Source organism: Pelobates fuscus, chromosome 3 (assembly GCF_036172605.1).
Source record: "Pelobates fuscus isolate aPelFus1 chromosome 3, aPelFus1.pri, whole genome shotgun sequence".
Lineage (NCBI taxonomy): Eukaryota > Metazoa > Chordata > Amphibia > Anura > Pelobatidae > Pelobates > Pelobates fuscus.
The window spans coordinates 77,284,794-77,428,972 of NC_086319.1; the positions used below are offsets into that span (position 1 = coordinate 77,284,794).

General features: G+C 42.4%; 1 protein-coding gene across 1 annotated transcript; it reads left to right on the forward strand.

Moving 5' to 3' along the window:
- The first annotated feature begins 16,443 nt into the window (after positions 1-16,443).
- On the forward strand, positions 16,444-67,873 carry GFRA3 (GDNF family receptor alpha 3). The gene is made up of 8 exons (XM_063445197.1): positions 16,444-16,908; positions 48,903-49,175; positions 51,754-51,840; positions 59,130-59,472; positions 63,063-63,166; positions 64,685-64,819; positions 65,873-65,988; positions 67,146-67,873. The coding sequence occupies exons 1-8, from the start codon at positions 16,869-16,871 to the stop codon at positions 67,305-67,307; spliced, it is 1,260 nt and encodes a 419-aa protein (XP_063301267.1). The 5' UTR covers positions 16,444-16,868; the 3' UTR covers positions 67,308-67,873.
- Positions 67,874-144,179: the final 76,306 nt, after the last annotated feature.

A 144,179-nucleotide genomic window follows, 5' to 3' on the forward strand; every position in this document is an offset into this window, starting at 1 on the left:
TTTTATAGGCTATCGCTTGGTTCAAAGGAAAATAAACAGAATAGAAAGATATAGCATGAAAGCATTCAGGGCTATGTGAACAGGTTATTAATAGTCTGAGGGAACTGTGTGTGACTCAGCCCAGCCTTCACCCGATGCCCTCTCTCAGTAGCTGAAGTACATATAGAGATTGAGTCCCGATCATCCTTTCCTTGCCAATCCGCTGGCCCCAGGCCATCACAAGAGCCCATAACCACTTCCCACTGCTCAGGTTGCGTTTGGTGCCCCATGCAACGTCCCAAGGGGTTGTAGACCCATACGCAGAATGAGGTCTCACCTTCTGAGGTGAGATTTGCTTGGGAGGTTTTCCCTTCTGGGCTCCCAGCTGGGGAGTGTGGTAGTGGGTGTTTGGCAGCCCAGGCAGTAGACCGGCGGCTGCCAGACGGGGTCTCTCCTCTGCTCTTCTCTGGCCTCTGTTAGCAGGTCTGCACTTCTAAATCATGCCTCTCTTGGGATACAGAGTTTAAGGGGCGAGTCATGCACCTGGTTTGGGTGCTGTCTCTCCGAGACGTTCTGGTCTTGTCTATATTCTAACTTAAGCCAGAAATCTCTGAGGAGGGCATCCAGCCGCCTTAAGATTGTGTCTCACAGGCTTTGTGAGGCCACAGCCGACTTTCCATCCACCATCTTGTCCCCTTTAGTGAGGTAGTTTACAGGCAGTAGAGGTGTGCTTATAGGTCTGATTCCACCTGTGGTTAAGTATAGCCAGGTATTGAGAGTGTTTGCCGGGATAACCCCCACCGCCGGGGGGGGTGGAGAACATGGTGCCTGACCATGTCCACCTGTGTCAGCAAGATGGTCAGAAGAGAGATCGCCTCTTCCCCCATGCCTGCATCCACTGGCAGGCCGCATGCATTCATCTGGCTCTGGCTGCCAGTCCAGTGACAAGAAGCTGAAAAGTATGTCTCGTGTGTATTCTGACTGCCATTAAATCTGGAATATGGTAATTAGGATTGTGTTTTTTTGGCAATAAGATTGCTTAATTTTAGCATTTTTGCACGGAGTGCGACCTCTCAGTATGGCGGCCAGGCCCCGCCCCCCACTAATTGCATTTTAAAAAGCCACAGGTGTGGGATATTAACCTTTATTTGCCATTTTAACCTGTGTGTGTCACCTTGTGTATCTGTAACAAGGCCAAACATTTAAGGGTATGTAAACTTTTGATCAGGGCCATTTAGGTCATTTCAGCTATCATTATGATTTAAAAATGAGCCAAACAACTATGTTATAATAAACAGCTTCATAGAATCACTATCCTTCAATAAAAGACAATTTTCTGCATGATCAGTCATATTTTCAAAATCAATGCCAACATTCCACAATTTATGCCAGGGTATGCAAACACAACTGTAATGTGAGTAAAGACATACTTACACCTGGAAACTGGGTATCATTAATAGACAGTGACATGCTCATGGGACCAGTCAGGGGTCTGATATTGCTTACTTAGTTTTCATAGTAAACAATATATATCATTCCAGCTGTTGTGGAAATAACATATTTACATATGTGTTGATAAAACATATTTAATGCTGATGTGTATTAAGGGAGAATAATTCCATCCTGGAGTTTTTAAGTGAGCCATAGAAGTTCCATCAGGTGGTTTATGATATCTTCAGGACTTCTAGATGGTATAATTCTCCCATAACACGCAATTCGTCATTAGGTATCCTCTCTCTTAGCTTGTTTGTTTTGGATTAATTCAAGCATCACATGATGATAACCTGCAGTTAATGGATTGCCTTTAATAGCCCTGTGTACTATAAGCTCAGTGCATCTCTTCTCTGGTGGGAAAGAGTGGTCAAAGTGTTTACAGGAAACCAACAATCTCTAAAATAATGTTCTTGGTAAACGCAATCAGATTTATTGGGCCGTGGAAGATCGTTGCCCCATACATCCTATAGATGTAATATGTCTCTCTGTGGCCTTTATGTGAGCACCTACTTCTACTGAATTCAGACAATGTGTGTTTTGTTATCTATGTTTCATGAAAGAAACTGCAGAAAAAAACCTCCACCTGTAATGATCAATGAAAATAATGGTTACTTTTGTTAATCCATTGGAAACAAAGATTAGCAAGCACTGTAATGCGGATGCCAGGATTTCTGTGGGAGGCACTATCATCCCTATTTAAACCCAGTGAGCCCCTGCTTACCTGTCGTCGACGATCTCGGAAGTGACCCTCCCACCGCACCCTCTATTTATTCTCATGTCACCTAGGTGGCCCCTCTTTTACAGGTCTAACCTCACGTCAGTGTCGGCACACCTCAACTGACTTTGCTCTTGCTACTTCTGCTTCATTTATTATTGTTCCGTACGTCCTCGGTATGTGCCGTACACAAATATATATATATATATAAATATATACACTGTTGTGGTTATGATGCCAGGAGTTCCCTGTTTGAGTTCAACTATAACCTGTCAATCTGATGGTTTTACGCTTACAGCTGGGAGCTCAAACTGCTCACTTCTCACGCTGTAAGAGCTATATGTCAATTCTGTGCAAGACTGGAGCTCATTCACTGGCGGAAAGCGTAGGCTGATACCATCAGTCAGTGAATGAGCTCCTACCCTGCACTAAGATGTCCTCTCAATTTTGCAGCTTAAAAACCAAAAGCAGTGTGGGATAACGCACCCTGCTATACTGCAAGAACTGTTAAAAAGAGTTCAAGGTGTTGCCTTGGCCTCCAAATTCCCCAAATCTCAATAATTGAGCATCTGCGCTGGAACAACAAATCCGATCTATGGAGGCCCCACCTCGCAAATTGCAGGACTTAAAGGATCTGCTGCTAATATCTTGGTGTCAGATGCCACAGGACACATCCAGAGGTCTTGTGGAGTACATGTCTCAATGCATTAGAGCTGTTTTGGCAAAACGAAGGGGACGTACACAATACAAGGTTTTAATGGCTGATCAGTGTGTATGGTTTTGTTATAGACTTTCTGAAGTCATTAATGTTTATCAGATGTTTGTTTTGTGCTGTCACTTGTCTATTGTAATGTGTAAAACCCAACCAAAACTCGCTGAGGACAAACAGGGAGTGGATATAATTAAAACATGTAACATATGGAAAATGTATCCAGTTTGCAGCTTTTTGGAATCCGAAACAAAGAAACCATTCTAATTCTACTGATCAGCAGGAAGCTGAAGGAAGAGACAATGGACTCTTCAATTGACTGAGAAGGTTCATTCTTATTTCTGTATGAAAAGAAAAATCTCAGCGTAAGACAAGGAGAGAGGGCAGATCTTTTGAAGCAGAAAATCAGGCAGCCAAAGGGTCCTAAGTGTGTGAATGGCAGACTCACAACCAGATTTAGAAGATGTTGCAAATGTTAAGTTTCAAAAACGACCAGTGTTATTTACTAAAGTGAGAATTCAAAGTGAATTTTAAATGTAGGGCCAGAGTAGTCGAACTGAATGCATAGCTGATTTAGGGTATTTTTCCAGTTTGGCTCTTTTGATCTTATGTTTGAATTTTACTTTGAATCCACTCTCAATTATTGCATTTGTAATATTGTGATTAAATTCCACCAGGGATGTGGGTCTACCAGCGGAGAGATATTGTCAACGAGGGTCAAGCCAATGGCTGGCCTCCAGGAGGGCTTGTCCTACCAGGCTTGTCAGGTAGAGATCCCTTCTACCTGATCTCATTCTTCTTCTAACCAGGTATTGACCCCTCTGCCTTGAGGTCTCCGAACACCATCTTTACAAAAATGCGTGTGGCTCACAGACAAGTTCTTAGCTCAATACTAGCAGACCCTATTGCAACCCTCCCCGGGAAGGTACACTCCCTGGCAACAAGGAACTGTGCAACCATAAAGCATGTTCAAAGACTCTTCTACTGAAATCCCTGAATGAACCAGGCAAAAAATACAATTCCTAATGGAACTATCATACAATAATTTCTTTTGAACAAGGACTAGCTTTTGCTGACTTGACCTTTAGCATGTGGTGCAAACCATTTAAATATAAACAAACAGAAATAAACTAAAGAACAAACAACATAATAACGCATAAAACATATAATACAATCACAACTTTCTAACATATGGAATAATAGAGATAAACAGATGTAACTAGTTAGTTGTTTGCATTTCCTAATTTGCATATTCAAATTTTAAAAATCAATATCTTTCAGAATAACCAACAGAGGAAGCTAGAGAGTCGTAACACCCTGTTTGTGTTTTTTGTGCAACATTAGCTGCAAGCTTAGACAGTTTATATGCACCTTACAATATCAGTACAATAGTGATTTTTATAACAAACATTTCTCTTGTAAAACATTTCTCTGAGCAAAAGATGAGCAACATTAGCAAAATGCATGGAAACCCTAAATGTATTTTTCAATGTAGCAAAAAGTAAAAGTCATACGCATGCGCAGGACGTACACCCAGACAAAATTACCATCTAATACTTTACTTAAAAATGCTGATTTAAAAATAATATACAGAATATATATTATTTGCTCAGAGATATTTGTGATGTTTTTGTTCTTTAAAAAACACAACTAACCAAGCTAATGCAAAAATGCCATAGATACTAAAGCAGGAAACAAGAAACCAAATCTGGCTCTGCAGTAGGGGTACCTAGGCACAACTGGAACTCCCTTTGTGCACTCATGGAAAAGAAGTGTATATCTCAAATGCACTGTCCCCCTCTCTGAGCTGTTGTAAATGTTGAGTATATTGTGTTTTATCATGTTTTCCATCTGTGAACACCTGCTAGGCAGCTTGATGCCAAAACCATCACCCACATTGACACTGATAACACTGAAAATACGCTGATTGCTCAGGTTAGCATCCACACAAGTGACGTTGCTCTGTGCTCAACATCTCTGCAACGAGCAAAGTTAACACATTTCTCATGCAAAATACATGGATATTATGAAACCTCTAGAACTGCTCACAAAACATTCCATGGATTTTTTATGGTTAAAGGGACAATCTAAGACACATAACAATTAAAGCTTGGGGTAGGGGTTATATTGCCTATATTGCCAACATCACTACTCCAGATGTTGTGGACTACATCTCCCATGATGCTCTCAAAACCATAATGATAACAAAGCATCAGGGAAGATGTGTCTATAGCATCTGGAATGGAATGGAAGAGCCAGTTAGTGGCAGAACGTGCGTCGGGACGGTTTATGTGTATTGGTGCTCTAAAGATATGGGACAACACTGCAGCACTGGACAATTATATACACCATACACGCTTTTTCGTATTTTAACTGTTTAATATTCTCATTTATCATTTAATTTGTATTCGCGTTATAGACGGACTGGGTATTATTGCTACTTTCTGACTATATACTTGTTGCAGGAGTGCAGTCTTGGTGGGTGGCGGATTTTAGTTAAGGGGTGCCCTCGAAGGCACGTAAGTTTAGCAATCGCTTAGAGACTTTCTTTTTCTCCAGGCTATACTCGCGCTTCAGTTACAATATAAGTTTTCTATATACCCTTGTCCCCCCCCCCCTCTTTACTGCCTTGGGATCGTGTTTATGCTACACTTTACACCCCCCCTAAAGGTATTGGTGTAGACACTGTTTATGTGTCAATTTTTATTTCATTTCTTCCATTACTACCAATCTTACCAGTGTAACTGGATAGTTTTGTATCAGCTTTCTGCAATTATACTAAAGTTTATTCTCTAAAGGCTACAATCATTTAGCTTCTTTCCACATTGACTGTTTTTTAGAATGAATCTTTGACACCATTTAAAAAGGTTTATAATAGATTTATAAATGTATTACCTTGAATTTTAATACTGTTTTTAAATTCTAATAAAAGTTAAGTTTTAACTACTGGGTTACTTCGGTACTTATAGGGTTTTTTTTCATACCCTTTTCCATATTCAGCTCTTTTTTTGTATATAGCATCTGGAATGCCTAAGGCTAACCTACACCTGGCCTTGAGTATCCTAAATATAGGGTCCAGGTTCTCTGAGCATGTATACATACATCTTTTTTTGTGTGTGTGTGTGTGCGCAAGATTGGGAATTGCATGTGAAGTATATTTTGCTCCAAATAGGAAATTAATATAAAATTAATATGTTTCTTTTTCTTCTTCACTAGTGCAATGTGAGCCTTGGTTTTGTCTGCACTAAATTGGATTGTGATGTAATTTGCTAAATCTTTAATATACATTTACAATAAAATGGAGATTCACATGAAAAAAGTTAACACAATTTATAGGCGACTTTCCCTTATTTATTCAATGGTGTAATATCCAGAGAAGTCTTAATAAAATGGTATCTAGCAACACAGTTAGATGGCAGGATGCTCTCTGTAAAATAACATGTCTGATTTTCATGGCAGGGGCACTTTAAATGTTATATTTGAAAGCTTTAGTAAATGATTCAACAGTGTACGAAGGAGAAAAACCCACACAAAAACACGTTCGGCACAATGACTTCTGGGGTCACTACAGAGATTTATCAGTTCTGTTGAAACTGGATGTACTAACCAATCAAATATGGAAACAAAAACACAATCAAGAATTATTGGTCTATCTAATTTTCTTATTTGCCCTTTCCCCAACTAAGATTTCCTAATAAAAAACAATCCCTGTGGATGGGTATGTATTAATCAAGTACAAAAGAGAGAAAAAAATTGTAAAAATGAAGAGTATGTAAAAAACAGTTGAAATAATAAACATTTTGTCTAATTTTCCTCAATTGAGCCATAACTGACAAAAATCAAGATAGCATATATGATTGCACTACAATGAAAAATAGTGAATGTAAATTTGTGTGATAAATATCATTTGCACATAATAACATGTTCTACAAACACACTACTGCATATTTTTTAAGTGAGGTCAGTCAGCATGCTAAAATACTATCATATATAAATATATTTGTATAGATTTGATATTCAGTGGTTCACTTTCTATTTGATTAGTAGATTATCACTGGTGCAAAAAAAAATACTTTTAGTATCTATACTCACTAGATGTTCACAAATACTTTTTTTTATTTTTTTTTAGCAGGATAGTGCACCCTGCCAAAAAAATATTTAGGAATGGTTTGAGGAACATGACAAAGAGTTCAAGGTGTTTCCTTTGCCTCCAAATTCCCCAGATTCCCTGCTGGAACAACAAACCCGATCCACGGTGGCCCCACCTCGACACTTGCAGGACTTACAGTATTTGATGCTAATGTCTTGGTCCCAAATACCACAGGATATGTTCAGAGGTCTTGTGGAGTCCATGCCTTGACAGCAGCACAGCACAAAGGGGGACTTTCACGATGTTGGGCAGGTGGTTTTAATGTTGTGGCTGATCAGTGTATATGTGCAATTAAGAAATGTATTTTTTTTTTTAAATCAATATTTGATTAACATAATGGATGTAATATTAATATAATTTTTACTAATTAAAAATGTATAATTATTATTTGTTCTTAGTGCATGCCTTACTATTAGGCTTGCAATTGTACTGAGTACAGAATTCTTCCAAACATTAAGCTGATTCTCCAAGAGCAATTCAAACGATAGCAATTGTTAGCTGTGGTTTTGTTAAGTGGGAGCCCAACAGCAAGTGCAGGATTAGAATATATAGGACAGGGGCCTCTAGTTAATGATGTGGTTAGTTCATATAGCATGTAACAATCGTTATTGATTACGCTAATGCTTTATAAACATTATTCAGTTCTATTATGTATCAATACCTTCCAAAGGATTGCATAACAGTCTCATTGATTTGGTAAAAATTTTTTATCCAAGTGTGTTTTAAAGTTAAACATATTAGTGTGCTATTATTATTTTTTTCAATGAAATCAATATTTAGATTTTTTTTCTTGTGTGTGACATATGCTGACATAGCAAAGTGACAGCTGTCTGTTTATAGAGGACATTGGTATTTGGGACAGTTAACTGTGCAGGTCACAGGAATCTCCTATGACCTAATACTTCTATAAAATTTAACTCCTCTTTAATAAAAGTAAAAAAGGATGATTTATTGACTGCACTGACTACCAGTGTTTGCTGTTCATTCTGCCCTAGATATTCAATACATTCCTCCCATACAGTGCGATCCTACACTGACCCCCTGAATGCTTGTATAATGCTCAACAACATTTATACTTACTATTCACGCCAAACAACTGATTCAGGCTTCTGTCACAGTTACCAATATTTTTTAATACAGCTTCTAATATTCATTGTTTGTACAAATTCAAGCTATATCACCTTGGGGTTACCCCAAGCAGCATGGCCACCTTAGTGGTTTGATGTGATCACGGTGCTTGGTGTCTGTGTCTGTATAATTTCACTTTGAAATGGGGAACATGAAGAGTTGCTGCCGGAGGTGTAACTTCACTTTCGTGAGCAGCAGAGAACGAGAATTCCATGCGGGCTAATGTCAGCTCTTTGGATATGTGGCATCTGGCATCAGCACCAGCGAGGGGGAGTAACGTCATCGAATCGTGCTGTTGGAGAGCCTCGCTGCAAAACAGAAAGTCCTCCCTTCCTCCCTCTCTACCTTCCTCCCTCTCTCCCTTCCTCCCAGCTTCCTCCCTCCCTCCCTTCCTCTCTTCCTTCCTCCCTTCCTTCCTCCCTTCCTCTCTACCTTTCTCCCTCCGTCTCTACCTTTCTCCTTCTCTCCCTTCCTCTCTCCCTTCCTCCCTCTCTCCCTCCCTCTCTCCCCCCTCTCTCTTTCCCTTCCTCCCTCTCTACCTTCCTCCCTCTCTCCCTTCCTCTCCACCTTCCTCCCTCCCTACCTTTCTATCTTGCTTCCTCTCTCCCTCCCTCTCTACTGTCTTCCCTCTCTCCCTTTCTATCTCCCACCCTCTCTCCCTTCTTTCCTCTCTCCTTTCATCTCTACCTTCCTCCCTCCCTCTCTTCCCCCTTCCCTCCCTTCCTACCTCTTGTCCTTCCTTCTGTCCTCTTCTATTCTCCCTCCCTTCCTTCAGTCAGTCCTTCCTTCCTCCATCCACCCTTCCTTACTCTCTCCCTAGATCTTCCTTCCTTCCTCTCTCCCTCCATCCCTTCCTCTCTTCCTCCCTGTGGTCCTTCATTCCTTTCTTCCTCCCTCTCTTACTTCTGTCCTTCCTTCTTTCCTTCTTCATTCCTTCCTCTCTTTCTCTCTCTTCTTTTCTTCTCTCTCTCTCCTTCTCTTTCCTTCAGTCACTCCCTCTCTCTCTCAAGAGAAAACCTTTCAATTTTGACCCATTATGAAAGCACAGTTATTTTGTGAATATTGAATCTGTCTCTGTTGTCTCACAGTTACTGTGATTTTAATTAAAGCAATGGAAAGTCTCTGTACTCTTCCCCTAAAATATGTATCTATATATAATGTCACAATGAACACCATCTGTTGTTAATTCCAGTGAAATTCTATACCGTGGGATTCTGTTTGATACAAGGGTTGCTTTTATAAAATAATGTTAAATTCACTAACGACAAACCAGGGATGTGAATACACAATGTATATGTGAAGAGAGAATGTCAGAGCTCTGGGAGGTAAAATACATCACTTTTGCATCAGAGAAACAAACTCTGAAAGGTTTATACTATGTGCTGTGCAGGTGTCCTAGTTTAGTGACTGTAAAACTACAACACCCATGATGCATTGCCTGATCCAGTTCTGGGAAGCATCATATCAAGTACCTCTTGACCACCCCTACTTTAGTTTTTAAGGATCCTTATCCTTAAGGTACTTTTTTCAATACAGAGCAGTCGTTTTATTTGTCCACAACCCAAGTAGTGTAAAACATGTTCATATTCATTTACAATAAAATTAATTTTACTGACAGCACATGCGAGACATTGCATCTTCACTAATGTGTGAATTTAGGGAATAACCCTGAAAGAGTTAAGGTTAGTCAAATAATGCCTTACCAGTAGTTCTCACAGAAAGCAAAGCTGCACCTGGTAGGGAGAGAAAGAGAAAGTTATTTTTACATTCCAGTTTCTTAAAATAGTGTTTTAGGAATACATTTGGTGCATTGTTGTGCTTATGTTTCAGCCCTGGTATGAGAATTTCTGCACCAAGCAATTGTTTTAACCTCTGTCTGCTCCCATGTCTTCTTCATGAACACAGTGAGATTTAGTGCCTGGGGTGTTTATTTTTCTACAGATAGATCCGAGCAGGGTGCTACATGGGAAGATGTATTAGTGCAGCACAAGGTTCCTTGTGAAAACTCTACTGTGCTCCTAACACTTTCTGATGTGAGGGTCCATTGTCTGATTAATGGTTCTCCTACCCTTTCTGTGACTTTCAGGCCTCCAGATATCTCAGATACTGTTGTGTCTCTCAACCCCCTCTCCCCCATGCTTTCTTGCCACCCGTTGTCTCTAAATTGTGTGTGTTGGCACTCCATGTCTTCTAGCCCTCCCTAACTCCTTTAGCCACCTCTGTCCCAGTTAGCCTCCCATGTCTTTTATGCTCCCCTACTTCTGTCAGCCTCCTAGGTGATTCTCGGCCTCCCACAATGAAGCCTTAATATATTTACTCCTCTCTTTCTCTTTCTTCACCGATTAAGGCACGGTTTTTCACTAAATTGTGAATTGACTGAAATTGAAAAGGAAATTTCAAAATGTAACTGCGATGCAGACTCACACACACTGCAGACTGCAGTCTGACATACAAACACAAATTAAAATTATGTCTACCCTTCTTCTGCCCCCAAATAATAGCCCTCATTCTTTAGCTACTCAGTCAATCTTACTATTACCTCTATACCTAATAACTGGCATCCCCACCCACTGGCCCAAATTGAGTCATCTATCGAATTCCCGAGGTTGATATTCCCATTCATTTGCTCTTACAACCGGGACCGGACTAACCCTCCTTGCTGCCCCATGGCCATTTTCCTCAATGCACCTCCCTCTCACCCCTTGAGATATACGTATATGCTAAACGTTTGGAGTATGTGACTGTATGGGTGAATGCAACTAGTTTGGGGCATGATTGGATGACTGGTGACTGTGAATAGATGGGTGTATGACAAGTGGAACAGGGCTGAGAGAGGTCGTGTGTGGCTGCTTTGATGTTGTATGTGAAAGGATATGCTACTTATGGTGTTGCATGTGTGAAGGTAGGCTACTTGTGGTGTTGCTTGTGTGAAGGTAGGTTACTTGTGGTGTTGCTTGTTTCTGGGGACTCTGCTTGTGGGATTGTGTGCGAGAGGATGCTGCTTGTGGGGTTTTGTCTGAGAGGATGCTGCTTGTGGGGTTGTGTGTGAGAAGATACTCCTTGTTGGGTTGTATATATGGGGGAGGCTGCTTGTGGGGTTGTGTGTGAGAAGATACTTCTTGTGGGGTTGTATTTCTGGAGAGGCTGCTTGTTCGGTTCCATGTGTAGGAGGCAGGGCCGGCGCTACCTGTAAGGCGGACTAGGCAGCCACCTAGGGTGCCCCTTGGGAAGGGGTGCCGCCAGGAGCGCCTGCCCCCCTCATGCTGCAGCCGCCCGAGCGCTCTGCAGAGAGCCTCAGGCGGCTGCAGCTTTGCCCGGGCTGGTGCGTCCATGAGGGTGCACCGCCCGGGCGCAGCCAGAGGAGAGGGGCTGACAGGAGGGAAGCGCTCAGCGCTCCCTCCTGTCACTCCCTCACTGTAGCGTGGCCGAGCCCTGTATGGTCCGCGGGTACAGGGAGCATCTGTCTACTGTACCCGACCGGACTAACAGGAAGTGCACACTGAGTGTGCACTTCCTTTTAGTCCGGCCGGGTACAGGAAACAAAAGCTGACCCGCGGACCATACAGGGCTCGGCCACGCTACAATAGAGGTAGGGGAGGGTGGGGGGGGAGATAAATTCGAAGGGGGAGGGGGAATTGAAGGGGGGGAGGTAAATTGAAAGGGGGGGATAAATTGAAAGGGAGGGGGAATAAATTGACAAGGAGGGTGGGGTATAAATTGAAAGGGAGAGGATACATTGAAAGGGAGTGGGAATAAATTGACAGTGAGGGTGGGGGATAAATTGAAAGGGAGGGGGGGATAAATTAAAAGGGATGGGGGGAATTGAAAGGGGGGGAATAAATTGACAGGGAGGGTGGGGGCATAAATTGGAAGGGAGGGGGGGCGGAGCTTGAACTCGGAGCTGAGCGGACGTGTGCTGCATGAGCTCCCGACCGGTAGATTGTTTTTTTGGGGAAAAAAAACAGAAATATCCCAGCGACTGATGCCATACTAGGCTAAATAGTCTGGGTATACGGCGACAAACCGGCAGGTACCTTTCCCAAAGGTCCACGATACCGTTAACCGCGGCTGCAAGTTGAGGCCTGCAGACGACTAGGAAGGGGAAGGACGGCCGACTTCCCTGCCAACTGGTGCGTCCAGCAGACACACTCTACTCCTACCCCCCCCTCTGGACCGGTGGGGGTTATCCCGGTCCCCACTGGCCGTCACCCCGAAGCCTCTCTGGAAACAGAGTCATCGCACGCGGAGGAGCCGCACCCGTGATGGCGGCCCAGCGGCACACCACAGCAATGGACAGAAGCACCAAGCCAGGCACTTGGCCCCTGAATGCTTTTGATCGGCAGTGTCAGAGCTTCTGGGCGATACTCTGCTACCGGGGGCCTATCCCTCAGACAAGCGGTAAAGACGGTGGCCCCCTGGATCCGCCCGGTCACCCGGCGCCGCTACTATGGGCCCCTGCCTCAAATCCCCAAAACGGCCACCCAGCAATGCAGACAAAAGCGACTGACTAAACAGGCAGGGGAACCACATGGCACTCATGCCGACACTCAAACCCACAGAAGCTGGAACATCAACCTAGCTCAACAAACGTGCACCTTACAGGAAACTAGAACCTGGGACCAACATGGCGCACCCCCACACTCTACAGCCCAGAGGCGGGAACCGGAAGAATCAAGGAAGCTGAAAAGGCACACTCCAAGCCCCCTCCGACTACCCCACACGTTCTCCACTGCCCCCTCAGCCATGCTGCTGGACTTTCCCACAACACAACTGACCATAACAAAACCTGGCCTCCACACAAACCTCTCACCTGATCCGGGAACCAGTGCACGACACAGCTCCTGTCGTCCCCTCCACGCCACAGCTGCAAAGCGAGAAGCCGCAAAGCTGCACACTCCACTACATGCAGAGAGAGCTGATTCCCGGTCCAGAAGCGCCCCTGAGGTGAACACCGCAGGCAAGACACGAGTAGCAGCAATGGGCATCGACTAAAAGGACTAACTCGGTGCCTCATGAGCGAGCACACCTCCATGGGGACAGTCAGCAGCCACCCGTTTATCCTGCCAGACCTCATCCTGAGGGACAATACGGGACTTTCATTTACCTGATCAGGCCTTTATGCGATATTCCTCAATATGTACGCCGTTCTAAATGCTAACTGCTAAGTAACCGTTGCAGTCTCAAGAATGCTTACTCACCCACTAACATACCCTGCATTAGCATGTTTCCATAGCCTAGCGTTGTGCAAGGATAGCCAGCCCTGTTAGCATGATCTATCCCTCTTCTCTTAGCTATTAGACATAGAAGATTTAGCATGTTTTAGCAATGTTTTATGATAGCAATGTTATGCTTAGTGACTCTCTTTTTTATCCTTTAAACCACGCAAATCATATGTCCGCAGATCACATCAACATGTAGTGAATCATATTGTCTAGTACTCAGTAACTGATCTACAGCAACTGTTATACTTAACCTGCCATACTATGCATACCTATGCAGTGTAGTTTCACCAACTATTAATCTATAAAAAATTGTGCAGAATATCCCACATGCCAACCAACTGTTAAATGTCTGTTTGTATGCCTGTCAAAGCTGTTGGGGCATGTCGAGCCCACTTGTTATACTTTCATGCACGCTAAAAATAAAGAATTTAAAAAAAAAAAATTGAAAGGGAGGGGGGTATAAATTGAAAGGGAGAGGATACATTAAGAGGGAGTGGGAATTAATTGACAGGGAGGGTGGGGGATAAATTGAAAGGGAGGGGGGGATAAATTAAAAGGGATGGGGGGAATTGAAAGGGGGGGAATAAATTGACAGGGAGGGTGGGGGGATAAATTGAAAGGAGGGGAATACAATGAAAGGGAGGGGGGGAATAAATTGACAGGGGGAAAATAAATTGACAGGGAGGGGAGGAAGAAATTTACAGGGAGGGGAATTGATGGGGGAGGGAAGGGGAATGAAAGTGGGGAGGGGAGAAGAGAGTGACAACGGGGAAGAAGAGAGTGACAAGGGAGGGGGGAGAAGAGAGGGACAAGCAGGGGAGAAGAGAGTGACAAGGGGGGGGGGGAGAACCCGGTGAAGAGAGTGACAAAGGAGGGGGGGAGAAGAGAGTGACAAGGGAGGGGGAGAGATTGACACCCATCACACACACACACAATGCACCCCTTACACACAGAAAAACATACAATGCATTACACACACAGACACACACATACAAGCAATGCAACCCTTACACACAATGCATCCCTTGCACACACAGAAACACACCTTGCAGCCCTTACACATACAAACACAGATTCACACAATGCATTCCTTACACACATATCAGGACATCCCCTACACACTCCACCCCCTGTGAACAAACTCATTGGTGGAACATGAAGGTGGACCCTGGGACCCAGACCTTGAGCTGTGTAAAGGGCCCCCAAAAAATGGAGCTTCCCGTTCTCCCAGAACATTGATTTTTGTGACCACAGTTACAAACAGCCTCCAGAGAGCCTGTTCTACACCAGACCAGTGGAGCCAGACTGCAGTTAGAGCCCATCATCATCCTCATCTGGTTGTAAGTAGGCAATCTAGTATATTATTCGTGGCACTAATCTCTAATTTACCTCACATTAAAGAAACACTATAGTCCCCAGAACCACTTCAGCTTAATGTAGTGGTTCTGGTGTCTATAGCCTGTCCCGGCAGGCCTTTTAATGTAAACACGGCGGCACTGCAGCACTGGCATTAGTTAACATGGCAGATCATATGGAGGGGGCATTGTGATGTCACATGGGGACGGGGGACGGCAAACTTTACTTTTGCCTAGGGCGGCAAAAATCCTTGCACCGGCCCTGGTAGGAGGGAGGCTGTTGTGGAGTTGTGTGTTTGTGGATGAAGCTCTTTACGGTGTAGTATATGTGTGTGTATGTAAATAAGGGCTGTAGGTGGTTAGGGACTGTAGTGTATGTATAGGACAGGGGTAGGCAACCTTCAGCACTCCTGGTGTTGAGTACTATATCTCCCTTGATGCTTTGACTGTAGTGTATGTTTGAGGAGGTAATAAGGTCTATGGTATGTGTTTAGGGTGATATGGATTGTTGTGTGTGTTGTAGTGGTGACAGGGGCTGTTGAGTTTGTTGGAGTAGTGTGGGAGGGAGGTATTTTATTTGTGAAAAGTTCAGTTTATTTCTCTCCCTATCTTCTTACCTTGAGACAGGGAGTGGGGAATACTCTCTGGTGGTCCAATGGGTGCATCTACCTATGTCTATTCCTTCAGAGGGTGCACATCACCTGCATTGCTCCTTCCATAGAAGCGTTGCAATAGTAACTTGTGGCAAAACTTGCAGTTGAAATACATGTGGTCTGCACCCTCCAGGGATCTTTGATCTCCCACTGGCTGTGCCACCACCCTTTTATCTGCTGCCTGTCTTTCATTATGTGTGCAAAAATTGTGCAATTGTACATTGTCTGCAGAGCAAAATACAAAGGGTTATATAATAACACTGTGCAAAAAAAATAAATAAAAAAAATAGACATTAATAAATAATTACTACCTTTTTTTCCCCCAAATAGCGCTAGTAGCAATCAATTAATTAATTAATCAAATATAGTGTTTCGTAAATTTAACAATTGTGTGATTTTTGCTACTCTATCACGGTAGACAAATTATTTTCACTTTCTTGGTTTTGGACAGACAAGGTGCAATAAATGAAAACTGGAAGTATGTGTTCCTTATTGCATATTATTTTTTTTCTGCACATCATGCAATTTTGCAACAATTTTTTCAGTTATAAGTACCCTTAAATCTGGTATTTATTAACTGATAATCATTCTGCACTAACCAGACAGAATAAAACACAGCTCGTGATATATTTAAAGTTTTAGGGGAATATTAGTTCACAAATGCAAGCGTCCCTTACTGGCCATTTATAATATTAGAAGGGGCAGATACACTATATTCAGCAATGATCGATCCAATAGACACAATGGGATAATAGTCAGAGACGTTTCTAATGAACAATGCCAGACAGTTTATTGGCTAACAGTGTGTTGTGGTCTACTTTACCAGGAAACCCCTGCCTTCAAGAAGGCACATGTTTATCATGGATGGAGCCCACATTGTGCACCTTTATTCCCCAAGATCAGAGAACGCATTTAAGGAAAGCAGACAATATAGTAAAAGCCCATTGTGTGTGTGTGTATGAGAACAGGGGCGGGGAGAATAATGGGAGGGAGGACTTCATGACTGCTCCATAGACACTTCCCTCAAAGCCTGTGAGATCCACTGATTGCTTCACAAAGTGCACAGCTTCATCACACTGACAGCTCTAAGAGATATCAACTCTCTCTCCAGGGGATAAAACCTGCTCAAAACTAATTGTTCCAACGAGCATGTCCAGAGCCAGGCTGTGGACACACTTTGAAGGCAACTCAGCTACCTTTACCAGGACACAGTGTGTATGACACCTCCAAGAAGGTATATGGCCCCTTTCACCCCTACACTAGCAGCCACCTAATTCTGGGATGACACTTGTGGATCAACTCGTCGCTGGATACATAGTAGCTAAGGAATAGACTTTGTTTTCTGTGTTCTAAGATCCGTCGATAAAGAGGGAGAGCTGCTGGGGTCCCACCTGAAGCTCTGGATGAACGATGCTTGGATCTAGCTGTGGACTGTAGAAGACTCCTGTGGTCATTTTCCAAACATGATGTCCCAGTGGATTATGCTGCTAATCGCAGTAGCTGGTAAATGTCTCATTTAAATCATTAGCTTGAAACAGACTTGCAGAGCCCCAGGGCAGAGGCACTCATATTAAACAGGTGCACATTTAACCTATATAGAACGTGTGTTGGTACAAATATCATTAGTTACAAGCATACAGGTGCACACACACACGTCTATATAGGTAGTCTCTTAGAGGTATACTGGCAGTCTGGCACTGGGGTTTAGATGTTAATACCTTCTTGAAAAAATATTAAATGATTTTTTTGTGTATGTGTGTATTCAATCCACATTAAATTATTTGCAGATAAATTATTACTACCCAATGATTTTTTAAAATCTTTATTTTTTAAACACTAGGGGGTTATTTTACTAAGCTGTGAATTGCAGGAAATTGAATGCCTCTTAATATTGGATATTCACCTGCCTAATGCTGTCATAGAGTATAGTGATAAAAAGGGAATATAATCTGTGGAGTGCTGCTCCCCATCCCCAGGTTGGTGTATTTATTTTTTTAATAATTTAGAGTGCCCAGCGATTTGTTCATTCATAGCTATGGAGTCTCCTGAGATACAGATAAAGTCATTGGGATAAAACATCGTGTAGCATTCGGAGCCGGGGCTTAGCTAAGTGAAGTGATGTCATTCCAGCCCTAACTTTCAATATACAGCGTGGAAAGGGTTTTATGTAAAATTAGATAGATGTTATATAGAGCACTTACCGCAGGTTTCCAGGGCAGAGCAATGATGGCTCTTCAGATGATTTTGAATTAGAATAATAGAAACACTTATCTAAAACCATTATCCAGCACCTGCCCTGTCTTGCCAGATGTATCTGTCCTTTCCTTTCTTGTAGTCTCATTATTCAGTATTGTACTGTTTTTACTCACACTGTGCATATCTCTGATCACTTTACCGTTCTCCCTCTGTTATTTGTGATGGGTGAGCATAGGCTGCATGTGTGGTGGCTGTTAGTGGTGTGTTAGGGTTGGCTGTGAAAGGTGTGTATGTGTGTGGTGGCTGTGAGTGATGTCTGAGTTTTGGCTGTGAGTGGTGTGTGCAGTGTGTCTTTGGAGTTGTTGACAATGGTTTGTATGGGGGTGGCAGCTTTAAGTGGTCTGTAGGTGTCTGTGATTGGTGGGCATTATAGTTGCGTGTGTTGTTTGTGTGGTGGCTGTGAGTGATGTGTGTAGTGACTGAGTGGGGAGTGTGTGTGTGCTTATTGTGAGTGGTGTGTGTATGTGGGTAGGCTGAGTGTGAATTTAGAATCCCCACACACATTTCATTATTCCTGTAGAGCAAATATTTTATTCTTTTTGCCCACTCTTACTTTTGTTTGGGTAAAGGGGATAAACTCCCTATTGGCCCAATGTAGAGTACTTCTGGGACTCTTCATGGTGGTCTTTTGGGAGGGGTTGTGGTCTGCACTGTAGGCAGTAAATCAGAGCTTCTTCAAGTCCAGCTGCAGCTCTCTGATTCATTAAATGGAGGTGACCTGCACCCACCATGCTACCTCAGCTGTAGATAAGGGATGCAGGCCAGTGACAGAGATTCCTGTGGTTGCAGCTCACTCAACAAGAGCCAGCACTCCAGACAAGTGTTTTTGTCCAAAATTAAAATTTTCAACAATTCCAACTTTATTAAATAATCCCGTCAGTTGCTCTTTGGTGTTATTGAAGGGGAAAACTAGAGCTCATTGGGATCCAACTCCACAATTTTTTCCACATTTTTACCGCCATAGGAAACAAATCATCCTCTCAGCATCCTACATCTCCGTTCAGTTTGCTTTTTGCATCTTGTAGCCTCTCTTTTCTCCATCTCCCAGCTTCCCTTCCTTCTCTCTTGCACTCTTTTGTTTCAGTGTTCGATTTCTCTCACACTGCACTTACCTCTGTTCGATTTCTCTCACACTGCACTTACCTCTGTTCGATTTCTCTCACACTGCACTTACCTCTGTTCGATTTCTCTCACACTGCACTTACCTCTGTTCTATTTCTCTCACACTGCACTTACCTCTGTTCTATTTCTCTCACACTGCACTTACCTCTGTTCTCTCTAGAAATTCTACCTCTGTTCTTAGTAACTTTCTGTCTCTTCCCTGCTATCTTGCTTGCAGTCTATCATTCATCTCTTGTTTTCATTTTAACATTTACCACTGTCTCTCCATCAGTTGAAATCATATTAGGGTGTACATTAGGGAGAAAAAAAAACTACCCTTTAAGCCTTACTTAAAATATAATAATCTAAAAATGAATTACAAAATACACATCATTTTTTTCTTTCGTTATACAAAAAAAATATACAATTATTTTTTTCTTCAAAATCATAAAATGCTAACCCAAACATATGGAAAAGTGCTCCCAGAGAAATAATTGGGGGACTTTAAGTACAGTTTGGCCATAAATTAGGTTGTGTGTGTGGTGGGGAGGTTTCTAGGGTATAACATATTCTCCATTAATCTTTGACCCTAATCACTTTAGCTAACCAAATCTCAAACCTAGTAAATTGTTAATAGATCATTGGTTAAGCTCTGTGTATACCATGTATTGTACACTGACCGGGTCTGACAGTTCTCTACTAGTTAGAAAAAAGAGGAATTGGGGGCCCACCCGGAACATGTATTATTTATCAATTGTGGTGCTGCCGTAAAGGCCAAAATCTATACACGTTTCAGATTAAGGAACAGCGCACACATAAATATACAGTTTAACATTTTACAAGGATCCTTAAAAACCCCTATCTCAGCAAACAAATATAGTGAATAAGCTTCACCATATGGGGAGACTTTGTTAAATGTAAAACTGTATATTTGTGTGTGTGCTGTTCCTTAATCTGTATTTTGTTCTCTACCAGACGTGATGGATACTGCATAGACTTATAAAAAATTATTAAACCATGAAACAATTTTTTTTAGCTTTCCCTAGTTTTCAGCTAATATTAAATATATAAGCCTGTAGATGTCATTGCACTGACTGATATCAGGCTTGGCACATGTGTCCTTCTATCCTGCAAAAACAGCACAATTAGCCACTCTAACGAAGTTTAATGAAACTGGGAGAACTTGTGCTTATTCCTAGTCCAGGGGTAGGCAACATCAAATGTTGTTGGCTACATCTCCCATAATTCTCTTACAACCATAATGCTGGCCAAGCATCAGGGGAGATGTAGTCCACATCATCTGGAGTGCCGAATGTTGCCTTACTCTGATCTAATGGAAGCATTTCCACTATGATACGAGGTGTTGGCACTTGGGGTATCACAGTGGTCCCCTGTTTATTTACTCTTAAGCTGGCGATGTTTGATGAAAGGGAGCATACATTGTGTAGGATAAGTTGCTGAGCTGTTTTGTAATTTCAATTTGTTTGTTACTTGTAATGTCTGCATGTGAGACTCTTGTAACTTGCTATGTAATGGTTAATCATTTCAAATGGACTCAGGACCTGCTCACTTACCAAGCAATATTAATAGCTTGAAACATTATGTCCTGTTATATATATTGAATAATCCATAGTTGTGATGGCGTTAAATTTTAGAAATGAAGAGTTAAAGGATATTTTAGGCACAATTTCAAGTATTGGTTTCAATTGCAAAAAGTCCCTAATGATAAAATTCCCGCTCTAAATGGACGTTCAGTGGGATATGGTTTTTTTGCTGTAAGTGCTCATTGATATTGAAAATAGAGGTGTTAATATAAAATGACAATCAATTTAGGAGAATTACGTGGCTGATTCTGTGGGTTTTAAAAGTTCTATACCTATTCTGTCTCAAAGTCTCCGTTCCAAACTCAGAGAATCACATGCAGTTCTGCACTCATCTTAATGAACAATTGTGGTACTCTGTACAATGACATGCACAGTCTGTGTTTCACTCCTTCATGAAATTTTACTATTTGTATCTAAGGCATGAATAAAATATATGGACATTTCTTAAAGGACCCTTAAAGTCACCCCAGCCACTTCATCTAAATGAAGTAATCTGGGTGTGGTGGCCCTGTCATTTTAACCCTGCAGTGTTGAAGTGATAATTATGGGACACAATATTAAAAATAATGTGAAAATTAAGAAAATGTCTTACAATGTAAAGGTTTACAATTTTGTAGAAATTGCAATGTTTACATTGCAGGGTAAAAAACACACCTCTGGTGGCAGTCATACTGATAGAACCGCTTTCGCCTGAGCTAAATAAAATGATAGCAGCAGTTGATTGGAGGGGTGTGGCATTTGGCCGCACATATCTATCTCCAACCACTGGTTGACCTCTTGCGTACGTTATAGACTATAGTAAAATTGTTCTATCATCAACATGGGAACCAGAATGCACCTCTGAGTGGCTCAACAATCTGTAGTCAACAATTGTATCTCCCTGTTCTGTGTGCATGTACTTTGTAATTGGTAGTTTCACTGTGGTGGTGTTTTGAGCAGATTATTCGCTTATGACCTATCTCTATACACTATCTTTATAGTCCGTACTTCGTGTATTATTATTATTGCCATTTATATAGCGCCAACAGATTCCGTAGCGCTTTACAATATTATGAGAGGGGGGGATTTAACTATAAATAGGACAATTAAAATAAATCTTACAGCAACAATAGGTTGAAGAGGACGTGTACTTAACTACATGTACGTATCTATTGTATCTATTGTTATTTCTTTCTCTCTGATTTTATCTTCACTTTTTTGTTGTATGCGTGCTTATACAGTTTACAATAAAGCTTGATTTAAAAAGAAACATTCAGACTGTTGATAATTTTATGCTGATGATTTTAATTGTGTTTTAAAAATAACTAAAACGCCTTATCTACATATTTGTGTATGAAACAGGGTGGAGTAGTTGGCTTTAGTTGTTTCAGACCTAAGCCGTCATGAGATCCATTATAATTGTAATAAATTAAATCTCCGATGTGTTTATATTGGCTCCAGAAAGTAACATCTTATATTCCCCCAGGAGATAAATTGATTGTTCCTGGATTTCTTTGTGGAACTTGTGGTTTGAAATGAGTTGACACGGGGACAAGGGATATGGGAATGGTATTCTCTTTGATTGTCATAGGCATCTGGTATCTATTAATCATTTTTAATTCACTTTCTTTCATTGCATTATCAGTCAAGTGGGGGCTGCAAAGTTGCATATATTTTCTACAAGGTTGTGAATTATATACAAAAAAAGTGAAAATAAGTTTGTATCTATGCAGCGGGACACTATAGTGTTAGGAATACAGCTCTGTGCATTTACACACAACACTGACTTTTTATACACTCAACACCCGCATCTATACCAACAAACAGCCACCGTACCACATACAGCAACCTCGCACACAACACATTGGCTCCCCATACATATAACACACACAGAGCTTCCACACAGCACACGCAACCTTCCTACATACACAATGCCACCAGCTTCCACACAACAGCCATTATTACACACATACAGGATCTTTAAACACAACATTCAACACATTGTAGACTGGTGGAGTGAGAGTGATAAATGCTGCGTAGGAGTAAAACAGAGGAAAGATAGACCTTCACAGAAACAACATGACAGGGGCATGGAGGTGGAGAACAGAGACATGTGCAGCAAGATATAGATAGAAAGACACTGAAACAATGAGACTGGAAGAAAGAATGATGAGTGATTGGAAGAGGAAGAAACTTGAAAGACAAAAAAAGATGGAAAATGAGAATGATGTGAAATACATGCGGGGGTGAGCAAACTGAGTTTTTGTCTAGGATGGTAATAATCATTGCACTGGCTCTGAAAGGTGCTTATGGTTTTTTCAAACATACTACTGAAAATAATGGTAAACACTGCCACAGATAGTTCAGTGTGCCCTGCATTTATGACAATATTTTATTTTTCTAGTCAAATCCAGAGCCAGATTTCTCATAAGGTGGCACAGGTGGCTGCCTAGGGTCCCGGCCTTAGAGAGTGCCCACCACGGTAAGGGGGCTCTCCATAACCAAAATATCTCACTGCTCAGCCTTGTGCCCCCACACTACCTTGAGGGAGTTACGTTGTCCGAACCTCTATTGGGAGCAGTTCCCGGCACTTCACAATGACACCAAGTGCCAAAGCCACTGCGTGCAAAGACTGCGTGCAAAGACTGTCAGGGAACTCTTGAAGTGATTTGTTCCTGATAGAGGTTATAGACCGTAATGCTCGTCCACTGGATCACCGTGGCTCTAGCTCCTAAGCTCAGCCTCCACTGTATCACCATGGCTCTAGCTCCTTAGCGCAGCCTCCACTGTATCACCATGGCTCTAGCTCCTTAGCGCAGCCTCCACTGTATCACCATGGCTCAAGCTCCTTAGCTCAGCCTCCACTGTATCACCATGGCTCAAGCTCCTTAGCTCAGCCACCACTGTATCACATGGCTCTAGCTCCTTAGGTCAGCCTCCACTGTATCACCATGACTGTAGCTCCTTAGGTCAGCCTCCACTGTATCACCATGACTGTAGCTCCGAAGCTCAGCCACCACTGTATCACCATGGCTCTAGCTCCTTAGGTCAGCCTCCACTGTATCACCATGGCTCTAGCTCCTTAGCTCAGCCACCACTGTATCACCATGGCTCTAGCTCCTTAGGTCAGCCTCCACTATATCACCATGGCTCTAGCTCCTTAGGTCAGCCTCCACTATATCACCATGGCTCTAGCTCCTTAGGTCAGCCTCCACTATATCACCATGGCTCTAGCTCCTTAGGTCAGCCTCCACTATATCACCATGGCTCTAGCTCCTTAGGTCAGCCTCCACTGTATCACCATGACTGTAGCTCCGAAGCTCAGCCTCCACTGTATTACCATGGATCTAGCTACTCAGCACACGTTCCCACACACCACCAAGGTAATTACACCTCTCCTGCCAAAGGTAATCACGAAGGGGCCAAATGAGAAACTTCCACACACACTCAACCTCCTTTCCCGACATACTCAGATACTAGACACACAACACTCTCAATCTCAACACTCTCCTGCACACACACAGACAACATTTAGACTTCTACGCACACAAAATAAAAAAATCAGCGCCCACAGACAACACGTAACCAGCACACACAAACACACTCACCCCAATGTACAGCCTCTCCACACACAACATTTAACCACTAAAAACACAATGCCATAAATTATACCAAAATAAATAGTAAATGGATTTAAAAAAAGCGCTTCTAGTTCTTAACCCAATTAATATCTAAATTAGAGAAGTGTTAAACTCACAAAATCTGAGTGGATTGTGTGCCACTTTCACACTGATTGCCCCGGAGGGATCAAGGTCCTGGTGATTGGCGGATCTCCTGGAATAAAACCAGATTGAAGACATAGACTGATAATGTCTCAGCTAGCTTTATTGTTTCCAATACAGATAAAAAATTATTTAAATAAAATAAAACTAATAAATAGCTAATAAATGGATGTCAAATGATTTAAATATATTAGAGCAAGGTAGATCCCCAGATGTTTTAAAACTACAGCTTCCATGATGCTTTGCCATTCTAAATTGCATTCCAAAGGCATGCAAAGCATCAAAGGGAATGTAGTTCTAAAACATCTGGGGATCTACCTTTTGGGGAACCCCTGTGTTAGAGTATATGTCAAATAACTGCAGAGAGCCCTGAGCAATTAGGGATTATTCTAGTTTACAGTGAACGAATAATCTAAATGTTATTAAAGACAGGAAGCAAATATTTGCTTATCTTTCTTTACTGTAACTCCCAGCAGCAAAGAAGTAGTTAACAAGGTTGTAAAAAATTCAACCAATCATAACATCATAGAACAATATAGTGTCATCAGACTCCTCTTTCTTGGTGATGCCGATCAGCGGTAGTAGTAGAATCAACCATGTAAACTGGAACATTCTGGAACCATAACTCAGGTGTATGCAAAGAAGTCAACCATGTAAACGTGCTGTCGAGTAGATCGAAGTGAGATTTTCACACTAGGAGGGAAGAAGAGAAATCTCGTGAAAGTATGGTCTCTTACATAAGAGAAAAAAACACAAGTACGCACTTAAGTGATAGCTCCGATTATCTGGTAGGGTTGAAAGGCCATAATGATAAAGTGCGATGTAGGGCTAAATCTTACTAGGTTAACAAAAAAAAACCATATACCTACAACAATCAAATTGCAAGATGTACATGCAATAGTAATAGAAAAGAAGACTTACCCTAAGGGTGGGTTCCAGAGTGAACGAAGGGAGGGAAAACATTCGCCTCCTGTCTTTTTAATAACATTTAGATTATTCGTTCACTGTAAACTAGAATAATCCGTAATTTTATGGCAAGACAGGAGGCTTCATATTTGCTGTTTTAACGCTCTTGAATAAAAGAACAAGCCGCGTGTGATGTAGGTTTAAAATAAAAAGTTTGAAAGGTAGATTCCCTTGACCAATCTGCGGAGGATAAAATATCCGCCAATAAGCTGCCTGCACGAAAGGCAGAGGATGCGGCCGCTCCTCTAACGGAGTGGACACTGAAAGATTGATCAATTCCTGCTTGGGTAAGTAACCATCTTATCCAGCGTGCGATCGTGGGGGGAGAGACCGGTTTGTGAGGTCTAACGTAAGAGACAAAAAGAGGTCCAGTAGGGAAACGTAGAGAGATAGTGTTCTCAATGTAACAACGGGTACACAGGGCTACACAGAGAGACGGTCTGTCGGAAAAGTATGGATAAAATACTGAGGAAGAGTTAGTCTTAGTGCGTCTAGTAATAGTAAATCTGACACCGTCTGGCGCAAAGGTCACAGCATGAGAGTCAAAGGCCTGAACGTCTGAAACTCTGCGGAAGGACACCAGGCACAGGAGCAGGGACAATTTCGTAGAGAGTTGGCGTAAGGATAAGGCCTCGTTAGAAGGCCTGGAATCCAACAGTGTGAAAACCTTAGAAATATCCCAGAAGTTAGAGTATTTAGCAGCAGGTGGCCTCGTCAAACGTATGCCCCGTAGGAGCCTGCACACGGAAGGGTGTTTCCCAACCAAGGAATTATCAATAGTGTCATGGGCCGCCGAAATGGCAGGGCGAAAAATATTAATCGATCGGTATGATTTACCTTGATCGAAGAGGGATGATAAGAAATTTAAAATTGATGAAAGAGGTGTTGAAACGGGATCGAGGTCCCTTTCCAGACACCAGCTGACCCAAATCCGCCATGCGGAGAGATAGGTTCGTCTGGTTCCTGGAGCCCACGAATCCCACAGGAGTGTCTGAGCAGTGTGCGAAAGTCCCACGACATGCCAGGCTCCCCTGAAACTGTCCAAGCTACTAGTTCAAGATGGCCCTGTAGGGCGAGTGGATGGTAATCGCCCGTTGGGTTCCTGGGACCCGCAAGGAGCGAGGTAGTAGGATGGGGTAGTCTATTGATAGTTCTAGGAGGGTGGGGAACCAAGTCTGGGCCCTCCATAGTGGAGTGATTATTACTGTCTTGACCATTTGTGCTTTGACCCGATGAAGGGTCCGTTGAATCATCGAGAAAGGAGGGAAAGCATAGGCTCCTCTCCGCGGCCCAGGTTGCAGAAAAGCATCGACTGCCAGAGATAGAGGGTCTGGTAGCCAGCTGAAAAAAACGTCTGTCTGAGGCGAGATGCAAAGAGGTCGAGCGTGAGGGGCCTGTGTAATAGGTGAATGTGGTGGAACAGGAAGGGGTCTAATTGCCAATCGCTGGCATCTCTCCAATGACGTGAAAACCAGTCTGCGACTAAGTTGTCGGGTCCTGGGAGATATTCCACTCGAATGGACAGATTCCTGTCCAGGCAGAATTGGTACAGATCCTTGGTGAGATCTGACAGAAGTTTGGATTTGGAACCTCCGAGGCGGTTTACATACCGCACTGCGGGGATGTTGTCCATCCGTAGTACCAGGGAGCAGTTGGAAGCATCCTTGGAAAAGCTGCGGATCGCGAAGGATCCAGCAATGCGTTTGAGACAATTTATGTGGAGTGCCTGTTCTGATGGGGACCAGAGACCCCCTGTGGAGGTTCGGGCACATGTAGCGCCCCAACCCAGAAGGCTTGCATCGGATTCCAGGATAAAATCTGGTTGAGATCCAAAAATCGCTTTCCCATTCCAGGCTTCCATATTGCGAAGCCACCAGTGAAGTTCGATGAGAACCTCGTCTGTCAGAGATATGAATTGATCGTAAGAGGTTGAGCGATGCAAGTAGGACGTTTTCAACCGTTGCATTTCTCTGTAGTGTAAAGGCCCGGGATAGCTTGAATTGATACGGACAGGAGTCCAAGAATGTGTGCAAGATCGCGGAGCCGAGGTCGCTGTGAAGAGAGTAATTTTTTTAATTTCTTTCTTTATGTTTTTGATTTTGGGATAAGGCAGCTGCAAAGTTGCCTGAACCGAATCTATTTGAAAGCCCAGAAACTGGACTGAAAGGGTTTCAGATCTGATTTCTGGAAATTTATGACAAAACCAAGGTTTTGAAGGAGAGCAGAGGTCATGTGTGTGTGTGTGTGTGTGTATGTGTTTGCGAAGAAAATGTTGGTCTTGGGCCACAATCAGGATATCGTCTAGATATATGATGAAACGTACTCCCTGAGAACGGAGTAGTGCCATGACCGGCTTCATTAACTTGGTGAAACACCAAGGGGCGGAGCAAAGTCAGAAAGGAAGGCAGGTGAACTGCCAAATTTCGTCTTGCCAGAGAAATTGCAGGAAGGCAATTGACAAATGACTCTGTGCGATTGGGACCGTAAGGTAGGCATCCCTCAGGTCGAATCTGGAGAACCAGTCTCCCACGCAGAGTAGGTCCCTGAGAAGATGGATACCTCCCATCTTAAAATGACGGTATGTGATAAATTGGTTCAGTGCTTTGAGATTGATAATAGGACGGTGGTCTCCCGTCTTTTTCCGTACAAGAAAAATGTTGCTGAGGAAAGTGTAAGGGAAAGGCGAAAGTTCGATCGCCCCTTTGTCTAGTAGTTTGTGTAACTCTGAATTTAAGGTTAGTTTGTCTGCTTTCGACATCTCTAAAGGTGTCGGAGGAAAGTTTTGAATGGGGTGGATGAGGAAATCTATTTTGAAACCCCTGACTGTATGAAGGATCCAGTAATCCTGAGAAAGTAGTTTCCACTGTTGGAAAAAAAGGGTTAATCGACCAGCAATTGGTAAATTTTTTAAATAAGTACGGTCCATTACCTGAAGCAGTGCGTCCGCGCAGGGATGCAGAACCACGTCCACGGATAGAGCCTCTAGTGTTGAAAAGCTGTCTGTGATAGGGTTGCGTGGGTCCTGAGGACCAGTAGTCTTTGGGTCGGGGCCTGTAGCCTGCAAAGGCTGCTCTACTGGTAGCTCGGCCCCTGTAGTGACCAGCTCTCCCGGAAAAATGTTGTGTTTGGGAGCGGAAAACCCTGTGTAATGAGGACTGGGCTTTATTTAGTGTAGTAAAAACCGAGACATGCGTGGAGAGGTCTCGCATAAAACTGTCGCCGAATAATAGACCATCGGCTTCTGGTCCTAACTCTTTTGAGCTTAAGTCTACCAATTTGGCATCAATTTTATAAAGTGCCGCCTTTCGTCTTTCTATCGAAATTGCCACATTGGCGTTGCCCAATAGGCATAGAGCTCTCTGAGCCCATTCTCTTATGGTGTGTGGGTCAAATTCACCGCTAGTGAGTGCCTCATCTGCCAGGATAAAAATATGGATTATAGGACCTGAAATGTCCAGAAGCTTGTCTTGGGCCGTTTTTAACCCTTGTTCAATACCCTTACGAGGGTTTTTGCCAAACTTAGTTAAGTAGGTGACAAGCATAGGGTCAAATTCAGGAGTAGAGGCAACTTTGCCTGGAATAGTTGGTCAGGAGGGCGCCATTCTGCAGATCGTGGGTGACGAATCGCCCTTGGATAAAAAAATGGGAGGCCTGAAGCATCCAGAAGTATGTCTGAGGCAGGCTCTTTAGATGGAGGGCCACCCTTAGCATCCTGAGCATTGAGAAAAGTTTCTTTAACAAACTCCTACGCTGAGGAATCCTGGGGCACATTTGCCATGGGATCCTCATCAGAGTACGTGGGGTCATAGTCATTTAAAATATGGCCAGCTAGTCGGGAGGTAGATCCCTCAAGAGGGTCTGTGGGATACTGCATAGTGCATGGCAGGGAATGTTTAAAAAAATTTGCAGGAGCTTTGCCTTTGCCCGCAGTAGCGCTATTCCCTTTCCAGGGTCTTTTGCGCGGGGCATTTTCTTGGTCAGAAAGGTGGGAATCCTCTGAGTCAGAGGGTTGGTGTGTAGAGGGATGACCCTCTGTAGCAGTTTGCTCATGATAGGCTGCCAAAGCCTTGGGAATGGACTCTGCAATAGTGGAGAAGAGCCATTCCCAAAGTTCTGCAGAAATTGCAGGGTCTTGGCGGTCCGACATAATGTTTAATTAGTAATTTAGAAAAAAATTATAGGGAAGTAATAAAATGGCAGATTAAAATCACAGGTAGTTGATCCTGTTCAGACGCCATCTAAACCAGCTCTCCCGAACCCGGAGAGAATCTGGCAAATATCATCCAAGCAGAGCCCCATCGAACACCGACACCCACCCAGCACTGACCAGCGGCGAGTACCGCATCGATTGATGCCTTTTTTTCAGGCACCCAAACAACCAAGACAGAGGCGCAGGTCTGCGGCCTACCGCGCGGCGCCAGCCCAAAGCCTAGATGCCTACCTTGGCGGACGCCTCCTAGAGCACTACTTGCCTAGCCCGGAGACGGATACCACAGCCATGGGCCGCCGCTCACAAAAAGCCACGGCTGGCCCCAACGCACAAGGTAGAGATTTAGGGGAAATGTGGCTTAGGCCCGCACAATCAGAGCCAACCCAGGCCACGCATCGACTCCCCACTGACCTGGCACCCGAAACTGGCAGAGGTGACCCGGCCATGACAGCAGCTCCCCTGACGGCACACCAGCCGATACCTGAAGTCCAAGATGACTCAGCCCCCGCGACCAAAGGGGACCTAAAAGCCCTCCTGCTCAACATAGAAAAACTGCTGGCAGCAGACGTGGCAATGGTTAAAGCCGACATACAAAGGGTCACAGAGAAGGTTGTGACAGTGGAGGCAGACATTACCAACATCCAGACCACAATGTCCACCCACGAAGTCTCGATCCAACGACTCCAAGCAGAGCAAAATGTACAAGCGGGCCAAATTATGTCCCTGGAGGACAAGCAACGCCGACAGCACATCAAAATCAGGGGAATCCCCACCACGGTCACGACAGAGGAACTACCGCACTATATGCGACGGCTACTCACAACCGTAATGCCCCAGGCAACCGCCAAGAAACTATCTATGGACGGACTCTACAGAGTAACAAGTTCCACACTTATACCATCCAACATCCCCAGAGATGTTATTCTACGCTTGACAACAGTAACGGACAAGATTCAAATAATGTCTGCAATTAAAGGCAAAACACCGCTGACCTTTGAAGACACTCAGCTCTCCTTCTTTCAAGATGTCACTAGAGCCACATTGTTAAAACGAAAGACCTTTGGACCCGTGACAACTGCGCTGCGCCAAGCAGGCATCGCCTACAGGTGGGGAAACACTGACGCCCTCCTCGTCCACCACAATGGGACTGCACACCACCTCACGACTCCAGTAGGGGCCCCCACCTTTCTTAAGGCACTGGGACTACAACCTCCACAACCCCCCACCAAGACGGCAAGCCGACCGGAGAGCGGGGAACCTGAGGACAACCCTACACCGGGACAGTCAACACAGGACCCACAGATTTTGGACACTTGATTTTACACAGGGACTAAACCCAGGGACGGTAAGCATGGCACGGACACATATGCCAAAGAGACGGTCCAGACCTCTTCCAGAGAGGAGAAGCAGTTTTGAAGAATATCAACTTCTCAACTAGATTTTTTGGGTTTTTTCTTTTTTTTTTTTTTTTTCCCCATCTTGTTTTCTATGTGGGACTATTGCAGCTTACTCACCCCATATCACACTGCATAAATGTACATCCTTGTATTTCTGCCTTGATATGCTCTTGTTTGGATACTTCTAACATTAATATAACCCTACTCTCCCTAGACAGAAAGATATAGCACTCTGGCGCCCACTATGATTATCGCTTCTCTGCTCACCCCCCCCCCCCCCCCACTATCCCCAGGGATAGGGTGATAGCTGAGATGCCACACGGGGTACAACGCACACTGGAGCACCTCACACACATGCCTTCACAGCAAACATGGCCCAAATAAAAGCTCCACAGGCGAGTACACTCTGGCATCCAGAACTACAACTTAAACCAGCTTGCACCATCTATGTACATGCTCCCACACACGCTTACACCTTGCAGTTTGATCCAGGGAGCGCCCTCATACCTTCACACTTGTAGTACACCAGGGGAATACCATCCACAACACCACACTTGTAAAAACCTTGCTAACCCCGGGTATGTCACCAAACTTGCTTTGTTATACGAAAATGTGCTTCACAACTTTATAACCTCAATGTTGACAATGTTAAATTGTACCACTTGAAATTGTCATACCATGTTGTAAGTATGAAACTGTTAACTTGCCAAACCAAGCGCACAAAAATAAAGAATTTAAAAAAAAAAAAATCACAGGTAGTTGGTATTAAATTGTATTAGTCAGGGTTGACACTTAAAAGAGATGAGGCAACTCAGCTAGAATACTGGAAAAGTGGGGGTCACCCACTATTGTGTTAGGTCACTAACGTGTAAGTGAAAGCTATGGGGGTCACCCAGTAACTAGAGGTGGTGATCAACCACTTAGTACCAAAATAATAGATATATACAATAATCATTGTGGTGGGGGTCACCCACTAGAATAAAGCAGATGGTGGCAATCACCAGTATAATACAGATATATGTAGTGATAAGTGGGGGTCACCCACAGAATAAACAAGGTGGTGTCAGCCACACAAAAATATTTTTAATAAATGTTAAATTATATAAGGAAAAACAAATGTGTAAAAATAAAGGGGGGCAGGCCCGGACTGGCCATCGGGCACACCGGGCAAATGCCCAGTGGGCCGCGATGGCCGTGGGGCCGAGGGCGGCAGGGGAGATCACAGGATCTCCCCTGCCAGCCCCTGCAGGGCCAGCGCTACCCGAGCGCCAGCCCTGCTGTCTGCCTCCATGGGCCAGTGGGGAGATCAAAGATCTCCCTCACCGGCCCACAGGCACTCAGATGCGGCCGCTTGGGGAGGGAGGAGAAGACCCGGCGAGCTCTATCCAGCAGCTCCGCCGGGTCCTCTCGCGGGATTCTGAGCGTTGCCGCGGTTATCGCGGCAACGGTCAGATCTCGCGAGAGTGAACTCTAGCCTGCAGGCTAGAGTTCACTCTCACCACTGGAACACCAGGGAAGGAAGCACCCTCCATGGCAGCAGGCCCCTCCTCATGGTTGAACGGACTCCCCCCTCTCAGGATAAAGGTAAGAAGGGGGGAAGGGGGGGTCATTTAACATTTTATTTTATTAATAAAAAAATATATTTTAATTTAAATAAAAAAATACACTCACACAAACAGCACCCCAGACACACACACACAGCACCCCCAGACACACACACAGCACCCCCAGACACACACACAGCACCCAGACACACACACAGCAGCCCCAGACACACACACAGCACCCCCAGACACACACACAGCACCCCCAGACACACACACAGCACCCCCAGACACACACACAACACCCCCAGACATACACAGTACCCCCAGACACACACACAGCACCCCCAGACACACACAGCAACCCCAGACACACAGCGCATCCAGACACACAGCGCATCCAGACACACAGCGCACCCCCAGACGCACAGCGCACCCCCAGTCACACAGCGCACCCCCAGACACACAGCGCACCCCAAACACACACAGCGCACTCCAAACACACAGCGCACCCCAAACACACAGCGCACCCAGACACACAGCGCACCCCCAGACACACAGCGCACCCCCAGACACACAGCGCGACACCCAAACACACACAGCACCCAAATAACCCTCAGTGAGTTAACAGACAAAGAAAATTAGAAACCTAGAATGTGACGGCAGATAAAAACACCCTCACACACAGCACCCCTCTTACAGACACACACACTGTGCCCCTCAAACATACAATACGTCCAAATATAATATACACACTACAGCACCTCTCACACTGCACCACTACCCACATTACGCTCCAGATACACGCTAGATCCCTTACCCTATATGCACTCTTAATCCCCTACACACACACACACACAATCTCCTATACAAACTCTAGGTCCTTTACGCAGTAGATCTCCTACACACACACACACACTGCACCCCCTACACACACACTACATTCCTTATCAGCAAACACATACAACATTCTCTAAACACACCCTCTCTACAACCCCTACACACACTACATCACCTACACACACACACACACACACACACACTACAGCCCGTATGCACACACTCGCTACATCCCCTATAACACTATGCCCCCTATACACACACTCTCTACAGCCCCTAGCCACACATTACACCACAAACACAAATGAAATTGACCTATTTACACAATACCACACCACACTCTACACACACGCAATCCCACAAGCAGGCTCCAAACATATGCACCATGCACTTTCCTGGCCCTTTTGTCCTCTGGTATCCCACTTGTGGAGACACCAGAGACAATTTAAAAGCAAACACAGCGCAAGCATGTTATTAAATTTGCTTGCGCTGTGCAGAACAAATTCAGGGCCTTTTTCTAATGCCAGAGCTCTTCAGTGGGGCTCTGCGCATTGAACCAACATGCTCACTTTGCGAGGGGGCGTGCTTGTCATTAGTGATGACAAAACACACCCTCTCTGGCCCCGCCCCCTTCTTAGGGGGCCGCTCCGATTGGAAAAATGCCCGGGCCTAATTTTTTTCCCAGTCCGGCTCTGAAGGGGGGTCACCCAGACAGTTGAGCAGGCTGGTCCTGTTGGAGCAAAAAACCTGCAAGGATAGGAAAGAAAATTGTGATCAGTATTCTGATCTGCAGGAAAAAGATCCTTAATGAAAGGGTTAAATTGACAGAAGGAACTTACCTTCCGAAAGGGCTATACTAGTGCCCACAGAATTATTCATCCGGTCAGGAGCCGCGGAGTGGATTAGAACGCGAGTACCGCGAGTAAAAGGGGGCAGCGCAGTTCGGCAGAAGGCGGGAAGAAGATGAAAAAGGGCGCGAAGGCTGTAACAGAAATAACGGACTCCTGGGAAATGGAGTCCGTGCACAGAAAGGATTCCCCTGACGGGAGGGGAGGGAAGTTACCCGGCGGACCATTTGTTTGTGAAGTAAGAAACGGCCCGGCGGAAACTGAGTGTTTGAAAGACAATTAAAGGTGTAAGCCACTGTAAAATATGGAATAGAGGGAAAAAAATAATAATTTAATATATATGAAGCCTCCTGTCTTGCCATAAAATCTTAATCTCTCTCTTATTGCATCATATTCTCTCATTAATTTATGACCAGATGTGTGCCTTATAGTCCATGTGAAGTCTCACAGAGCATGTAAAAAGATGCCTAATTCAGCTTTCATAACTCTGCACACTCAGACTCTCATTGGAAGTCAAATAATTGGATACAGATGTATTTTGGAATAATAAATGGATGATTGAGGGATTGTGGTGCATTTGGAAGAGCATCATTCGCAAAACAATATATATAAAATTATTATTATTTATATATATATATATATATATATATATATATATATATATATATATATATATATATATAAACAGGTGAAATAAAACTTCTGGTAGTGGATGTTACCCTAGGAATTGATGAGCCTGTCATTAGGGTTACCCCAGTACAGGATTAATCATATAAAAAAAAAAATAATCCAATTTATGACAAATTAAAAATTCAATTAATGAAACTAGGCAACGTAATTAGAATAGACTCACCTGGGAGGCAAGCAGCAAAGAAAGAGGAAGTGGGAGGAGTCTGATGACACTATATTGTTCTATGATGTGTTATGATTGGTTGAATTTTTTACAACCTTGTTAACTACTTCTTTGCTGCTGGGAGTTACAGTAAAGAAAGATAAGCAAACATGAAGCCTCCTGTCTTGCCATAAAATCTTAATCTCTCTCTTATTGCATCATATTCTCTCATTAATTTATGACCAGATGTGTGCCTTATAGTCCATGTGAAGTCTCACAGAGCATGTAAAAAGATGCCTAATTCAGCTTTCATAACTCTGCACACTCAGACTCTCATTGGAAGTCAAATAATTGGATACAGATGTATTTTGGAATAATAAATGGATGATTGAGGGATTGTGGTGCATTTGGAAGAGCATCATTCGCAAAACAATTATGATATATATGTGTGTGCTAAATAAAACATCCCCATGGAAACCTAATAGTTCAACAACTGGCTTTGAACCCCTATAGTATTGCCCTGATAAATATGAGAGTCCAGCATCACCAAACGGAACTCTCTTCTGCTATAATCCCAAACTCAGATTATTGCCCACGCTAAAAGTGGAAATAAAAGTCAAGGTCAGACTTGCAGTTAGTTAAAAAAAAAAACTATTTACATCTTAATGTGGCGTAGATATCCTAAAATGTGGTCTTGTCCACATTATCTGCTGTAACAATAAATTTCTGTTTTGGTAAAATTTCCTTGAATACACATAGAGTAAATGCTAGTATAAGTGTACTGTAAGTCATGTACCTACCTTTGCTGCACTTCTGAGCACAACCTCTATCACGTTAAGTAGCTAAGTAGCTACTTAATGGCACATTTTGACACAAACTAAAAATTCATTATGTTTTTTTTAAAAAGGAGATAAAAAAAAAAAAAATAATAATCTTAACACACAACTTTTAGTTAGCTATTAGTAAGTATATTTCACTGTTAAAACTAAACCTGGCATTGCTCACATCCTTATTACATTTTAATAATCAATCCATACCTAGACACAATTGTTAATCATTGAATATTTGACCACATCCTTATTTTCTTTGGGTCTACACAATTCTATATATCATAGGCATGTGACCCACGGACAAAAAGGTTCTGTATCCATAGCAACACAGTACCTCTTAAAGCAACCTTGTTAGAGTCTTTTTCTGCAGAATCTTATAATTAATTAAAAACAGCAGATTGTATGAATTAAAAATGTAATCAAATACTATTTCCATTTTTAAGTTAAGAGACTGGTTGTATGTTTTTACTATTGTAATGGAGAAGAGAATATAATATTAAATTTGTACAATTTAGCTTGTTGCGTACATTGTGATCACGTTGCAGCTGTCGTAACATAATAACAGATTAAATTCAACAACAGCTGGAGGTTCTTGGTTGATTAATATAAAACACACCATTAATCTTTTGTCTAGGTGTAAAAGCACCTTTAGATATCTTTTATGATTAATGTATATACAGGTATATTCCTGTGCCGTGCAGCCACTGTTTACTTTCAATTTACCTAAATGTGTATTTTGTAATAAAATCTAAAGCGTATTGTGATCCTTGTTTGTAGATAGCACGGTCCTCTAGGGTAAACAACAGGCACAGTCCTTTGGTTTTCATATAATCCAGGCAACTTTATTGGCAAGTCCACACAGCAACACAACTAAAACATAAATATAACAGGTTTCCCCTTTAAACAAAAAGCCTAGCTCGTCTGAGCACTAACTCACTTCAGATTCCCTATCTCTCAGGGGTTAAACTATAACAAAATTATTGGTTTCACCAACCTAGTTCTTTGTCCGCTCTCAGCACTCCCAGTGCTCCAAGCCAGCCTTGACTGCTTCACTTTCTGCACTCCCAGTGCTCCAAGCCAGCCTTGCCTGCTTTCCTTTTGCACTCCCAGTGCACACAGTCTCCTTGACTCTCTCTCACACTGGAGAGAACAGCCTCTCTCTCCTACCTGCTTCCTGGGAGGAAGCCAGCAATCCCCCCTTTACCTGCCTAGCAGGTGGTGGTTTATTCCCACTGCTACAGCTGATTATCTGCAACTGAGCAGTGGGTTGGAGACAGTTCCAAAAAACTCTGACCTGGACCTTATTTCTCCCAGTTGTGTCTAAACTGAGGAGTGGAGCATTGGCCCACCCTTCTCTCCAAATGCTCCACCCCAGGGGCCCATAACTAAACATAGCTTTGTGTTGTGCAACACACAAACTACATATACTCCCCCTGGGGTTAAATGGCCTCTCTGCCTTCACTTTATCACAGTATATATATTTAGACACTGAACTCTATGTGTTTACATAGAAAAAGCATTTCCATAAAGTTAACATCGATAAAATAGCTAGTTGATATACATCATTGTTTACCCAATGTGGCAGCTTAGAAGTTTTCCAGAGTACCTATGTAGCCTGTAGGTCAGTACATTTCTCTTGAATTTATTTATTATTATTTATAGGGAGTATTCAATTTGAGGTTGTATTGTTTGCAGGGGATACAAGGACACACACAAATCTAAATCAAGGACAGAATCTGAATTTTTGGCCAGCCCTCGTGTTGACCATAATGATAGGTGCACATTTCATCTAGTGACCTGGAATTTCCTTATCATGGTAAACACTAACTGAGGCCACAATCTCAGATTAAGCAATTAAGGTTCCATAACCTGGAACGTGGTTGTAGTTCTGTATCTGTTATTTTGCACAGAACTGCAGAATGTACTGTGTAAACTTAATAACTATAAACGTTAATAAGCTGCTGGGAGGCAACATTTTCGGGCTCTCAAAAGTAGCTCTGGGTATCATGAAATTATTTCACATCTTCTGTATAAAGATGAATAAATGAATGGTGATTATCCATAAGAGAGTTAAAATTCCAGTATTAATGCTATATGTCACGGTTTGGTAGGTAAAAACATACATTTTGCACTTTAACATACACAGACATGGAAACAGTTAATGTGCTTTGCGGTGATTACATAGCGATTTAGTGTGTTACTATCAAGGTTATTCACTAAAGTGAGAATTCAAAGTGAATTTTAATTTTACGGTCAAAATAGTTGAATTTGAAAAATTCCATTCAGCTACTTTGGCTGAACATTTTAAATTAATTTTGAATTTGTCTTGACTATGTGAACACAACATTAAAAATCACCTGTCTAATATTGTGTGGGTGCCCCTCTTGCTGCCAAAACAGCTCTGACGCAACAAGACATGAGCTCCACATGTCCTCTGAGCATGTTCTGTTGTGTCTGGCACCAAGATGTTAGCAGCAGATCCTTTAAGTCTTGCAAGTTGCTAGGTGGGGCGTCCATGGATCGGATTTGTTGTTCTAGCACATCCCACAGATGCTCAACTGGATTGAGATCTGGAGAATTTGGAGGCCAAGGCAACACCTTGAACTCTCCGTCATGTTCATCAAACCATTCCTGAACAATTTTTTCAGTGTGGCAGGGTGTATTATCCTGCTGAAAGATGCCACTGCCATCAGGGAACACAATTGCCATGAAAGGATGTATATGATCTGCAACAATCTCTAGGTGGGTGGTAAGTGGCAACATTACATCCACATGAATGCCAGGACCCAAGGTTTCCCAGCAGAACCTGGCCCAGAGCATAGCATTGTCTCTGCCAGCCTGACTTTGTCCTTTAGTGAATTCTACTGCCATCTCTTCTCCAGGTAAATGACCCACACTCACCAGGCCATCCACCTGATCTAAAAGAAAACTTGGTTCATCAGATCAGGCAACCTTCTTCCATTTCGTCATGGTCCAGTTCGAACACCCATGTCCCCTTTGAAGGCACTTTCAGCGGTGGACAGGGATCATAATAGGCACTCTGGCCAGTCTGCAGCTACGCAGGACCATATGCAGTAAACTGTGATGCTCTGTGTACAAACTACTAAAGTGCAATACGTGGCGCTTTTACAAAATGCAATAAATACTAAAGTGCAGCTAGTTATCACTGTGTAACCAATCAGGATAGTTCCACACAATAAAGAACACAGCAAAAAAATAAAGTGAACAGCGCACAATAAAATATTGTAATGGTGGGTTATATCTTACTTAATCCAGAAATGCAATCACATGCAACCCTCTTAAAATGTGTATACAAATGTATTATAAAATATAATAAAAGCACACATATACCACAAAGTCTGGTATAATTATCCCTTCAGAAAGTGAGAAAACATAAATAATCTCATAGGATAGTATAGTAATCACAGGTAATATTTGGATATTGGGATTCTCTGACTTAAGGTATAACACTCACATTTTTCTGAGCCTGTTCGAATAACTGTTTCAGGTAATACAGCATAGGTGTGATAGTTGTAGTTCCAGACAGGGTACGTGACAGCTTTACCTCAATAGTAGAAACAAACAGGAGAAGGCAACATCATTTAAGGTAAGATTAACAATATTTATTAAATAAGCAATATAAAAATCTTACATTCAAGTTACTGGGGTGCCATAGAATATAAGTCCACAGTAATAGAACACAGCATAACGCGTTTCAACAATCCTTGCGTCTTCCTCAGGTACCTACCTGTGATGCGCTGTGTGTTATGAAACTTTTCTATCATGACCAGCATTTAATTTTTCCAGCAATTTGCGCTACATGAGCTTTTCTGTGTGATTGGACCAGATGGGTACCGGTGACCCTGCTATACTAGTTGTCCTACCTTGCACCACTTTTGGTTAGGACTAACCACTGCACACCGGGAACACCCCACAAGACTTGCCATTTTGGAGATGTTCTGACCCAGTCGTCTAGCCATCACTATTTGGCAAACTCACTCAGATCTTTTCACTTGCCTAAGTGTTCTGCTTCCAACACATTAAATTCAATAACTGGCTCTAATGCATTGCCTAATGCATCCCATGCCTTGACCGGTGCCATTGTAACAATATAATCAATGTTATTCACTTCACCTGTCAGTGGTTTTAATGTTGTGGCTGATCTATGTATATCTTTCCAGTGACTTAAAATTTTGAATCAACATCAGCATCAGGGATGTGTGAAGTAGGCTTAATTTTCCTCCTGTCCTTTTAGTCATATAACATCTTTAATTCTTTATAAATATATAATATTGTCCTTGTAATATTATTGATGTATGTAGGTTCATCCTTCAATATTATTACTAAAAATTAAAAGATTACATGTAATAATGCTGTATATAATTTTGTAATGAATGAAAATGAGCTAATAGCGGTTATAGAGGCTGCATTGATGTATCTGAAACTAATTAGAAGACTTTGGAGACGTCATGCCACACATCCAAGCTCTATGGGTATGAGAGCCAGGAATCTTACTTCCTTACTGGATAGATTCATTTGATAGAGTCCTAGCCTCAACATCTGAGGAAAGGGATTTAGGGATGATTATTTCTGATGACGTAAAGGTAGGCAGACAATGTAATAGAGCAGCAGGAAATGCTAGCAGAATGCTTGGTTGTATAGGGAGAGGTATTAGCAGTAGAAAGAGGGAAGTGCTCATGCCATTGTACAGAACACTGGTGAGACCTCACTTGGAGTATTGTACGCAGTACTGGAGACCATATCTTCAGAAGGATATTGATACTTTAGAGAGAGTTCAGAGAAGGACTACTATACTGGTTCATGCAGGGCCGGACTGGGATAAAAATTCGGCCCGGGCATTTTTTTATCACAGCGGCCCACTAAGAAGGGGGCGGGGCAGAGAGGGTGTGTTTTGTCATCACGACAAACACGCCCCCTCTCAAAGTGCAGGCCAGGGCAGACCATGCGCAGAGCTCTGTTAAAGAGCTCTAGCATGAGAAAAAAGCCCTGTATTTGTTCTGCACAGCAAATTTAATAACATGTTTGCACTGTGTTTCCTTGCAACTTGTCTCTGGTGTCTCTATACATGGATACCAGGAGACAAAAATGCAAGGAAAGAGTATTGTGCATGTGTTTGGAGCCTGCTTGTGGTATTGTGTGTGTGCAGAGTGAGATGACTGTGGTGTGGTATTGTGTAATAAGGTCGGTTTTAGTCGTGTTGTGTTTGTGGTGTAATGTAATGCATATGTGGCTAGGGGCTGTAGAGAATGTGTGTGTATAGGGGATGTAGCAAGTGTGTGCATACAGACTATAGTGTGTGTGTGTGTATAGGTGATGTAGTGTTTGTAGAAAGTGTGTGTTTAGGGGTGAAGTATGTGTTTGCTTACAAGGTATCTAGTGTGTGTATGTCAGGAATGTAGTGAGTGTGTGTGTGGTATATATATCTATATACACACACACATACATATATTATATATATATATACATATGTTTGGAAGTATTGTGTATGTGTGTGGTGCAGTGTGTTGGGGAGGTTCTGTGTGTATGTGAGGGGTGCAGTATGTGTGTATGATGGATGCTGTGTGTGATGTGTGGGTGTGAGGGTGCTGTATATGATGTGTGTGAGAGTGCTGTGTATGATGTGTTTTGTGTGAGTGCTGAGTGGGACGTGTGAGAGAGTGCCGAGTGTGATAGTGCTGTGGATGATGTGTGAGAGTGCTGTGTGTGATGTGTGTGAGAGTGCTGTGTATGATGTGTTTTGTGATGTGCTGAGTGTTATAGTGCTGTGGATGATGTGTGTGAGAGTGCTGAGGGTGATGTGTGTGTGAGAGAGTGCGGAGTGTGATAGTGCTGTGGATGATGTGTGTGAGTGCTGAGGGTGATGTGTGTGTGAGTGCTGAGGGTGATGTGTGCGCGAGTGCTGAGTGTGATAGTGCTGTCGATGATGTGTGTGAGTGCTGAGGGTGATGTGTGTGAGTGCTGAGGGTGATGTGTGTGTGAGTGCTAAGGGTGATGTGTGCGAGAGTGCTGAGTGTGATAGTGCTGTGGATGATGTGTGTGAGTGCTGAGGGTGATGTGTGTGAGGGTGCTGAGGGTGATGTATGTGAGAGAGTGCGGAGTGTGATAGTGCTGTGGATGATGTGTGTGAGTGCTGAGGGTGATGTGTGTGTGAGTGCTAAGGGTGATGTGTGCGAGAGTGCTGAGTGTGATAGTGCTGTGGATGATGTGTGTGAGTGCTGAGGGTGATGTGTGTGAGGGTGCCAAGTGTGATAGTGCTGTGGATGATGTGTGAGAGTGCAGTGTGTGAGAGTGCTTTGTATGATGTGTTTTGTGATATGTGTGAGAGTGCTGTGTATGATGTGTGTGATAGTGCTGTGGATGATGTGTGTGAATGCTGAGGGTGATGTGTGTGTGAGTGCTGAGGGTGATGTGTGTGAGAGTGCTGTGTGTAAATGTTAGGGATTGTGTGTTGGGGTAAATAAAAAAATAAAAAAATCTAAGCATTCATTATATCCCCCCTCCCATCTTACCTTTAGTCTGGGAGGGGGGGACCTGCACGCTGGTACTTGGGAGGTGGGGGGAGAGGCACTCGCAGTCGCACGCCTTCCCTGGTGGTCCAGTGGGTGAGTGAACTCTAGCCCGGGGCTAGAGTTCACTCTCGCGAGATCCGGTCGTTGCCATGGCAACGGTCCGGATCTCGCGAGAGGAACCCGGCGGAGCTGCAAGATAGAGCTCCGCCGGGTCCTCTCCCTCCCTCCCCAGCCGCAGCTCTATTTAAGTGGGCCGGTGAGGGAGATCTTTGATCTCACCGACCCTTCATGGAATACAGCGGTGCCGGCGCTCAGATAGTACCGGCCCTGCATAGACCGGCAGGGGAGATCCTGGGACTTCCCCTGCCGGCGTCTGCCCCTGGCCACCGCGGCCCACCGGGCATTTGCCCGGTGTGCCCGATGGCCAGTCCGGGCCTGGGTTCATGGATTGCAGGATAAAACTTACAAGGAAAGGTTAAATAAACTTAACATGTATAGCTTGGAGGAAAGACCAGACCGGGGGGATGCATGGAATAGCCTTACAGCTGAAGTGGTAGAGGTTAACACAGTAAAGGAGTTTAGGCATGCGTGGGATAGGCACATAGGCGTGCGCACGGGGTGTGCCGGGTGTGCCTGGGCACACCCTAATCCCCGCGGCACGCCTATGGATTGAGTCCTGCAGGAACGGAGTTCCTGCACTTTTTTGTGCAGGAACGCCGTTCCTGCAGGCACTCAGCGCCCCCCTTCCTCCCCCCATGTCCCCCCTGTCATGGATGGGAGGGGGGGGGGGGGCAAGAGGTTATGGACCCCCCCCCCGGTCGGCTCTCTCAATATCAGCCGCGGCGAGGGAGCTGTGAGCTTTCTGCTCCCTCTCGCCGCGCGCTGCTTGCTGATGCTGGGAGCCGGAATATGACGTCATATTCCGGCTCCCAGCTACAGCAGACAGCCTGCGCGGCGAGAGGGAGCAGAGAGCTCACAGCTCCCTCGCCGCGGCTGATATTGAGAGAGCCGCCCGACCCACTGGACCCCAGGGACAAGTCCACGCCAGCACTCCAGGTAGGGAGGCTGGGTGGACATTTTTTTAATTAAAAAAATAATAATTTGTGTGTGTGTGAATGTGTGTGTGTGTGTCTGTGACTGTGTGTGTGTGTCTGTGTGTGTGTGTCTGTGTGTGTGTGTCTGTGTGTGTGTGTGTCTTTGACTGTGTATGTGTCTGTGTGTGTGTCTGTGTGTGTGTATGTGAATGTGTGTGTGTGTCTGTGAATGTGTGTGTGTGTGTCTGTGAATGTGTGTGTGTGAGTGTATGTGTGTATGTGTATCTGTGAATGTGTGTCTGTGAATGTGTATGTGTGTCAGTGTATGTGAATATGTGTGTCTGTGAATGTGTGTGTCTATGAATGTATGAGTGTGTGTGTGTCTGTGAGTGTATGTGTGTGTGTTTGAGTATGCGTGTCAATGTGTGTGTGTGTGTGTGTATATATATATATATATATATATATATATATATATATACACACACACATATACATACACACACTGGAGTGTATATTATTTTTTTGGGGGGGTGTGAATCTTGGTTCCCACACTTTATTCCCCAGGACTTTATTCTCCCCTGTCGGCTCACGCAGAACCGGCGCTGAGTGTCGGCTCTGCTCTAAGCCTCCATGGGCCGGCGGGGAGATCAAAGATCTACCTCACCGGCCCACAGCAGCATGAAGGGAGGCAGGAGAGGACCCGGGGAGCTCTAGACAGCAGCTCCGCCAGGTTCCTCTGGCGAGATCAGAGCGTTGCCGCGGCAACGCTCAGATCTCACGAGAGTTAACTCTAGCCCCACAGGCTAGAGTTCACTCTCCACTGGACCACCAGGGATGGCACATGGCAGCAAGGATCCCCCCTCCCTACATAAGGTAAGAAGGGAGGGGGGATATTTACTAATCTGCCCCCACCTCCACAATCTGTCCAAACATACAGCACACACACACACACATACAGCACCCACACACAAAAAGCACCTACAGACATACAGCACTCTCACACAAACAGCACACACACAGCACCCTCACACACACAACACCCAAACAGCACCCACACACATACAGTACACATACAGCACCCTCACACACACCGTACACTAACCGCACCCTCACAAACACACACAGCACCTTTACAAACACACAACACCCTCACACACAGCACACTAACAACACCCTCACAAACACACACACACAAACAGCACCCTCACACAGCACACTAACAGGACCCTAACACACACACATAAACACGCTCACACACAAACAGCACCCTCACACACACACACACACAAACACCCTCACCCACATAGCACACTACCAGCACACTCACACATACACACACACAGCAGCACCCTTACACACACCATCCTCACACAGCACACTAACAGCACACACACACACACACACACACACACACACAGCAGTGTATGTATATATGTATGTGTGTGTGTGTGTGTGTGTGTATATATATATATATATATATATATATAAAAGGTGAGAATCAGGAGCACTCGCTTGGATTTTTCAACAGTGAATAAAGTGTTTAATCACAACTTCAGCATCAACGTTTCGACCCTTCAGGGTCTTTATCAAGACACTGGAGAAAGAGGTAAGTTTAACTCCTTCCTCCAACTTCAGCCCGGAGTGGTCCTTTAAGTGTTAGAATTGAACATAAAAATCATTGGCACTTCAGCTCCAATGGACTACAATTCCCATGATTTCTAACCAGCAGACTTGGGCACATATCCACACAAATCCTTTAGACTTATTCGTTCAGGTGTAGATTTACAGGAAGTCTACTAGCCAGCCCTATAACAGGAATTATAATATTATTATTAATATTTATAACCAATTTTGCAGCATTGTACAATGATAAGAGTTGTCTATCTACAGGGATATTCACTAAACTCCAGAATAAATCTGAATTGCAAAATTAGGACTAAAAAGCCAACCTGTAAGTATAACTGAGTTGAATAATTTTCCAAATTAGCTATTTAAGCCTCAAGTTTACCATTACAATTTTTATTTACTGCAATGCTGCGTTAAGTGAATAGCCCTGCTTATGTGCAGGAAGATTTCATCTTCGCAAACTCCTCTAGCCTACTTTCACAAGTTTCTGTGGACTGCAACAAAACGTCAAAACCTGAGAATTCTATAAAAAATGTTTTTTATTGATCTTAATACAGAAATCAAAACCCATAATCAGAGGGACAATCAGAAATTCTGCTGGAGGTGGTCTCCGGCACACACTTACAAGGCAAAAACCTCAAGCAAATGTTGGACCATTTATGTCACATCTCGTGATTCTTAGATCACCTTTAATTAAAATAGTTTTGAGCACAGCGTAGCAATTGATGATTTATTCTCCCCCCATTATCATCTAAACATCTGCTGGTTTCCCCCTCATATTTGCAAGCATCAGCAATATAAAATGTATTCTAAATCTAGACATTAATACCACTAACACTATATGGCACTTTGAACCTGCACCCATTTGGCACTTGAAATAAAAATATATAAATAAATAAACAAAAACCGACATGCGCACATTCATTCTGAACACATGCCCCCTAGCTATCGCCATCTCTCTCCCCTTGTTCTCCTTTCAGTTCCTGTTAGTTCTTCAGTCTTGCCACAGTTATACAAACACAGTCAATGTCCTATACAAGGGTTAGGCAATCATCGGCACTCCAAATGTTGTGAACTACATCTACTTTGATACGTTGCCAGACGTTTGCCTGTAAAAGCATTATGGGTGATGTAGTCCAAAACATCTGGAGCGCCAAAGGTTGTTTACCTCTGTAAACCTACAAGATTTCGGTAATAGCAATAGAGGTAAAATATCAATCTGAGTTCAAAATAAAAAAAAAATTAAGCATTTTCAGGCTAAAACGGAAGCACTTAGGCTGCAGAAGCCATGAAAGTATAGGATTTGCGAACACCTCGTAGCGTTAATCCACGTATTTAAAATAGAGGCAGCTGGTGTCTTACAATATGCAGATGAAAGAGTGCTCTACATGATTCCGTGCAACATGTATTGAGACCGCATGTACATACAAGACATTGCAAGATGAATCTGATGACACCATTAACATTGCACTTTCAAACAGAATAAGCAAACTATTACCTGCTGCCCAAAGTGCCCTATCAGCAAAGATCACTTTCCTTGGATTAAACGGCATATATGCACAAGGCACAGATCACAGGTTATAAATTAACCCTATTGTTTTCCTGATAAGAGCAGTTCAGTCAATATATTCTAAGGTAACAGCTGATTCGTTGTTAAGTAAACAAAGACCTCTCCATCTGGAGTGATGCGGTGAATGACTTTTCCATCTGGTCCGGTGGCCATGGAGCAGAATAAGTTACTAGTCACGGCCGTTGCTGCCGGCACTTGTCAGAGGATATATCAGGTAGCATGGCATTATCTCAGCGTCAGTTCAATCTGGTTTAGAAGCGCTAATCAGAAGCCATCAATACTGGTTTACCAAGAAATGTCAAGGAACTTAAAAAGCAAATATTCTTATTTAAAGTGGATTTGTATTTTGACTGATGCAATTAAAATATTATTTTTGTTTTTTTTATAATTGTTATCAATAGTGCCAACATGTCCCACAGTGCTATTCAGTAGTTAGAAGACATGTGCATTTGGTTTTAAATGTATTTCAATTCGAATTTTAGGCAATTGGAAATGTGTTGCAATCCTGAATAATTACAACTTTTGAGGCCTAAAATGTGAAAATCGGAGTGGAGCTTGAGTGGAGCTTGAAAGCCAACTGTGTATGATGCAGGCTGGATGAACTTTTCAACAGAAAGCCATAAATAAGCGAATATTCAGTGTTTTGTCATTATCTATTGCTATGTATTTGTTCCTAATACTTGGAGACACTTTAATCCTCAACCAAATTATTTTAGACTCTCCAACATTTTTCCATTTTTATCTACGGCCTGCTGGCCAGTCGGGAAGGCAACCGATTTCCAACTCCTGACAAGCCTTGTATTGTTGGAATCCATGCCCCCCATTCCCTTTCGACCGTTACAATAAAACACTCTTTGCCAGACATAAGAATCATGTAAATAGTTTGTTCCAGGATTTAAAAGTTTCACAGGAGCAAGTGATACCAGTGCCTGTATCTCTTTATTTGCAGAAATGTTAAATGTATGCAATTAGTTAAAGTATAAAAGTATAAAAATGGAAGAAGACCTGCATTCAGGGGCGTACCTGGAGCATTTGGAACCCGGGGCGGATCTTATATTTGGCACCCCCGCATTCCCCTCCTCAATTCTAAAATGTAAAAAACACCCACATATTTTTTTTTTTAAATGTATTTAGCATTGAGCAGTGTTTGTATTTTTATTTTTTAGGTATTTAGCACTGAGCAGTGTTTGTGTGTTTGAATGTAAGCATGTTTTGTTTTCTTGTAAATATATTTTTATTGAGTATTTTTCAACATTGTGGCAATGGAGAGAAAGCATCAGTGGGGACACGCAGGTCCCATCAGTTGATCAAGTCATCTAAAATAACAGTGAGAGTAGCTGTCGTAAATGCAACCGTTGGTGACGCGCAGGTCACTCCATTACGTATTGGGCATTCACAGGTTGGACTCGCAGGTCCCGTATTATGTATGCCTTAGGTGATAGCCCAAAATATTCGTTGGAGTCCCCCTTTCACCATAGCAATGACGGGCTAGTGCGGCTTATGTATCTCTTATAGGAAAGCTGTCGCCATATTAGTGGTAGTGTCACCCAGAGTCCGTAAGCATGTTTTGTATGACGTATGTGTGAGTGAATGTAGAGGTGTGTTTGCATGTAGTGTTGGCATTTAAATGCAGGCATGCCTTTTTGGTATAGTGTGTTTTTTGAATATGTGGTGTGTTTTTATGTAGTGTTGATATTTGGATGCAGGGGTGTATTTGTGTGTAATGTTGGCAAAATGCTGAGATGTATGCACATTTACACATATACTCAAATATACACACACTGGCACACATGCAGATACATAGACACACAGATGCACACACTGGCACATACAGATACACAGACACATGGGTATACACATGCAGATACATAGAAACACTGACACACAGATACAAACACACATATAGATACAAACACAAACACTTACAGACACTCACTGAAACACATATACAGAGGCACATAGGCACAGGCACACATACAGATACACTGACATACAGATACATTGACGCACAGATACAGACACACAAACATACACAGACACACATGCAAATACACAGACACACAGGTATACGTTTGTCTTTATTGTATGCAGTGTGTGTTTGTGTAGTGTATGCACCGCCCACCCCCCTCCTTAGTACGCCACTGCCTGTATTCCCACTAAAAGATCATGTGTGCTGGCTGCCTCCCAGTGCTTGGGGGAAGACATATTTCTATGTACAATCCTTTGTACTTCCTGCTGTTGTCTACAGGAAAGTTTTGGAATACAAATTCTCATTGACCATGTGAGATTGATGATAATGATTCATTCTGCATCTGGGTTTCAATGCTCAATGAAAAACTGGGACAACATTCTATTACCCTACCAGAAAAGTGAGCAGGTTTAGCCGCATTCCACACCAGTACAATACATTCCTACTTTCCTATCTATGACAACAAGAGAGGGAAAGATATATAGATGGATAGATAGATATCTAGATAGATAGATAGATAGATTGATTTTATAAATATCTATATTTTTTCTAATTTTTTTCGTTTATCTTTTTTTTCAGTTGACTTGTTATTTGCTGATTCTCTTGCCTCAAGCGATTGTTTACAAGCGGAGAAGCTTTGCCTGGAGGACGAGCCGTGTAATTCCAGTTACCATGATTTGAAGCACTGTTCACATGTCAGTACAGCCGAACCAGTCAATAAAACCCGATGTCTTCAAGCAGAGGTGGCCCTGAAACAGTACCCCTTGGTGGGCTGCAAGTGCAAGCGCCGCATGAAGAGAGAAGAGCACTGCTTGAACGTGTACTGGGCAGTAAACTCAGTTAATGTACAAGGTGAGTGGTGAGTCCCTGTCCTCCGTTTATGTTTCGGATCACTTATTGATTTGTTAATATACTCAAACCAGTCCTGTCATCAAACCATTTTGAACGACTACCTCTACAAATCTTGGCCAAAATGAAAGAGGAACCATTATTCTTCGGGATTGTAGAGTGAGCCCATGAGCGGCAGGTGGGGGCAGTAGTGAAAATAGGTGTGAAAGGACTTATTGTCCAGCCCCATGGCCCCCACCCATGAGTGGTGGGTGGGGGCCCTAAATGAAAATAGGTGTGGAAGGACTTATTGTTCCCTCCCCCCCCCCCCCCGACCCCAGGATTGGGGTTGGCCAGATATGTTGTGGACATTGGCCCCATTGTATTTCTATTGAGTATCAGGGTTTGTAACATCGCAAAATAAAGATGGACTTATCTGACAATCTGAATGAAGCAGTTTTTCATGTTTTAATTGTATCCTTTCCATCTTTCCTTCGAGCCAATCCTTCTTTCATTACTGGATCCATCTTCCAGTCTTTACTCTTTATCAATGTATCGCTCTTTACCAACATATTTGTTCTTTTTTTCTACTTTATCTCTGTCAGCCCGTTTCTAGTTTATATTTTTATACATCTTGCAGTATTGTATCCAATTATTTTGTCTATATCACGGTTTCATTTAAACTACAATAAATGGGGTTATAAACCAGTCTGTGTAAATAAGATACATTGATACATTTTAGCTGTATACTTTTTTTTATTAGAATGTCAAGTAACATTGTTCAGAACAGCCCGGCCCCTGGCCACACTACCGTTCACACTCCTAAAATTTAGTGTCCCTTGTTATCTATTTGAAATGTTGGGAGGTTCTCAAGTGAAAATTCCAAGGGAATTCAAATTTAAAGTCAAAATAGCCAAACTGGAAAAATTGCAGAGCCAGCACAAGTCAAACACAGCCCTGGTCAATCAGCATCTCCTCATATAGATGCATTGATTAAATGCATCTCTATGGGGAACGTTCAGTGTCTGCATGCGGAGGATGGAGACACTGAATGGCAGTGCTGCACAGTGTGCAGCAGTGCCCCAGGAAGCACTTTGAGTAGCCATCCGAGAAGTGGTGAGTGGAGGTATCCCTAGCCTGTAATGTAAACACTGCATTTTATCTGAAAATACATAGTTTACAGCAAAAAGCCTGAAGGGAATGATTCTACTCACCAGAACAAATGCAATAAGCTGTAGTTGTTTTGGTGTCTATAGTGTCCCTTTAAGTGTTAAAACATTGCTATTCTGCTAACTAGAAATTAGTATCAAATCAATAACAACACATTTTAATGGGAATTACAACATCCCTTAAAAATTCTCAGTGTATATGATGATGCTTACTAAACAGGTATGAACTTGCTGCAAGCACTGATAATTGGATTCATAGTATAACAAAATTAAATTGTGTATCTTATGAAGCAGAAATAGCAATGAAAGCAGTTTAATGCAGAAGTTTGCCCTCACTGAAAGGGCAAATAAACATAGCTGGTGTTTAATTCATTCTATAGCTCCATGAGTATTGCCTCTGGTTTATAGAAACACTCCAAGCACCATAAGCACTATAATTAGCTGAAGTGGTTTTGGTGCCAGGAGTGCCCCGGCTACCACCATATTTCTTCTAACAATTTGACTTCCAACGGGAGTCACTTCCTGCTGTCACTACTAATGCTGAAATACCTTGCTTAGCTGATTGGCTGAGAATGATCTACTGACGCTATGGAATGTTAGGTTACAAAAACAGAACCAACAGCTAGCGCTGACCAAGTTCTTCAGCATCCACATGCAGCCTTCCCTTTCTTTTCCTGATAGTAAGGAGTGAAGTTGTGAAGATTATATAACTAAAAGAGGGAGAATCGCCACAAAATACCCCTAAAACAAAACAAACAAACAAACAAAAAAAAAAAACACCTGAGTTTATTAAACAATTTTAAAAGGACAGTATAGGCACCCAGACCACGACATCTCATTAAAGTGGTCTGGGTGCACTGTCCTGTCCCCTTAGCCCTGCAATGTACAAGATGTTAGAGTTTTAGAGAAACTGCAATGTTTACATTGCAGGGTAAAGCCTACCTCTAATGGATGTCTTCCAGATAGCCACTAGAGGCACTACCTTAACTCTGTGAAACGACGTTGGACATCCTTGCATGAGGATATCGAAAATCTTCAAATTCTCCTTAGGAATGCATTGATTCAATGCTTTGCTATCGGGAAGTTTTTATACAGGCGACAAACGCCGTGCATGCGCATTAGATTCCCCGAGCGCTAAGACGTCGCAGGAGGAGAAGACCTAGCCAGGGTCGAGGGAGCCTTAGTGCTGGAATAAAGGCAAGTAAAAAAAAAAGGATGTTTTTTTTCCTTTTTACTCTTTACTCCCCGGGAGGAAGCGGGACATACAGAAATAGGGACAGGTACACAGATTTGTATTCCTAACACTATAGTGTTCCTTTAACTCGAGGTGATTTATCAGTGGTAAACAATGTATCTTTTTCATCAATGTACTTTGTAGAAACCATGGAATGTACCTACTACTATGTAATGTAATAATCCTAACGTTCTTACAGGTTTCCGAGATTTAGGGGATTCTCCTTATGATGACATTGATGTTGATATGACTACCGAATACCTTGACATGGAAAAATTGCTTACCGGTAAATATACAACTTTGTTATAAAATGTTCACTTTGCTTTTTGTTGTAATGTCGGTGGATATCAAACCAATAGATTTAATGAACACTCTTAACCCCCTTTCCCCATTCCCCATTGTAAGTAGGCAGTTTTATAAATTATTTACTTGTTTCTTGGGTACCAATGGATGCAAATCGCTACTTCCTCTCATCAGCCAGGGGAGTCAGAGCTTCCTTGAGCCAGTGAGCTAAACCCTACACTGCCAGGCTTAGCTGCAACCGAAAGCTTCCAACACTAATATAGGCCATAGTGGAGGTTGGAAGTGTTCATATTATACATTTTAGTCTAATGCTTAATTCATGTGTCAACTTAAATCAGGGCATGGGGACAAAGAGAGGATTACCTTTTATATTTCTAATTGAGCTACATCTTAAACGTTTCCCTTTTAGACGGTGGACGGATATTACAGCCCTCTGTGTGCTAGAAAGCGACAGATACAAAACTCCACAGTGATATTTAATGCAAGTAGGTCTGTACCACACAACAACTATTGTTCATTTAAGAGTTAAAGGGACACTATAGTCAGCAACACAACTTTAACTTAATGAAGCAGATTTAGTGTATAGATTATGTTCGTGTAGTCTCACTGCTCAGTTCTCTGCCATTTAGGAGTTAAATCACTTTTTTTTATGCAGCCTATTCACACCTCCCTGCATGTGACTTACACCGCCTTCCTTAACACTTCCTGGATAGAGTTATCTAATTTTATACCTCTTGTACTGCAAATTCTGTTTAATGTAGAATTTCTTTACTCCTGCTCTGTTAATAGCTTGCAACAGCCTCCTGTATGTAATTAAAGTTCAATTTAGAGAGCAGATAATGCTACATTTTAATGCAAGTTACTATCTGATTGAAAGTGAAAACATTTTCTTTTCATACAGATTGTGTCAGTGTGGCTAAGGCTGCATAAACAGAAACAAAAGTGATTCAACTCCTAAATTGCAGTGAATTGAGCAGTGACATTTCAGACACATGATCTATACACCAAAATTGCTTCATTACGTTGAAGTTGTTTTGGTGACTATAGTTTCCCTTTAAATACTCTTTAGGCAATTCATATAAATAGCTATTAGGAGGCCACAAGAGACATCATATTGATTTTATTGTGTCTCATGAGAACATTTCTACATTATTAGCCGTATGCAGTCATTACTGTTTGTGTGTATCACTCGCTTTGCTACATTGTTTGTCTGTGATATATGTGTCTTTGTTGTTGTTTAGTCACACCTATCACTGTATCAGTATTGGTTCATTTATATTGATGATTTGGAATTATTATGCTATCAGGTCCAGGTGTGGTCCAAACGCTGCATTAATCCATAGCTGCTTTGCTCCTTTTTGTTTGTAAAGCTGATGGTTTCTTTATTTGGGTGGTTTTGTTATTTTTTTTTATAAAGGTGTTGTGTTCATAACCTTTCTTTTTAGTTTACTTAAATAAGGTTTTAAAAATGTAATGTATTTTTTAAATAACCTCTAAAATACCTGAAATAATGTTATAGACTCCTGAAATAATGGTATAGACGTTATGTGAGATAATTCCATATTTTGAGATTGTAACTTTTTTCTATGTGTAGCATTTTCCTCATTAAAACCAGCGCTCAATGGGAAAAAATAGTGGATCATCTAAATAGATTGTGGCAGTCATCTAAGATCCTTACCTGTTGTGATGAAGTTAGATGGTTTGGATGAAACAAGTCAATATATGCTATTTCAGAGTCCTTTTAATTAAAGATATTTTTTTTGTTTTGAGAGATGGGATAGAGCTGTTCCATAAAAGTACCAGGAATTTACTACAGGGATTGGATGGGGTTAATAATCTATGGAGGAGAATTCAGACCGTCCCAGAGATTATGTATTCGTGGTAACAGAGTTAATTGTACGGAGTATGAAGAAATAAATGTGGGGAAAAAAAACCAGAGGAGATTTACAGGATTATTTTGGCATGCATGGGGATAAACAATGGGCAGTGCAGTGGAAGTGGAAGAATAATGAGTAGGAGAGTGCTTAGGAAAAAACAAGAAGTAGGTGAAGGTGAAGAGAGATGAATTGGTAGGGTAGAGCACAGGGTAGGAAAACCTAAGAAGTAGAGGAAAGCATTGGAAAAATCCTAAGGCTTAGGGAAAGAAACCATGGGTTAAGGCAGAGCATGTGACAAGTAAGGGCATGGCTAAATAACAAACAAAAAAACATTGGGTCGTGGAGGGCTAAATGACGGTTGTCAGTGGTATAAACAGTTGGAATTATTATATTACCCTAGACAGGTTCATTTAATATAAATCCTTGGTCTGATGAAGAAGGGGGCACAGCCTCAGCAAAATAATTCTTCTCTACCAAATCAGGGCCTTCAAACTGATCAGGTCCACATTTCTGCTCTTCTCCTTATCTTCTGAGCAGTGTGGTCGAGCAGAGGCCTTAGTAAGTAAAATAACACCTCAGGTTTGTTGGTGAAAAACTGCTGGTTCCAGTGGCATGGTATGTGAACCCATCAATGGAATGAACTCTATTCCACCAGATAGTTATTTTAATACATCCTCAGTACTCTGAAACCCACTGACTCTTCGTTAAGAGATGTGCTTGATCTCACTGTATTTAGGAATGTAATTTTTCTCACAAAGGTATACATCTGGAGGATACTCTTGGGATACGTCAATTTAGTGCCTTATAAACTCTGTATATTTTTTCCAAGGAAGTCATCACTATCTTTGATTTGGTAGAGCAGGTGACCATCAATTTGCCTTTTGGTGTGGGCAGTGACCCTGTCCCTTCGATTGTGTGTTTATATGTGTAAATTTCACTAGATTCGTTATTACCCATTTTTTTGCTCAAATTATAATTATTTTTTTTTTCTAATGGTTAATTGTAAGATACCGATGGTGGTGGGGGTGGGGCTTAAGGCTCTGGCCTAAGGCCAGTTGTGGCCGTAGTGAGTTTGGCCTATGGTTGGGCTCAATGGGCCTTAAATTGTAAAGTTACTGCATGACAGTAGATATGAGGCGGGAGAGATAAAAAAAAAAAAAAGGAATAGAAAAATTTTGAAAAAGAACCAACAATAAAGATTAAACAGAAATTGCAAGGGTCACTAGACCGAGTCAGGGGTTGATCAGCTTGGGTGAGTCCCGGTTTTATGCTGTCTAGTGGTGCCGGCCTTTCACTGCCCGCTGTTAGCTGCTGTCGCCGGTTTGGCCCCCATTGGGGTGAACGGCTTGGTCTTTGTCACGTCCCATTGGTGAGTCGCCGATGTCGTCGGCTGGTCGCTGGGTCTGTGGGGGTGTCCCCTGATAAGCCTAGTTTGGCGAGGAGTGTGGGGGCTTCGGAGATGTCTGTGGCCGTAAGAGTCTCTTCCCCCTTTCGTACCTGAAGCGAACGCGGGGTTCTCCAACGGTATTCCATGCCATTGGTGCGGAGCAGGGCTGTGAGGGGTTTCATTGACTTGCGCCAGCGCAGGGTTTCTCCTGACAAATCTGCATAGAAGTATAAAGCCATGTTCTCAAAGTTAAGGGTGGCAGTTCCCTTCAGGGCCGTCTGGACTAGTGCTTTGTCGGCTCCGCTGCGAAACCGCACAATCAGGTCCCGAGGTGCAGCGTCAGGCGCTCCTTTAGGATTCGGTACCCGGAAGGCGTTGTCTGTGTGTATGGCCCTCGCGGTCTTGGGCTCTAGTAAATGTGCTAGCAGCCTCCTGAGTAGATGCGGGAGCTCTGCCTCGGGTACCTCTTCCGGTATTCCCCGGATTTTTAAGTTAGTGTGGCGCCGTGTGTCTTCTAGCTGGGCGAAGCGCATGTCAGTGGCAGCTTGCTTTGTAGTGAGTGCCTCGATGTCCCTTTGTAGTTGCGCTATGGTTTGGGTATGCTGTACCGATGTTGCTTCCCCTTTGTCGATTCGGCTCACCAGGCCTGTGATGTCGGCGCGTAGCAGTGCTACATCCGCCTGCAGGGTTCTCTGGAGGGCGCTGAGCATGTCCTGGATCATTTCAGCCGTCGCTGGTTTAGAGGTCCCTTTCTTGGGTTGAGGTGGGTGTTGTATTGCCAACATGTGGCATGCTTCCTCTTCGTCTAATGACAGTTCCTCTGAGTTTTCCGAGAAATCATCCAGGACCGCGGCCATCTTGGGCCCACACGCGCCATGCGCTTGGTGGAGGAGATCGCCGATATTCATGCCCGGTTTGGGTCTGTCCTTCTGGCTTCATTTTTTTTGTTTTTCTGCCCATGGTTGCCAGGGTCCGTGGGGCTTTGGTAGGGAGGCTTGAGGGTGGCTTTTTCTCCCAGTTTAAGCTGTTTTTCAATTTAATTTTTAAATCTTTGAAAAACGTTTGTAGTGTTTCCTGACTTAAAAAGATTGACAGCTGGATAAACCATTTTATTACTGAAGGTTACTGAGCTAGATACACACACATCCCCTATCACCAGGGGCCAAAGACAAGTCTGCATAGAGTTAATGCTTTTTGTATTGATTGAGACACTGGCTAATTTTCAGTAACATGTTGTAATATGAATACATTTGTCAAAGAGATGCTTTGTTTGGAAGCTGACTGCTACGTAATATACAGTTTAATCAAATGCTTTCCACAAGCCAACTGTTGATAATGACATTTAATGAAAATACACAATGAGTAGTCAGTTGAAGAAAGAAAAAAAAAGAAATAACATATAATAGTAAAAACTCCAATAATAGGAAAAAAAAAGATTTTAATTCTAAAATTTGATTTTGTGCAGATTTTATTCAGTTTCTGTATTTAAACATCTGAACATTAAAATACAAATACTTGATTGTAACAATGAAATTAACAATGGCAGGAAAATTAGTTTAAATGTGAATCGTAAGGAATTCAAAGTGAATTTAAATGTTTAGTGCAAATAAACAAACTGACAATTTTACTTTGGCTGTTTTGACCTAAAAAAAAAATAAATAAATAATAATTTTCTTTGAATTCTAATAATCTAAACTTTAGTGAACATTGTGATGGCTCTTGTTATTTTCCTTACCCCATTAAAGGACACGTCTCCGTAATTATAAAGCTACATCTTCTTGCACAAAAATAAATATGAACAAAAATGTAGAATTTATGTTATTAGTCTCCTATCGTCTTTAACCAAATATATACCATGAAACCATTTTCCTCTCTTTCCATTCCACACTCTGTACAATCACCAAACATCGTAGCTGAAGTATTAGTCGTCTTGAGCAGATGTCAATAAAGTCGTTTATGTAAGATACAATTCACGTTCTAAAGTCACTACGAGTTCTATATTTAAAAACCAATGCCTTTGTGTTAAACATATTAATGCAGGTTATTTTGCGTCATGCTATTGATTGCACTAGTAAATTACATAAGGTCGTTGTGAGATCCATTCTGCTCTGAAGTGTTATCATAAAAACAGATGGAGGGAGACAATAGCTGTGGGACACACCTAAATACATCAAAGAACATTACAATGGACAGAGAGTAGATAGCCTGCACATAGATTTCATCTATATCAATTTTATTAAAACGAACCTGTAATGAGAAATTGTACTTACTGTACAATCAGAAAGATTATATTTATATTAGAAAGACCCGATATATTGAATGTAAAATATCGGAATATCGAGATATACTTAGCTCACCTTTTTTTCCCAGTGCGGATATCTTCTGAAGTTCATAGGTGTTTCTCGTAGTGTAACACCCACCTCTGGTCCATCCTCGGCTCCTCCTGCAGTGTTCTGTATTGCCCTGCCTGGGGACGGACCTCCTATGTGACACTTTTATTGCCAGCATGTCGGGTGGGGGAAAGACCTATATTTAAAAGTCAAATGGTTTCATACTTACCATAATTTTCTTTTCCTGATCATTATACATGACAGCATTTACTAATGGGTTAGCTCCTCCCCTCACAGCAGAAAGGACAGAAAACGGAACCCTGAGATTGGTATAAATAGATCCACCCCCTTCCCAATAGGCAGTCTTTGTAACAATTATAATTATTATTTTATTATTTATATAGCGCCAGCAAATTCCGTAGCACTGTACAATGGGTAGCTTCACAACTCTCAAAGTAGGTGGGTGGGAACATAATACTGCCATTTATAATGATCAGGAAAATAAACTTACGGTAAGCAAGAAACAATATTCTAAATCTTTAAATTTAATAGCAAACCTGCTAGCATGTTGTATCGATAAAATGTTATGCTCTTTAAAAAGAGCATAAGTAGTTTGGGGCATAACAGGTACCCTTTAAAAATATAAAAATGCTTTGAAACCAATCAGCATGAAAAAGTAGTGCATGTGGTTGCCTAATCTATGGTTCTTAAAAGAATACTCCAAACACCATAACCACTTCTGTGCCCTGGGATCCACCCACACCCCCTTGTAGGTAGTCAAACTGTTAAGTAATGGTTTGGAATATTAACTTGTTTCTGCTGGTCAGACCTGCTCCCTGCCAGAAGTCCTTAGTGTTTATTTAATAATTTTGTAAGTGTGAAAATATAAGATGAAATATATTATGAAACCATGTTTTTCAATGTCTTCATATTAAATAATGACATGGATCAGTGGTGGCTAATTCATAGAGGCACTTGGGGTGGTCCCACGGCAGAAATTTGTTGGTATAATAAAATTATTAAAAATAAATAATAATTTAAGTGGTACTGATATTGTTTCTTTAGAGGGAACTGTACTTGAAATCCTAATTAAATGGATGTATATGTATAGTAGTGCAATGCTATACTTTCCTCTTCCTACTTCTTCCACAGAACAGACCCATTAATAATACATAATGGTTTTCGGTAGAAACTGTTGAGAGTAACTAAGCATGTTTAGAAATTGTGAAAAACGCCCTGCCTGAGTATAGACTTTGGACATGCTCAGTCTGCTCTCTTAGATGATTTCTGAAATGACCCATCTGGTACTTTGCACTAGGTTGCCCGAGTCTAGATAACTATTTTTATAAAATGCTTACTAATTTGCATAAATTAAAAGAGACTTGTGCCCATCAGGCCCAGCCTTTCTAAATTTCATTTTTTGCGTTTCTGTTTTGGTAAAAGAGATTGGAAGAATAAATAGATATATTATTTATATGTTTGTCTATGTAAACTAATATTTTCTGTGATTCATATTTTATTTATTTAATATTTTAACATAATTTTAATTATGTTAATAATTAGACTAAGCCATTTCCAGCAAACAAAGGAACTGATAATTTGCTGTAGGGGTGGTGTCTACTACTGCACCATCTTAAACTTTTACCAGCCTCTATTGATATTGGTATATCTCTTTCAGCTCAGGAAAAGAAGATTGAATCTACAAACGACTGTGTGCATCAAACTAACACGTGTAGTTTTAATGAAAAATGCAGCAAACACAAGAACGCTTATGTACTACAGTGCAGAGCAACAAACTACGGGGAAATCTGTGAGCGGCGGAAATGTCACCAGTTGCTGCGTCAGTTTTTCAAAAAAATTCCAGTGGAGTTTACAAAACGAATGCTTTTTTGCCAATGTACCGATAACAAGTGTGGAGAACGCAGACGCAAAACTATAGTACCGGAGTGTTCTTTCGAGGAGGCCTCCAAACCAAACTGCCTACAGCTACATTACTCCTGTATCAACGACAATCTTTGCAAGTAAGTTTTGAAGTACAGCTCTCATTTCATAGGAAAGAAACTATAAAAAAATAGAATTTTAGGAACTAAACTACCCAAGAAATTACATCTACATCATAGGGAAGCTTCAGTAGACACAGTTATCCATCAAGGTATCTAATGATACATGCTGTCATGGAAGGGTCATAAAAAGCAGGGGGGAGAAAGAGATAATAATTAGCAACACGTTATGCTTTTCAGGTTTACCTCTGGTAAGCATAACGATGGAATCGGGTTGGTTAAAAAATCTTTACGTATATCTTTTTTTACATTTTAAAAAAAAATCTTTATTTATGATGTGGAATACTGCAAGATCGTCAGCAACGTCAAGTCATGCACATATTGTGGTAATAAACAATATCACATATTCAAGCATTACATGGAAAATATTTTGTGTCCGAGAATATAAAAACATAGCAGTTAAGGAAAAACGGCGCCTCAGAAGGGATATGATAACATTATACAAATATATTCGGGGCCAGTACAAACCATTATTTGGAAATCTATTCATAAACAGGGCTATACATAGGACACAAGGTCACACATTTAGGCTGGAAGAAAGGAGATTTCATCTAAGGCAAAGAAAAGTTTTTTTTACAGTAAGAGTAATAAGGATATGGAATTATCTGTCTGAAGAGGTGGTTTTATCAGTATATACAGATGTTTAAACAGCAATTGGATAACTACTTGCAAAAATAGAAAATTCTGAGAAATAGTGGGGTTTAGCTGCTTGATCCAAGGAGATATCTGACTGCCATTTTGGGTTGAAGAAAGATTTTTTTCCTAGTTTGTTGCAAAATTGGAAGCGCTACAGACTGTTTGTTTTTTTTTTTGTTTTTTTTTTTGCCTTCTTTTGGATCAACAGCAAAAACATATATGAGAAAAGCTGAAATTGATGGACGCAAGTCTCTTTTCAGCTATGTAACTATGTAAGACCAGTAAGTGAATGTAAAATATCCGGTATCTGTCGCGATCTGCTCAGTACCTGGGAGTAATGCAAGGTTTATTTACGAGAACAAACCATACAAGTGCACAATTATGTAAATGGAAGAGGAGCTAGACTGACTAATACCGTCATGCAAGTGTTTCTTTGTTTCTCAAAGCCATCATATACTGCTCTCCATAATGCGTTGAGCTCATTACCTTCAGCACTTATACAATGATACCAGCAGATAATGCGTGTTGTGGCAACACACAAGCTGCATTTAGCGCTGAAAGTGGAAATAGAAACTTTGGCAACAACTTAAACAGATTAAATGTCCATTAATAAGTGAATTCCCTTGCTGTCTCACTGGCTACAGAAACGGTATTCACTGAAAATGTGCTCTGACTACATGGCCTGGGTGCAGGGCCGGTGCAAGGATTTTTGCTGCCCTGCATTCAAATTTGCCACCCCATTCACTCCAGACTTGAATCTATGTAGGGACAGAGACACTACAGTATTCGGAATACTGGTTTATATTCCTAACACTATATATAGTGTTCCTCTAAAAGTATTGATTTAAAAAAAAATTTAAATGGTCCTTTTTGTCCAAAAGCAGTCACTGATACACACATACACACATTCACGCACACACTCATTCACTCATTGACACTCAACGGTCCACACAATCACAATCAGTGACCAATGCACACACAAATTCACTGACTCATGCAGAGTAACAGACACACACTGGCCCAAGCAGACATACACTGACTTATGTAGACTGACACATACACTGGCCCAAGCAGACACATACACAAACACTGGCCCAAGAAGACACACACACACAGTAACCCAAGCAGATGGACACACACTGACCCAAGCAGACACACACACGGACCCAAGCAGACACACACACACACACACTGACTCAAGCCGACAAACACACGGACTCAAACAGACACACAGACCCAAGCAGACACACACACACACACACTGATCCAAGCAGACACACACAGACTGATCCAGACTCACACTGGCCCAAGCACACACATGCTAACCCAAGGAGACACAATGACACTGACTCAAGCACACACACTGTTCAAAGCAGACAGGCAAACACTGCCTCAAACAGACACACACACGCACTGACCTGAGCATACACACACACACGCAGTGACCCAAGCATACACACACACACTGACTCAAACAGACTGACACACATTCTTTAAAACACACACACACTATTAAGTCCCCATCTTGCCTTCACTTCACAATTACTCAGTCTCTCCGTGTGTCCCAGGCTTCTGGACTGCGCCTGGCTGCCTCCGCTCTCTCTCAGATCCGCCCCCACTATCCTCCCGCCCACTTGACCCGAGTGCAGCTATGTAAGTGCTATGCAGCTATGTAAGTGCTCCCTAGTGCCAAGCTATGTAAGTGCTCCCTAGTGCAGCTATATAAGTGCTCCCTAGTGCCCAGTGCCATCACCTGAGGCATGAACTATAGACTTTGTCCCACATAGAAGGGGGCGGCCCAAATCAGCAGTAAAGCTGCTGCTGGCACCCCCCCCCCCCCCTTTGAAAAGCACCCTATTCGGCTGCCTAACCGGCCTATAGGTCGTGCCAGCCCTGCCTGGGTGTTACAACTTTGTAACTCTCTTACTGTGCTAAACGTGACTACAACAAGAGCAAGAGGTAGGTGGGCATATTCTCAGTGGAAGCCAGGACTCTGATGTAGTTGGTGAGATAGAAGAAGGATGGGCAGGTAAGAGGTTAATTTACCTTTTTTTTTTTAAACACTCGGACCCTTAGAAGGTGCAGTGCTCATAGGAATCATTAAGCAGTTACTACTGTGGACTGTGATAGGTAACCTTTGCCAGTCCAGCTGCTGTGAACTATTACTCACATAATATATGGTGGAAGGGCATCACGGAATTGTAATACACAGCAGATACAGTAACAAAATTTGCCTATAATGTCTGTGAATTACACTGCTGCCTAGTAACACCTCTAGTGGCAGCACACTCTGCATGGAGGCGCTGAATGCTCCCCATAGAGATGCACTGATTCAATGCATCTCTATGAGGAGATGCTGATTGGTGCAGCACGGCTTTTTGAAGTGCATGCACAATAACCTCGATGATCTCAGCTATAGAGGCAGGGCCAGCCATGACGAGACAACAAGGCGAGTGAGAAGAGGTGCGTAAACTCAGGGGAGGGGACAGACACCTACAGCCACTTCAGCACTATAGTGCTAGGAATACATGTTTGTGTCCCTAACGCTATAGTGTTTCTTTAAATATAGAGGCATTTGTAGTATTGATGTTTAGTCACAGCTGAATTTACCAGAAGGCATTGGATATTTGCTTAGAGGGACTCTTTTTCCAGATGCAAGTTAATAATGCCACTAACCCACATTTTTTTGTAAACCCTCACATTACTGGCCCACAAACTCATTTAACTTATTTACATATTTAGGTTAAAGGGTGTCTCTTTTCCTATAATTATATATTCAGTGTCAGATTTTGACATGAATGCTTTGTAAAAAAAAAAAAATACAAACCTAAAAATTAAAAAAATAATAATAATAATTTTTAAATTATATATATTTTCCTCTTTGAAAATGCTTCCTTCTTTTAAAAAATTTTTAGATCACGTTTGGCAGATTTCCAGAAACATTGCCACCCATTTGATAAAAGGACAACAAGCTGCCCGAGTGATGATTTGTGCTTACAAGCTTACATAAGGATGATTGGTACGTTGCCTTTGATATTCTAAGGTCATACGGGAAAAAAACAGTCTGTGAACAGCTTAAAAATATATGTTTTTAATGATAATGCTCCATTAGAAGATATATCATATCTATTCGGTTGTCAGTAAACTACTTTCCTTTTATGGCTTGTTAAATTATTGGTTGACATAATGACTTTCTAATGTAAATTTCTTTGTAACATATACATATTGTAGATGATATCATCAGATGATGATTTGCTTTCATGACCATTCTGTAATTCTTGTGTTTCTGTAGCTCTCTTTGTTGTATGTCTGAAGCAAGCTTATGCCCTGTCTGTGATTATACCTTACCTCCGCCATCCGAATTTTGGCTTGCTCCCTTATTTCCGTTTTAATATCTTCTCTACTTCCCTTTTCACCACTTTTGGGGTTAAATTGATAACACCAGTCATTTTTAATTCTTCTAATGCATCTCTTCCTGTTTCCTTTTGTCGAGGAGACAATGATAGTTATTTACTTAATACTTACCAAAATTGGTTTAATATTTGACTTTGCAGAGAACTTACTCAGACTGCAAGAAAAGGGAATGTGCATATATTTTCATGTGTACATATGTATATTTATACAAAAGAAAAGTGCTGTACACTGTAATGATGTATTCATTAGTTGTTTAAATTGTAAAGTCAAGTGCACAGCTTTTATTGAATAAATGTGACTATACCACCAAATCTAGCACAAAAAAGTCCAAGTGAGGATGCACATACTAAAGCTAAGGTTAACATCCATACTCAGGAAGGAAAGGTGAATCCCCAGCTGGGCTGCCATCAGAAATTTTGGGGCTCCTTACACGGTTCAAGGCCTGGGCCCCAAGGTCTCCCTCCCGAGTCCACCTACAGGTCCACCGTGTCCGCCCACAAGGATATGAAAGTGGATGAAGTGGATATGTAAAGTGTGTGTGTGTATAGTGGATGCAGTGTGTGTGTTTGTATTAGTTTGTGGTGTTGGATAGGGGCTATGGGGTGGAAAGAAGTTTTTATTTTTTTAAAATTTATAATAACACAGCTCAAGGCCTAGGTCTCCTCTTCCTGCCCCTACCAGATATTCTGGGTTCCTTTATTGCACATTCTATGTAATCTAGAATGTCTTATCTCCTGCTCTGTTAATAGCCTTCTAGACTCTGCAGCAGCCTACTGTGCGTGATTAAAGGTTAATTTACAGAGCCGGTAACAAAAACTTCTAAAGTAAGTGAACATCTGAAAATGCAATTATTTTTTCATGCAGGCTAAATCACAATTTTGGGAGGTGTGGTTAGAGCTGCATAAACAGAAACAAACGTGATTTAACTCCTAAATGGCAGAGAATTGAGGAGGGAGACTACATGCGGCATGACCTATACACAAACTGCTTCATTTAATGTTACCAGTCAAATTGCATCTAATTGGTTACCTCCTTCAGTGATGTTGAAAATGGTAAAATGATGATCCATTTATTTCTCTGCGTTATTTCCTAGATGTCAGATTTGTTTCTTTACTTCCAATAGGTACCATAATGACCCCAAATTTTATCACCAACTCAAGCATGGCTTTGTCTCTTTGGTGTACTTGTGAAAGCAGTGGGAACCAGAATGATGACTGCAAGGCAATCCACGGAATGTTCGCGGGCAGCACGTGTCTCAGTAAGTCATCACTCATGTCTCACTAATAGTTACTCAGGGTTCTGCCGTGATATGTTGTGTTATACTTAGATTTTATTGAGCTGAGCTGCCAGTGACTCAGGTCAGTAACATATTTACAAGATTTTTTTTTTTACTTTATCTCAATTTTCTGTATTTTATGGTGTAATAGTAATACAAATCCAAACCAAAGGCATAGTCGAAAAGTAGAGTACAAAAACTCAAAGCCATAACAGAGGGAGCATAATGCAATCTACAAAACCCACAATGGACAGCAAGCCACGGTGACCATTCCCAAGCATCACAGATAAAATGAAGTTAGAGAGTATATTACCACTGCCTGACGTATGTTTATTGCTCACTCCAAGAGAACCTTTTCCAATGTGAGTTTATGATACCAGCTGATAAGCATAACATTAAAAACTTTTGGAATCATTACCAGGTAGCCAAGCAGGAGTCAGAAGGTTCCATCTTTGATGCTGTGTTATCACTTGGCTGTGACCTGATGAGAACAACTATATAAATTGATAAAATGATCATTCTGTAGCAGGACATAGTTTATAGCTACACATAGTACAGGTAGCATTCTCTCTCGTTTCCTAAAAATATTAAATAAAATCGGCTCAATTTAATTATGGAAATAAAGTTAAATAATTGCTCGAAGGGTTAAGACATGATATTTGTAGGGTATAATTAGAAATGAGCAGAACATGTGTGAACTGGGGCAGGTCACAAGGAACTAGACATTCTTAGTGTTGATATGTAGGATGGTTGGGTTTAGATAACGGAGGCGTTGTTTATTTCAGTTTGATGTTATCATTCTTATGATTCATAGCAAGCGCTGCGTAAATGTATTAACATGAATAATTCCATTAATATTGATTGATCGACTCAAGTTTGTTTTGCACTTTTTTTGTTTGCAAACTTTTTCTCGAGCACTAGGTAGGAAGAGACATTATCACAACATCTTATAGGTTACGTATGCGATACAACAGTGTACTAACCAATCTCTAAGAATTGTAGTAAGTGCTAACATAACAATTCTTACTCCCTCAGGAAATTTGATCAAGTCTGAGTTTGGAGGAAATATTGAATTGGATACAACGTTGACAATTTCCAGGATTGAACATACAGACGATACAAATTTCTCAGCCCTCTCTAGAACTAATAAGGTACGTGGTAAAATGATTGCAATATTTAAACTTCTACCTCTATGACACGGCTATGTAACACTTTCTATTAAACTATAACTCTTTTGATTCTCAGTCTTCAATCATAAACTGGTTGAATATTATGGAAGACATAGCAAAATGTCCAGTCTTGGTAGGATGCTCATATCTGAGATTAGGGAATGGACCAAGTGATGAAGGCTGTGCTAAAGGAGGTAATAGGAGTTAAAGGCGGGTATGAGAGAAAGAGTTAGGACCTGCTTATAAAGAACAAATACAGGAGTCAGGCAAGTGTAATAGAGAATGGAAATTCTGCACTGAAAATATCGGACAATTTATGTCAGGAAAAAAATAAATAAATGAAAAAAATTGACTAATGGATGAAATTTGTTTTGGACAAAACAATTTATTGTCGATTAAATTAATTTGGACAAACTGAAAATTTCCACAGTGCACATGTCTGTCCACCTTACACTAACAGAGACATTGGAATATGTCACGAAATATCCTTTCCTCTCTACCCATGAGAAGCATGCTGCTGATGCTGTCCAGGATCCCAAAGAAAGCATAGATGGAAATAAACTCTTGCTGCACATTCAGATATACATTGCAGCCCCATCACACTACCTAATAGATGAGTGTGCAGCAAAGTTCGGTTCTACAGCACTCACTTCTGACAGTTTCCTTGAATAACCTGGCAGAGGACTATACTACTAATCTTTTATTTTATAATTGGATCTCTACTTTGAATAGCAGCTACCTGTGGTAAACCCCCCCCCCCCCCCCCACCTCCCTGCCGCACCCCCCATCCTTCACCAATTGTAGAGATCTGGGTACCCATGTACCCCTTGAACCCCTCCCCCCACACCCTTGATCGCAACACCAATGTTTCATAGTAACAAGAGAACAGTAATTTTGTACGTCTGCTTGGGCATTTAAACACTATTGATTTGAAGCAGAGGATACCCAATGTTATGAATTCAGTGACTACTGACTTTTGTAAGGACATTCTTTTATTCTATTTTAGTATAAATGCTAAATTTTAATCTAGTCCTGGAGGCTCAGTGTCGTGAATTAATTGTATGCATTATATTTTTGTCCCATCTGAAATAAAATTCATTGTATTTCATTATTATGTCCAATTCTATGTTTTTTTACAGGTTGGTGAAAAGAATCAGCTGCCAAATAACTCCGGGAATCAAGAGAGAGACATTGCTAACCAATCCAGTGGTACCGGGACCAGCGTATCATTCTCAGCTTTGGCTTTAACACTCTTCAGTTCCGCATCGCTTTGGATCTTAGATATGGTTTTCTTCATTTAAGCCAGAAGTTTAGAGTGCCTACCCTGAAATGCCACTATCACACACAATTCACAGATTTATGGTTCCATCTGGTTAACAGGAAACTGTACATTTAATTCAATAGGCCCACTGCACTGTATGTACAAATGTATTCCTAAGACTTGGAGAGACTGACTGCAAGGCCAAAGAGAAGATACATGGATATTCGGAAAAATTGGACTATGATATCATACATGGTTAGATGTCGATATGGATTTTTTCCTAAGCTTTCGGAATATGAGACTATATTTCTGTGCAGTGGGTTTGCAGACTGAACTTAATATACGGGAGTTAGGATGTAGCTATTGGTGAGTTACATAAGAGATAAACAGATATATTTTGGAGATAAATGTGTCATTCCATTCAATGGACTAAGGTCATGGTGAGTTAATATGCCAAACATCAGAAAATGCTCACTTATTTCTTCTTAGCCAAACTCGGATGGCTGTTTGATGCCAAATTTGGAGACAGTAGTACATATAATGTCTGCTGTAAAAGCACTGTTGCTAACAAGATCATGCTTTAACATTGTATCTGTTCATAGCAACCAGAAATATTATTATGCTTGTTGGATATTCTCATTAAAGATTAAACAAAAAAAAAACTTTAAAAATAGTTTTCTCTTCTGTGGTGCAGTCACATAAGGTAAAATATAAATATCTCAGTTTGTCCAACATAATAAAGTAAAAAATACCGCATATAAAGAAAAACAATTCCAAATGCCAATACGCTTGCCGATTCAGCTTAAATTGTCATATGTATATTATTTAGGTCAGTGTCATTCACATCTATAGATCACTTATCATCTTGGACAGCTGATTTAGTGGGAATCTGTCATTTATAGAACACTCCTAGATATTGCCTTTATCATTATGGCAATGGCATGACAATGGTATAGAATTGAAGTCCAAAAAGGTAAAAAAAAAAAAAAAATGAAATGTTAAATAGCTTTTAAAGCGCACCTGTCATCACATTACAACTTAATCTTAAATTATAGAGAATCAAATTTCACCTATATATTGTGCTTGCAGCAGAGTTGTTAGCAAATGTCTAAATTTCTCTAAAATATGAGGTTGAAAACCAGCCTTTCCCCCTTGACTTAATCAGTTGAGTATGTTTTGATTAGCACAGATAAAAAATGCTATGCTCTGCATTTCTTTTACCAGGGAAACCCTCCTCCCATTTAAATTCAGCGTGAGGGAAATCTGTGTCTGCGAGGGGAAATAGGGGATAGGTGCAGGCTCTGTGTCAGAGCAGCACCTGCAGCAGTATGAAGAGTGGAGAGAAACAGCCAGAATGATTTATTGCAGTGGATTTTGACAGGCAATCTGAAAATGGAGAGAGAGGGAGTGGATAAGTTTATTTATCTAAAGCCAGCATAAATTGTTGGGGGCTTTTAACCTTTTAAACAGGTATGTGCTTCCCAAACAGGGGTATACAGGTGTCTTACTGAAACATGATTGATGGTCTCAGCAGGAGACAGGAGTACACGGGTAATGGAAATAAAATAAAATATGTCAATTTAACAGTGATAGGGGAAGAAAAACTTTTTGTATAACATGAGCCAGGCCAAATGATTAGAAAACTGCTAACTTATCTGTCATTAGAGATTAGCATAATGCATAGAAACTGTATTCTAATCAGCCACAACATTAAAACCACTGACAAGTGATGTGAATAACATTGATTATATCATTACAATAGCACCTGTCAAAGGGGGAATATATTAGGCAGCAAGTGAACAGTTAGTTCTTGAATTTCATGTGTTGGAAGTAGGAAAAATGGGCAAGCGATAAGATCTGAGTGACTTCGACAAGGGCCAAATCGTGATGGCTAGAAGACTGGATTAGAGCATCTCCAAAATGGCAAATCTTGTGGTGTGTACAAAAGATACAAGTAAACGTATAGCGCTAAATATTAAAAAAATGAATATATACAGTAATACACAGTGAAAATAGCTGCACTCTATAATGTAAAAAATTCCCAAAATACATACATAATCCAAAAACAAAAAAATTAAAGTGTGCTGTGCCTTTAAGATTATTTAACTAATCGAAATTATAAAAGTGCAACTATATAAACCTTTGAAGTTTACATACAAATGCGTAATGCAATAACACATGTGAAGAGACCAGGGGCGGATCCATTACCTAATCTCGAGAGGGGCACTGGTTATTTAAAGGAACAGTACAGGCACAATAACCACTTCACTCTGTAGTGGTTATGGTATGGGGGAAGTAGTTAGGGGTTAGGAGGTGTAGTGTAGTGAGGGTTGCAGTGTGTATGTTTAACCCCTTAAGGACACATGACATGTGTGACATGTCATGATTCCCTTATATTCCAGAAGTTTGGTCCTTAAGAGGTTAAGGGGTGCCAGATGTGTGAGTGAAGGGTGCATGGTGTGTGTGTGGGTTGCAAGGCATAAGGGGTGCAGTGTGTGCGGTATTGTGAGGGGTGCAGTGTGTGTAGGGTGTAGTGTGTGATTGTTAGGGGTGCAGTGTGTGATTTTGAGGGGCACAGTGCGTGTGTGTGATTGATTGTGAGGTGTACAGTGTGTGTGATTGTGAGGTGTGCAGTGTGTGTGTGTGATTGTGAGGTGTACAGCATGTGAGGGGCGCAGTGTGTGAGGGGTGCAGTGTGTGTGATTGTAAAGTGTGCAGTGTGTGGGGGTGCAGTTTGTGATTAAGGGTGCAGTGTGTGATTGTGGAAGGTGCAGTGTGTGTGTGATTGTGAAGCGTGCAGTTTGTGATTAAGGGTGCAGTGTGTGATTGTGGGGGGTGCAGTGTGTGTGTGATTGTGAGGGGTATAAAGTGAGAGAGATTTTGTAGGCTAGGATTGGGGCTGAGTGTTGCAGCGTCTGGGGAGAATATTTGTAATATTTTTTTACATTTTATTTTAATATATATTTTGTTGTAAATCTCTTTTTTATTGAGGCATAAAGTTATGTGGGTACAGAATGTAGAAAAGGAGACAATAAAGTATCAAACAATTCGGGGGTAATACAATGCAAGGCATATTATCTCTAGATGGTGCTAGCCTCATTTTATGTGTAAAATAATAAGGTTACGTTAGATGGTTATACAGTTGCAGGATATTGAAGTACATGCTAAGATCAGGCTAAGGTATCTAAGAGTTGTGGAAAGTTCAAATATACAGGCTGCACAGTGACACGGTACAACGACTCCTATGCAGGGCTGTCCCATTGAATACCATATGAGCAAGACTAGACGGTTATTAAACAGGGCAGCTTAGCGATAGAAATTTCAGCGGCTTTGCAGTCTAGCCCAGATAAGGTGGCTGGGAGAGTAAGGCTAAACTGTGGCCAACATGGTGTGTGCGAGGATTAAATGTGCTCGTCATTAACACGTTATGTGTCGAGGGTCAGTTGCTGCGTGCAAAATAAAACAGTAAAGTAACATAACATACCAGGACATACCCCGATTATATCTGTGGCGCGAGGCCTATCTAACCCCATAACAGCGTTAAAAATTATGTGGCACCAGAGGGTAGCTATATAAAGCCAATTAGTATGGCGGGAATATCCAGGTCATGCCCAGTGCTATGAACGTATAATATAACATGCATAGTGATCCTAAGTAGGCACGGTCTTAAGACTGGTTTGACAGACTAGATATAAAAGCATAGGTAACGATCTAAGTCCCATTGAAAATGCTAGCAATAGGGTTTACAATGCCAAACAGATGCACTAGTGTTGCACAACAATGATATTTATGAGTCCGGCTAAATGTCATATTGGGACATGGGAGCATCATTGGGTCAGGGTATCCCGACAGAGACGGTGTCATAGACCTTGTGGATCAGTCCTGGCGGGGTGCACAGCTCCTGGCTTGGTCGCTGGTCTCGGCCCGTTTCCTCAGCCGATCCCTTCCCATGGTCTTGTGGGGTTTGTAGCTGGAAGGATCCGCAGGGTGCAGGTGCGTTGCGTGGGTGTGAGGACCTCCGCCTGATCCCAGGCCTCATGTGGGGTCTGCATCTCAGTGCCACAAACTCGGGTGTACCTGTAGGCCGAGTTTTTCCCTGGAGGGGCACCACGGAGAGCCCTGGTGGTTCTGCGCCGCCAGCGGCGGTCGGGCCTCCGGCGGTGTGGTCGAAGCCGTGGAGGTAATCTCCCGTTGACCCTCGGGCCGGGTGTTAGGCCGGTGGTCGTTGTCGGGATAGGAGGGTGAGCATTGCCCGGAGTAGGCCCGCTCTTCCTCTGCTTCACCGTGTCCCCTGTCGGACCTTCAGGTAAAAGGAAGGGTCTCGCTAAGAGTTGCTCCCACCTGTCCCAGAATCGCTGAAATGCCAGGTCTAGGCTCGTGGGTTGCGGGTTCGTGGGCGCTGGCCTCGTGGGCTGGGTTGCGTCCGCCATGTTGCCGGGTCTGGAGTGTTCAGAACCCAGGCTTGAGTGGGCAGCTGCAGGTCGATGGATTGCGCGTGTCCGCTTGGTCTGGACCGGGATAACCCCCGCCGGTCCATAGGGGGGGGGGACGGGAGCCCAGATTTAGCTTTGCTGTGGTTGTGGACGGCGGGAGAGCGGCCGTCTCCCCCACCGCCGCCATGCTTGTAGGCCGCAACATTAGGGGGCTCTGACCCGTTGTCAAGATCCACGCGTGTGGTGTCTATTTGTAGGTCTCGGGATCCCCAGTCGAGTGGGATCCAGCAGGAGTCTAATCGCGGCCTCCGTTTGTCGATAATCAGCTTTAGATCTGGTCAGCCACGGGAGCAGCAGCGACATGCATCTGCTCCCTTCTGCAGTCAGGCCCCGCCCCCCATTTTAATATATATTTTGTGTCCCCCGTTTGTTACCTGTTACCTGCTTCCCTGGTGGTCCGGTGGCATTGTATTTCCTGGTGGTCCTGTGGCACTCTAGAGGGTCTCGGCTTTTACCTCTGCGACTCCGCTGTCCTTTGCACCCAACAGTCAACATAGTGAAAACGTACAGAGAAGCAGAGAAATGAAACAATATTTTCATTTCTACTCATTTGCATTGTGTGCCCTGGCTGTGCCTTGGCTGAACTGAATTGTCATGTAATTTGCTAAATCTTTAATAAAAATGTACAAGAAAACAGAGATCCATAAACAAATAAAGTCATCAATTTGTATCCTCTTCCCCAGTTTTGGGGTTTTATACACTGATAAGATAACGCTCAAAATGAACAAGCATTGCAGGAATTTAAAACATGTCGATTAATACTATGGCATTGAATGACCTGTAATAAGACACAGACTTTAGATCTCTTAGATTAAACATTAAACATTTTCTTCGGAAGTATTGCAGTGCTAAAAAAAAAACGTGACTGCAAAATATAAACAGAGTTTTGTATTATATTAAAATTAAATATGACAAATAATTGTTAGTACCACATTAATAATCAGCAGTGCAATGTAAAACAATACACATTGTTTTATGTGTGTAAAATAAATGCACCTGATATATTCAGCAATTAAATGCAAACTAGTCTTGAATGTTTCTTGTAACAGTTTATTGTTTTTTTGGTACGGTAGCACAAGTTTTATTCTCCAATTACATGTTTGTCAAAAAAACATCCCATGATGCCACATAAATCTCAGGGTTATGTTAAAGGAACACTCTGGGCACCATAACAACTTTATAAATGAGGAGCTGACTGCTCTAGCCTATCAGCGCCACCCTACCTGGCTGCACTCCACGCTTCCTAAAGGACCTCTTGGCAGGACGCCCGGGTACCTCCTGGCACCATAACAACTTTGTTTCAATTAATGTATGGGGTGTGATAGGCTGAGAGCCAGGTTAAATCTTTTTCATATAAGAAGGAAGCCAGAGGTGCCAGGTACTTTAGCCCCAACTTCCAGGGTTAAACCAGTGCAAAATAATTTAATCCTTGATGGTCCCATAACAAGTTAAGCTTAATTATTTACACAATGGGTGTGTTCCTTTAAAACACTCTCTTAAATGGGCTCAACTCGGCTGTGGTTTTCTACTTGTTCAATGTTTCACAGGTTCATGCAGAGTTGTAAAGGCAAACTTAGCCAAATGTAAGTGTCTTACCCGTCTTGCATGCATGGTTGATACTATCATCAGAAACAGTGCACATGCAGCAATATACAATGTCAAATAACATAGAGTACAGCCCTGACAAGCGTCCTGTCAGACGAAGTTCCAGCCTGTTGAAAAGAGAAGTAGGACAGCTTTGGGTAAGTACATCTCCCCTCATCGCACCCGAAATGGGGATATTTACTTTGCAAATCCCCCATAGGTTACAAAGCCGCTTTAAACTGTTAATAGCTGTTCCAAGTGCTGCTAAGTTGCCATAAAATATGTAATCTAGACTGATATTTACATTTGTGGCATACAATTAAGCTTTAGTTATGGGCCATTTGAGCTGTCCGCATTATCTGCTCCTTGTATAAATTTCTATTTACACCAGATTGAGCTCTTACTGAAGAACTGTCAAGAACTGCAAATTCCGGTTATCGTACCAACGTTTACTCTTTACATGAACTATGTTCATAATGTGGGGCACTACAAGAGCAATGCCATAGTTTTCTGAATGTATCACACTTCTTATATTTATTCTTTATACACCTGCGTGGTTGCAATTATGTATATGTATAATCTTGATTTAAATAAAAATGGAAATAAATGTATTTCTGTAAAAAAAAAAAAAAAAAACATGCAACCCAATCACATGTAGTATTTTATGTTGAAACTTAGTTTTATTATTTTCAATTGAATTTGAAAATGTATAGACCACACTTTGCGGTTTATTCACTAAAACATAGAATTTGTAGTGAATTGAAGTGAATTGAGTTACTGAACCTTAAAATTTAGATTTAAACATCTAACTACGACTATTGCAAAGTTGATTTTTTTTTCTATTTTGGCCTAAGATTTGTCAAATATTATTTTCAAATTTAAGTTCAGAAAGGCTGAATTAGAAACATTCTCTAAGTCAGATATGATTTTAATTTTGCTATTTTGACCATAAATTTTTAATTCACTTTGAATTCCTAAAAATTATCATTTTAGTAATTAATACTTTAAGTGTTTAGTGAATAATATCGGTGAGCAGTCTGGTGACTGGATAGTCTTCCGGTAGCTCAGGGTGGCATGGACATGGGTCCTAGAACGCTCTGGTGACTGGATAGTCTTCCGGTAGCTCGGATGGCAAGACGGACATGCCTCCATATGGACGCCTGGCCTAGAGCCGGGTCGGTGAGCCGCTGATTCCGTCGCATTCTCCTGTGTAGCAGATAAAGCATGGAGGGGAGGTCTTTAGCACAGAGGTAATTACTATTATACCTTTTCAGTAGATTGTCATTGTACAATAAATCAAACATAAAGTATGTATTGCCTTCAATGTATTCACATGCTGATAACGTCTCTAGTTCAACGTATAATTTCAGTTTTAATAGGACATTGGGTCGCATTTTCTTCCCCTTTTTAGGATGTCAAGTCGCATTTTCTCACAGTGGTAATTATCAATCCCACAAAATTAGTTTGCTTGAATTTATCATGACTGCTCTGTATTATCACCGAATCTTTTAATTTTTCTAAAATTAATTCTTTATTTTTGTTGTGCAAACGATAACATTTAAGCTTGTGATGCCACGACAGCAGGTACAGGCATAGTAATAACAGACAGTGTAACATATGAACATGGCATTTAGAGGAACTGCACACTTTTTAGTAAAAGTAAAATAGATGAAGCATGGAGCAGAGATGCCAAAGCTCATATGATAAAAGACAGACGAGGCTCAGTACTGCATCCTCAAACACTTGAGACATAATACCACCGGGTGGTAAGATGATAGACAGGTATATTAGTGTCGTCAGAATAAATAAAATTAAAGTACCTAATTCAAACAAACATTAACATGAATTATGTGGTCACTGGGAAGGAGAGTAGGTGAGCCACAGCTTAGGGCCCAAAATAAGGGCTATGGATTACGTGTAGGGGGACAGTCAGCCTATGCCTGATTCGGGCATCAATGGTAAATACTTGCTGTGTCCATGAATAACTTGTTGCTGCCCCTCCAAGATTCTCCTCATGGCCCATGAGTGCTCAGGCTTGGACTTGGCTGTTTCTTGTGCCTAAGAGCTCCAAGGCTACAGACCCGCCAATTAGTGCTATCCTCCCACTCGCAGGACCCAGGAGAAGTCAGTCTCCCACCCTGATGGGTCTTCGCATCCACTCGGCATGGACATGGGTCCCAAAACACTCTGGTGACTGGATAGTCTTCCAGTAGCTCGGGCGGCAAGATGGACATGCCTCCATATGGGCGCCTGATTCCGTCGCATTCTCCTGTGTAGCAGGTAAAGCATGGAGGGGAGTTCTATGTTCTATGCGCCGCCAGAACGCCTCGCAGATCCGGTCAAACCGAGGCTCATAGCTCTGTCTCCATGACTAGATTGCAAGGCCCTCCTTAAACTGTGGAAGTTGTGGCTCAGTGGCCATCTTAGTCTCGTTGTGTGCTCTTCATTCAGGCATAAGATGTATCTGTTGCAGGTAATTAAGTCCCCCCACCGGTCCAGAGAGGGGGTTGCGGTGTCTCACGAGTGCTGCTGCTCAGAGCGGGGCCCGTGTCGGGAATTCGTCCGCCTCTCCCGGCCTCAAGGGGAGTGTGGTATATCTCTACGGAAAGACCCGGAGCAGGTATCCACGAGCCCCCACTCGATTTACTAATGAGCCACAGTAGGGCCGCAGAATTCACGATTAGGCCAATAAAAGTCTCAATTAAGCTCAGTTTTGCCAGAGCTCTCAGTAAACACGTCTGCCAGCTTGGCTATCAGGCCCTGCCCCCCATCACCAAATCTTTTTTAATATATAAAAAAAAAAACAAAGAAGAAAAAAGAACATTCAAATCACAGTCACTGGACATTTTATACAAATCTATTTTTAAGTTGCAATTTGTATTTTAACTCATCCACACAGTATAGGGAAATTACAATCACGTAGCTGATATTTATTGACACATTATCTGCTGCATTTGAGCTGTAAGTGATGTTGACAAGATCACAATTCCACTGTTTCTATACTTTCTGACACAAGTTTACTAGTATTGAATTGGTGAAAATGGGCTTAACACCTTATCTTAAGCACACTGGCAACTAAGCCATCACTGTCGAAAGTTGCCCTGCTTGGGGATGGGTTCCAAGCAGTACCAATAAAAGAAGGCCTCGGGAGGAGCGGAGGATGGCCCGGAGGTGGGTGTTACACGAAAAAATGAGCACCCACAAAGCAGTACTGGAATGGAGGAAAAGTGAGTAAATCTCTATATTTTACATTGAATACACCCTGCATCTAGTGATATATGGTGTATTCAATGTATATGGGAGTGGTTTCAGGTAAGTGATTCTTCATAAAAGGTTCACTTTGAGGCCAGAATAGCTAAACTGGAAGTATAGCTGAGTTAGGAAATGTTTCCAGTTTGGCTATTTTGAATTTACATATGAAATTCACTTAGCATTCACCTTGATATCTCATTTTAGAGAATAACCCTGTAAAAGTTGAGTGCATGAGCAGAATGAACAAACACCACAACCATCTCCCCTTGATGACATCATTTTGACTGAAACCTTTTCAATGTCAGCACTTTGTCCGCTTGTAGTTTTCAGAACTTTTATGTGAGTTTACTGGTGGTTTTTACATCGCTTTGCCCTCAATAGTTTACAATTGATCTAGAAAAAATGAAAGAAAACTATTTTGGAGTAGGAAGAAAATTGCAATCACACAATTCCATTACCCTGGTCTACACTGACTCACAAATTGTGGAGAGCGATGGACACAGACAGAAGGACATACCAATAGTAGGCAATGCAATGAATGTGAAGAGTATGACTACTGACTTGAACTATGAACAGTACTACAAAATATGAAACCAGACTATCTCTTTAGAAAGGCCTTAGGGCGACATCTCTATTTTTGTTATCAGAAATATCTCTTCTCTCTGTATTCCTATTGTTTAAGATGTAATATTGTTTGGTATGTAATATAATACACTTTGCAATGCATTTTTCTGTCTATTTTAGTCTCTAATTGGAGTTAACAGGTCCATATGCTAGCAAATTGTTTGAATAATTTAACAGGTGATATGTATATGTACTTGGAATTTATGATATGTTTTTTAATAACCTATGGGATTTTATGTTTGAATTTCTAATCAGGTTTGTATATTAAAAAAAAGGTGTGTTCCTGTGTTATGCTGTACTGTGTAGGTATTGCCCTGGAGAAAACAGGGTGTGTACAGAGCGCACCTTTAATTCTAGTTGTGATGTAATGTAAAGTAAAAGAGATGCACAAAGGGGCTGGAGGGAGAGACATACATAGGGGCTTCAAGGGAGAAATAGACACACAGAGGGGCTGGGGGGGAGAAAGCGAAAAACAAAGGTTCTGGGGGGAAGAGATACAGAGAGGAATGGGAGAAAGAGAAACACAAAAGGGACTGTTGAGATAAATAGACACACAGAGGAGCTGGGTAAGGGGAAAGAGACACACAAAGAGGCTACATAGGAAGAGACACAAAAAAGAACTGGGGAGAGACACACAGAGGGACTACAGTAGAGAGACATACAGACGGGTGGTGGGTAGGAAGAGACACATGCACGTACTGGGGGAAGTAAGAGACACACAATGGGGCTGGAGGACTAAAGACATACAAAGGGGCTGAGGTTAAGTGCGGATCCAGAACCTAATCTCGGGAGATGCAATAGTAGTTTATTTAAAGGAACAATCCAGGCACAATAGCCACTACAGCCCTCTGTAGTGGTTATGGTGCAGGAGGGCCATGGCGTCCTCCCAAAGTAAGTAGTCAAATTGCTTAAGAACAGTTTGACAACTTACCTGGGGTCGGCAGAGATCAGCGCTATAGTAGGGAATAGGGCCTATAGTAAGGGATAGGGTCAGTAGTGTGTGTTTTGTGTGTGAAAAGTGCAATGTGTGTGAGGGGCGCAGTGTGTGTGTGTGCAGGACTCAGTGTGTGTGTGTGAGGGGTGCAGTGTGTGTGTGTGAGGGGTGCAGTGTGTGTGTGTAGGGGTCCAGTGTGTGTGTGAGTGCAGTGTGTGTGTGTGGGGTGCTGTGTGTGTGTGTGTGGTGCGCAGTGTGTGTGTGTGGGGGGTGCAGTGTGTGTGTTTGTGGTGGGTGCAGTGTGCGTGTGTGTGTGAGGTGCGTGTGTGAGGGGCACAGTGTGTGTGTTTGGGGTGTGTGCATTTTGTGGTGGGTGCAGTGTGTGTGAGGTGCAATGTGTGTGAGAGGCGCAGTGCGTGAGAGGCGCAGTGTGTGTGTTTGGGGTGTGTGGGGGCATGCAGTGTGTGTGTGTGGGGGTGCAGTGTGTGTGCTTGGGGTGTGTGCAGTGTGTGGGGGATGCAGTGTTTGTGAGGCATGTTGTGTGTGGGTGTGGGGTGCAGTGTGTGACTTGAGAATATATATCTATTTGCATTTAAAAAAATATTATTTAAAATGTATAATTCAATTATTATTATTAAATTAAACTAATTGAAAAAATACTCTTTATATCCCCTCTCCCTTCTTACCTTTGCCTGGGAGGGGGGCCATTATAAGATAATCCCTGAAGGTCCTAGTGGAGAATCCCTGGTAGTCCGGTGGGGAGTGAACTCTAGCCCGCAGCACCGAAGGCAAGAGTTCACACTCGTGAGATCAGAGCATTGCCATGGCAAACGCGGCAACGCTCTGAGCTCGCGAGAGGAGAACCCAGCGGAGCTGCAGGTAAGATCTCCTCTCTCCCTCTCTCCTCTCTCCCTCCCCTGCAAGGTGCCTGCGGACCAGTGAGGGAGATCACTGATCTTCCCTCCGGTCTGTGAATGAAGCAATTGCCCCATTGCCTTCTCCCCCTGGATCCACCACTAGCTGGGGGAAGAAAGACACACACAAAGGGGCTGGATGAAGTAAGAGACACACATAGAGTGGAGTAAGAGACACTAAAGGGGGGTTGTAATAAACACACAAGGTAGGCGAGAGATACAGAAAGGGAACAAATTAGGGATACGATACACAGGGACAGTGCAAGGATTTTTGGTTCCCTAGGCAAACAAAGATTTGCCGCCCCCTATCACAATGCCCCACCCATATGATCTGCCATATGAGCAAACGCCTGAAAAGGCAGTGTGTTTACATAAAAAAAAAACTGCAGGGACAGGCTATAGACACCAGAACCACTACATTAAGCTGTAGATGGCTCTGGTGACTATAGTGTCCCTTTAATGTGAGGTAAATTAGAGATTAGTGCCACTAATAATTTACTGCATTGCCTACTTACGACCAGATGAGGACAAGACGATGATGATGGGCTCAGGCTGCAGTCTGGCTCCACTGGTCTGTTGTTAAAACAGGCTCTCTGGAGGCAGTGCTCACAAAAACAAAGAACAGGAAGCAGCTGTATTTTTGTCGTCCCCCCATGGCCTGACCGTGAGTATGCCTACAAGGCCTGCCCATAAGCCTGATGCCTACAAGGCCCACCCATGAGTTCACTCACAGGGAGTGGAGTGTATGTGTGTAGGGGATGTGTTATGTGTTATTGTAGAGGATGTAATGTGTGTGTGTTCTTATGGAATGTAATGTATGCGGATTCCAGTTTGCATAAGGGATGTAGTGGGTGTGTATAGGAGATGCAGTGTGTGTTTGTGTGTAAAGAATGCAAGGTGTGTGTCTGTGTATGTAATGTAATCCAATGGGTGTGCCTGTAAGAGGTGCACTGAGTGTGTGTAAGAGATGCCTTAAGAGAAGCAGTGTGTGTGTGTGTGTGTGTGTGTGTATGTGTGCAAGGGCTGCATTGTGTGTGTGTATGTATTTGTGAGGTATGCATTGTGTGTGAGTAAGGTATGCATTGTGTGTTTCTGTGTATGTAAGGGAAGAATGGTGTGTTTCTATGTGAATGTAGGATGCATTGTATGTTTCAGTGTGTGTGTGTGTGTGTGTGTGAGTAGGGATGCATTCTGTGCATGTGTGTTTCTGTGTATGTGTAAGGATGCATTGTGTATGTGTGTAGTGTGAAAGAGAGGGTTTGTGGGGTAGGATAGCGGCTGAGAGGGGAGCAGCTCTTTATTTTTATTATTATATTTATTTTGTTAATATAATTTTTTTGTATATTTTTTCATGAAGTTTTGTGTCTTACACTCCCCTTTAGTGTATCTCTTACAAACCCCTTTGTGTTTCTCTTATCACCCCTCTTTGTATGTCTCCTACATCCTCCCAACCCCTTTGCATGTCATACTACCCCAACCCCCTTTGTGTCTTACTCTTCCCAGCTCCTTGGAGTTTCTCTTTTCCCCCCAAACCCCTCTGTGTGTCTCCTTCAAAAGCGACTCTGTGTGTCTCTGTCTCCCCTACCAGCCCTTCTGTGCTTTTCTTTCACCCATTCCTCAACCTTTCTGTGTGTCTTATACTCTCCCTGTCCCTTATGATCTCTTCCACTTCCCTGTCCCTTAGTGGTCTCTTCCACTTCCCTGTCCCTTAGTGGTCTCAATTCCACTTCTCCCCCTGTCCCTTAGAGGTTTCCCATCCTGTCCCTTAGAACTCTCCCCTCCTGTCCCTTAGTGTTCTCCCCTCCTGTCCCTGAGTGTTGTCCCCTTCCCTCCTGTTTCTTAGTGCTCTCCCCTCCCCTCCTGTCCCTTAGTGCTCTCCCCTCCTGTCCCTTAGTCCTGTCCCCGTCCCGCCTGTCCCTTAGTGCTCTCCCCTCCCTACCTGTCCCTTAGTGCTCTTCCCTGCTCCCCTGTCCCTTAGTGCTCTTCACTGCCCTCCTGTCCTTTAGTGCTCTCACCTGCCCGCTGTCCCTTAGTGCTCCCCCTCACCCTTTCCCATAGTGCCCACTTTCCCCCCTGTCCCTTAGAGTTCTTCCCCATCTTTCCCTTAGTTGTCTCTCCTTCCCCCCTCATCTTTCCCTTAGTGGTCTTTCCTCCCCCCGAGTGTCCCTTAGTGGTCTCTCCCCCCCCCCCCCCACCTCCCAGTGTCCCTTAGGCATGTGTGCCAAGGGTGCAACTAGCCCCAGCACAAAAGTTAATATATCTTTGGATCTTTAGTCAACACATGATTTAGGATAGGTGTATAATGTGATATATGGTTACCATGGTAATTAATTATGTTTTTTAATTTGTTTATTTTAACACATGTTCACTCCAAGTACTGCTTTAAAAGTTTGTTGTACTTGTTGTTTACCTAGGCTTGACAAAGACACCAACTGTGTCGAAATGTTGACAGATACAATTTAAGGGTCAATAAAAGACGTCAGAAAATTATTTGTGTTGTAGCTTCTTTACTTTATTAATACATGTTGGGTCTTGAGTGTGGACTACAAGGATTGCAACCACACACTACTGGAGAAGTGTATGTTGCCAGCCCCGTTATGATTGTCTGTTGATCGCCAAGTTGTTTAAAACACGCCAGCGACCCTTTTGAGAAAATACAAAGCTAATTTTTGGTAGATTTAGCCATTCAGGCTTTTCCCTTGACATTAAGTCCTTCAATCAACGAAAACGGGCTTCTAATTGATTGGGAAGCTTTCAAAGCTTTCCAATAACCAGTAAGAACAATATAAACATCACATTCTCTGCCAGAGAAGCTGTTTTAGTAAACCGAGAAGGTGTTTTTAAACAAGGCCTTGATGCATTTTTTTGGCAAAACTGACAATATTACTACATGGACTTTTTTCAACCTATTTAACTACTGGAAACATGGCACAGGTTGCTTCTCCCCCCAAAAAATAAAGAAGCAATATTTGATAAAGCCATTGAAACATTTGAGAGACAGACAGACAGACACACACACTCACACACACACCACCACCACACACTCTCTCTCTCTCTTTCTCTCTTTATTTATAACCATAATTATAGCTCTATCGCTTCGTTTGCATTTAAATGTTATCTTTCTTTACAATACATAATTTCAAGACCGATATGAAAATACATTATTTTTGTGCTAAAACATTCCCAGCCAGTCTAAATGAGCAGAGAGGAGGCATTTGCTTTTCATCCCCAGGTAATTAAGTCCACATTGGATGCTTTGCGGTTTTTCATTTTCATACTAAAAGAGAGCGCTGTCTGAAACTCAGCAAATTTAAGTTTCCTAATGGAATCTGTCTTAATTTGCATTATTCACTCTTGTCCAGGAAATGATTCCCGAGTCTTCTGTTGTTTTCGTATGAAACCCCAAGGTCAGTAAAGGTCATTCCATACAGCACTTTCTCCATTTCTTGCCTCCACAATATGACCCCACATCCTTTCCATTTGCAGCTGATCCATGTGCATTATCTAGCACTACCAATGAGGGGATGGTCAGGAATAGTTAAGTGCATTAATCAGACTAACAGCTCAGAAATAATTCCCTTTGTAATGTGCTTCTGAATTCCTGGTAAACAACTGCTTGCTTTTCACTCACAGGGAACAAAGCCAAAACCCCTTCCATTAGTGATGCAGAGATAAGGCTCTTAGAGAAATTGTGTCCTTTCAAAGATTTTAATGACATTAAAGTGTGCACTAAATAATGAGAAGATGAGAGCCTCGTTTAAATTAATGACATATTTGATAATTAAAGGAGAAATGACCAGGCTGCTCTTGGCTTTATTTCACGGGAAGCCAGCTGTGCAGTGGGCGAGTTACAGTTACGTTACGATTTTAGAGCACCTTGACTCGTCTGCGCTGGAGGCAACGTGGCCACTGCCAGCAATTCCACGTGGTTTGGCAACTGCCCGGTTCACTTGGCAAAATGAATACACTTGTCTTCTTGGCTTCACCCCAAACCTACTTCAGGATTAAATGTTATTTAAATTGTTTAAAATGTATTTAAATCTCTAGCAGTCCTGGCAAACGACATACATTTCTAGAGAGATGAAGAAGAGCTTTTTATTCAAATCTATAAATGACCGTAATATTACATAACCAACCATTGTTTTTTTTAGTTCCTGTTTGTTATATCTTATTATATCCACAACTCCTGGAAATTTGTACGTACCCATTGTATAATACTGGGGCATACATTGGATCTTTATATGATAAACTTACTATAAAATATCTATGTATACCTTTGGCACTGTTTTAGCCCCTCACAAAGTGCCACATGAATGCTTGAGACATAGCGACCACATATTAGTATAGGTGACTTGGACTACACAGGCATTATACAATGCCAGGGAACAGGCAGGACGTAATGGAAGACCATCTAGATCAGGGATAAGCAAACGATAAAATAATTACTAACAGGGTTATTACCTAAAGGGAGAATTAAAAGTGAATTTCAAACTTAAGGCTGCACCGAAAGCATAGATTACTTGAATATTTTTTTCTGTTTCTGCTCTTTTGACCTTAAGTTTGAAGATTCATTTTGAATTACCACGTGGCTGTGGGCAGTGGTTAGTTCCTCAAGATATTGAATTTGTTATGGCTGGAGGTGGAAGGGAAGGCAATCAGAGTTAAAGTGAATTTGATTTGAGTAAGAATATCTGCCTGCACTGCTTTATAAAATCCATATATATATATAGAACCTGGGTAGATAGTCCTCTGTCTAAGCATGCTTTCAGGAATGGAATCATAGTTACATAGTAATACAGGCTGAAAAAAAGACTTGCGTCCTTTCTCACGTGCTTTTGCTGTTGATCCAAAAAATGGCAAAATCCAAGTTTTATATTTTCTTACAGAGAATCAAAACCACTTTTTATGCACGGCACTACCTTACTGGTTGTCAGGGCTCCGCGGGCAGCGGTGAGGGGAGGCTGCAATCCTCTCGCAGCACTCACCCTCGGTCCGTCGCCGCCCGCGGTCCCCTCTCCCCTTAACGTTAAGCGAGCGGCGTCCTCTCCTCCTGACACGCCGCTCGCGTCCTCCTCTCCTCCTCCCAGCGGCAGCATGTCTAACGCTGCACGCTGGGAGCCGGCACTATTATCTAAGCGCCGGGGTCACTCACGTGACCCGGCGTTAAAGCTACAGTGCAACAAACACAGTGGGGGGTATAGATATCCCCCACGTGTGTTTGTTAATACTGATTGGTGGTTAGCCAATCAGGATTCAGGCTAGGATTTAAATACTTACCTTTCCTGTCTATCTGTGCCCTGTTGTGGTCTTTGCTTTATAGTATCGATTGTGAACGTGTGCTTTCTGGTTACGTACCCTCTGGCTTGTTATACTGACTTTGTGACTTTCTCCTACCCTTTGACCTCGGCTTGTTTCTCGTTATTCTGTTTTCTGGTTCCCCTTACTCGGCTTGTCTCCTGACTATTCTTTGTGTGCTTAGCCCGGCCACTCTAAGGACCGGTACAGCACACTTTCTGTGTGTGTGTCTGTGTGTGTGTTAGCGTGTTGGGTTCCCCGGGATCGTGACATTACAACAGGGCCATAATGGAACCTGCTGACATACCACAGCTCCTAGTTAATCAGGAGGCTAGAATGGATGGCTTGGACCACCGTATGGATCAGTTTGCTCAAGCTTTGCAGACCATACTGGCTCGTACTGCACACCTGCAGCCTGCCGTCCAGGAGGCGGTTGCTGCTGTGTCCGAACCCATTGCCACTCCAGTACCCGTTCCTGCCCATGTAGTCCATATGACACCGCCACAGCGCTATAGTGGTGACCCAGCATTGTGTCGTGGTTTCCTCAATCAAATTGACATCCATCTGGTGATGAATCCACGTTCCTATCCCACCGACAGATCCAAAATTGCCTTTTTGATAAACCACCTGTCTGGGAGAGCTTTAGCATGGGCAAACCCCATGTGGGAAAATATGTCTCCTATGTCCTTTGCGGATTTTTTGTCCGCATTCAAACGCACGTTTGATCAACCCGGTAGGGTTGCCTCTGCTGGCAAAGCTCTGCTTAGGGTTCGACAGGGTAACAGATCTGTAGCGGATTATACTATCGAATTCCGCACTCTAGCAGCTGAAGTGGTTTGGAATAACGACGCCCTCGTAACAGCCTTTCAGGAGGGTTTGGCCGCTTACATACTGGATGAAATAGCATCCAGGGAACTGCCTGTCCTTCTAGATGATATTATAGACTATGTAATCCTTATTGATAACCGCATTAGAGAGAGACGTAGTCAAAGACGGCTGGATACACGGGTGTTACCTGCTCTACCCAGTACTGCATTACTAGCGTTACCCGCTCCTAGGCAACCATCCCCCGAACCCATGCAATTGGGTGCTACGGGGTTAACTGAGGCTGAAAGAACGTATCGTAGAAGGGAGGGGTTATGTCTCTATTGTGGAAAGAGGGGTCACCACTGTAATACATGCCCTAAATTACAGGGAAACTCCAGCACCTAAGGCCTAGAGAGGGGTCGGCCTCGGGTGTTATGACTTTGTCCCCTCATGTGTCCATCTCCAGACCATTTATTACGGTCTCTCTTTTGGTCAATAAAACCACCATAACAACTAAAGCCTTGATCGATTCAGGTGCGGCTGACAACCTTATGGATGAGACCTTTGCCAGAACCGCAGCCTTGACTTTGATCCAAAAGGCCACACCCTTGGCCGTTGAGGCCATAGATGGTAGACCCCTTGAGAGACCTCTGGTGACCCATGAGACCCAAGATATAGAGATGTGTGTGGGTGCTTTACACAAGGAAAGGTTAACCTTCCAAATAATTGACTCCCCTACTGCTTCCATAGTTCTGGGTTTTCCCTGGTTAGTGAAACACAACCCAGTACTTGATTGGGGTTGTTTAGACATACTCTCCTGGGGGGAATCTTGTCAACGAGACTGTATGGCCCAAGTACGTCCCATTTGTTTACTTAACGTGCCCACGGCTAAACCGCTTTCTGTTTCTGTCCCTTCTGTGTATGCAGACCTTGCTTTGGTTTTCGAAAAAAGGGAGGCAGATAAGCTACCCCCACACCGTGAGTATGACTGTGCCATAAACCTATTACCGGGTACTATGCCTCCTAGGGGTAAGGTCTACCCTCTTTCTGAGAAAGAAAACCAGGTCATGGAGGAGTACATACGAGAGGCCTTAAGTAAAGGTTTTATTAGAAGGTCCTCCTCTCCTGCTGGTGCTGGTTTCTTTTTTGTGGCAAAAAAGGAGGGCGATTTGAGACCGTGTATAGACTACAGAGCCCTAAACAATATAACGATTAAAAATGCCTATCCGATTCCCCTCATTACCGAATTGTTTGATCGTGTCAAAGGTTCTAGATATTTTACTAAACTAGACCTCAGGGGGGCTTATAACCTTGTTCGTATTAAGGAGAATGATGAATGGAAAACGGCGTTCAATACGCGTAGTGGGCATTACGAGTATCTGGTCATGCCTTTTGGATTGTGTAATGCTCCTGCCGTTTTTCAGGACCTCATAAACGATGTCCTTAGAGATCTACTGCATGTCTGTGCTGTAGTCTACCTAGATGACATACTTGTATATTCTCCAGATTTGAAGACACATCATACTCATGTTAGGATGGTGCTTAAAAGGTTGTTGCAGAATGGTCTTTATTGTAAATTAGAGAAATGCTTATTCGACCAAACCTCTGTACAATTCCTGGGTTATGTTATTTCTGAACAAGGATTCAGCATGGATCCTTCAAAATTGGAAGCTATACTGTCCTGGCCCCTTCCCCAAGGACTTAAGGCAATACAGCGATTTATAGGGTTTGCCAATTATTATAGAAAGTTTGTTAAAAACTTCTCATCCATTATTTCCCCTATCACTAAACTGACAAAAAAGGGTTTACACCCCAGGGTTTGGAATCCTAATGCTATTGTGGCCTTCGAGACTCTAAAAAAGGCATTTGCCACTGCCCCTGTGTTACACCATCCTGATCCTTCCCTTCCCTTTGTACTGGAAGTAGACGCCTCTGAATCAGGTATAGGAGCAGTGTTGTCACAAAGACAATCGTATGACGAACCCCTCCTTCCCTGTGGTTACTTTTCAAAACGCTTGTCAGAGTCTGAAAAGAATTACGACGTTGGGAACAGGGAATTATTAGCTATAGTGATGGCATTTAAAGAATGGAGGTACTTGTTAGAGGGAGCTAGACACAAGATTTTGGTTATAACCGATCATAAAAATCTATCCTATATCGCAGATGCTAAGAGGTTATCCTCTCGTCAGGCTAGATGGTCTTTATTTCTCTCACGTTTTCAGTACATAATCACATACAGGCCTGGTTATCGAAATGTCAAGGCTGATGCCATCTCCCGCCAGTACGAACCTGTAGATTCTATTACCTCCACTCCTGAGCCCATTGTACCCACAACTAATATAATAGCTACTACCCGTTTGGTTATCTCGTCTCTTTTTCTTGATGGTATCAAGTCATACCAACCCCAAGCACCCTCTGAGACACCTACTGGTAAGCTGTACGTGAAAGTAAAAGACAGAAAGAAGTTGTTGACTTTATTTCACACAGCCAAAACGGCTGGTCATCCAGGGGTTACCAAGACTTACAAGGGTCTTCTCCAACAGTTTTGGTGGCCCTCACTCAAAAAAGACGTGGTAGATTACGTGCAGGCTTGTTGTGTCTGTACACAGTGTAAGTCCCCTAATGTTAAACCCCTGGGACTCCTTATGCCCCTATCTGTACCCAAGAAACCGTGGACACACTTATCCATGGACTTTATTGTGGATCTTCCTTCATCTGATGGGCAGACAGTAATTTTGACTGTAACGGATAGGTTCTCCAAAATGGCGCACTTCATTCCGCTTAAGAAGCTACCTTCTGCGGTTCAGTTGGCTCAGGTGTTTGCCAAAGAAGTGTTCCGCTTGCATGGTATACCACAAGATATCGTATCTGACAGGGGCCCTCAGTTTGTCTCTCGGTTTTGGAGAGGCTTTTGTGCTGAGATGGGGGTCTCCTTATCGTTTACTTCCTCCTATCATCCGCAATCTAATGGAGCTGCCGAACGAGCAAATCAGTCTGTGGAGTTGTATTTACGCTGTTTCACGAATGCACACCAGGACAACTGGTCCCGTCTCCTTCCCTGGGCTGAGTTTGCCAGGAACACTGTGTCTCATTCTTCTACTGGCGCAAGTCCTTTTATGGTGGCTTATGGGTTCCAACCCGCTGTCCTTCCCGGTGTATTCTCCGACAAGGGAATGCCCGCTTTGGACGAGCACCTCGCCTCCTTACGGAAGATGTGGGATCAGGTCCATGCTGCTCTTTGTCGTGCTGCTGCTACTCAAAAGAGGTTTGCTGATCGTCGTAGGTGTGCGGCTCCTTCTTATGCTCCGGGTGATAGGGTTTGGTTGTCCTCTAGGAATCTCCGCCTTAGGGTTCCCTCGATGAAGTTCGCGCCCAAGTTCCTTGGTCCCTATAAGGTGTTGCGTAGGGTGAATCCTGTATCCTACTCCCTGGCCTTGCCCCCTTCCATGCGCATACCTAACACCTTTCACACCTCCCTTTTGAAGCCCTTGCTCTGTAATCGGTTCTCTGGCTCTCTCAGGCGTTCCGATGCCCTCCGCGCGGTCTCTAGTGACGTATATGAGGTGGCTGCTCTCCTTGATTCTCGTTTCTCTCGAGGTCGGTTGCAGTATCTGGTTGATTGGAAGGGTTATGGCCCGGAGGAGCGGTCGTGGGTTTCTGTCTCTGACTTGGACGCCCCCTCCTTGATCCGCTCCTTTCATGCGCGGTTTCCTTTGAAGCCTTCGGCTTCCCGCCCCCTGGGCGGTCTTCGAGGGGGGGGTTATGTCAGGGCTCCGCGGGCAGCGGTGAGGGGAGGCTGCAATCCTCTCGCAGCACTCACCCTCGGTCCGTCGCCGCCCGCGGTCCCCTCTCCCCTTACCGTTAAGCGAGCGGCGTCCTCTCCTCCTGACACGCCGCTCGCGTCCTCCTCTCCTCCTCCCAGCGGCAGCATGTCTAACGCTGCACGCTGGGAGCCGGCACTATTATCTAAGCGCCGGGGTCACTCACGTGACCTGGCGTTAAAGCTACAGTGCAACAAACACAGTGGGGGGTATAGATATCCCCCACGTGTGTTTGTTAATACTGATTGGTGGTTAGCCAATCAGGATTCAGGCTAGGATTTAAATACTTACCTTTCCTGTCTATCTGTGCCCTGTTGTGGTCTTTGCTTTATAGTATCGATTGTGAACGTGTGCTTTCTGGTTACGTACCCTCTGGCTTGTTATACTGACTTTGTGACTTTCTCCTACCCTTTGACCTCGGCTTGTTTCTCGTTATTCTGTTTTCTGGTTCCCCTTACTCGGCTTGTCTCCTGACTATTCTTTGTGTGCTTAGCCCGGCCACTCTAAGGACCGGTACAGCACACTTTCTGTGTGTGTGTCTGTGTGTGTGTTAGCGTGTTGGGTTCCCCGGGATCGTGACACTGGTCTTACAAACTTATGATTTATATTGTAAACTTTTGCCTAGTTTATGGAAATTGTTGCATGACTTGGGTCCCTATTTCACTACCAGAACCCAGATATGTATAACTAACTCTGCTAACATCTGGATAAACTACATGTGATTCTATATTGCACCATCAATAGTAGACATGGCAACATTTTGTAGCAAAAATATTTTTTATCAAGCTCGTAAAGAGCTTTGTGGTTCAAACATTGTCAGGTCTTCTTTTGGTGGTGGAATAAAGAGTCATACATGACTGCAGAGTACTTACAAGAACATGCCCACGCGTTTTGCACAACTATTCCCATTTGAACCAATGTGGGACAAACATTTTTTGTTTATTTATTTATTTATTTTCTCAATAAAATGTTCCATGCAAAACATGTTCGGTCCCACAACTATTTTAGTCGGAGAATTTGATTTATACCATGTGCACATCATAGTATCATTAATCATAAAAATCTGTTTTCTCTTTGTAAACATTTAAGAAATAAGTCTTCTTTTTTGTTTTTTCCCAAGCAATTTCTGTTAAAAAAATAAATAAATTGAGTTTTTAAAGAATTTGTTTTTAATAATAAAAAAGTGGAAGGAAATTAAAATGGACAGAGTCTGGCATATATGTAAAGTACTGTAACTGATACTGCGCAAATGGTCTATGCTTGTGCAGCGTTATTGAAGAAGATGTCTGAACATTCAGCTAGCCCCTGGCACATCATGAATAGAGGGTGGCACTAGCATCCACAAATTCAACAATTGTTTTAGAATTCTAGGTCAGGATTAGGAGAAAAATTTAGCCCAGGCATTTAAAGGCAGATAAGTCCAATATAAGGTGTTGGGCCCAGACAGTGGGGGTGTTGCAGGGGCCAAGTGTTGGGAAATAAAGTGTGGGAACTCAAGGTTATCTACCCCCCCAAAAAATAATAATAATATACACTCGTACTCGTGCACACACACACATACACACACACTCACACACACACACACACACATACATTCACAGACACACACACACACACACACACATACTCACAGACACACACACTCACACACACTCATAGACACACACACACACTCACAGACATGCATTCACACAAATACACACACACAGACACCCACACACTCACAGACACACATACATTCACAGACACACACACACACACATACTCACAGACACACACACTCACACACACTCATAGACACACACACACACACACACACACATACATACACACAAACACACACACACAGACACCCACACACTCACAGACACACATACACTCACAGGCACACACACATACACACTCACAGACACACATACACTCATAGGCACACACACATACACACTCACAGACACACACATACTCAGACACAAAAACACACACACATACACTCACAGATATACATTCACAGACACACACATACACTCACAGACACACACATACCCAGACACACAAACACACACACTCAAAGACACACACATAATCAGACACACACACAGACACACACACACCCACACTCACAGACACACACATACTTAGACACACATACAGACACACACACATACACAGACACACACATACACACACTTACACACAAATTATATAAAAATAAATAAATAAAAAAATGTCCACCCAGCCTCCCTACCTGGAGAGCTGGCGTGGACCTCTCCCTGGGGCCAGTAGGGCACGCGCCTGTCTCCATATCAGAAGCGGCGAGGGAGCTGTGTTCTCTCTGCTTCCTCTCGCTGCGTGGGCTGTCTACTGATGCCGGGATCCGGAATATGACATCTCCTGTCTCCCGGTCAGACGCAGCTCCCTCGCCGCGTCTGACCGGGAGACAGGCGCCTGCCGGGGGGGTCCATCAGGTGGCCATTAGGCCTCTTAGGCCGCCCCATGACAGTGGGAACACAGGGGGCATTTGGGGGCGGCATTTTTTCTCCGCCCCCTGACTACCTGCAGGAACAGTGGGAACAGCGTTCCTGCTGTAAAAAAAGTGCAGGAACGCCGTTCCCACGCATTCCTGCAGGACTCGAGCCCTGGGGTATTGTAATCAAGAATGTCATGCACGCCCCCAAAAGAGGGCATGTAAATTAATTTCCCTCCTAGGGCAGTCCATGTGCAGAATCCTACTGAAGATCTCTTGCAAAAATGCCCTGTGTTATACACTGTGCATGCAAATTTAACGTGATACTTGCTCTATGTTTGCTGGTTACATATCTCTGGTGTCCCCATAAGTGGGACACTAAAGGTCAAAACATATGGTTGCCAACATTTGGACAACATTTCAAGGGAAACTTTCAATTTGGCAATATTCAGAATTTTTTTATGAGAAAACAGGCAGAGTTTATTATGAAGAAAATTGTCACTTTTCAGAACACTTTAAAAAAATGCAACCAAAATAAGGATGACATTTAATTGGCTCTTTCTCCATCGTCCATCTCCCCTCCTCACAGTGCTAGAACTAATGAACCTGGTGTATGGTGCAAGAAACCCCCCAAAAACTTCAAACAAAAGTAAAGTAGGCAAACATGCCTACAGATTTCTACTTGGATGTTTCCTTGCTGTTTTTTATTGACATAAATGATAAAAAAAAAAACATTACAGACATAGATGCACATACTCATACAGGCACACATGCACACCTAGGGAGAGGGAGTGGAATACCTATCCTATTTAGTCTAATATTTCCTGGATCCCAGTGAAGGAGGAATGCTGCATCTTGTTCAGTGACGTACACACAATCCATGGGGCCCTGGTGCGAAACTGATCCATGGGCCCCTCTCCACCCCTTATTCTCTCCCTCTCCCCCCCAACAGACACACACACACACATACACACATACACAGAGACACACACACACACACACACACACACACACACACATAGACACAGACAGACCGATACATACAGACACAGACAAGACACACATATATACAAACAGACAGGCACACATACATACATACAGACACACACAGAGACACATACATACAGACTGACACACACATAGACACAGACAGACACACACACACAAGACTCACATACATCCAAAGACACATACATACAAACAAACAAGCAAAAATACATACATACAGACACACACACAGACAGACACATACAGACAGACAGTCACACACACATACACACAGTCACATACAGTCACATACAGACAGACAGACACACACACAAGACACACATACATACAAACAGAGAGGCACACATAAATACAGACACAGACACATACAAACACAGACACATACAGACAGACACATACACACAGGCACATATACACATACATACAGACACACACACATACAAAGACACATCCATACACACAGACAGACAGGCACACATACATACAGACAGACACACACACACAGACACAGAAACATACACACAGGCACAGACACACACACACACACAAGACACACACACAAGACACACATATATACAAAGACACATACAAACAGACAGACACACAGACACATACAGACAGACACACACACGCACACAGGCACACAGGCACATACATACAGACAGACACACATACATACAGACAGGCACGCACACACACATATACAAAATGTTTAAGTCACCCTCCTGTTTCCTACCTTTTAGATGCAGGAGGGTGACTTTCCCTGGGGTCCAGTGGTGGCTCAGGTTGATGGGAGTCAGAGTTTCCACTCTGACTTCCTCCTCTGCTTCCTCCCGCACGGGCTCTGTGTATGCTGGGATGTCACTGGGGCAGTCACTTCCTCCCAGCAGTGATGTCATCATAGGGGGCCCGGTCGCGCTTTTAAAGAACCCAGCGCTGACCGGGTCCCCTGAAAATCCATCTCCAACGGGTGGCCCTAACAGCATGGGCCACCCGATGGACCCCTTGAACGGCAGCCCCGGCGGTTTGCCATACGGGCCGGGGCCGCAAAATATGGTGGCTGGTACCTGGTCGCAGGGGTCCGCAAGGCCCAGTCGCTGCTGGGACCCTGCGACCCCTATATATACGCCACTGATCTTGTTCCTTTATGCCAACATCTGCTTTTATCCCTACCTGCAACATTTTGTTCCCATTTATTTCAGATTCTACTTTTACAATTTGATGAGGGTAACAGCATAAGCTGGAAAAAAAATGCCTCCATATCCTCTTCCTCCACATGTGCCTCTGTCGATACTCCCTTGCTCCAGCTATGTCCCTCTATCTATACCACTGTAACAAACTTTGCATTAGACACACCCTTAACAGACTTTAGTAAAGAGTTCCCCTATTTCATTTACGAAGTTAACCCGAACAATATGTCCCCTTTGGTTTGGTATTTTTACTTCACTGAACATTGATCACCCCCCTGGCTCGTTAACTTCAAAAGAAACACTTAACTCAAGTGCTCTCTCTGGGTGGCCGCCATTCGTATAACCGAACACATGTGCTCTAGTAAATGGCCATTTTGTCTCCTGAACGCAGGCAGTGGTACTTGGTCGTCGAATGTGTGGAACTCTAGTCCAAATACTTTGACGTGTTAACCCCGGGAAAATCGTACCGTTGCCTGCTTTGTTACCAAACAAGCCAGGGGAGAACATTTGCTCCCTACAAGCCAGGGCAAAACTCCATTTATATTCGTATAGGAACTGAACCGAAAGTTGACCAGCCACTACCTCTTTTCCCCGGTACTATTTTGGGCAGCAGCCACATGTGCGATCGGTCAAAACTTTACCCCCATGGCGATTCGGCTATACTACATGGATCTGATCACTATTTGGACAACTTGGCTCCTTGGCTTTCCACGCTCTCCTGTGGTGACCTGCGGCACTCCCACGCCGTGCGGTCATTTTTTTGCTGCCAGCCTCCCCTCCCCTTTTTCTCTCCACATAGGGTGTTTTCCTTAGGTAAGTGCTCCACAGTGGAGCTAGGCCTCTGGCCTATTTATACATGGGGTGACCCCCCCTTTATGATTACTGGTACCCAATATCTAGAGCCCTTGCTGGGCCTCACTAGTGTGCCTGTGGCACTTTCTAGGCTGCCTGACCCCCTCCCTCCAATGGTACTTTGGACCCTGGGCCTAAGACACTTACTCTGAGAGTGACGCCTCTCCTTTCCATGGCCTATTTCCCATGATATGTTTGTACTTGTTTGGGTGACCCCTTCTTGCACGATGGGTGAACCCCAGCTGGCCTCACCTGGGTACCTACTGACTGTACCTTACTATTGTTTCAGTGTCATCAGTCATGGCTGATGAAGCTAGTTTCCAGACACCCAAGGGCTTTCAAACCTGGTTATGTGCCGCACTGGCGGATTCGCTGCCAAAAGCCCTTGCTGCCCTCCACGGGGACGCTCCACCTGCCCCTGTAGGATCCACACCTGGCACTTCAGGACTCTGACACAGGCGGTTCCCTCCACTCTGAGGACGTGGGCTCTGCACGCAAAAGATCTTGGACAGGTCATGGCGCTGTTGCTGGCAAGGGAAAAATGCCGGCCAGATTGAGATTTGGTTCCGGCGGTCATCCGTACGAAGACACACGTTCTGGGACACCTGGCTATGATATTTTGGATGAATACCGAGTGGGCAGCTCTGTGTCCTGCTTCTCACGGGGAGGGTTTCTCTGACCGACCGACCAGGGGAGGGGGATTCAACAGTGTTGATACACTATGTCAAAAGGTTTCACGGGAAACATTAATTGGGAACACCTGGTCCAGGGAATCGACTTTCTGCACTTTTTACTTCTATCCACGATCTCATGTTTCTTCTGTCTTTATGTCTTGGCGTTAAAATAGCAAATATGTGTGTGGGAGGAGACGTAGACAAACATCTGAATTTTATGTTAGAGTTCATTGATCATTTAGAGTCTGTTGGAAAGAAATATGAGGAAGAAGATAAAGTGATTTTGATTTACCGAGTCTTCCAGAAAGCTTCATTATTTAATTCATGCAATAGAAACTAGTGAGTATCTCTCTGTAAAATTAGTTATAGCATGTCTTAAAGAAGAGTTAGTCAGGAGAGCTGAAAATGCAGGAAGTGGTCAAACAAATACAAAACACTGGATAGCATATCATTGGGAACAAATCAATTTATCGTATCATAGAAGCCAAGGCAATACATTTGAACACAAAAAGGGCAAGGATAAAAAATGTTTTATTTGTGGGGATCAATCTCATCATGCCAGAAACTGCTTAAAAATAAAATAAAAATAACTGCATGAAAAGAACACAGTAAAATTTATATTTTTGTTCTAGAAAAGGCAGATATAGTTATCAAAAAATCATTGGATTATTGATTCAGGTACAAAATCAGACATATGCAAAGATTCTAATTTCTTCAAAAACTTAAGACATAGAAAAAGAGAGTATTGTTAATTGCAACAAACTGTCTATACAAGGACAAGAAATGGTTTCTTTAAATGTGTTGGAAACGCAGAGGCATTAAACAAAAAAAGGACAAAATGTAATGTACTTACTTGAATTCACAGATATTTTGCTCAGTGTTTCATCATTAACCAAGCGTGGATTCAATGTGAAATTTGATTGCAAAAAGGTTAAATTAACAAAAATGATCTTTTGAATGTACAAGGTTTTGAAAGTAATGGGGTACTTGTATTAGACACAAAAGAAGAAAAAGCCAATATAGCCAAAAATTTATCAAATTGTAACTATCTGTGGTATAAAAAAAACTTGGGCACAGAGACTTCATGGCAATTTCTGATCTACAGAACAAAAGTTTGGCAACAGAGAAACATAGGAATGCTCTCTAATAGGGAAAGATAGAAGACCCCCTATTGCCCAAAGAAAAGCCTCTGCAATTCATTCAAATGATGTGGCCCAATAGAGCCAATGTCTAGTGGGTATAATAAATAAGTACACATTAACATGTATTGATAATTATTCCAGATATTGTATGACGTATATCACGAAACACAAAGAAGAAACTTTAGAGAAGTTGAGGGCCTGCATTGCAAGTGTTGAGGACCAGTGTGGGAGAAAGCCTCAAGCACATCTAGCAGACAACGGTGGAAAGTATGTTTAGTACCACATTGCTGAATATTTAGAAGAAAATGGGATAGAACCCTTGTTTACACTACCATATATTCCAGAACCGATTGGTATAGGTCAGGGGTCAGGGGTCCTCAAACTCCGGCCCCCCAGATGTTGCTGAACTACAACTCCCATGATTCTCTGGCTATCTATGTAATCCAAAGAATCATGTGAGTTGTAGTTCAGCAACATCTGGGAGGCCGGAGTTTGAAGACCCCTGGTATAGGTGAAACAAAGAAAATCTCTTTAATGGAGATGGTCAGGTGAATGCTGACAGATTTTCCACATAAATACTGAGCTGATGCAGTTAGGAAGGCTACATATCAACAAAATAGACTACTTACAAAAGCTACAAATAAAACTCCATATGAACTTTGGTTTGTCAGAACCCTTATCATTAAACATAGAAACATAGAAACATAGAAACATAGAAACATAGAATGTGACGGCAGATAAGAACCATTCGGCCCATCTAGTCTGCCCAGTTTTCTAAATACTTTCATTAGTCCCTGGCCTTATCTTATAGTTAGGATAGCCTTATGCCTATCCCATGCATGCTTAAACTCCTTTACTGTGTTAACCTCTACCACTTCAGCTGGAAGGCTATTCCATGCATCCACTACCCTCTCAGTAAAGTAATACTTCCTGATATTATTTTTAAACCTTTGTCCCTCTAATTTAAGACTATGTCCTCTTGTTGTGGTAGTTTTTCTTCTTTTAAATATAGTCTCCTCCTTTACTGTGTTGATTCCCTTTATGTATTTAAATGTTTCTATCATATCCCCCCTGTCTCGTCTTTCCTCCATGCTATACATGTTAAGATCCTTTAACCTTTCCTGGTAAGTTTTATCCTGCAATCCATGAACCAGTTTAGTAGCCCTTCTTTGAACTCTCTCTAAGGTATCAATATCCTTCTGAAGATAGGGTCTCCAGTACTGTGTACAGTACTCCAAGTGAGGTCTCACCAGTGTTCTGTACAATGGCATGAGCACTTCCCTCTTTCTACTGCTAATACCTCTCCCTATACAACCAAGCATTCTGCTAGCATTTCCTGCTGCTCTATTACATTGTCTGCCTACCTTTAAGTCATCAGAAATAATCACCCCTAAATCCCTTTCCTCAGATGTTGAGGTTAGGACTCTATCAAATATTCTGTACTCTGCCCTTGGGTTTTTACGTCCAAGATGCATTATCTTGCACTTATCCACATTAAATGTCAGTTGCCACAACGCTGACCATTTTTCTAGTCTACCTAAATCATTTTCCATTTGGCTTATCCCTCCTGGAACATCAACCCTGTTACATATCTTAGTATCATCCGCAAAAAGACACACCTTACCATCAAGACCTTCTGCAATATCACTAATAAAAATATTAAAGAGAATGGGTCCAAGTACAGATCCCTGAGGTACCCCACTGGTGACAAGCCCAAGCTTCGAATATACTCCATTGACTACAACCCTCTGTTGCCTGTCACTCAGCCACTGCCTTACCCATTCAACAATATTGGAATCCAAACTCAAAGATTGTAGTTTGTTGATAAGCCTTCTATGTGCAACAGTGTCAAAAGCCTTACTGAAATCGAGGTAAGCAATGTCTACTGCACCACCCTGATCTATAATTTTAGTTACCCAATCAAAAAAATCAATAAGATTAGTTTGGCATGATCTCCCTGAAGTAAACCCATGTTGTCTCTGATCTTGAAATCCAAACACATCAGAGTATATGGATCCAAAGCTTATACATTTGTTCCAGCTCATAAAAGTTCCAAACTTGAAAGCAGACGTAAGATTAGCATCATGATTGCACATGAGAGGGGATGTAAAAGTAAAAATTAGAATTGTTTATTTTTTCTTTTTAACAAGGGGAAGAAGCAAAAAGTTGTTTTTTTTTGTTTGTTTTTTTTTAACAGTATTCACTTTAATGTTGCAATACAAAAACTTAGATACAGTACAATTAAACAAAATATGCTTTTTTTTTTGGTTGACTATGAGGCAATCTCTATACTTACTAATAATTATGTATAGGACTTGATTCCTATGATTTGTCCTTCCTCCTTTTGATGCAAAATTTCTGCCCTCCATTTTAATTCCCGTTACACGTGTTTCAATCATGGCACCCTATTTTTGCTTTGTTTGTTTTACGTAAGTTTCAAGTATGATCAAAAAAGTGTAATTTACATTATTTGTCCATTACCTATAAGAATGATTATACATAAGGGGTAATCTTAATTCTTTATGCAGGTGTTTTTTCCCCTCAACAGTTTTTTATTTTTTTGGTGACATTTATATTGAGTTATGCCCATCTTACCTACTTAACCCATTTTGAGCAACAAAGCAAGGTAGAGAGTAACTTTGCATCAGGAGCTATTATTTTTTTCTCAAACAAGTAACAAGTGAATTTGATCTTCAACAATGTGGAGAAGGACAAGCTTATTTCCAGGAGCTGCTTGTGCAATGGCCAGACTGGAGTAATTGCAACAAACTGTCTATACTAGGACATGAAACGTTTTTTTAGAAATGTGTTCGATACGCAGAGTCTGAATACATGGTGAGATTTTAGCAAGAGATTTCTTCACTCAAGAGAGTACACAATCAAAGGGGGGATAGAGCAAGTTAATGATTTTGCAGAGCCAGATACTGCTGATCAAGCTGATGAACTTTTAGAACTAGACGCTAATCCAGAAAGGACAAGGGAGTTGCAGCTACTCGCCTGTCATACCTTGCAACATCAGCATATGAACCCTCATCTTGGAAAAATATCGATAACATTCCTACTGCAGAAGCTATATGTGGAAGGAAGCATCAAATAGAAACGGAATCCTTACACAAAAACAAAACACATTCGCACTGAGTTATCTAAAGCTAAAAAAGCCATGGTTGCAAGTGGGTATTCAAGCAAGATCTGGATGCAAATGAAAATGTTATTTGTTACCAAACTAGACTAATAACGAACGGATTTACTCTGAAGTATGGAAAACCTACAGAGAGATCTTCAGACCTATAGCCAAGTTCAGCACAATCAGAACATTACTAACTATTGCAGCATTCGTGTCGAGGAGCTAGATGTGAAGTCAGCTTTCTTGAATGGTAAAATAGATGAAGAACTTTGAAATAATAGAACCTTAAGGATTTGGAATAAATAAAGATCTAGTGTACAAGCTACAGACTCAAACCAGCTGCAAGAGCAAGGAATGAGAAATGATATAAAATATTCATAGTACAAAACATTCAGAGTAAAGCAGACCCATGTGTATATACAAGGAAAAGAAATGGAAAATGGACTTATCTACTAGTTTATGTAGATTACATGATCTTGTACAGAGAATGAAAACAGGGCTTTGCAGAGATAGTTACACAATTGAACAAAGACGTAAAGGTAAAAAGAATGGGAAACGTAACTTTTCTTATCTCGGAATAAAGGTAGAAATAGATAAACATGGTAGCTATCTTCTCAATCAGATGCACATAATTCTAGATGTATGCAGTTATACCCATGTATACAAACATCCTCACAGAGTCTGATAAACGTGAAACTTTACCCAACAACAATATGCATATAATAGTTGTAGGTTACCTTTGTGCCTACTAAACCTTCTAGCTAAACCTACACAGCTGATATTGTATCTGCAGTGGAAATATTGAGTAGGAAAGTGAGCTCTCTCAGTCAAAGAGACTGGATTGCACTCAAGGGAGCATAAGTAAAATTATCAGCTGTCAGAGACCCCACAGAAATAGGATGTACTGTACTGATGCAGATTGGGTTGGGGACAAATCAGATTTTAAATGGCCACATGTGTATATACGGGAATGGTCCTATCAGCAGAAGTAGTCATAAGCAGGAATCAGTGGTGCATTCTTCTACAGAAGCAGAGTATTTCTCCAGAGCAGAAGCATGCTAGGAAGCTCAATGGCTTAATCAACTTCTGGAGCACTTGGGAATGCCAAACCCCATCCAACTTATGGAAATCAACCAGGGCTGTATACAGATGGTGTGTAGAATATTGCACATTCTATTATGATTGACTGAATTGAGAATACAGACGGTAATAAGTCACAAGGTTTTCTTTGTCTGAGAATTCTGGAATGTGGTTCTAAACCAATAGGTTTCATCTGCATGCTCTTATTTGATTGGTGTAACTACACAAAGAAAGGTTTTCTTTACACACTTTTTTTTTTAAGCGGAGTGTTGTGGGTGTCTCTGTCCCTTCCTGAGTCCCGAAATTAACATATGGTGTTGAAAATTCATCATCCTCTAACTTCCTTTCTTGTTCTATTTATATATCAGTAACTGTAAGCAGAATAAACCTAAAGAAAACGTAAGTCTGATGTGTACTAACGTTTGTAACTGACACACAGAAGAATTATAATATATGTCACGACGTGCCACCCAACAGCGAGAATAAAGAAGAGAAATATATTTTGCACGTGGTGCAAACAGAGAAAGTAAATACACACCAAGCACAATGGCATTAGATACCTATACCTTTACCACAGCATCTCCTGTGATAGGAACTGTAGAATGTGCATGTTTGTGGGAGGGGGGTTAGGGATGGGGATTGGACAGTGTGGGGGAGATAGACTACTTTATGTCATTGTGAGAGGTTGTAGTGTTTGTTTTTGTGGGTGGAGAGGGACTGTAATGTGGGGTTAGGAGATGTAATATTTGACGGAGATGTAATATTTGGGGCATATGTGTTGTAATCTATGTGTTTGTGGGTAGCACTTCATCCTTGATCCTCTTTAAAAGGAAGTGTTCTTCAGGCTACATGGCAAGAGATGATCAAAACAGTACAAAATCAGATATATACATGGAGCAAAATTCCGTTATAAGGAAAACACGTTAATCTATTTAACGAGAAAGATTTTTACACATGCTATTTTGTTATTGTCTATTTATACACTACATCAGGTTGAGATTGATTGCTCTGTTCCACTACCATCCTAACACAAGGTTTGGAGTTACTTCTTATCAGTTATTAAGTTGTGAGCACTGCCCTATGACCCCTATAGCTGTGTACCAAAAAGTAAATTATTGTGTGTTTGGAAGTTTAGGTTGAATGGAAATATATTTAGTATTATTACAGAAGAGTGTGCAATTGTTGGAAAAATCGTCCTCTATTTTCTTTTACAGAAGTTGACATCATACAAAGGGATCCCTGCTTTAAAGAACACTATAGCATTAGGAATTCAAATGTTCACTATGGTGTCCAGTCTAAATAAAGCTTCATTTTTTCTCCTCTCGTTATCAGTGGTTGGTAAATTCTCCTTGTGGTGTTGGTCTGTTTACCAAATGGCACAAACAAGATCACTACAGATAGTCAATAATATAGTATATTGCTTGGCAAACAAACATCAAAATAAATAAAAAATATTTATATCAAAAACTACATCCAGTTATAGCATGTCCTTTAGGAATTTCAAACCTGCATGCGGGGGTACTCTTTATGATTGGAGATGATTTTACTTGTATTTTATAGACAATATTCCTGATTATCTGGTCTAGATGTGAGGTATTTGCATGCCTCCGGACAGTCACATTTTTGGGGTCCTGCTTTAGTTCCCTGGTGTCCGGGAACTGTCCCCAGGCAGCACAGAGCGAGCGCAAGCGCAGACACACTTGCATTGTGCAGCAGGCCAAGACCATGCAGAGAGTACTTGAGCTGTGTTTCCTGTCAGTAAGGAGCCACCCACATTTGCTGTCTTGCCCCTTTTGTGATGTGAGCAGCTCCTCTGTCGATGCCCCCTTCAGGATTCTCACCCTATCCCGAATGCACATCTCCCAGTGTTGGGAGGTGTGTAATTGCCTCCTGAATATGTTTTACTGCAAGGTGCTGCTTAACAGATGTAGCTTTTATGTAATTACCATTTAATGTATTCATTTACAAGTAATTCTACACTGCAGAAAAATGCAGTATTATTAATATGTGTTAATTCTAGTAATGTAAAATTCAGACTTTTAAAAAAATGTTTTTACTCTTTTGCATTAAGTATCTCATTGCAGTGGTGCTTGATTTATTTAAAAAGACCCACCCATTAATCTCTGAATACATTTAAATGAATTTATTTCTTGCTCGTTAAGTATTGTTTACTAATTATTAGTAATTATTTAAATACCAAACATAAACCGATACTTTGCAAGGTGCCCAATCATCTTCCTCTATAGCCCAGCTCGATCCTTTTACATCATCCCTGTGGTGTTTGGTAAAATGCATTGATGTTCCTGATGACTTGTACAAATCAGTCAATTGTTTCTTTATAACCAAGTACTCATTGTATTAATAAATATATAACACGTTCCTCATATTGTTGCCTTATTTCTTTCCCCAAAAATAAGACTGGTTCTTATATTTATTTCCCCCCCCAAAAAACGCACTAGGGCTTCAGGAGATTTCTTGCTAACGATATAGCAAAAGACATGCATTTCTCATGTAAAATTTTCCCTTGGGCGTTGGGTGAGAAGTGGTACATCAGTCAGAAGGAATTAAAAGAGTTAAAGTGAAAAAAAGATTTAAGGGAATCATCAGGTTAGTACTAAGCGTGGACAAATGTTTAAATGCTGACCATTGTACTAAAGGTGTGACAGGATCATAGAGGAACCTAAACATACAGATCTATGCAACAACAAATACACTTTCCATGTGCCGGTCCTTGTAGTGGCCGGACTAATGGTAGAAGTGTCAGAGAGAATGCCAAGGTTAAGGACAGAAGAGATACGGATAAACAATTAAACTAGGCAAAAAGTAATGGGGGTTTAGTCAAATTATATGATCATATATTGCATAAGCCTGCCACAACTCCAATGTACCCCATCTTCGGCAGGTCCTACTCTAGCAGCCTAATGCCTGCTCTTATGAGATTAATCCACTTACTTGGGAATAAATAAATACCAGGAGGAAATATTTCCCAAGTAAGTGGGTTAATTTTATAAGAGCAGGCATTAGGCTGCTAGAGTAGGACCTGCCAAGAATGGGGTACATTGATGTTGTGGCAGGCTTATGCAATATATGATCATATAATGTAACTAAACCCCCTTTATTTTTTGCCTAGGTGAGGTGTTTTTAAATAAAACTATTACAATCTGTGAGATTTGAAATCATTGTTTAGTGAATAAGCGAGTGCGCTGGATTTGTATTTTGTATGATATATATATATATACTGTTGATATTGTACATACAAATTTCTGGATCATTTTTTTTATTTTGAACAACTTGCTAGAATGGACACATCCCCTTTTCAACATATGAATAGAATTCCCCAATTCACTTGTCTATGTGTAATTAGAGGTAAAGATGCATGTTTGACTCGTTTCTTGTTTGTATCATGAATTTTAAGACACACATTTAATGTCAGTAAGTTTTGAGGTATACCGTGCATGATAACACAGTCACATCTAAGAAAGTCTAGCTTTCAAAAGAATGTATATATTGTTATCATACATAAATCAAAGCAGGGATGTAATAGTCCATTTTATTCTACAAGGCTCTCTTTATGGCAATTCATTCAACATTCTATGAAGCGTACATAAGATAAATAAGTATAATTTCAAATGTTATTGTTCTGCACCAATTACACATTAAGGCCGCAATTAAATTCTTTCGGTAAACTTTTTAAATGATCACAATCATAATTACAGAAGACACCATTAAGGTCTATTGGGATTTTAGTACCTCCTATAGACTGTAAGCTCATTTGAGCAGGGTCCTCTTCAACCTATTATTCCTGTAAGTTTTCTTGTAATTGTCTTATTTATTGTTACATCCCCCCCCCTCTCAAAATATTGTAAAGCGCTACGGTATCTGTTGGCGCTATATAAATGGCAATAATAATAATAATAATAATAATAATAATAAATCATTTGAATTTTTTTTCTAAAAGATTGTGATCAATTTAAAAACTCATCCAAAAGAATTAAATCAAGGCCCAAGCTACCTTATTATTTTTACTTTAGATCATGCCGCAAGAGCACACTCCTTCAGTGCAGAAGAGAGAGAGGAGGAAAAACCATATAAAAGATACCCAGAAGAGTTATTTTGCCGATGCCCAGGTGATACAGTTTTCAAACTGTTTAATCTGCAAGAATGCATCTCATTTTTCTCGCCATAAATTTACTTTATTGGTAGTTTAAAATGAGAGTTTAGATATTTTAACAATTAATCTCTTCATAATTAGTAAAAACAGAGAAAAAAAGGAGCACCAATTGTGATAAACAGGTAGTTTGGTCCTACTGAGATTAGATAAGAGAGAAGAGAACAATGAAGCACAACTCTAGGGTCGTGATTACCAGTAATCAAAACATCAGTAAGCTCTAACGAATCAAGGAATTTATTCTGTTAGTATAATTACCATTCTTGTTATTTGCAGATACACATAACATAATTCAAATTATGCATCTGTAAAGTAAGAAAAACGTCTTTATAAAACAATAGATCTATATGAAACCAATAATTTAACCATGGTTGCCATGCTTTCCTATATTTATATACCTGACCATCAGCCCTCCAATATACCTCCTCCATAGATCTTGTATCTTCTACTTTATTTACCCATTGCTCCAAAGTAGGGGGTTATTGTTTTTTCAAAACCTTAGGTTTAGGTATTATGCATAAACTATTAAAATTCAGGTCCCCAATACGTATAAGTTGTTGGATAGGTGTGCAATGTAAAAGGTAACATAGTTGATTTGTGTGGTGTGAAGGGATTTTAGATATCTTATGATATTATGATATATATATATATTTGTGTGTTCATTAGCTGAGATTTATCAAAGTGGTCTACATGACTGAAAGTTTGGCAATCCAGCAGGTACATTCCACTGGTGACTCCTCCAATTTTACATTTTTTTTAAAAAATTCTTTATTTTTGTTTTTGCATGAAATTACAGTCTGGCGGGCTGCGCCACAATAGCTACAGCCAGCCATTCATTCAGTAACATAGAGTGACATGGTATGAGAAATACAGTGCACTTTTTTACAGTGGTATACAAAATTAACAAAATTAACGTTGCAGACATGGAAAGTAAACAAATTGTGGTGTTAGAGTCTAGCTTATCTATTCTCGTTGTGACAATAGTGTATTTATAGGGTATTACATTTATAAAACCTATCACGTTAATGAAGATCATCTATTCTATATGGCTAGGTATGCTTTTTTTTATTATTAAATAAATTAATTCAACTCAAGTCAGTAAAATGTATAAAAAAAAAAAAAATTCAAAAAAAGGGTTTGTACCATCTGGCACCTTGTCTGAGTATGGAGAGTCATTTAAGGATGCTGCGCACGCATGCAGAGCATATCGCAAAGACAGTGGCTCGAACCCCCTGAATGACCAGCAGAGGTAACTGGTTTATCCACAGTTTCCTAGTTGTGACAATTACTTAAGTGGGCAAAACAGTCAAGTTTTCCAGTCGGGTAAAAAAAAATAATAGTCCTCATTAAGAGCCAAAGAGAGTACAGAAAATTAAAACCTGAAGAAAGGTTCTTTCTAGACCCATTGGAATAGAACAATGCATTTGAACACCAAAGTATTCTTAGAACATGTTAGGATTTGCAGTGACCTCCATGCCATAACATGAATTGCTAATCTACCGAGCTGTCAAAGCTGCACCAAAATTATGCATGCATAGTGAACTGTACAAATTATAAAACGGCCACTCAGGTCCTGCCAGATTTGCTATAAGATGAGGTGCATCCCCTGTCACATGTTAGGAGCCTATTTCCATCAATGGCATTTTACAAAGAAATCGGAGCAGCTGGTTTGCATAATGAAGTATTTAATGCAGGTGCTAGCTTAGGGTCTGATAACTTGAAGCAAAAAAAAATAAAATAAAATACAAGAACAAATCGCACCCTCTGGGCTATTTCCTATAATATAAGCATAAGCTCGAATATAAAAAAAAACATTTCACTTTAGAAAACAGTATGTCTAATACCATTCAGGTAAATGTATTACAAATGAGTTCTCTAAAATTATTAGATGCCCATTTAATTCTCTTTTCCGGGTTAGCAGGTAACAGGAAAGTAAAATCTATACAGAGACCTCTGCCCCTCACAACATGTTAGATAGAAGGTACTCTGGATCATATTTAGCGCTTTCTCCCAGTGGTATACTGGAGGGGTCAGGAGTGGACCGTTAAGTGAGTGAAACAAAGGCTGCAGTGTTCCAAACTCCCTAAGTCCATATAGCCTTCCGGTCAATAGGTTATTTTCCCAATCCTTGGAGGAAGATATTTGTGTCAGAAAAATGACGGCATCTGAAAGTTCCTCCTTGTGTAGACAATGGGGGTGGGTGCACAGTTCGATGAACATGGTGACACTTTCTGTCAATATTGTTGCACGTCTTCGAAGCATAGGCTTCCCACAGCTTAAAGGCTATTCCATCAAGATTTTAGTTCAGCCAGGGAACCCCAGAATCAGTGCACTGCTCCCCACTCCCGATGGGGGTTGGCGTTGTGATCCCAGACTGTTAGTACAGCATTTAAGCACCTTGTTTAGCCCAGCCAGTTAGGTCACCATGCCCTGGGTGTTCAAAACCAACATTATCAGTTGCCAGTTCCTTGTACATAGTCTCTAAACTGGGCGGGGGTGGGACAGGTTTGCCCTTGGGGTTACCCCCTCTATTGGAGTCCCCTGTGTGACCGAGGCCCCTAGTTGGGTGTCCGGGAGCTTCAGTGCAGCCAAGAATGTGGTAGGGTCCTCTCCCGCCGATACGGTGAGCACTTCATCTCCGCGGGTCACCACCAGGGTGCCGGATATTCCCCATCGGTATCTCACACCATTTTCTCTCAGTTGCCTGGTAACAACCTGAAGCTTGCGTCGCTCCAGTAGAACCGAAAATGGTAAGTCATCGAATATCCTAAGATGGTGGTTTTCTACTTGGACCGTGGGTTGCTTCCGGGATTGGGTTAGTATCGCCCCTTTGAGTGACACATCTCGTGTGATTGCAATTATGTCCCTGGGAGCATCTACAGGCGCCGTTGGGGCCTTCCGTATTCTGAACGCTGAGACCAGTGATGGTTCTCCGTTTTCTCCTGTTATGCCCAGTGTTTCTGCCGCTTTATTTACGTATTGTAGCAAGGCCTCCGGGCCCACCGTTTCTGGTGCACCGCGAATGCGTATATTCCATCTGCGGTGTCGCGCCTCCAGGGAGCCCACAGTGCATGCAAGCCTTTGCACCTGTTGCGAGAGAGCTTCGACTTGGGAGCTTGTGGCTTCGAGACGCCCATCCCTCTCTTCCTCTCGGGTTTCCACCTCCTCTATTCGCCTTGTGATGCTTCCCATCTCGGCTTGTACAGTCGCCAGGTCTGCCTTCCAGACCGCTCGCAAGTCTAGTAGGAGCTTTTTGATGTCTCCCTTAGTGGAGGGCGAGGTGTCTGAGTCTGAGTCGGCCTTTCGGTGTACCCCACTCGTGGTCTGCGACCTCCCGGATCTCCCTTCATCGTGGGATTCCTCCGACTTGCTGGAGCCTTGTGGTTCTTCCAGCGCCATCTTGGGTCGGGCCTGTTGTTGCGGCCTGTCAAATGACCATCGGATGTCTGGCAAGTTAGAGCACTCTGCGTGCGCCGTTCTTCTATTTTTTCGCCCCATAGCTGACCCGGGAGGGTTAGGGTCGCAGTGGGTAAGGTTGTATGTTCTTTTTTCCCCCTTCTTCGTGGCATTTTAGTCGATTTAGAGTGGTGGAGGACGGACCAATTTTACATTTTTGCCCCACTTTTTGGAACAGAACTTTGATAAATCTTCCCCACTGTGTCTGTTTAACATTAATTTTATTATTGCCATTTATATAGCGCCAACAATTTCCGTAGCTTTTTACAATATTATAGGAGGGAGAGATTTAACAATAAATTAGACAATTACAAAAACTTACAGGAACAATATGATGAAGAGCTTACAGTCTATAGGAGGTGAGGTATAAAACACAGTAGGACAGGAGATAGCAATCAAGTAAGGTGGGAGTAAGGCAGAAGGAGAGTATAGTGCTGCCCTTTAGGAGAGAGCAAGGGACAGGTATGTGAGATAGAGGTTACTCTGGGGGGCCATAAGCTTTCCTGAAGAGATGGGTTTTAAGGCACATTTTAAATGATTGAAGACTAGGGGAGAGTCTGATGGTGGTAGGCAGTCAATTCCAAAGGAAGGGAGCCGCTGGTGAGAAGTCCTGCAAGCGTGAGTTGGCAGTTCGGGTGCAAGCAGGGGCCAGGAGAAGGTCGTGGACAGAGCAGAGAGACCAAGAAGGAGCATACTTAAGGATCAGTGAAGAGATATAAGAAGGGCTAGAATCGTTCAGTGCTTTATAGGTATGGATTAGTACTTTGAATTGACTCTTATAGGATACAGGAAGCCAATGTAAGGACTGACAAAGGGGAGGGAAGTGAGAGGACCGACTGGGGAGGAAAATCAGTGTGGCGACAGCATTCATTACAGACTATAGTGGGGCAATGCAGCTTCTGGGAAGACCAATTAGGAGAGAGTTACAGTAATCCAGGGGCGGACTGAGCACTCGGGCAAATCGGTCATGGACCGAGGGCCCGAGGCTCTGGGGGGCCCGCCCGCTCTGCAGTGAAGTAACAGCTGGGCTGGGGAGTTAAACATCTCCCCAGCCAGCCTGTACACAGCAAGGGGCCCGCACGGCACTCCGCGGGCCCCTGTTACAAAATACAATCTCCCCTTTGCCGGTCCCAGCAGGGCACACCGAGAGACAGCTAATGGGGTCAGGGCCAGATTAAGAGCCCAGTGGGCCTGGTGCTGACAATTATGACGGGCCTAATTACAGAATCATATCGACCAAAAACAGTAAAACACTCCCAAGCGTCATGTATCTGATGGAGATGGTGCTGGAGAGAAAGAAAACAGCAGCTATAAGAAAACACATAGTCTGTGCTAATCTTTCTAATTTATGCTTTCATCTTTCAAGTAAATCCATAACCCCTAACAGCAGTGTCCAGTCAAGCAGGAAGTCAATGGGCGGGGTAAAAGGGTGTGCCACTGACACAAATCACGTAACCTGCCAAAAGGGGCAAACATGCCCAAAAAGAGGACATGTCTGCCCAAAGAATTAGAAGGCCAGCCTGGCATGAATGCATGTCAGGCTGCCTGCCAATCATGCAGCTGGCCAACTAAGGGCATACTATGCAGACAGCACCCTGAGCTTGGCATAAATGCATCTAATTATGCGCTCACTCCATGCTTTCTAAGGACTGTCCCCTAGCACTCGCTGGTCCACTTGTCTCCTTACCTTCTTACTAGCAGGCAGAAGCTCCTGGGAAAGAGAAAAGCTGTATGTAGTGAGTGTAGAAGAAAGGGAACATGCCACAGTGTTAGAGAGACCAAAGTCAGCATTACCTTAAAGGATCACTATAGGGTCAGGAACACAAACATGAATTCATGACCCTATAGTGTTAATACCACCATCTGGGCCCCTCATGCCTCCATAAATATAGCAAAATATTACTGTTTTCAAGCCTGAAGCTGTAACTCTGCATGCTGTTAGACTCAGAAAAACAAGCAGTCTGCTGACATCATTAGAAGTGGTGGCCTGATCCAATCACAGTGCTTCCCCATAGGATTGGCTGAGACTGACAAAGAGGCAGATCCAGCATGATTCAAACACAGCCCTGGCCAATCAGCATCTCCTCATAGAGATGAATTGAATCAATGAATCTCTATGATGAAAGTCCAGTGTCTGCATGCAGAGGGAGGAGATACTGAATGTTTGGATGCATTTTAGGCAGCTATGACCCAGGAAGGATTTCTAACAGCCATCTAAGGAGTGGCCGGCAAAGTTATCACTAGGCTGTAATGTAAAGACTGCATTTTCTCTGAAAAGACACTGTTTACAGCAAAAAGCCTGACGGTAATGATTCTACTCACCAGAACAAATTCAATAAGCTGTTGTTGTTCTGGTGACTATAGTGTCCCTTTAACCATATTCATTGTCAGCCAATCCACACAAGTTTTGTTCCCATACATCCCTCTTAAGTTTCCATACTTAAGTAAGAGTATGTGAAAAGTAGTTAGGGTTGCCACCTTTCTTGGAAAAGCATACTTGCTAATTTGCATAATTAAATATGTATGGGTAACATCACATGATGAAAATCACAAGGAATGACATAAGAGAAAATGCTGTAAAATCACCAAAAAACGACTTAGTTTGATTCTGCTGTATAGATGGATTCCTCCCAGTGCCCCCATGTCTCCCAGTGCCCCCATGTGTCAATTACTCCAGGTCTCAGTGTTCCTATGTATCAGTGTCTCAGTGCCCCATGTCTCCCAGTGTCCCCTAGTGTCGTGTCCCCAGGTCTCCCATTGATCCTATGTATCACAGTGTCTCAATGCCCCATGTCTCCCTGTGTCCCCATGTATCCCAGGGTCCCCATGTCACTAGGACACTAGGAAGACAGGGAGACCTGGGGACACGGGGAGACCTAGGGACACGGAGACACCAGTGACACTGGGAGACTAGGGGACTCTGGCTGGGACACATGGGGACACTGGGAAAATAGGGGACACTTGAAGACATGGGGACACAGTCACCAGGGACACAGACACTAGGGACACAGACACTAGAGACACTGACTGGGGGACATTGAGACATGGGGGCACTGGGAGGCATGGGGACACTGAGACACCAGGGCCACAGACACTAGCTTGGAGACATGGGGACATTGAGATATTTAAGGTACTGTGAGACATGGAGGCACTAGGAGGCATGGGGACAGTGAGACACTGGCAGACGGGGGGCACTGGGAGACTAGGGGGCACTGAGATACCAGGGACACTGGCCTGGAGACATGGGGACACTGAGAGACATGGGGACACCGTGTCCCCATGTGTCTGTGTCATAATGTCTCCCAATGTCCCTTAGTGTCTCAGTGTATGCTTCCTTGCAGCCTTTCCCCCCATCCCTTACTTCCCTGAGTTGTAGGCTGTCTCTGCAGGGTGGGAGTTGCTGTCTGGACTCTCTGTAGCTGCACCCCTGCAGATCAGTGAGTATAGATAGGCAGGGAGGGATATGCTGGAACTTCCTATCCCTGCCTGTCTCCACACACAGTGACCACTACTGGCCAGTGCTGGTATTGCATAATAATCTCTTGTTTATACTGAGAAAAATGCCAGCATTTGTATTGCAAGTATCACTGCAGTATTGGCACCAGCCAGGCAGCCTCAAATACTGGCTGTGCCAATAAAATAAAAGCCAGGTGGAATCCCTAAGAGTAGTGTGTGAAAAAAAAAGATGTAAAAAATTTTTATTTATTTTTTTAAATCAATGGGCCTATTCCATGGGCCTGGGCCTGGAGCTGCAGCTCCATCAGCCCCTATGTTAATCCGGCCCTGAATGGGGTCTTTCCAAAGACCCCAATAGGTTGCCTCTCAGTGTGCCTGAAAGATAAACAGCACGAGAGCTGTCTGTAACAGATCAGGCAGCTCCGTGCTGCTCATTAAGCAGGAAATTACATCATGTGTCATAAGTTCACTGAGCTGTGCGGAGCTGCCTGATCACTGTTACAGACAGCAAGCTGTATGGGATACAGCATGCCACAGGTAAGGGAAAATAAACAGATTAATATAATCATCCCCCTTCCCCTTCTAACCCCTACAGCCCCTCTACCCCCTGCAGCCTACCTACCCCCTGGTCCCATTCTAATCCCTGCAGCCCCTATTATCCCTCTATCCCCTGCAGCCCACCTACCCCCTGGACCCATTCTAACCCCTGCAGCCCCTATTATCCCTCTATCCCCTGTAGCCCACCTACCCCCTGGACCCATTCTAACCCCTGCAGCCCCTATTAGCCCACCTACCCCATGGACCCATTCTAACCCCTGCAGCCCCTATAACCCCTCTATCCCCTGTAGCCCACCTACCCCCTGGACCCATTCTAACCCCTGCAGCCCCTATTATCCCTCTATCCCCTGTAGCCCACCTACCCCCTGGACCCATTCTAACCCCTGCAGCCCCTATTATCCCTCTATCCCCTGTAGCCCACCTACCCCATGGACCCATTCTAACCCCTGCAGCCCCTATAACCCCTCTATCCCCTGTAGCCCACCTACCCCCTGGACCCATTCTAACCCCTGCAGCCCCTATAACCCCTCTATCCCCTGTAGCCCACCTACCCCCTGGATCCATTCTAACCCCTGCAGCCCCTATAACCCCTCTATCCTCTGTAGCCCACCTACCCCCTGGACCCATTCTAACACCTGTAGCCCACCTACCCCCTGGACCCATTCTAACCCCTGCAGCCCCTATAACCCCTCTATCCCCTGTAGCCCCCCTACCCCTTTGACCCATTCTAACCCCTGCAGCCCCTATAACCCCTCTATTCCCTGTAGCCCCCCTGAACCCATTCTAAGCACTGCAGCCCCTATAACCCCTCTACCCCCTACAGCCCTTCTACCGCCTGCAGCTCCTCTACACCCTGCAGCCCCTACAACTCCCGTGCAGCCCCTATAACTCCTCTACCCCCTGCACCCTATTACCCCCTGCAGCCCTTCTATCCCCTGCAGTCATACTAAACCCTGCAGCCCTTCTAACCACTGCAGCCCCCCTACAGTCTATAAACCTCCTACAGCCTCTCTACTCTCTAGAGCCCTTAAAATACCTGCACCTCTTACAGCCCTTAAAATATCTGCATCCCCTACAGACCCTTACCTCATACAGACCGTCTACCCCCCGCAGCCCCTCTATCCCCTACAGCCCTTCTGCCCATTCAGCATCCCTACACGCTACAGCCCCTAAAATCCCTGCACACCCTACAACTGTTATATTCCCTACAGCCCCTATATTCCCTGCATCAACTAAATCCCAATGAACCCCATGCACAAACTACAGACCATTTCCCCTACACCCACTACTGCATCTATTGATCTCTGCACTTACCACAGCCCCTATCCCTCCCCTACATCCACAATAGCCCCTATTACCCCTACCCCCACTATAGGCTCTATCACTCCCTGTCCCCACTAAAGTCCCTATAAACACTACAGCTTCTATGCCCCTGGCATCCACTGCAGCGTTTATCCCCCATGTCCCCTGCACACGCTACAGCCCCATTTTTGATTGTGGGGTCTTTTTATCCATTTAAATATATTTAAATGAACACTGTAGACATCCAGACCATTTCAGCTCATTGAAGTGGTCTGAGTGCAGTTTCCCAGGTTCCTTAAACCTGCAATGGCAATTTTTGCAGTTTTTGAGAAACTACAATAATTACCTTTCAGGGTTAACTCCACAGCCACTAGAGACTTTTGCTTCGCTAGGCAACTTTTGGTCACCTAAGTGACGCTGGACGTCCTTACGCTATGCATGAGGACATCTAGCTTCATACAAAACCCCATAGGAAAGCTTTATACAATGCTTTACTATGTGGGAAGTCCTAATGCGAGTGCAGCGCCTGAACCAGCACCGAGAGACATCAGCGCTGGATTCAGGTAAGTGACAGAATGGTTTTTTTATCTGTGGGTAACTATAGTGCCAGGAAAACAACTTGTTTTCCTAGCACTATAGTTTCCCTTTAAATAAACTCTAATTCCACATATCCTGACACGACACACAAAGACATACATATATAATTACACCAGGATTCACAGTGCATGTACACACAGAAGCATACATTCACGTTACATGCACATACAATCAAATAAACGGTACATCTACACCAGCACATATATTGATCTGCAGGGGGCCCGGATCCTAATTTTGCCCGGGGGCCCAAACCACTGTCAGTCCGTCCCTGCAGTAATCCATGCGAGAGATTACTAGAGCATGGACAAGCTCCTTAGTAGTATCTTGCTAGGAAAGGGGCGGATGCGGGTAATGTTTTTTATGTGGAGTCGACAGGATTTGGTGACAGACTGGATGTGGGGCTCAAAGGTGAGGCCAGAGACAAGTATAATGCCAAGACAACGCGCTTGCAAGGATAGGCTAATACCTTTCCATGCCAATGTATAGTGAGATATTCTGCTCACCATTCTGGCACCATCCAAAATGAAAAATAGCGGTCTAAATTTTAAAAGGCAAGCAATTAAAAATTATATATCTGTTTTTTTCAGAAAAGAGAGGCACTAGCTTTACATATGGTTTTAGAAAAACCATATGCAATGCCCTGACCTCTGCTAGAGGAGGAATAATTGCACCATTTGCTCAAGGTACTCGTCACCCCTAGAGCCACTCCACATGGGTGTAAACGTGTTTAAGCAAACCCGTTGGGTACCGAGTAGCACATTTAGTGCAGTTTAGATTCATTTTGAATCCAGGATTCACATTGCTCACTTTTAACACTATGTCATCATTAGAACCAGCACAATACTTCTCAGTATCTTCAAAACATAGCTCTGAGTCTTAAATACAGAAAATGGCTTAAATGATTCAGGCATACCGTTCAGAGAACAAGATACAACAAATACAGGGTGCGCTAAGTAGGACAATGAGAGATAATAAACAAAAATAATATAAAGAGTCTCTTAAAGTACAGCGAAGACCTGGAGTGTATATTCTTCAGTTCTTGCTTTGAATCCTCAATGGTAAATATGAAATACAAAAGCAAAAATAGAGACCAATAGTGCAAAACCGTTTTAGGAAAGCTGGATCACAAACAACATAGAAGTAGAGAAGTGCCAACTCACAATTTAACCCCTTAAGGACCAAACTTCCGGAATAAAAGGGAATCATGACATGTCACACATGTCATGTGTCCTTAAGGGGTTAAAGAGCTATGCCCAGCTCTAGGTAAAACAGCATACAGTGGTATTTGATACTCCCCACATGTAGGATGTAACTGGACACTTTTGCGGTGTATCCTCAAGACTTCTTACAGCATTCCAGATAAGCGTCAGCATATAAAATACATAAAAGGGGAAAAAACCCAATGGTGCAATAACGTAGGTTAACTGCAACTACAGACAACACTGAGGTCCTAAGAGTGCCAACTTACAATTGGGAGAGCTATAAGCAGCTCTGAGTAAAACAGCATGCAGTGGTATTTAAACTCCCCACATGTAGGATAGCGATGCTTGCAGTGCCGGTCTTATGAAAATAAAATCACAAGAGAGGGCCCATAGTGTTTACCGTATAAAAGACAGCAGAAAAAGGTAACATGAAACGTACTTACAGTGTTCAGAGCAGCCACACCAGGGATTTCTTTTGTAGTACTGGATCTTTAAAAAATCAGCCAGGATAAAACAGCAACAAATAAAAGTAAGTGTGCAAAATACTTTTATTGGATTCTTATAAAAACACAACGCGTTTCGCCAAAACAGGCTTTATCAAGTGTACATACCGTTCAGAATCTTCACAATTAGGAATCCGTCACTTAATATTTCTCCAGTATTTCTTAATGCTGTAATGACTGTCTCTAAATGTATAACACAGTCCATCATACTTTTATTTATGCTTTTCTGAAGGGACATTAACTCAGTATATAAACTGACTATTCCTGGATTTCTTGCATAATAATCTCTCAATATTTAAAGTGTTTTTCTTCCATCATCAGCTGCCTCCCTCATCATTAAAAACAAACTCTTATCTATCAATTGAATTAATTCATCATAAACTTCCTCATTTTTACGTATAATAAAAATCAAAGAAAAACGTGATTAGGGCACTATACCAAATCCCTATGCACATTTAAATAACTGGAAGTTTTTTTTGGTATCGCTCCAATAGCCATTTAAATTTAAGCTTACCTGCCATGTCAAGGTAAAATCTTTTAGATGAGTCCTAGACTAACAATTACCATTGCTGTGGTCAGCTAAAAGGTAAAAATTCTCTAACAAGACCTTTCTTCTTATGTATGTCTTCATCCTCATCATCGTTATCATCCGCTTTATTCAAGAGTTCTTCAATCACAGATGTCTTTAGATCTTTGTCTCTCATAACTCGTAGTTCTCATCTCCATCAAAATAAAGTTTGCTCCATCGGTCTCTTACATCTATTCTAGGCCTATAACGTGATGCTAACTGCATGTTTAGGGTGAGATAACTGGGCAAGTGCACACAATAACAGAGGAACTCACCATACACATGTTAGTGCTTCATTGCTCCACACTCGAAAGGGCAACAACTTGTACCACGGTTGAAGAACACATTAAAGGCATTCTAGGATGATATCCCTCATAAGCAATATAAAACTTCCCCCTTGAGTAATTGATCATTACATTTCACATTTGTAAAATGAAAACATAATTAAGAAAAATCATATACAAATAAGGACAGTAGAAGTTGAGAAACCTATTTAGGAACCACCTATAGGCTCCAGAGCCATGGCCAGGCTTTGTATGACAAGCACCAGAGTGTCTCCATCTATGGCCTTTGGGAGGATAAAGCCTGGAGTGTGTCTCCAAAAAACAAGAATCCACTCTGGTGTATATATTTTACAAATTTATTGTATGAGAAGTTTATGCCATTAAAGCATTAAACAAACAATACAAATATTCAGGGGTACTAATATTAAAAGCCAGAAAGCGTGGTAGAGTAACTAAAAGCCACAAAATTATCCCCATCACCTCTCCTCACATCGCCTACACTGATTATTTTTCCTTTTGTTTTAATTTTACAGATGTGAATTGGTACTGATCATTTACTGAAGGGGAAAGTATTTTTGTGTATTGCACCTGTGGTGTTCTGTATACAATCACTGTCTTGTTGCTTTTTTGTTTGTCTGATTTTACTATTGGGCACCTGTCGTGCTCTGTATATATTAAATCTGCTACATACCCTACATATAGGTGATACCGTCCAGGTCTAGGTACCATCTACATAGATTTTTCACTTTGGTTTAACTGTTCTTACTGTATATTGTCATCCCTTTGTTTGGGAAATGAGCAGAGCCAGAATGGGAATAATAAATAGCCCTGGAATTTTTTTATTATACCAGACCTCACCCTCATACATGGTTCGGGTAGCAAAATAGCAGGCTAGCATGTCCAAATAGCAGAACCATTATGGCCACAATAAAAATGGTGCCGCATATAAAAAAATAGTGATAAACTATCATGTTGTAGGTCTGGCTTGACTGATGTATAACAGCAAATAATTTATATTAATGCCATGAAAGATGATGCCTTGCTTGGTACATGACACACCACTCAATAGTCAGGGTAAAATAAATAAACATCAAACAAAAAAATGCTGGGAGATAGAAGCCTAGGGACAACACATGAGTTCATAGCTGGAACCCACTCATAATCCCCAAGCTGATGGAGGAGATGGAATGGGGAAACCAGAAATATTTTTGTACCCTAAGCAGAAAAGAAATGATTAGAGGATATTAATTAAACTATTGGAGAGATTACCATTCTGAGAACAACTAGTGAGTAAGAGGTAGAAGACGGTGTCTAAAGTATTTCAATCAGATGAATTGGGTCAGAGAGTGTACAAGGGCTACATAATTAACAGAATCTTGTATATCATTGAAATTCCATTCTGTTGTCTTAGTTGTGGAGATTGGGATATTTCTGCAGTCAGTCCTAGGGATGGACTCGTCATCTTTCGCTTGCATATTTTTGATCACTCTTTGTACAACACTCTGGAATATGTTGGTGCACTATAGATAAAAAAAAAACAATAAAGATTAAATGATCTGTCTGCCTTTTAAATAAATAGTGTATGTACATTTTGCTATAGTGTGTCAAATTAACTGGAGCTTAAAATGAAGCCATTACTGCTCAGCAATTTGGAAAATGTGAGCACTTTGAGATGTAACTTCCACTGACTGCTCACTCAGACATGTGCAGGTAGGTCACGTTTCTGGAAGGTGTGCATGTCGGCTTCAATTATTGCTTCCGGGTATCATGGGAACATTTCAGCATGTGAGCACGCTGCAGGGTCATTTTAAAGCCAGTTTGTACAGGATGAACAGGTAGAGGCAGAGTAACACAGCTTCATGGGAGAATTCGAAGATTAAATAATAATGCTTGTCAAAGGTAGATTCTCATTATGTGCTAATAATGAATACATTTAGAGAAAGAAAGAGAATAGGAAGGTCCATAGCTATCTGGTTACTGTAGAAGGTATTTTTTAATAACACAGGTTGTTAAAGAAGGGAGACTGCCTGGTTATGGGATGCTATATTATACTACTGATAAAGCTGTGAACGTTGCCCTGTCCAATATATATAAGTGTCCGTGTGGTTAATGGGCAACAGGGTTAAGGTATGTTTTGGGTCTGCAGTCATGCAAATCTGTGCACTTTCACTCAGGTATGACAAAGATGGGTGACAGGCCCAAACTATCGGTTGATTGTATCACGTGAATTGATCATTAGTCTCGGCAATTCTGGGGAGCAATGCATCACGTAGAATGTAGCTCAGGGACCAAAGCTTTGGGGACTGGGCCTTGACATGGCAAGGAGGTCAGCACAGATGATACGATGCTTAGTAATTTTGTTCTATTTACAGTGGGGGCAGTTTTATCCGATTCTAAAAAATAACTGTCATGTTAGATGAAAGGGGCCATTTTAATTAATCCTTACTTACTTGTTGGTTGTCTTCAGGTCTGTGGGGATTTCTTTTTGGTCTTTCAGATGGATCCGATCGAAATGGAGGCTTTACTGGATGGTATCCGATTGGCAGTGCAAGAGATAGGTGTATCCTGGCTGCAGTACCATTTAGGAATGGATGTTTTCCTGCTTGGGCCTTCTACTGCAGCTGCGAGATGGCACATGAGGCGGACTAGTCCTCCCTAGTGCGTTTTCTGGGAATTAACCGAGCAAGAACCCATCTCCAGGTCTCTATTCCAGGGGAGTAGAGGACGGCGGGACCCAGGCTGGTATGAATTCAGGAGGTCGCAATGCCACCTGATACTGCAGGGTCGGGAGTGAGCAATGGGATTGACGTGACGCAGCGCTTAACAGGGGACGGCAGGTTGGACTAGGAGTTTGATGCAGGCAGCTCGGGCCCACCCAGAACAGCAAACAGGATGGCTGTGGCAGGCTCCAAACAACCCAGGAGTGTTGCCAGGATGTGTGACTCAGAGGAGAGCAGAAAAGATTTACGGGATGAGTCAGGCCCCAGTGGCTTATCTAGTCAGCTGGGAGGAACTGAGAATAGGTTGAGGGGAGCCCCCTGTGCAGCACCTAGTCTCTCCACAGGTGTTAGGCCCCACTTGCTGACAGCGAGCAGGCAGTCTCAATGTAGGGTCCCCCAGCAACACAGCTCAAAGGGAGTTATTTCAGTGGACTTACATGCTGGTTTGCACCTAGATGTCTTACAGGTTACAGAGTCGAGGAGTGCTTCCCTTTCCAGGCAGTGGACAGTGCAGGAACGGCCCCAATTAGCATGGCAGCTAAGTGGGGTTAGGGAGAACAGCAGAGTGTCCCCACTTGGGAGAGATGGTGGAAGTCAAGCTTCAATAGATGCTTTACGGGCGGGCGAGTTGCGCAGAATTCAGGCACATGACGTTGGGCCCCCTGGGGTTACATCCCATGGTGACGCTGGCAGGCACTCATCTGTTCAGAGGTCCAGAAGTTGTCAGAGTTCTCCTCCCCTGACCTTGAAATGTTCACTGATGCATAAGGTAGCGTGGGTTTTGATGCTTTTGTCGCAGGCCAATGGTGTGTGGCTCCATGGCCAGAGGAGTGGAAGGTGAACCAGATTATCTGCAATTTGTCATTTTTAGAATTGTTCCCCTTAGTGATTGCATTGGCTTTGTGGGGGCCCCATTTCAGAGATAGGAAAGTGATCTTTTTTACTGACAAGATGTCGGTGGTTGATGCAGTGAACAATTTGTCAGCCTCCTCCACCCCGGTAGTTCGGTTGCTGCTTTGTTTCGTGATATATTGCATGCAGTTTAATGTTGTTTTTCAGGCACGTCATTTGCCTGGGTTTCTGAATGTTGTTGCTGACTCGCTCTCTCTTTGCAGTGGGAGAGGTTTCGCATGGTCGCTACCCGAGCTCAGGTGACATATGGCAACTCGGAATGTCCTGCTTGGAAGATTTATAAGGGCATCTTTAGCGCTGAGTACGTGGAACGCTTATGTCATGGTCTGGTACGGTGGGATGAGGTACTGGAGTGTGCTGGGGGACATTGGTCGAGCGAGGTACGTTTGGAGACTTTAATATGGTTATTGTGTAGGCTGTTCGTGAAAGGGGCTTCTCCTTCTGTCGTGGATCAGAATATGGCTGCCCTAGCTTATCTGTTTAAACTGAATCGGTGGGAGGATATTACAAAAGATTTTCTGGTTCATCAAGCTTTAAAAGGATTTCGGAAGGGTAAAAAATCTGTGGATACCAGGAGACCAGTGTTTTTTGAACATCTTCAGGCTCTGATTAAGCTCCATGGCCAGAGGAGTGGAAGGTGAAATGGGATTTCCTATGTTTGGTGGGGATTGTTATATGGTTATACGTTTATTTCTTTCCATAGGTTTGGTCACTTGGGTGGTTGGCCACTCTTACATCTTCTGGGCGCAAAGGAGAGCAGCAGTTCACCATTACAGCTGGGCTTTTGACACCATGTGGTTCAACCTGGATGGTTTGATTTCCAAGGTTTTGGGATGGAAGGATGTGTGTCAGGAAATTTACAAATGGTTAGAATTAGGTCCAGCTTCAGGTTTTCTTTTGATTCACGCAGGTGGAAATGATTTGGGTAGGGTGCCACAAACAGAATTAATTTAATGCATGAAGCGGGATGTAGATAAGTTGCGAGAGCTTATTCCTTGGTTGGTAATTATTTGGTCTGAAATGGTGCCTTGTTTTCATTGGTGTTTTGCTAGCGATCCCATGACAGTAGCCAGGAGTAGGGGAAAGATAAATAAATTGTTGCGATTTATATAATGCGTCTTGGAGGAATTGTAGTTAGACATTTGGAGTTGGAGTCTAGGCTTCCTGTGTATTTCCGAAGAGTTGGGGTCCACTTATCGGATACGGGTTTTGATTTTATTGATATAGATTTTCAGGAGGGTCTACAGTGTGCCTTGTTTTTGTGGGGTGGGGGCGCTCAGAGAGCATATGGTAGTCAAGCTCTGAGCTATGCCGTGGGGCTGGATAGGTAAATGTGGGGGTAGGACAGATTGGTAGGCAGAATGGTTTAAGTCAGTACGCATGCTTACCTGTTTCAAATTGGTTTTGGTAGGTTGGAGCTTGTTGGTGGCTTACAACCGGGGATGCATACCTCTACACTGTTATAAATTGGTAATGGAGGCCTGTTGTGGCCGTTTTATGTATTATGTAATGTTTTAAATGGTTATGTTAATAATTAATTGATATTTAGTGTTGGGGTCATTGTCAGTGTGTATAGCGCTGTTAAGGGGTTGGAAGGATTTACGGGGCAATGTTAAGTGGGATGTTTGACAATGACCTTTATTGTTTATACATGTTTAATAAAACAAGAGAAAAAAATTTCACCTAAAAGGAGAAAAATTACAGGTGGATTGGCGCTAGATAGTACAGAACAGCAACTACCCCCAGTGTCTAAAATCACTAAAAGACACTAACAAATAGTGGAATAACAATTTACAATGTGGGCGGTGCAAACAAGAAGAAAACAAGATAAATACTTATACTTAATAGTCGTGAGTCTTGTAATTAAGCTGAAAGATATAACAATATATACATAGCATAATACTGTATATGTGCAAATTTGATGTATAGCAGAGGTAATGGGTCACTCATGATATGTAGAGCCTAGAATAGCAGGCTCTAGCTGTAATCACTTTTGAAAAATCAGATTTTTCAGGCTATACACACGGTCTTCTTGTAACATCTGATGTCCTCTCCCAGGTGCATAAAAGATGAATGCCAAAACAGGATAAATGAGGTATAAAAAGTATTTTCTCCAATAAAAACAAATAAACGCGTGCACTTTGACAAAGACTGAGAGTCGAAACGCGTTAGTGCTTTATTGTTATGTTTTTACCGCGGATCTTTTATTATTATTTGTTTTTATTGGAGTAAATACTTTTTATACCTCATTTATCCTGTTTTGGCATTCATCTTTTATGCAACAGGCATGTAATAATGCACATTACGTCGCTAAAATACAGTTTAAAGGGTTAGTCCAAGAACCATGACCAATTCAGTGTTTTCATGGTGCTTAGAGTCTGTATGTGCAGCATTTCAGTTTAGCTAATGTTAAATCTTTGAATATTGGGCGACTGTCGTCAGCTTGAGTAGCATGCTGGCTACAGAAAAACCAGTGGCAGCACCCATCCATCATAAATTCTAGAATCTGTCATGGCATTGTTGGTATATTTTTTCTTTCTTTTTCCTTTTTTTTTTAATGTGGGTGAGACAAAATATCACAGGTAGAATGACACGTTAGACTGATTACACTGATATAATGACATAAGGATAAAGTTTTGTGCATTAATTCATACCGACGTTGCATTTTATATATACAAAACCATGAATAGCTTATCTATGAATTGCGAAAATTGCCCTACATTGTCAAATGAAAAGGCTCATCAGTGAAAGAATATCCCAAGTAAGGGGGATAACATGGAGGGGACTGAAATTAAGCCCCACTAAAAAAAAAGAAAAAAGAAAGAAAAAATATACCAAATACATTTTCTTTAAGGTGTGTATGCTCATCAGTATTATCGCATGCAGTCTATACCCTAGACATGTTTTTTATTTTTGGTGGAGGGGAGGAGATTTACTCTGATAAAACAGTGTTTTCTTAAAACACCGATTTTTGGTTAGAGTAACCTTTTTTTTTTTTTTTTATTCTTTATTTATAAGATTTTCATTCTTTCAGTTTGGGGTTAGGGTACAGAATGTAACGAGGGGATAAGTTGATTGTTACAGAGTTCGTATAGTTTGTACATGCATGTTATGACAGTCTTGTACTTGGCTTTGATTTATAACATGGTTATTTTGGTACCATTATCTGTCAATTGCTTGTATGGTAGAGCTCTGCATGTTTGATACATTGCTATTTCTAAGTCTAAGGGTGGGGGAAGGGTACAGAACACAAAAAGAAGGGAATCGGAATGCCCTGGTGGGGTTTTCCCCATCTACTCTTTAGGATATTGGTTTAATGGTTCCATTTATTTTATGCAGTTCGGTATGAGGGATGTGGGTAACCTTAAACAGAGTATGTAGGGGTAGGGGAAGGTTATGCATAATTAGACAGGTTCCAATCTCTGTCCTTTGTTCTTATTTTTGCGTTCACTCGTTTACCTGTTGCCTTTGTGGTGGGCTCTAGGGGTACTGTCAGTTGTCGAGTGCGTGTTGCGATTTGCATATCATTTGACCGTATCCCTGGGCCAGATGGTGGCCCGGCTCGCGAACCTTCGTCAATGGGGGGTTTTGTGTGTTTCGGGTTGAGTGCGTCTCAACGAGGAGAGTGGTGGTACCTGTTGATCCTATGTGGGGGCAGGGTGGAGGTGTCGTGGGTAGGGGGTGGGTCGAGGGGTAGGATCCCTGGGGTGGGGGGATCCGAGGATGGGTGGGTAGGGCGTTTCGCAGCACGGCACAACGCCCCAGCCCAGCTGGTCTGGTGGGGTTGGGGGGTGCTTGGCCTTATTGGGAGGTTGGTTCTTTATATCAAGGTTGGCATATCTGTGCCTAGGGGGTGTTAGCGTCTGTGCCAATAGTATTTGTATTTACCAGGGAGTTGGGAAGTGAGCTTATCCATTTGTACGTGATCCTGTGTTTTGTTAGCGATAATCGTTTGTGAGGGTATGCGGATATTTGACCACACTTCTGCAATCGCTCGTCTTGTGGCTAGGGCGATGCGGGCACTAAGTTTGTTTTCCGCTCTGGTGAGGTTCTCGAGGGGTTTTGAAAGTAGAAGGGCCCATGGATCTAGTGGGTATGGTTTGTGTAGGATTTTGGTCAGTAGCTTAGTGATACTGAGCCAGAGGGGTTTAATCTTGGGGCAAGTCCACCAACAGTGGAGGAATGTCCCTTGTTCTCCGCAGAGTTTCCAACAGGTGTTGGGTGTTTTGTGAATGATTGCTAGGCGTTGGGGTGTGAGAGACCAGCGAAACAGCATTTTGTATGCTTGTTCTGCGTGTGTTACACAGATTGATATCGAGGCCGTTGCTTCCCAGATATCTGCCCAGTCTGTGTTGTCCTCTGGGGGTCCAAGGTCCTTCTCCCAGGCCGCTGTGTAGGGTAGTGTGACTTGGGTGGGGTGGGTTGCCAGTGTTGTATAGAGGTCCGAAATTTGGTAGAGTAACCTTTTAAATAGGTAACATGGAATGCTACTCACAATAAGTTTAAATAACAGTGTGGTGTGTATATTCTATTGTGTTTATTCAATCTGGTTAAATTAAATCCAAAATTAATAGCTAGAGAAGAACCCTTTCAGTCATATTTCAGTTTGTGGAGTGGAATAAAAAAAAAACTTGCTAAAACAAAAACTCAGAAAAACATTTTATAAAGCCTTTCCGCAGTTTTATTACATGATATGAGACAAAGGAAGGCCTGGAAACTTAAACATTACTACGGTGCAATAGAACTGCATCCCAGTACTATACTGTACTTGGTCTGTTTTTTTTTTTGTTTGTTTGTTTGTTTGTTTGTTTGTTTTGTTTTTTGAAATGGGAGAATTATGGACCTCCTAATGTTTTACATTGCAGGACCAAGTCGGACAGGGACACAGCACCCAGACCACTTCAATGAGTTGAAGTGGTCTTGGTGCCTACAGTGTCCCTTTAACTCTACATGAAAGATATGGTTTATTCACCAGAACTACTTATTATATTCAGCATTAAAATGCAAAAATGATAAAAGCTTTCTCTTTACAATATTACATATATAACTGCGGGCATTCCTGTGATACATGCAGTATTCTTAACCCATCTACTCTCACAGCCATCATTTATATTTTAATCCAATGATCATCACTGCATTGAAACTCCTCATCAGCATCGCAGAGGTCCTCAGTCATTCCTTCTTTGCTTTATCAATAACCACCCATGTATTGCACAGCCCATTTCTAGCACCACATCAACATGATTATCCTAAATAGCTGCTGAACATTTTTACATCAGTCGTCTCCTATATTCAGCTTTGTACAAAGACAGATGTTTTAATGATCATGTGAAGATGGCTGTCTGGGGATTTACCTAGTAACATAAATATAGAACCTTGTTGATTCAGTCATCAGTAGAAAAAAGCAAGCTGTATATACACACATGGACACATCAGTTAATGTGCTGTAAAATAGCTTCTCTTTGGTTCCCCAAGACCTCCCAGCAATGCAGGTATCTGAGATACAATTACCGGACCACAGAAGCAACAACTATAGAAAGTGATTTATTTATTAAAAGGTGGCAGGTTTATTCATAAAAGACAATTGTCAGGAATTCAAAGTGAATTTCACATTTTAGGCCCAAAACTGAACCCAAACCACAGGCTTCTCAACTGTCCCCAATTTTCGTTGGCACAGTTCAGATTTTCAGGTCTTTACGACTTAGTTCCCTGTAGTCTCGCCTTTGGGGAAAGCAAGGAACTGTCCCCAATAAGCATAGCATAAGCACATCATTAGATTCATTTGTGCTATGTTCCGGGCACTAAGAGCCTGCAGTAAGCAGTAAAACAGAGCTCCCTATAGGGCCTACTCTCAGTGGACTGACCTTTAATGATAGTCTGGCAGCCTGGGGAGCATTACTGCCAGGCTGACTGCCAGTAATTTGGACAGACCTGCTTCCTTACTGGATGGGTCTGCCCTTTGTGGGGCAGAGCTAGTGATGCGAAAAGTTAACACCAATGGCCGCCTGCTTTCCTCCGCTTCTCTGGACAATTTATTTGTGATTATGTTATTTTTGACTAAAATTTTACATTCATTTCAAAATCATTTTGAATTTAGAATTCCTGACTTCTCACGCTTAAAATGGCATGCCAACATGATTTATTGACAACTAGTTATTTCATACGTTATTTAAAAAAAAAAAGAACCTCCCCCACAGCCTTTTTTTCTTTTTGTAAATGTTATTTTTATTGGTTTGTCAAAAGGTAGCATGTGAACATAGCATGTTAAGACATTGAGCCTCACAGGTCTCTCATGTACTTCATACAGTAAAAGTAGTATTAGAACATGGGTAGACTTGCAGGTCTGTAAAAGTAGAAAGGACCAGGAGACTCGCAGGTCTCAAACAACATATTAAGTACCGTAACTTTAGTAACTGAGATTATCAAGTATATCTCAGGATTTAATTCAGTTATGGTATCAAGACTCATTGGTATACATACATTTTTTTAAAATATTTTATTATATCTTTTCATGTGACAACACTGAAGAAATTACACTCTGCTACAATGTAAAGTATAACAGTGTAAATTTGCTGTCCCCACAAAATAACTCAACACACAGCCATTAATGTCTAAACCGTTGGCAACAAAAGTGAGTATCTTTCTATATCCAATGAGCGTGTGTTCCGGCTCGTTCCTGTTGCGAATGGGGGGAGGATAGGGATAGAGAGATAAAGACTGGGGTAGTGGGGGGGAAAAGAATGAGAGAGAGAAGAAAGAGAGAGAGAGAGTAAAAAGAGGGGTTCTGGGAAGAAGGAAGAGGAACCCCAGCTTTTATTACTGGAAACCCAGGCATTGCCAATTCTATATTTGTTAGGACAGTAAAGAATCCAGCATTCTGTCTAATAGGGTATGATTTTGCTACCTCAGCAGATATTATTGGATATTCATGTACTTCTGCTAAGAAATTATTTAATTACTCAAAAGAAGATGTTTTGGGATTTCTGCACCAATAAGTTAATTAATTTCACACTGGGTGCTGATAAATTCCGTAGAATTATGAGAAGCACCCTCACACCCTACAAAAACAGAATTCAGAAATCATAGGCGTCCGTAATAAAATGAAAATGGAGATACGGCGACCGTGTTATTAAAAGTCACTTTTGTGCTGTGAACAATGAGCTGTTCTGTGTATTAACAAGATGTATATGCAGATAGCCAAACGATCCTGGAATAAAGGGGTTAACCATTGCCTTTAGAACAAACATGACTTGTCCATATGTACACAGCAGCTGATTAAATAGAACTAAGTAATTACTGCTGTGCATGGGGTATATACTGATTTACACAATCGTACTCTGATTGCAAACACCTGCCTAGTATTTCACTTGGATATATATATATATATTTTAATCTGAGGTATACAGTATAGGCTAGTTTTTAATGTGTTATCACTTTATCTACCATATGCAAAATCGGTGGGATTCAAACAGACTCACATTTGCATGAACAAAAGTCTAAAGAATTAAGTTGCGTTTTCGCTATATCAGCTAATGTTAGTCTTTATTCGGTTTTATTTCAAAACCTGCTGAACATTCATAAAGGGCAAAGCCTGGATAACATTCAAGATCATTGTCCACAGTCATTTATTATTATTTTTTTTTATGGTATATGTAGTTTGAGTTTTCACATTATATTTTTTCAAATCATTTGTATGGAATATTTATGGACAAACCGAACTGCTGTGTCAACTAATAGCTGATCGAAATAAAAATGTTTTGGTTAATAGGTCGGCCGACCAGACAGATACATACCCTCCCTTCCCCGCCTGTGCACACGGCATATGCATGGCATAACGCTAACCTCATAGCCCGGGCGTTAAACACTACCAGCAGAGATAAATCCCACAGTAAGCTGCCATTCTCATTATTGCGGTAATCTTAGTGGTGTACCGAAAGCTGGGGGAGACAGACACACAGAGCAACCACCACAACACTGTAGAACAAGAGGCCGGTACCTCGCTCTACACTAGACCACCACATAATACCCATAAAAAACAATTCACAAGGGGTTTGACGTTTTTATTGTTGCAACTGATCGATTGTATGCCTAAGCCTTTGAAATGCTATTCTTTGCTTTTTATTGTTCTGAAACATGTACCTTGTGAATTGCACAAGCTAAAGAATTTTTAAAAAAAATAATGTTTTGGTGCCTAACCGAATTTTCCCGCCATGCACAAGTCTAGTTAGTTATGGGTAACTGGAGTAGAAAAAAGTAATATTTGTGGCCCGCATAGAAAACAAAAGATCAATGAGGTTAAATGATCGCCAGTGGAATGGAATATAGGTAGGAGAGAGCTGAAGGTGAAAGGGAGAAGAGGAAAGGTGTGTGTCTGTTAGGGAGTATAACTAGAAAATAACTAGTAACATTGGACTGTGGAACAAGGAATATTGAAATGTAAAGCCGGGCAGAGGAAGGTTGTCTACAAAGCAACAGATGGGGGTTATATTTATAGCAAGTGAATTTTGAAATCTAAATGCATTCAATTTCCTCTACAACACCACATACATGATGGAGGGAGGTATTATGTGCTGATCACTGGACCATTACTCAATAGTGGATTTTCTACACCAGTTGGGATTCATCAAGTCACCCCTAGTTAATATTACAGGTTGGAGACTGGGAGTACGGGAACCTCATGCATTATTTCTCAGGCCCCAGGTGTGGGGTTTTGTTTTGTTGTTTTGTTAATCTAAATGGTGGCTTTACCGCTCTTTCACATAACACATAAGGATCACTATAGGGTAAGGAACACAAACATGTATTCCTGACCCTATAGTGTTAAAACCCCCATCTTGCCCCCCTGGACCCATCATGTCTCCATACATTTAGCAAAATCTTACTGTATTCAAGCCTAAAGCTGTAACTCTGCATGCTGTTTGCCTCAGAAAAACAAGCAGTCTGCTGACATCATCGGAAGTGGTAGCCTGATCCAATCACAATGCTTCCCCATAGGATTGGCTGAGACTGACAAGGAGGCAGATCAGGGGCAGAGCCAGCATGATTCAAACACAGCCCTGGCCAATCAGCATCTCCTCATAGAGATGTATTGAATCAATGAATCTCTATGAGGAACGTTCAGTGTCTACATGTAGAGGGAGGAGATACTGAATGTTTGTGTGTGCGTGCGTGCGTGTGTAAAACTTGCTGTCTGATACTGAGCCTTAGATTTGTTCATTGTATCTAAATATTTTCTTATCAAAAGTACCATGGTAATATTTATGTAGTAACATATTAATAATTCATATAAATGAAGATAATTTACAAATATGTGTTATGTTTTACTTCTCCCTTAAAATTAATTTTCAGCATCATTCCAATCCATTATCCGTTTGTAACAACCAATCTTTACATCTTCTTATACTCTCCATATATATAGCATTATCACCAGACACAATCCTTAATATCTGAGAGTATACTAATCAATAGGGCCATGTGGTCATCAATAGGTCTTCTGGGTATTCTAAATGGATATTTGCCTTCTGTAAATGTCCACTGTAATCAATCACAGACTTACCCCTCACACTTCACTTTCTATGACAACATATCAATAGTTCTCTTATAAGAATGCTAATGATGAAGTGAGAACAAAATCCATCTGAAATTATCTCAGCATCACAATATTCGGAGACAATTAAATAATAAGTTATATAATATTATTATGATATAACCGTTTTCTGGACATGCAACCGCTATCAAGTCTAAAACATTTAGGCCTCCTAGCTTTAGAAATATTGTTCAAAAATGATGTTGGTTCAATAGTTAAAGTTTTGCAGGATTTTACAATTGTGTCACTGGCGTAATAGGGCTACTAGAAAAACTTAAGAGTCTTACTATCTCGACATAATAATCAATTGATCCTGATTTGTAACATATTATTTTACTTTTTTACTTGTTCCTGTCCGATTAATACATTTACTCTATATTGTAAAAATGATAATACGGTAATATGACCTAGCACGGGGGATTGTACTGATGCAATTGCATTTTAAAAAACGTTCCTTGTAAGTTAATTTTTTTTTTAAATTGTATTGTAAAGTGCATTGAAACACCAGAAATAATGACATTTAATTATAAATTTGTTCAATAATTCAGCATCATTCAAAAATTTGAGCCAGAAGTCAACTTGAGCTAAACATGTTTGACTTTAGTATTATTTGACTTGACTACCAAATGATTTCAAATCCTAGCTGCGGGAGTCTCAGACTGTCTACTTAACCTACATCTACAGCACTTAGGGGACAATCAGACCAAGTGACCAGCTCTATGTGACGTAATGGAATATTGCATTGATAGTACTTGCTTTGTAAGAGCTCTGAGTATGTCATGAATCATGAACCTAAGGTGACAAGGTGACTGCAAAGACTATGTCTATTGGAAAAGTCAAATATGATGGATGCAAAATTAAACAAAGTCTACTTGGTTTGCTTTATGTGCTCATTAACCCTCTAATAACATTTAACGCTGCATATTTGCAGCTAGGAAATAAAAATATATAATTTCACTTTTATCAATATTTGCGCATTGATCTATAGCATAAAATATTTTATAGTAAGTTACACATTATCATTTCAAGTAAGATTAATTAGATGTCTTTATATTTTGCCATTTATTTAGTTTATTAAAGAATGTCAAATATTTCAGTTTGATGGATACCCAACATTCTCGCATTATAAGATGCATAATTTAACAGTAAATAAGGTATTTTCATTAATGTAAAAATTGAGGAAATATTTTTTGTTTGTTTGGGAAGAAAATGCTGTTTTTCTTTTGTTTTGTTCTTTAAGAAAAATAAGACATAATAAGAAAAATAAAATAAATAAGGTTTCATTTTAGAAACAAATAGTTCAAGACACAAATTCCTGTTAGTCGTATTAAATAACAAATATTCAATGTATCAGTCCCGATTCTGTAGAGTTGAATTAAACAGACGTTTTCTCTCTTTTACTAATTATGAGGCCAATACAATTGTGAAATGTGGGGGGAAAAAAATAAATTTGAGGACTTAGAAACAAAAATTTACTTTATCAACATTCTATCTTTACCGCCTCCATCTAATTTCTTGCCATAAATCTGTCCCCACCAACTATTGATTACTAAAATGTATTATTATATGAAGAGGTCCCCCGAGCAGCCTTGATGACTAGACGAAGGCACACAAACTAGTAGACACAATGTTTACGAGAAACCTTGGGCATTAGTTAAAGATTAAACTTTTTGCAGTTCGGAACCCTGTCAGTATGAAAGCTGTCAAACATACACTAGATTTCTTCCACCCTACTAGCTGGCTTGAGTCAGAATTACGGATTAATAGATTCATTTTCTATTGCCCATTCTTAATTTTCGAGGCTAACACCATCTTTCAGTTCTTACAAACCTGGTCCTAAGATGCTGCTCAATAATAGGGTTTCCGAGGAGGAAATATGTACATTTGTACTTAACCCAAACATGAGAATCTCTGTCCTTTGACAGAAGTCCTGGGACTGTTATTTACTTATTAATTTTGTTAACTTGAATAGAGACTCTTTTCTCACTCTGTTTTTCTTTAAATGTTCCCATGGAAAATCTTCATATCAAGGAAGACGTTGTAGATGTTATTTGGCTGTCAACAATCTCGAGAAATGTACAAGTACTTCTTTCAATGACATGAGATACAGTGTTTGTTTAATCCCTGCTTGTGTTCCTTTTCTCCCGAAGTTCTGCCAATATATTATCCATTTTGATCATGATCAGAGGATCAAAGCCTGGTAGTAGATTTATTGTTTTATTTCTTTACTAAATGGTTATTTGTGTGTGTCTGTAAAAAAGCCCTCAATAAGTCTGTTAAGCACAAATTAAAGATCTAGAATTTATGATTTTTATTCATTTGCCTAAAATTATAATTTTTTTTACAGTGTATTACTGTGATAGTCCGATGCTCACATTTTGGCATTTAGGTATTTTGAGACAAAGGAAGGGCCAGCTAGGGAGCAATTGTCCCCCCCAGGCCGTTAGCCTACTGCAGCCTCAGAGCATCATCCATATGCTGATATAAAGCTGCTGGAGGTATGCTGGAAATGATGAAGATTACTGCAGTAGTAAGGCAGCAGGCAGAAATTGTGCAAGGTTTTTGCTAGGTGAGCAGTGGGTGGGTTTGCTCTCGAGCTAGTTGCTTTTCCTAGTTGGGGCAATACTGTCCAGACAGTGGTAAAACTAATATAGAGAGGGCACTGGTGAAAGGGTGTCCAAAAGGTAGATCAACAACTCCCATGGTGCTTTGCCAGCTGGAGATCTACCATTTGCCAATTCTTGCAGGGTTTTATTTTTTGGGCAGTGTATTTGTGTTTGTTTACATGCATTGTGTTGTGTGTATTTTGCAATTTGAATGCAAGGGTGTATTAAAGGAACGCTATAGGTACCCAGACCACTTTCACTCATAGAAGTGGTCTGGGTGCAGTGTCCCATGTCCCTTAACCCTACAATGGTAAATATTGCAGTTTCTGAGAAAATGTAATAATTACCTCTCACTTTTAACTCCACCTCTAATGGCTGTCTGCCAGACAGTCACTAGAGGGACTTCTGGGTGCTTAGACAACTTTGGTCATCTAAATGATGCTGGACGTCTATACATGAGGACATACAGCGTCACTGGAATCCCCATAGGAAAGCATTGAATATGGGGAAATCCTAATGTGAGCGTGGCCATTGGCGCACATGCGCATTAAGTCTCCCCCACCGGCTGACGTCTGCGGAGGAGAAGTGTGGGCGGAGCCTGACCCAGCGCTGAAGGACATCGGCGATGGATACAGTGTCTGAAGCGGTTTTAACCCCTTCAGCACCGCGGTAGGGGGGAGGTGAAGGAGGGGACACTGTAGGAACCTATAGTGCCAGGAAAACGGCTTTGTTTTCCTGGCACCAGGGCCGGATTAACATAGGGGCTGATGGAGCTGCAGCTCCAGGCCCAGGCCCATGGAATAGGCCCATTGATTTAAAAAAAAAAAAAAAAAAATTTTTTTTTTTTTTTTTTTTTTTTACACACTGCTCTTAGGTTTGCCACCTGACTGGTATTTTACTGGCACAGCCGGTATTTGTGGCTGCCTGACCGTGCCGGTATTGCAGTAATACCGGTAATACAAATGCAGGTATTTTTCTCAGAATAAATGGAGATTACTCTGCAATACCAGCACCGGCCAGTAGGGGTCACTGTGTGTGGAGAGAGGCAGGGTTAGGAAGTTACAGCATATCCCTGCCTCTCTCTACTACTCACTGATCCGTGGGGGTGCAGCTACACAGCAGAGTCCAGACAGCAGCTCTACAGTAAGTGAGGGATGGGGGGAAAGGCAGCAGGGACACATGGAGACACTAGGGGACACATGGGGAAACTGAGGCACTAGGGGACACTAAGGGACATATGGGGACACTGAGACACTAGGGGACACAGACACTAGGGCACATGGGGACACAGACACTAGGACACATAGGAACACTGAGACACTTGGGGACACTGGAAAACAAAGGGACACTGAGACACTAGGGGACACTGAGACACTAGGGGACACTGGGACACATGAGGATGCTGAGACACATGGGGACGCTGTGAGACATAGGCACATTGGGAGACACTGAGACATTGGGACACGGAGACACTATGTCACCATTTCTCCCAGTGTCCCCATGTCCCCCAGCCAGTGTCCCTAGTGTCTCAGTGTCCCCAAGTCTCCCTGTGTCTGTGTCCCATGTCTCTCCGTGTGCCTAGTGTCCCCATGTGTCCCTATATGTCCCAGTGTCCCCATGTCTATGTCCACAACTGCCCCATGTCTCCCAGTGTCCCCTAGTCTCCCAGTGTCTGTGTTCCCATGTCTCTGTGTCCCAAGTGTCTTAGTGTCCCCAAATGTTTCAGTGTCCCCATGTGTCCCAGTGTCTGTGTTCCTAGTGTCTCAGTGTGCCTTGTGTCCCCATGTCTCCCAGTGTCCCTATATGTCCCAGTGTCCCCATGTCTATGTCCATGTCTTCCAGTGTTCCCAAGTGTCTGTCTCCCAGCCAGTTTCCCCTAGTCTCCCAGTGTCCCCTAGTCTCCCAGTGTCTGTGTTCCCATGTCTCTGTGTCCCTAGTATCTTAGTGTCCCCTAGTGTCTCAGTGTGCCTAGTGTCCCCATGTCTCCCAGTGTCCCTATATGTCCCAGTGTCCCCATATCTATGTCCACAACTGTCCCCATGTCTCCTAGTGTCCCCAAGTGTCTGTCTCCCAGTGTCCCCTAGTCTCCCAGTGTCCCCTAGTCTCCCAGTGTCTGTGTTCCCATGTCTCTGTGTCCCTAGTGTCTTAGTGTCCCCAAATGTTTCAATGTTCCCATGTGTCTGTGTCCCTAGTGTCTCAGTGTCCCCATTTCTCCCAGTTTCCCTAAATGTCTCAGTGTCCCCATGTCTCCCAGTATCCCCATGTCTGTGTGTTCCCGGGTCTCTCAGTGTCCCCATGTCTCTCAGTGTCCCCATGTCTCTGTGTCCCCATGTCTCTCAGTGCCCCCGGGTCTCACTGTGTCCCCAGTATCCTAGTGACATGGAGGGACACTGAGACATTGGGAGAAATGGGGACACTGATACACTGGGAGACTAGGGGACTCGGCGACATGGGGACACTGACACTGTGATACATAGGGATACTGAGACACTGGGTGACTTGCGAGACTGAGACACTGGGAGACAGGGAGACATTGGGAGCAATCCATCTATACAGCAGAATCAAACTGTGAGTAGTTTGTTGGTGATTTTACAGAATTTTCTCTGATGTCACTCCTTGTGATTATACAAATGATTAAGGCTGGTATTTTTTCCCAAGAAAGGTGGCAACCCTAACTACTCTTCACATACTCTTGCTTAAAGGAGCACTATAGGGTCAGGAACATAATCCTGTATTTCTGACCCTATTATGTTAAAACCACCACCCTGGCCCCTTCTTGCCTCCCTAAGTATAGTAAAATATAACTATTCAAGTCTGCAGCTGCTGGCTCTGCCTCTGAACTGACTGCCTGCTGACATCATCAGAAGTGGTGGTCTGAGCAAATTACAATACTTCCCCATAGGATTGGCTGAGACTGTCAACTAGGCAGATCAGGGGCAGAGCCATCACAAGTCCAACATAGCCCTGGCCAATCAGCATCTCCTCATAAAGATAAATTGAATCAATGCATCTCTATGAGGAAAGTTCAGTGTCTGCATGCAGAGGGTGGAGACACTGAATGGTAGTGCTGCACACTAGGCAGTACTGCCCCAGGACGCACCTCTAGCAGCCATCTAAGGAGTGGCCAGTGGAGTTATTTTCTCTGAAAAGACAGTGTTTACTGCAAACGGCCTGAAGGGAATTATTCTACTTAGCAGAAAAAAATACAATAAGCTGTAGTTGTTCTGATGACTATAGTGTCGCTTTAAGTTTGGAAGCTTAAGAGGGATGTATGGGAACAAAACTTGTGTGGACTGGCTGACAATAAAATTAGTTTAGGTAATGCAGACGTTGGTCTCTCTAACACTGTGGCATATCCCCTTTCTTCTACACTCACTACATACACCTTTACTCTGTCTCAGACTATATACCAGGAACTTCTGCCTGCTAGTAAGAAGGTAAGGAGACAAGTGGACATGTGAGTGCTAGGGGACAATCCTTAGAAAGCATGGAGTGAGCGCATCATTAGACACATTTATGTCAAGCTCAGGGTGCTGCCTGCATAGTATGCCCTTAGTTGGACAGCCTGCATGATTGGCGGGCAGCCTGACATGCATTCATGCCAGGCTGTCCTTCAAATTCATTGGACAAACATGCCCCCTTTTTGGGCATGTTCTCCCCTTTTGGCAGGTCTGGTTACGTGATTCGCACCAGTGGCCCACCCTTTTACCCCACCCATTGACTTCCTGCTTCACTGGACACAGCTGTTAGGGGGTATGGATTTACTTGAAAGATGAAAGCATAAATTAGAGAGAGATTAGCATAGAGTATGTGTTTTCTTATAGCTGAATCCTATGAGTTTCCCTCCAACACCATCTCCATCAGATACATGACGTTTGGGAGGCATGACTGTTTTTGTGTTTTTGGTCGATAAGATTCCGTAATTAGGCCCATCATAATTGTCAGCACCAGGTCCACTGTGCTCTTAGTCCGGCCCTGCCTGGCACTATAGAATCCCTTTAATGTGTAGTGCTGAATGCAGTTATATGTTTCCATGTAGTGTGTGTTTGATTGCAGAGATATGTTTGTGTACACTGTTTGAATGCAGGGGTGTATTTGTATTTAGTGTTGGCATTTGAATTCAGTGCTGCTGCTTAAACGTATAGGTATATTTGTGTGATGTGCTTGTGTGCAGTGTTGATGTTTGAATGCTAGGATATATGAACTGCTACTCATACATATACACACATACACACACTGACACACACAGATACATACAAAATACAAATTATATTTTTAATATACTAGTGTTGCAAATTGTGTGTGTTAGTGGTGTATATTTAGTATATTAGTACTGTACAGTATAATTAGTTTACTCATGTTGGGGTTGTCAGGCCTCTAGCACCAGCATGGCTACAGATACACAGATATACAGTATACTTATTGAAAGAAAATGTAACACTGTTTTATACACACTCTTTATATGTACCTTTGTTGTGTTATTTGTGATTTGAGTTCTGTTTTGTTGTGCAAACTAATTTTTTTTGTAACATTTTACAGAATACTTTAAGTAATTTTACTATCCCAACTGTCTACTGATACTAATAAAATAATTATTTGCATGAACATCCTGTGCTGGATTACTATTTTCCTATAGTAGATACTCAAGGCATAACATACATCAACAATACATATTGGTGTATACCTTATACTATAGGCATACCAACATATATTGCCGGCTAACCGAAGACATATTAAATTTAGAATTTTGATATAAACAACCAATTCACTAAAAACAACAAACATCACCTGACAATTCAATAATTTATTTCAATGACTTTTATGCAAAATGTAGAATGCACTTTGAAAAACACTTTTATTATCATTATAAATAAATAATTCAGAAATGATAAACCATAAAAATTGCAAACAGTTATTAATCGTGGTTTTGGACTGTAGCATCAATATTCTTCATAACATCTAAAAGTGTTTATATACACAGAAAAAGAACTCATTAGTGGAGGAATGGCTAAACGTAATATATTTTAATGGGTGTGTCGGTGTCAAAATATATTACAGAGCTCTTCATATTGTTAAATATTTAATAATTGATCCACTTTAAAATTACTAAATAAATGTGTTATATGTGATATTTACAAGGGTATGATCACAGATTGTACGCTTGCTTGAGCTTCTTCACCTTTCTCTGTCCATATGGCAAAAACGTGTTGTCATATATCCCCTTTCTATAATTGTAAAGTGTTGTGGAATTTTTGAGGAGCTTTAACAGCAGATACCATCAAATCCTAAAAAACCCATAACCCTTAATATTCCTAATCTGTAACCCTAAGTATTATTGACAACTGAGATGCTCTGGACTGTAACTAATGTTGCTCTTTGCCACACCACTAAAGTAGGCTACTAGGACCATTGTTTGAAGGTTAATCTCTCAACTCCCCAACACAAAAAATTGCTATTTCAGAAAGATAAAATCTTCATGAAATACTCACATGGACTGTGTTGGAATTGGACTGAAATTCAAACACAGTCAAAAGATATCATAAAACAAACTAGAGACTAGTTTGTCTTTTTTTTATTATTCCTACGCTTGACAAAAAGGCAGATGTACCATAGTCAAGCTTTGTCAAGCCCCAGCCATGACTAGTGATGGCTGTGGGGAAAATACATTATCTATGGAAGCTCCATAGATCCTTTATAGAAAACAGTGTGGTCATCTTGTGCATGCGCAAGAGTAAAGCACTGATGTGGCTCCTGGTAGATGAAGTTGCAGGAGCTGGAGAGGACTTATGGAAGTAGATTATGATGGCCGGGAGGAACAGCTTCAGTAAAAGCTGTAAAAATCTTTCCAAGTTGACAGAACCATTGAAATGAAAGTAAGCATTTTGGTAGGTAACTTTTTTTAAAGTTGAATATTTTTGTTTTACATCCATGTGGTTGTCCACGGTTTAGATATGGTCATTTTTTGTTATTGGAAAGATAATGTTCACTGTTTTCTTTGAAGTGTAAGACCATTTAGAATACAGTACATCTTTTGGAGATCCTCTTTTGTTAATCCTAAATATTTATGGTGTCAATCACTAAGCACCAGAGTAATGAAATTCATAGTACTATGTGTTTAAATCACAGTAAGGATCTTTATAAATAAGTGTAGGTAAATAAAATAATTTGGCAGACTTCTGCATATCTCACCTAGTTTCACAAATGCATGTCATTAAGCGTTACATTTTCAATATAAAAAGTAATCCAGGCACTCCAGCGAATTCCAAAATAGAGGCAATTTTATTGGAACAAGAAACCAAAAAGCAACGTTTCGACCCCTTAGGACCTTTGTCAAGTTTGTCACTGTCATTTAGCAGTTAGATCACTTTGTTTCTGTTTATGCAGCCCTAGCCACACCTCCCCTGGCTATGATTGACAGAGCCTTCATGAAAAAAAAAACTGGTTTCACTTTCAAACAGATGTAATTTACCTTAAATAATTGTATCTCAATCTCTAAATTGAACTTTAATCACATACAGGAGGCTCTTGCAGGGTCAAGCAAGCAATTAACATAGCAGGGGATAATAAAATCTTAATTAAACAGAACTTGCAATAAGGAAAGCATAAATAGCGCTCTCTTTACAGGAAGTGTTTCTGGAAGGCTGTGTAAGTCACATGCAGGGAGGTGTGACTAGGGTTTATAAACAAAAGGATTTAACTCCTAAATGGCAGAGGATTGAGCAGTGAGGCTGCAGGGGCATGTTCTATACACCAAAACTGCTTCATTAAGCTAAAGTTGTTCAGGTGACTATAGTATCCCTTTAAGCTTTACAGTAACAGAACAGAAAAAAAACACTTCCATATACCATATAGTAAATTAACATTTTTGCTTATTACAGCTCCACCTACTGTTTAATATGCCAAACACACTCATAATGTATAAATATTGATAATGGTACTAAGGCATACATTGGCTAGAGGGTTGCTATAATCCATTTCAGATATGTATTAGCCTTGGGCTCATGGGACCAAATCTACATTTTGGTAAGGGCCAGGGGGCTTGATTTAAATTTTGGATAAGCTTTTCAAACTATTCAAAATACGTTAATGGTGACTTCGGTAGATAATTATTTGGGGACATTTTTAAAACAGATTTCCTGGCTAATCATGGCAGCATCACTTATGGGTAGCTCCTCCCTTAGCAGTCACAGGACAGGAATTAATTAGATTAATTAATTAGACCTATGGTATAAAGAGTCCCTCCTCCCCTTACACCACAGTCTTTTTTCCTGTCCTTAGCAAGTTCTACAGGACTTTTTACGTTTTATTTTATGGCTGCCTTCCTGCGTTTGTCGTGGGTTCGTTCCAAATGAAGTTCAGCCTCTCTTCATTTGAAGGCCCCAGTAAACAGCCTGCATGAGCAGGACTAACTGGGTCAGGTTCAGTGTAAGTACTGAACCGCTGCGTGGGATTATTGTTAGGTGTTCTGAGGGAGACACTGGTTTTCTGTTTGTTTGATGGGGTTGGTCTTCCTTAAAAATTCCCCTTGTTATCAGCTTGCCCCTATTAATTGGGGTCCAAAATCCCCTCCACACCTATTCTGGCAGTTCTTTGAATCCATACTATGGGGTCCTGGAGTGGTCCTACCTGTGGTTTGGTGTGTTGTCTGGTTCCCTGTGGGGTCTCCAGGATTTGTGGTGATGCCTTCTGGCCCATGGGGCTCTTCCCCGACTGCCTGTGGCTTCCTGGGGGTTCGGGCATCGCAGGCTGGGACACAGTTTGCGTTCCAGCAGACAGGCTGGTGCTCGCGGCCGGATCCGGCGAACCCGGAAGTGATTTTTCATTGGCCGCGAGCTTTTGGAACGCACGGCGTGCGTTCCAGCGGTCTGCGCATGCGCGGACCGGATGGTTTTCCCCGGCTCTATTTAACCTGGTGGATTCTGACAGTCTGATTGTGCTCTGCATCAGCTGTTCGAGCGATCTCGTTCCTGGCTTCTCTGCAGTTCATCCTTTGCTGTTTCTTGGCTGCCTGGAGGAATTTTGTGTCATTATAAGGTAGGATTCCTGATAATTTCTTGTTTAAGGTTTGAGTGTATATTTTATTGTATTTTTTTTTTCTCTCTGCTGGTCAGTCTGCTCTGACCTTTGGTTGGGAATTGTGTGTTGAATATCCCTTTGGTTCTCCTTTGTAGTATGGATTCCCCCTCTGCCTCTGCAAGATCCCTCTCTAGAAAACATAGGTGAGCCATTCATTTTTTCTATTGGGGGGGTTGTTAAAAAGAGTGCCAAACTAAGCCTGTAATATATGTCATATATGGCTTTATTTCAGCCCCAGCAAGCATCTGGATTCCCCAGCGAGGAAATCAAGGGAAAAGTCCAATAAATGCATTAATTGCTCATCGCCTGCTCCCCATGGAAGGAACTTTTGCAGGGAATGCTTATTGGAAGCGGCAGATGCCCCCAGTGGGGGTTCACCACAGGATGACCTTAAACGCTGGATTTCCCAAGCTATAGCTGAGGGCTTTAAATCTACCACGGTGTCTAGTGGCCCAAGTAAGAGGCGCAGAGCGGAACCTCAGTCTTCCAGCTCTGGTGAGGACCCTGACCTGTGGGAGGTCTCGGATGAGGGGGAGGAGGAAGTTGAATATGCCTCCAGGTCTCTGGACTCAAAGTCGGTCGATAGACTTATTACCCTCCTCAGAGACACTCTGAGTCTCACGGAAGAAAAATCTGAATTGAGAGAGGCTGACAGGTTTTTTGAGGACTTGAAACCTACTAGACCGACGTTCCCGGTACATTCCTCAATTAGGGACATGATCCTTCAGGAATGGAATAAGCCGGAAAGGAAGTCCACCTTGAAAAATAAATTCACAAGGGTTTATCCTTATTCTGCCGTGGACTGCAGCCTATGGAATTCGGTTCCCAAGGTTGACGCTGCAGTGATCCACATGGCTAAGAAGACTACGCTTCCTATAGACTCCATGGCATACTTAAGAGAACCTATGGAAAAGCGTATGGATGGTGATCTAATTAAAGCCTATCTGGCGCTAGGCTCCGCCCTTCATCCGGCAGTGGCGCTGACCACTCTCTCCAGGGCCTTGAGAGTTTGGCTCACTAATTTGGAGGAAGACATTGGTCGAGGTGTCCGTAGAGAACATCTCCTGGAGAGTCTCAAGGATTTGAGCCTTGCTACTGAATTTTGCTCTGAAGCCTCCCTGGACATCACTCGCATGATTGCCAAAAGTATGGCCCTGTCTGTGGCCTCCAGAAGGGCCTTATGGCTTCATTCCTGGGGGGCGGACTATGCCTCCAAAGCGTCCTTGTGTGGTCTCCCGTTCCAGGGGGATCTCCTGTTTGGTAAGATCCTGGAGGATGCCATTCAGAAAGCTGCTGAAGGGAAAAAAGCGTTTCTCCCACAAGTCAGCAGAAAGAGTTTTTCCTCCTCCTGGAAAACCAGGCGATTCAAGGATCGGTCCTTTCGGGACAGCAGAAGCTACAAGCCCGGAAGGGAGTATTCCAGGAATTCCTCATGGAAGTCCTTCTCTCACTCCTCTTCCAATAAGGCTTCCAGAGGTAGAGGTGCCAGAACCTCCGGGAAGACCTTCTGAAGGTCCTCGGGCCCATCCGGGTACGGTGGGTGGAAGACTGAAGTTCTTTTACCCGGTATGGGCCGCAAATGTCACAGACGTGTGGGTCACATCCATTATAAAAGAAGGCTACAGGATGGAATTTTCTTCTCGTCCACATGCTGCTCTTTTCAGAAAATCAAAAGTGTCGGCAGGTGTCAAACGAAGGGCCATGAGGACTTGCATTTCCACTCTGCTGGAACAGGAGGTGTTGGAGGAAGTCCCTACACACGAAAGGTTCCGGGGGATGTATTCCACTGTGTTTTTGGCCCCAAAGCCCCAGGGAAAGTGGCGTCTCATCCTGAACCTGAAAGGAGTGAACGCCATTCTAGACGTAAGGACATTCAAAATGGAATCCTTACAGACTATCCTAAAGTGCGTAAAAACGGGAGATTGGATGACCTCCATAGACTTAAAAGACGCCTACTACCAAATCCCTGTAAACAGCAATCACATGCAGTTCCTTCGGTTCTGGGCTTTAGGAAGACACTTTCAGTTCCGAGGGCTTCCGTTTGGCCTCAGCTTAGCGCCAAGGACTTTCTCGAAGGTCCTTGTCTCTTTGATTGCCGTCATAAGGATGAGAGGTATCGAGATTTTCCATTACCTGGACAACATCCTCATCATAGGGCCTTCACAAAGAATAGTGGAGCATCATACATTAGTGGCAATGAACATCCTTCAAGATCACGGGTGGCTTCTCAATATAGAAAAAAGCTCCCTGATTCCGTCTCAGACCATCGTATTCCTCGGAGCGGTGATAAATACCATTTCTGCCCATGTGTTTTTGTCTCCGGAGAGGGTCATAAAGATAAAAGACAAAGTCAAGAAGCTCCAAGTTCTCGAAAGGGCCTCGGCAAGGGAAGTCATGAGTCTCCTGGGTTCTTTAACGTCTACGATAGGTTTGGTAAAGTGGGCCCAATGGAAGTTTCGCCCTGTACAGAGTTGCTTCCTTCTCCAGTTCGACAGAGAACAAACGGATTGGGAACAGAAGATATCTCTGCCACTACCAGTAAGAAAAGAGTTGAACTGGTGGAAGAACAGGAAGAACCTAGCAAAGGGTTTTCCCTTGGAAGAGCCTCCGTGGACCGTTATTACGACAGATGCCAGTTCTTCTGGTTGGGGTGCCCACCTCGATTCCTCGTGGACTCAGGGAAGGTGGACCCGAGAAGAAAGTCGGCTCCACTCGAACCTAAGAGAACTACGAGCTGTTTCCAAGGCCATTCGGGTGTTCCTTCCAAAGATCAGGAATTCCTGGGTATTAATCAAGACGGACAACCGAGCGGTGGCCTCATATGTAAACAACCAGGGAGGCACAAGGAGCAAACAGCTCTTGAAGGAACTAGCTCCTTTAATGGAAATGGCCATGACCTATCTCCTGGGACTGAAGGCTATCTATCTTCCAGGTTCAGAGAACATAACGGCGGATTTTCTCAGCAGAACAGATATTCTCCCGGGAGAATGGAAACTTCACCCGTCGGTTTTTGCTTGGATCACCCATCGGTGGGGCATGCCCCAGATCGACCTGATGGCTTCGTTCAGGAATCGCCAGGTGGAGAATTACTACTCCCTCCACCCAGAGAGTCAGGCATTGGGCCAGGATGCTCTATCTCTTCCTTGGTCGTTCGATCTGGGGTATGCGTTCCCTCCCCTACCCATGATACCCAGGTTCCTGAGGAAAGTTTGGTCAGAAGGGAAGAAGGTTATTGCCGTAATCCCAATTTGGCCTCGAAGGCCGTGGTTTCCCCTATTGTCAATGTTGAGCCAGGAACAGCCTCGGCCCCTGCCTGTTCTGGAGGATCTGCTAACGCAGGGTCCAGTATTCCATCCTCATCCGGAACGCCTCAAATTGGGGGTGTGGGTCTTGAAAAGGAAAGACTTCGACAATTAGGTCTTTCAGAAGCAGTGGTCAATACCCTCTTACACTCAAGGAAGGCTTCTACGTCCTCATGCTACCATAGGATCTGGGACGTGTTTCAAGAGTGGGCTTCGGCCAAGAAAGTTGACTTCATACGCCCTCACAACACTGAGATTTTGGAGTTCCTGCAAGAAGGTCTGGATAAGGGCCTTAGCATCAGCACTCTTAAAGTTCAATCTTCGGCTCTGTCAGCTTTGTGCAACACCTCTTGGTCAT

Coding starts and splice junctions, on each gene's coding strand:
- GFRA3 (XM_063445197.1), top strand. CDS start 16,869: ATGATGTCCCAGTGGATTATGCTGCTAATCGCAGTAGCTG. Junction 51,841..59,129: donor CATGGAAAAATTGCTTACCG/GTAAATATACAA, acceptor TATCTCTTTCAG/CTCAGGAAAAGAAGATTGAA. Junction 63,167..64,684: donor AGCTTACATAAGGATGATTG/GTACGTTGCCTT, acceptor TACTTCCAATAG/GTACCATAATGACCCCAAAT.